Source organism: Ursus arctos, unplaced genomic scaffold (genome assembly GCF_023065955.2).
Source record: "Ursus arctos isolate Adak ecotype North America unplaced genomic scaffold, UrsArc2.0 scaffold_14, whole genome shotgun sequence".
Lineage (NCBI taxonomy): Eukaryota > Metazoa > Chordata > Mammalia > Carnivora > Ursidae > Ursus > Ursus arctos.
In genome coordinates this window covers 68214207-68336102 of record NW_026622808.1, presented here as the reverse complement: position 1 = coordinate 68336102, position 121896 = coordinate 68214207, and the positions used below count along the sequence as shown (strand labels likewise).

Below are 121896 nucleotides of genomic sequence, written 5' to 3'. Positions count from 1 at the left end.
GAGGGCCGGCGGGGGACTACCCGAGGGGAGCAAGCTCGGGCGGGAGTGGGTGAGGGGCTGGGGACCAGGAAGCGGGGGGACGGTGTCCAGGCTGCAGAGTCGGCGAGGGGAGAGGTGATCCCAGGGGGGCCAGGTTCTGAGGAGAGTGGGGGCGGAAGCCAGGGGGACAGGAGGAAGGAAGAGCTGCAGAGTGACAGGCGCCCACGGGACAGAGGGAGGGAGAGAGAGAGAGAGAAAGGGGGCCGGGGTGATACCTGGGGATGCGTGGGCAGGGCTGCCATGTCCTCGGGCACCATGGGGGCCCCGGGCTGGCAGCCGTGGGAAGACAGCACGGGAGGGAGGCCTTGGCGGCCAGCCAGAGAAGGGGGTTGTGACACCGAGGGGCAGCAGAACAGACCTGGTCCTCAAGCCCACGTAACCAGAAGCAAAGTCACCGGAGCCTGGTCCCTTCCAGGCAGGATGCCTGCAATTCTGGCAATGAGCACGCCCCTCTTACGAAATTAGAGAGAGCTTTATTAAATAAACCAAGTAGAAACGCGCCTATTTACATCCAAGCTGTCAGTTTGAGCTCAAGTAATATGAAAGGCACAATTCGTCCTGTCTCCAGCTTTACAAAAATAAATCGCACAGCCCAGCCCTAAAGGCCTGAAGCGGCTTCCCACCTGTGGCTCAGAGTCAAAGTGGATGATCCCCCCCGCACACAGTGGCCACGCGTACCTGGCTCTGGGGGGCATCTCCGGTTCGTCCTGAGAGTGGCACGGCCCTCGGCCTAGGGCGGAGGGGCCGCGTTCGGGAGGCCTCGGATGCTGAAGGAACAAGGGGCTGGGGAGCAGGCCCACCCCCCGCACTGGCCACGTCGGGCTCCGTGGCCCGCTGCAGGGCCGCCACGGGGAGACCAGTGCTTGGGCCAGGCGGGCCAGAGGCTCAGGTCTGCTGAGATGGACAAGAAGGAACAGGTAACACTGGGCTTTGTGCTTGGGCGGGACACAGTGGCTTCCCCAAAGAACTCACAGAAGGAAAGATCCCGGTCTCGGGCTCAAGGACGTTTTCCTAACTACGATTCCACAGAGAAGCCGGGAGAAGGAGAAGGAACCAGACCCCAAAGGACATCCCAATGGGGCTGCGGCCACGTCCAGGAGCCGTTTCCACGGTTAGGAAACAAGCCCAGAGGCGGCCGTCAATTCACAGTGGCCCACAGAGGGGCAGAAAGCAGGCCGGTCACAGCGCACGTGGCACCTGAGCGTCCCCCGGGGAGGCTGAGACAGCACGGGGTCCCCGTCTCTGCATTCCTGAGGCTTCTGGGCAGTCACGGGGCCCGTAGCTGACACTCATGTGTGTTCCCTCCCCTCATCTCCCAGCAGGAGCCAGACTAGGGGTATAGTAAAGTTTTCACGTGGGGGGAAAACCCCACAAAAACGAAGACATAATTAAAAAGTCCTTTCCCTGAGGCCACTGCAGTCACACCCCCTCTAGGAAACGGAGCTCCTGCCTGCTCAAAGTCTGGAGAAGAGAGTGGTTCTAGGGACTGCAGGGAAAGAAAAGCATGACTGCATGCTGTCCAGAAACCCCAGACAACCCAGCAGGAAGGAATGAGCCAGCGTCTTTGCAAAGGCTAAGAACGAAACCAAACCAAAGCTGACGGGAACTCCTCGGAGTAAGCAGAGGCCCAAACTAGAGGGCGCGGCCCGAACTACAGAGCCGAGCAGGCAGCGAGGGGGGCCTGGGGCGGGGTCGAGCGGGCTGTCCCCACCGCGGAGGCGCAGGGACGCAGGGACGCAGGGGCGCAGGGCCGGCCCGCTGCCTAGTGTGACGTGTACGCGGGGCTCCAGAGCCCCGACGGCGGGCTGGCTCGGCGGCTGGGAGGCAGTGCGTTGAAAGGCGTCGGCGACGAGGCAGCGAAATCTAGGGTGAAAAGAGTCGAAGTGAGTCACAGAGCAAATGAGAGAGCTTGGGTTCCTCAGGGATTCCTCAGTGCCAGAGCCACCACGGCCCCTGATGGAAGTGTCGGCTGCCCACCTCGGCCACGCCCCCCGCATGCCCCAGGCAGCCCCAGGCCGGCGGTGTGTTGTCACCCAAGGGACGGGTGACAGCCGGACATGCAGAGAGGCCTGGAGGGTAAGCCCTGACCTCCCACAGCAGAACTGTGGGAGAGAGCAAGTAGCGGGTCTCAGGACCACATGGAAGTATCCATGGGTCCGCAGGGCATGCAGGGAGGAGGGCCTGTCCATCTGGGCAGGAACAGCTCCTTGGGCAGAGAAAGCTGCATGAACAAAGACTCCATGTGAGCGGAAGAGTCTGGAGTGTTCAAGAGATAGTGCGAGGGAGGGGTGCACTGGGAGACAGGGTTAGAAAAGGTGAGTGCCCTCTGCAAGGGTGGCTGGGGGACATTTGTTGTTCTAGGGGTCCAGGATGCATGCGGATCTTGTCACCCAGGAAAATGCATCTATATACAAAACTGTTCTTGTCCAAAAAATTCAGATTCTTTGAAGCCTGGCCATGCCCCCTTAGGCTCAGTAGACACCTGTTCAGGGGAGAGAACCCTCCGATGGAACACAGAAGACATAGGGCTGCCATGCGCCCTCATGGTCGGCACTGCACTTCTCACAGAGAGAAGTGTCCCCTGGAGCCATACAGGGTCACCAGACCTCAGAGTCACCAGAGACAACTGGACTATGAAGAGGAATGGCCCTCATGATTCTTCTCCCTCTGGGAGATCCGTCATCAGGACTGTCCAAACCCTCACCTCTGAGTCAGCTGGCTCAACCCAGCTTAGAGCCCTCTGAGGCAGTCCCAGCAGTGGGGAACCAGTCCCAGCAGCGGGGAGCCAGTCCCAGCAGCGGGGAGCCAGTCCCAGCAGTGGGGAGCCAGTCCCAGCAGCGGGGAGCCAGTCCCAGAGAGCACAGTGGCAGAGACAGCTTCCTCCGGGCCACCAGCCCACCGCCCTGCATGGTTCTGCCTGGGGAAAGCTCTCCTCACCCAGGACCGGCATACCATTCCCCCTCACCAGCTCCCCGATCTGCCTTCTGGGCCTCACACCTCAGCTGCCACTCTTGCCCAGGGCCAGAGCTTCTGAAACTTGGGGTTCAGGGTCCTGATGTCCACTTCCTCCCTCAGGACCCCTCCCTCTCAGACCCAGGCCTGCCGTAGACTGCATCCACGGGGGGGTGGGCTACTCACAGTGGGGGCTGTGGCGAGGGCCGGCTCGGGGGGAGAGGGCTGGAGGTGCGGTGAGCTCCCGGGGCGCGCAGATCGTGTGGTAGGCTGCAAGACCACGTGGCTGGTTAGAGTCAGGATGGGGGGTGGGGAGCAAGCCGGGGCACACGAACGATGCGAACCACCTCACCTATGATCATAACAGCGGTCCCAGCCAGCAGGGCAAAAAGCGTGAAGAACATGACTTGGTAGGAGTCCAGGAAGTGCTGGAAGAGGCTGGCTCCGTCTGCGAGCAATGGAAAGATAAGTCACCAGAGCAACGCGCAGAGTTGCCTCATGTCTGTGTGCGTGGCCAGAGGGTGAGATGGCCTGTTCGAGGCCTGGGGCAGCATCTGGTCCTGTGGGGCGCGCGTCCCGGTGCTCCGTCCTATTCCATCCTGGGCCACTTGAACCGACCCAGTTCCACTCGAGGCCCCGCTTCCTTGGAGGTGGTCTCAGTTTCCATACCCATTCCGAGGAAGAACAGACCCGTCTGGGGGAGTCGGAGGGCGGGGGCTGCCCGGGAGGCAGCCATGCTGCCTGGAAAGGCAAGGCAGTGTTGAAAATGTCAAGCCATGAGCTGCACTGCTTGTGACACTGGAAGTCAGGGTTGGGCAAGGCATTGGACAGGGATGTTGCCCCTCTCAGAACTGAGGCCCATGCACCAAGGGAGCCCAGTATCAGCTGCTCCAGAGCCACCCTTCCTCGGGGGCCCCACCTCGCGGGGGCCCAGACTGTCACTTCCTCTTCCATTTCCCTCTACCTCATCCTGCACCCCTCCCTCCCTCTCGCTGGGTTGTCCTGCGTCAGGACACATCCCTGACTGGCAGGAAGGAGATGGTGGCCTCTTCAAGGGCCCTTGACATTGGTCCCACCCCTTCAGTCTGCTCCCAGCCACACCTGACCAGGCCACCTCCCTGCTCTCAAGAAAAAGCCCGAGCCCCCGGCCTGGCATTCAAGGCTCCTCATGGCCCAGCCCCTCACCACGCACATCACCCCAGGGTCCTTCTGACTGCATTGCCCTCCTCCTGGCCACTCCTCCTTCCAGACGTGGTGTAAGCAGCCCCTTTGAACTGCACCCTCAAGCCGTCAGAGGTAAGATTACCCCCTCCGTGCGCCTCCCACTTAAGCCACATCTTTAGAGTCATTCCTTTCTTACTGTGTTTATCACCCATGCCCTATTTGAGGTGGGGGGCTTCTCGGGCCTCTGCCCAGCACAGGGGCTGGCATACAGCAGGTGCTAATAATGACCACAGAATCAATGAATCGTCCATTACTGAACACCCAGTGTATGTCAGGTAGGCCCTGGTCTAAGCGCTGTCCCCAACCACAGTACTTAGCTTCTAGCTGGGGAAGACCAGTGGAAATCATAGTCGGTTGTATTTGTTCTGCAGGCTGACAGCTGAGAATAGTGCTATGGAAGAAGGCAAAGGGTTTGAGTGGGACTAAGGTCCAAAGTTTGCTGCCATACGAGCAGAGAAGGTTTGCGGGAAGGTTGGTTTGATGGAGGTGGGGTGTTGGCTAAGGGGCTGTGTGGGGGAAAGGCATCCTGGGCAGAGGGAACAGTGAATGCCAAGGACTTAGCTGGGTCCGCGCATGGCCCCAAACAGGAAGACGGCCAGTGTGGCTGCAGCAAGGTGCTGAAGGGGGACGAGCATAAAGGGGTCGGGAAGGCAGATTGTGTGGGGCCTGTCGAGACACTGGAGAGACTCGGGCTTTACCTCCTGAGGGACGTGGGAGCTATAGCAGAGGGCTGAGCAGACGAGGGGCACCGTCTAGTCACATTTCAACAGGATCCCTCGCTGCCGTGTTGAGAACCGGCAGGGGAGCGAGGCGCACACGGCTGCTCGAATGAGTGACGTTTGCTTGGCGCGGTGTTCTGCGTTTGAGTTGTCCAGTTCTCGAGGCCCTCAGGTTCCCACAAACAGCCGAGACCACCCAGCCCAGCCCTCCTCACCCAGGTCCATCCCAGCCATGTCCCGGCCCGTGACTCACGAGGACCAGGCCCTCGGCGATCCATCACAAAGGCCACGGTGACCGGAATGGTGACGGCCTGGTTAGTCAGGGGGCTGGAGAAGGTCAGGGCGGTGGTCAGAGGCCCCTGGCTGCCGGCCGCGGGATCCGAGACGCCGACTGTGTAGGTGATGAAGCTGGGGAGCCCCAAAGACTTCTCCTTCTCAAAGGCCAGCACGGCTGGGGACCCCGATTTCACCTGGGAGAGACAGCAGAGCTGGAGAGAAGCAGCCCCCACTTCTGCCTGACGTGCTGTGCTTCCCGCCCAGGCCTGAAGGCCAAGGGTGGAGACCCCTCCCCAGGCCCACTTCCTAGGCAGGTGATGATGCCTGGGTACTTCTGACAGCGTGAAATCTGCAAAGTCAGGGAAGGAGCACAGTGTCTATACTTGGAGTGTTTTTAAGGAAAGGACAAATCAATATCATTGAATTCTAATCAAGTGCTTGTTAAAGAAATGCTAAACTAACATGAACTATCACTAAACGCCAACTTTCCAAGGGAACAGCCTGGAGCTCTGTGAATGGCCGATCGCCAGCAGCTCAACCCCAGGGCCTGGCAGACCCTCCGTCACCAGCAGTGAATTCACCCTGTCTCGCTCCAAGAATGTTCAGCCACATTCACTGCGGCGAGACAAGGGATGAAGCAAACAGAGGAGCCAAAAACCCCTTCGCCACGTCACCCCAGATCTCCTTCCAGCTTGCATTTAGCAGATGGGGACACCGAGGCCCAGAGCCGGGGCCTTGTCCCCAGGTGTGCAGGCGTCCGTGATAGGTCAGGGAGTAGAGCTGTTTTCCTCCTGCCCACGTCAGTGCGCGTTCCTGCACTAATCTCATTCGCTGAACACACGAAATGTTCGCGGAGCACCTACTACACGCTGGGGAAGCCCTACGCTAACACCGGCCTCGCATACTTAACTCCTGCCTGGGGGAGACTAGCAGAAATCACAGTCACTCATACAACGATACAGGCTCACACAGCACGGTAGTGCTGGGGGAAGAAAGAAGAGGATAAGGCGTATTTACATTTTTAAAAAAATTTTTCATTTTAAAGAGAGGTGGTGCAGGCCTCCACGTTCCACCTGGGCCTCCCTGCCTCCCAGTCCTCTCCAAGGCCCCCGGCTCGTGCGTAGATGCCACTGACCTCCAGGTTCTCGAGAATCTCCATGGCACCGAAGACCTTGACCTCGGAGCTGGTGTAGTGGTTGCTCAAAAGGATTTCAGCCTGGTCAGTGTACAGCCCCGGGCTGAAGGGCACCTCGGCGCCCACGTGCTCTCCGGGGACGCGGCTGCCCGCGATGGACGCGGTGACCAGCAGCGGCGTCTTCTTCATGCTGAGGTGCCTCAGCTGTGTGTCCGTGAGCCCGTGCATCGTGACCGAGCAGAGGTACCGGCCTGCGGAGACAAGGGTGACTCACGCGGTCCCTCTGTCGCCCGTGCCCTGATGCTACACTTTCTCCTAGCTTTTCTAACCGCACAACTCCCGCTCGCCCTTCAGAGCCCACGTGACGCAGCACCTCCTCCGGGACCCTCCAGGGACCTCCCTCTTCGGTACCCCTGGCCCGGCTTGGACACCCCTTCTATAACCTGCACTCTCGCTCCCTTCTCAGAACGTTCCCTGGGGTGGAAAGGCGTGGGCCGGCTCTGCACCTCAGGGCCCAGCCATCCGGGCTCGGAGGGATGGTGGGTAAATGATGAACAGATGCCATGACCTGACGCTGGGCTACAGGCCGGCGGGGGCTGACTCCCAGGACGACCTATGGTCCCAGATACAGCAGAAAGTTCTGGGAGGGCATGGATCGGGATTATTTTGGTACCTGTTGGATGCTCCGTGCCTGCCCTGAGTAGACAAACGATTCAAATGGACACTGTCGAGCGGGGCCCTGGAGAGCCCCCCAGCCTAGAACCAGGGTGCCTATGCTGGAGTCCCTTCTGTGCCCACGCCAGCCAAGCACCCCTCGGCGAGTCGGCCTCCATGCTGGCCCGGTTTCCCTCGATCAAGTGGGAATAACATCGCAGCGCTCATGGGACCACATTTGTGAGTAAATAGGGCCCGGGACCCCAGACGCCTGCTCCGTGCCCAGCCCCGCGCTTCGCCCCCGCACGACGTGCCCTGAGGATGTATGTCCTGCGTCTTAGGCAGCGGCCTGGGTGCTGACCCGAGCCACGGGGAGCGGCAGGCTGGGCTTAGGGCCCGGCGTCGTGCTGTCGCTAACTCCTCCTAATTAAGACCGGCTGCATGTTCTTGGAAGGAGCTGAAAACCGAGCCAAATGCTCGACAGTCACCAACATAACAACACTGCAGCTACGACTGAGGGCTCGATAGGAGAGTGTGCTGGGCACGGTGCTTAGCAGGTCGCAGGGACTAGCCTACCGAACCCTTGAAGTGCCCCGGGAGGGCCCCCGTCTTCTCAGGGTGCGTCAGGAACACTCAGCGTCACTTGGCCAGCATGCCGGGGGCCAGGCAGTCACTCCAACCCCAGGGCACCAGCCTTCAGCTCCACGGGCCGTGGAACGGTGATATGCAGACACACTGCACGGCCCCCGACTACTCAACCAGGACCCTTCCAGACATCACTTGTTTGCACCGCTCGGCCCTGGCATGCGGGCAGGGCAAAGCAAGGCACCATCCTGCCCAGTTCACAGAGCCTCAACACCCACTGGCTCTGGGCCTCGAATCCAGCTTTTCCAACTTGGAAATGCGTCCTTCCTGCTGCGTGGAGGGGGCTGTGAAGGACAGCCATCACCCAGCACAGGCCTGCCAACCTCTCCCGGTAGCTGGAAGGGGCCAGCGGCCAGAGGGGTGGCATCAGTCCCCCGCTGAGCTCCTGACAGACAAGGCCCCTCCGTGCAGAGGGACGGTGCACCAAACACACCCCAAGGAGCCAGTTTTCCCGTTCGAACCCTTGCGAACTTACCCAGAGTAGCGTCAAATCCTGGCTCTGCCGTGAAAACATCGCGCGCTGGGAAATCGAAGACGTCTTGCTTGAATTGCAGCTGGCAGCTAATGAGGGATTCTGGGTGCAGAGTGTCAATGATTTCCATCTGGGCGGGGGAGCACTCACCTGGAGACAGGAAGGGGGTGAGAAGGGTGTGGCCAGGCCCACCCGGGCCTCTACACCTGCCCGCGGAGCCCGAAGTGAGGGAGCGAGAGCAGGCCGCACACAGGCCCCGGGGGGAAAGGGAATGAAAAATGACACACACGGGGCTCCCAGGGCTGCCCAAGCTTCATGATGCCGCCACAGTAAACTGTGGACAATTCTAGGGAAGAGGAGGGTCATTCTGAATCGTGGGCGATTTCAGATCTGAACTTGAGCCTCTGTGCTAAAACCTGCATCCGGCAGCCCAGCAGATGGGCCGGGCCCACTAATGCACGTCGCCTGTTCCTGTCAGCAGCAGGAAATGGGCAATTTATTTCTGGACATCGGGAGGGCAACAGTTCCCACTAATACACTGAGTATCATTTCGGCAACCGCACGGTGCCGCGCCCGCGCATTGGGGTAGGAAAAGAGAGGTTACTGGGTGCAGTAAAGTGGCCTCCTCCACCAGCACGAGAGTAGCCGTAGCTAATTCTGCCAGTTAAGTGGCTAAAAAAAAAAAAAAAGAAGAAGAAAACCAACCAAAAAACAGCCCGTATTGATGTATTTATTTCTGACAGCTGCTGTCCAGGGCAGTCATGGGCAGGACACAGGGTCGAATGTTCTATGCACGACTTGGAAGAGGTAATTACAAAAATCAGAATCAGCAGTGAGGTCTGCTAAGTCGTTACTTTCTGGGATTAGTGGGGGTAAAGTGTGGTTTGCTTTACTAGGGTGCCCCAGGGCTGAAGCTCAGACACAGGCCATTTCTGGGTGCCAGGCTCTTTCGGGAAGATCTCTTTTCTAAAACGCTGGAAGGAACGGGCCGGCGGGGGTCTAAATGCTCTCTCTGGCTTTGGCGTGAGTTTGAGTAGGAAAAGGAGACAAAACTGCAGCAGAGCCCCTGAGCGCAGCGGGGCCCCTTCCCAGACCACGCAAGCCCCTCACTCTCTACCTCTCAGGTTAGAGCTTCTGTCTCCCACGGTGACGGTCACCTTGGAGGCCTCCTGGAAGCTGGTCTGGCCTGGGCGGACGGAACGGGCCACGATCCTTTGAGGGACACCAATCACTATCTGGGGAGGGAGCCGAGGCAGCTGCACTGAGCACCGACCACGTGTGGGCTCCGTGCCAGGCATTTTCTCGGCCTCACCCTGCTGCCTGTGATGAGGCACGGCCCATTGCACAGGGGACAAAACTGAGGCTCAACATCTGAAAGACTTGCCCAGAGGTGGCGGAGCTGGGGTCAGGCCCCGGGCCGGACTCTGCAGCCTTGCCCTCTCCCTCGGAACAGGCCGCTTTTCCCGACCAGCAGAGCAAGAGCTGAACAGCAGCCTGAATTCACTCAACGGTTTGGGGTGGGCTGCAGAGTTTGGCTCCTGTGACGGTTGCGATCACTTCTCTGTTCACCAGTTTGGTTTACTTAGTCTTTCGGCAAAGAGAGAAGGCACTGTTTTATTTTATTGTCATTTATTCAAAATAAATCACCCTGACTCTGATGCCACTCGCACAGCCTGGGTAGAGAAGGCCCCCCCAGACTCAAGGCTTCCCAGATTTTTCCCTGCCCATCCCCTTCGCTCATCCTGCACTGCCCACACCCAAACCCCCAGCTCTGCGCCTTTCTTAAGCCCCCACCCTCCCCTGCGGAGCCTGACCCCATCAGCCCTTGCAGGCCCAGCTCCTATCACCCCGTCCGGCTAGAAGGCTGTCTACCCCCCTCTGGGCAGGCACTCAGCACTTCCTGCCACCCACAGATCTCATTTCTACCAGAACGTGAGCTCCCTGAGAGCAGGGATGGGGTCTCACTCTTCCCCAAAGTCCACGCGGCTCCCAGGGCCATGGCTGATGCGGAACATAAGCAGGCCTACGGGCTGGCCCTCTGGCCTCCAGACTCACTGGTAGGTACCTGCTCTCCCGCCCTAGTTCCTCCCATCTTCTCCTGGACTCCTGCCCACCATGCTACTGTCTTCTCCCCACTCCCTCTCCCTCCTCCTCCACACCTCGCGGAGGGGCCCAAGGCCTTGCCCCTCCTCCCACCTGCTCTGTTACGTTCTGCATATTCCCATCCACTCTCAGGTCTTCCAGAACCATTTCTGTCCTTAGACCCCCTCCCCATCTCCAGCTTTCTGCCCTGGACCTCCAGAAACACCTGATGCCTCACCACCAGCCCCACATAGAGGAGCTGAAACCACCTCAAGCTGGCCGTGTCTCAACTCACTCATCTTCCACCCACGCTGGCCCCTCCTTCTGCACCCCCCCCCCCCATCGTCAGGGTAAAGGACCAACATCCACCTTGTCACCCAAGCCAGACCCCAACCCCTACTTCCAAATGGTCGCCGAGCTCCAGGGACCCTCTTTCCTCAATCTGCCCCAAACCCACCCTCAGTTTCTGGCCACCCAATGGTGCCAGCCAAGGGCCCAGCCTCAGCCCTCTCCCTTGAGCTCCTAGACTTTGCCAGGCACCGGGACCCGTTTCAAACCTCACCTCTGATCTGTATCACCCTCTACTTAAAAAAAAAAAAAAAAAAAATTCCTTGATGAATCCCTCCTGGGTTTGGCATAAGCTTCCACCTCTTTGCCCTGGAGTAGGAACAGCTGCAGCTGATACCCACCAAACACGTGCTGAGTGCCACTCTAAGTGCTTCACACATGTGAGCATCGCTAATCCTTACGACACTCTTCTTTCCATTTTACAGACAGGAAAACCAAGGCACAGTTTTTCCCCACACAAGGAGGGGAAGTAACTTACCTGAAGCCACACAGCCTCTCCGTGGCCCAGCTGGGATGGGAACCCAGGGTAGATCACGACTGCAATGCCCGCCTCCACTCCCCCCACCCCCAACTGCCTAGGTTCCGGCCATCAGGGCTGGGCTCTCGAGCCAGGCACACCTTTGCCTACGCCATGCTCTCTCATCCAGCCCCCCGCCGCCCCAGCCCCTGCCCACTCTCGGCGGCCGCTCCCAGGAGAACATGGTTTCACCAGTCACCAGGTGCCCCTAACTGGGATCGGCCCACCCACTGCACAGCCCCGGCACTAAATATGCGAGCTATTAGGTTAAACTGCTGGATTCGATCACGTGCGCACTGGCTCTAAAATGAGACACATTTGGAATGCAGCCAAACGTTGCTCATGGATTCATTCTCGGCTGGAGATAAATAGAAGAGAGAACGGTTTTGTTCGCCTCCAGAAAGACTCAAGAGGTGACTTGCCGGGGAGGCTTAACTTTGCTGGTGACGCCAAATCGCCATGCTGGCCCACCCCCGCCGAGACTCCTGGGGAGACACCCACAGAGGACGTTCCCGTCCTTCCACCAGATGCATGGGAGCCGGGGGGGGGGCAGCAATGCCAGGACATCAGCCCTTGTCATGGCACCATTTTGAAAGTGGGGAGGTGGGGGCCTGTGCAGAAAAGGGAGCAGGTTCCAATCCCAGAGGCAGTGGGCAGCGGAACCCAGACCCATGACTCCGGATCCCAACCGCTAGCAAGCAGCTAGTGCTTCTTTTCTCGAGAAAAGCGAGTCGTTCAGTACAGAAAGCTCAGGGTTTCACCCCGAGAGGGTCAGCCACGTATGCCCCGAAGCCCCACCTCCTTATAGGTCCTCAGGTGCCCGGCAACCTCGTAGTAAACGGTCACAGATCCCGCCTCTCGGGCCACAGCCACGCCTGTCCTGGGGTCGATGTGGAGGACGCTGCTGGCTGAGGAGCTCCAGGTTCCAGAGAGGCCTGGGAGAAGAAGCCCCGGCTGTCACTCACCGTTCCCACATCCGACACTGCGGCCAAACCCTGTCACCTGGGTGACCGTGCCAGCCTCCTGGTGGCCCCGGCCACCCCCATGCTCCACACTGCTGTCCTGGGGGCCCACTCATCACCTTCAGAGTAGAAGCCACCCCGTAGTTTCGACACCGTGGTTCAGGCCCGCTCTCCCCCAGGCTCCTGGCTGCGGCCACCTGCAGGCCCAGCGCACCTGTTTTTTGCACAGCTGCTGCCCCGCCCAGAGTGAGCCTCCCGCCCTCCCTCCTCTCTAGGGCCTCCCTGCTTGGAATCTCCTGACCATTCCCTTGTCCTGGGATGACCGGGGAGCTGGCCCTCCCCACGGGACCACCCCTGCCCACCCCCAACTGCTGATCAATCCCTTTTTAGCAAACAAAACAGGAGTCAGGCTCGAGAGCAGGTGCTGGACAGCCTTTCGTAGTTAAAAGCCGGTCACATTATAGAATATATACCACATTCTATTTCTGGCAAATTAGATTTGTTTTTCTTGAAAGGCAGTGTTGAACTTCCTTTTAAGATGAATTTAATTAGGTAAAAAAAATAGGGAGACCATTTGAAAAAAAAAAAAACCAAAAAAACAAGTAATGCCGGTCAGGGATATACAGGTGGCGCGGGAGCGGCTGGAATCTGGAAATCGCGGGCCCAGCAGCTGCTCTTCTCCTGCACGTGCAGCGGACGCACGCGGCCCAGCACGGTAACCACGCGCGAAATGCACGCAAATGAAACAAGCAGCTCCGCCCTCGCGTTAGCCACGTTTCGAGGGTTGATCCTGAGTGCCCCCCGTGTTAGACAGCAGATACAGGAGGTCTCCACGGTGGCAGAAACCTCTACCAGACCGCACTACGTGAGCGCCGGGGCTGGCAAGCTTGCTCCGTAAAGGGCCAGATGGTACATGTGTCAGGCTGCGGGGACCCGAAGGTCTGTCTGATGCCACCGCTCAAGCCGGCAGTCGCAGGGTAAACACGGCCACTGACAGCACGTGAATGAACGGGGGAGGCAGAGTTCTAATGCAATCGTGTTTGCAAAAAGAGGCAGCACGCTGGATTTGGCCTGTCGGGTTCTGACGCCTGCTCTTGAACCTCCAAGAGCTCTGTTTGTCTTATCTTCACGACGGGAGCCCGCTCCCATCTTCGGGACTGCCCTGGACTCAGAAGGGTTCCCCGGCCAGTAGCCACCTCTCTTACCTTCCAGGCCGACCAGGACCGTGGCCAGACAGAGGACGTCCCCCACCACCACCGCTCCGGACAGCTCGGGGGAGATGGCCTGTTGCACGGGCAGCGGGACGAAGTCGGAGAGGCCCACGTGCTCCGCGTCCCACACGCTGAGCAGCGTCAGGCCGACGCTGACGGTGCGCACGACGCACGTGTTGTTGGTGGCGCCCTTCCCGATCTGCACAAACTCGTCTCTAGGCACAGGAGGGGGAGGCAGGCTCTCAGTCTCAGGGAAGAGGCGCCCGACTCCGGGGGGAGAAACACCCTGGGTCCCCTGCCTGGCGAAGCTTCTTGCTGACTGCGGCCCCCCATGTCCCTCCGGCTCGAGTTTACCAAGCAGCTGCCGCAGATCTGGGGCCACTGCAGGCCACACGAACCTGACCTCCTCTCCTCTTCCCCAGGAGGAGCCCGTGGCCCACAGCTGGGGTGGCCCGGAGCACACCACCCCCCCGTGTTCTGGAAGGGAAGGCTGAGGCCAGAGGGCAAGGTGAGCTTCAAAGCGCTTGCCAGTCCCTTCCCGACAGTGAACTGGGACATTCTTGGGAGGCATGACCTCTGGCCCCTGTCTCCTCTGTAAAATGGGGATGAGAACGTACCCGTGTCCCAGGCTCGACGTAAGCGTGAAACCAGGTCAGTGGCTGTAAAGCGCTGAGACCAGAGGCCGGCCTGAGGGCCATCCCCTTCCTCCAGCGTACCTTCTGACCCCTGAGCCCTGACTGGTCTCCAGGAGAGGTGCTCCCACCACAAAAAGGCCAGCAGGACTTCTGTGGGGTAGCTGAGGGGGTGGGAGGACCCACCTCCACTTCCTCCAGGGAAGCCTAGGTCCCAGACAGATGCACGGCCCATAGCACTTGCACAGAGCTCCGCAGTTTGCCTTCGAGACTATGGCCTCAGTTGGTGGCCCTGAGGACGAGGCAGGCTCCCCACACGACAGGTGTGGAGACAGAGGCCTGGAGAGGTGAGCTGCCTTGCCTGGGAAGGGCCCCCAAAGGGCAGAACTGGGGTTCAAAATGGGTCTAACTCCAAACCCTGGTCCTTCTACCATGCTACGTCCCCTGTGCCTGGCCCTGGTATGTGAGCAATAGGGGACACGTGTGTTGCAGGCCTGTGGGGAGGCCAACCTGCAATGGTCACCCGCACCTGGATACAATCTTCTGTCCCCCACACTCCCTAGAACCCCTGCCCAAGCTGTCCTCCTTCCTCCTGTGCCTGATGCCTCTCTCTCCTGCTCTTAGCTGGTCTGCATGCCCCTGGGGCAGCGGCTCTCAAGCTTTAGAATTGCCTGGCGGCCTCCTTAAAACCCGGATTGTTGGGTCCTGTGAACGTGCACTTCTAAGGGCTCCCATGTGCTGCTGGTGCTGCTGGTCTGGGGACCATGCTTGGAGACTCACTGCTCCAGCAGCCCCAGTCAGAGATTTCGGCAGGCCCAAACTGAGGCCACAGCTCTCTTCCTGCTCTGGAGAGTGCCCTCTCTCCTCACATGAGGCCCGCGGCTGCAGCTGTATTTCGAAAGAGTCAGCCAGAATGAATTGCAGGTGGAGCCAGATGGGACCTGGTCTTCAAACCCCACTTCCTGGCTGTGTGACCCTGGGCAAGTGGCTTGACCTCTCTGGGCCTCTACAAATGAGCTACGGTGAGGCGTCAGTGAGGCATAGTGGATGCAGTGAACGTTGGACTCCTTGCTCACCAGCACCGGAGCGCTGGAGGGGTGCACCTTGAGGGGTGACCAACCTCTATAAAGTCTGTGACCAGTGATTTGCATCTACTGATCGCAGAGCCGGTGCAATGGCCCGGATGGCTGTCTCCCCTGCCGTGGGCTTTCCCAGGTACCCAGAAGTCTTACCACAGGGCCTCTAACCACAAACCCCGACACCTGTGTCTCGCCTCCTGCTCACCGGGGGACATCACCGACAGCCTCCTGCCACGTAGTCATAAAGGCTCTGGGCCACGCTTTCCCCTCGCTCCTGCCTCCTGACCGAGCCCAGGGCTTCCCCCTGGGGCCCTACAAGTGTGGCACGTCCCTCCTCTTGGTGACCGTAAGCTCTCCTTTCGGTGGCACTAGAGTGTCTGGTTGCCATCCAGGTACAACGGAGGCACCCCTTCCCCTGAGAAACAAGCGTCACCCACACCCGACCTGTTGGTTGCAAAGCTGAGGACGGAGTTGTGAGCGTGGAAGATATCTCCGGAGTTGTCATGGAAGTGGACCGTGAAGGTCACAGTCATTCCCAAAGGCAGGGCTGCCAGAGCCTCCTTGTTCCGGGTGTGCAGGGCGGGGCTCATGGAGGTCCTCAGGTAAGAGACCGGAGACACCTGAGGACAGAGCAGGGGTGGTGGTGGCCGCACTGGGAACCGGCCTCCCCAGGACGAAACACCTGCCGCCAGCCAGTAACCCCCCTAGGGAAGGACTGGGGGCTGGATCGACTCGGGGGTCACGGCAAGAGGAAAGGCCTCGGTCTCCTGAGCGTCCCAACCTAGTGACAAGATTCCCGCCTTCCCACGCGGCAGGCCGGCCTGACGAAAACAAAACCCAACCTACAAGAGTCAAGGCCTGTGACTGAAAAATTAGCTCATTATTCACATTTGCGAAAATGTCCCCTGGGCTTTGCATGTTGGGTTTCTGGGGGAAACCTGGCTCTCCGGGCGCTGAAGTGGAAGCAATGCCTGCTTGGGCTGCCGAGGAGGCCTTCATGGGGGCTGCTGGGAGCCTGCAGGTGCGCCAGGGAAAGCAGGACGGGGAGGAGGGAACCCGAGCTCCAGAGATGTGGCCTTGGTCCCCTCACTCCGAGTAAAATCTGTCCTGGCCAGAATGTTCGCCCCCTCAAAAGACCTGATTTCTGGGATAAAGATCAGTGAGTACAGTGACAGGTACACAGCTGGTGCTCAATACATATTAGCTGAAATAGGGTGAGCAGTGAGTCGCTTCCACTTACTCAAAAAGAAGAGCAAAGGGTTCCCTGCGAGGCACCCACCTTGACACGAAAAGGCAGTAATTAAGGAAGCAGGTCTGTGGCCCAGGCCACCCCTTAAACTCAAAGTCACACATGTCGTCTGTCACCCAGGATTCAGCATGTGGCTAGGAGGGGAATTTGGGGCACCCGACCCAAGGTCGCCCAAGGAGAATGTCCCTAGCACCAAGGAGCATGGAATGGCAGGGGGCCATGGGAACAATTGTGATGAGGCCGGGGGACCCAAACCCGAGCCCGGCCCATGTGGGTTAGGGCCCAGACCCGGCCTCGCAGCCACCGAGACTGACTCACTTCCACTGTGAGTCTCGGTTTCCTCGCCTGTAAAACGGGTCACTGAATTCTCCACACCGCCACGCGTGTACGTAACGCGACGATTTCTGTGCCGGGTGTCCAGCACACGCCGTCAATGCTGTGGGCACCGACCATGCTCCACGCACCGCTGCCCCGTCAGGACGCAGGGTGCCAGTCCCAGCAAATCACAGGCCTCGCTGGGCCTTGGTTTCCCCTCCCTGAAACAAGGCCGTGGCAATCAATAACCTCCAAGGAACTTCGGCTCTGACATCCAGAAGATGCTATAGCTTTTCCTCTAGGACCTTTGCCCCCAGGTTATTCTCCAGTAAATTCTTCTGTACGATTTCTCAGCTGGAAGGTGAATAGATCCATTTTACACCTGCGAGGGGGAGTTTTTACCTCGACGCTATTACTCCAAAAAGGGGGAGAACACGATCCTACCTTTACAGCGAAGATGATGGTTTGGTTGGCCCCAAAAGGCTCTTGGGCAGTCACTTCGATTGTGGACGTCCCGATCACGGACCCTGACGTCAGGAAGCCTTTCTCATCCACGTGCACCACGGGAACCTTCTCCGGCCCATCCAGCACGCGGTAGCTCAGAGACGCTGCACCATCCCTTTGGAAAACAAACAGACCCAGTTTTTCAGAGGTCACAGTGAGGGGCCCTGCGTCCCTGCCCTGAGACGCGGCCGTCTGGGCTTCCCGAGGGCTCCTGGGAGAAGGAAAAGGCCTGATCCTGGCCCCACCGTGCATTAGGGCCTGGGTGGGCAGCCTGACTACAGCCTCCCCAGTCACCCACGGGACACCTAATGTGGGAAACTGACGGTTCCAAGGAGAGTGCTGCTTCTGGGAGAAGAGACTGAGGTCTGAGCTTCTCTCACCCCGTGCTCGGGATGTTTGCTGTAAAAGATTGTTTCTGGGGCAAACTATTTCGCATTTACTGACATAAGGCAGCCTGGCACGGTGCGAAGAGGACGGGGCCCTGACTGAGCAGAGTCCCAACGCCCCGCAGACAGCTGCGTGCCTTGAGGCACCTCGTGTCTCCTCTCTCGGCCTCTGTTTCCCCAACTGTGAAAGGGAAGCGATGGTCTTGCCCTGTCCTATTTCCAAGGGCAGGGAACGGGATGAAAATGGGCTACTTGCTCAGAAAATGGTTCGTGAAGCTGCTAATGACCCGCGCTGGGTAGAAGACAAACTCCACGTGTTTTATGCTCTTTCACGTTACTATATAATAAAGAAACGACAGGAAGGGAAAGTGTTCCGCCCCCAGGGCTAGCCCCCTCACCTCGCTCTTTGCACGCAGCCCTACAGACCCTGTTCAGACCACATTAAATAAATGTTACTGCCTCTGCTTCAACTTTCTCCCCCATCACCAACCCCTTCCTTGGAAACTGCAGAAGTCCTGCTCACCCTTCAAGACGCAGCTCAAGGAGCCTGGACGGCTCAGTTGGTTAAGTGTCTGCCTTCAGCTCAGGTCATGGTCTCAGGGTCCTGGGATCGAGCCCCACGTCGGGCTCCCTGCTCTGCGGGGAGCCTGCTTCTCCCTCTCCCTCTGCCCCTCCCCCCACTCATGCTCAAGCGCTCTCACTCTCAACTAAATAAATAAAATCTTAAAAAAATGACCCAGCTCAAGCATCTCTATCTGACATGCTTCCCCTAAGTCCTCACCCCGAAGGCCCTTCTTTGGGCTATGGCTGAACCATTAGACCTTGTTTGACTGTCACCCTTCCCGTGCTGTGCTCCTCTCTTCCCACCAGAACGTCATCCACCGGTGGTCCAGGAGCCTAGCACACAGCCTGGCATTTAGACACTTGGGGCTGAATGAACATCACATGTGTGTGCTTCAGGCACCATGCAAGTACCCCTGTGGTCCTCAGAGCCCCCCCTTTGCAAACTGCCGTTCACATGCAAAGAAAGTCATTGCTACCAAAGGCACCCCACGTGAATATAAGACAGGAATTACACGTGCAGACACCGATGTGTGTCCCCATCGAGTGGGGATCTGGCTAAGTGCAGGTCTGGGGGGCCCCAGAATTTGCATTTTACCATGCTCCCAGGTGATGCCCGTGCTGCTGGGTCAGGAATGATACCCACCAAGCAGCAAGCCTCGAAGACAAAGGGGCATTTGAAAATTTAACTCTTCCAAGGTGGTACTTTTCCCCTTTGGGGTCGTGGACTGGAGCAGTGGGCGTTAAACGGTTTCTGGGAGACAGGGATGAAAAGCTGGACCCACGGGGACATGTGATGTGGAACAGCAGGAGAAATCCACGGGGAAGAGAAAGAGGAACGCAGAAGCCGCACCCACTTCCACCCGAGAGACGCAGTTCGCTTGAAGCACCCTCGGCTCCTGACAACTTTGACAAATGAGTCGTGGGGTGCGGAGCGCCGCTTCCCAGCCCAGCTGCAAACAAGCGCTGAGTCACGTACCTGTTTGTCTGGAGCCTGATAAAGGAGTTGGGTGACATTAATATTTGTTCTGCTTCTATTTCAGGGCTCAGCAGCAGCAGCTTCTCAAATACCTGGAACGGAGGGCGAGTTTTGTTCCCTGGGATGCGCTGGAGTCCCATCCAGGCCCCTGCTCCCCTCCTGGCAGGGAGACCCAGGGGGCCCAGAGGGGAGGAACACTGTTGCAGGCACCTGCCAGGAAGCAGGGGATGGGATGGAAGGGCGGACTTTTAAGAGAGGCCAGAGGTGTGATGAGAACAAGCAGGCGACTCATGTTCGCGCACCGCGGCGGCGGCTGCGTCATGAAGTCAGGGAGCACGGCCGCTCCCTAGGTTCCCGTGGTGGGGGGAGCTTTGTGGGCACGGAAGGTGGTGTACAGAGTTACCGGGCCCAGGGTCTGGCTCAGCTGCTCCTCACTGTGCCCACCTCGGAATACCCCCCATTCACCCGCGGCCCTGTTCGTACTCCGGGAGCCGCACGGGCCAGGGGCAGGGTGTGTCAGTGAGCCGGGCCAGCAGATGAGAAACCTGGTCCTGTCAGAGCGAATCAGATCGAATCTGATCCTCAGTCCCTAAGAGCTCCGAGGCCTTCCACGGCTCCTCAGCCCATGGTCGCAGCTCTCACGGGAACTCCAGAGCCCTCCTGACAAGCACCCTAATTGCCCACCACCCTTCCAAGTCCCTTTCTCTAGGGGCCCTTGGGAGGACCTCCCTTGGCATCTGAGCCTGGATGCTGAACCCAGCTTTGAGCTCCCCCACTGGCCTCTGATCTCATCAGATGGGCTGGATTCTAAGGGTCCGATTTTCCCTCCCTCCCAGGACTGCTATGTTCTGATCATATACATAAGCCCAGATTTCCGCATCTGTGAAATGGGTCTAAAACCAATAATCCTTGCTATGTCGGTCTCAAAGAGCTGTGGGATTCGTGTAGTGACGTGAGCGGCACTTCCTAAACGGTGAACGATAAATGGCCTCTGGGGGAGAGATGGGGTCCTGGTGTCGGGGGGGAGGGTCCCTCCACCTGGCAGGGGGTGCCCAGGACGGAGCAGCCTCACTGGCTCTGACCCAGACACACCCACGGCACGGGAAACACACCCGCGAATAGGTTTCCTCCTGTTTTTCTTAAATGCATGTGCTTTGTTGCCCTCTTCAGAGGGAGGGGAGGGTGGAAGAGCGATCCTACTTTCCTGTTAACTCAAGTGTCGGGAAAGCAACAGTGCAAGCACCAGGGTCAACAGCGACGGACCCGTGGCCTCGCCCCCCAGGGGGGACAAGGAGGGGGAGCCGTGGGGCCGGCTCCATTAGGGGGAGGCTGCTTCTCATCGCCTGCTGATTCTGCCACGTGGCAAGACGCCGTATCTTCAGGACAAGCTGCCTACTGGGTTTTTAGACAACATCTTCCTATTTTTAAATGCTGGCAACAAATAAAAATTGTTTCAGAGCACTTCATGAGCCAAAGCAGATCCATCTGTGGGCTGGAACCAGCGTCTCGAAGTTTCTGAAGGACTCAAACCTCCAGCTGCTGTCAGCTAGGGAAACCGAGGCACAGAGATGCTAAGTGACTCAAGTGAGGTTGCAGAATTTGGAAGCTGCAAAGCCCTGTCTTTAATCCTGAGAGGCGCCAGACATGATTTCATTTTATTTTTAACTGGGAAGAATGTATCTTTGTATTTGGGTCTGTGTTTGTAACTGTATTTATCCACGTATGCGTGTGTGTGTGTGTACGTGAGCGTGTGTGTGTCTGTGGGTCTGTGGGTGCACGTGCCGGCACACAGGCAGAGGTAAGGGGGTTGCTAAATGGCTGTTTCTTTCTTTGAAAATCTTTACCCCTGCAGGGGTAAGCGTCTAGGTTAGAACCGGTTTATTTCATCCGCAAGCGGGGGCTTGACTCTGTTTCTCTTCTCATGATATGTAGGGGCCACCTTCAGTTTTTCTTCTCAGTCTAGAGGGATCCCGTGTTACCGAGTCCCAGATGAGCAGAACGGGGCCCTTTGAAGCTAAAAATGCTCTTCAGAAGCAACTTGTCCCCTCCCTAGTTTTAGAGAGGGTCCCCGAAGGACAGGGGAGGTAGGAGGGCAGGCTGGAGAGAGAAACATGGGCGCCGAGCCCCAGGTGGGAGAACCACTGGGCTCTAGGTCCTGACTCAGTGGTGTACCCCTGGGGGCTCTGAGCAACCCCCTCCCTCTCTGAGGCTCGGTTTCCATCTGTGAACCGATGGGTCACACTGTCTCCCAGGCCGTCCACACTGCACAGCCCTCCAGGCCTTTCTGGGCCCACCACCCACTCACTGCGACCTGGAGGGGGCACTTTGACCCCTACCCCCTTGGGCCGCAGGCTCGTCATCAGGCAGCAGTGCCCCCCTGGCTTCATGGAGCACCTCCCAGGTGAGACGACACTGGGAAGTGGCGAAAGGCAAGTCTGCCTCCATTAAACGCTCTGTGAGTATTTGCGAAATAAACACAGACAATTCCGCGAATGCCTCATGATTTTCCAGTTCTTCCTACCATGAAGGTGCCTCAGACTCCGAGCGCAGAATTATCTATTTGGGGGAAACACTGAGCTATCTCAGACCTCTAGGACTTTGTACGCGCCATTCCTTCCACCTGGCCTGCCGGCCACCCGCCCCCACCCTGATGGCCTCGGGCAGCCCCAACTCTGGGCTCCCACAGCACCTTATATACTCCTGACCCCTGCAGGCCGAGAAGTGAGCAGGTGCAGGGGTGGTAGCAGGGCTGATGGGGGCCTGAATGGCCTGGGAGGGGTGGGGGCGCTTGCTTTCCCTCTAACGGTGGCTTCGGCCCCCGCCCTTTACCTGGATTTGGATCTCATCGGTGAGTTCTTTGGCGAGGCCAAGCAGCTGCCCAGCGGTGGGGTCCAGAGCCTTGACCACCACTCTCAGCCCGGTCCGGCCTTTCACCCGGCCATGCACGTTCATGGCAAAGTTGTACTGTGCCGGCAGCCGTAGTGAAGCCTGGGATAGACACCAAACACGTTCTCAGGGACGGTCTGGGGCCCCGGTACCCCCAATAGCTGCCCACCCGTCCTCAAAGGCTCTGCCTCCCCTCTCTGGCCGGGGCCCGCTAACCCCAGCAACCGTGTAGCATACAGTTGTGCAAGGTTCACAGGTACAGGTGGGTCAACCCAGCTGGGCAGGCCTTCTCAGAACCTTTAGTGTGTAGAGTGGGTGATGAACCAAGAGGGATGCCAGGCTTGGCAGTGTTTCCCTAAAAAGCCCCCTCTTGTTATGGGATGTCTGTGCTATGGGAACAGTCTGGGGAAGCCCTAGGACCCTCCCAACCACCCCCTCCCTGCTGTGCACAGATAAGGCAAGAAGAAACCTCCTCAAACCAGCCCCCACTTGGGTCCTGCATGACCACGGCCCACCGGGGTGGCAGACTGGAGTCACCAGGGCTCACGCCCTATCCCATCTCTCCACTGGCCCACTGGGCAACACACGCCAAGTCCCTGCCCATAGGGAGGCTCCAGTCAATACAAGGAGGGGGTCAGTAGCTTTTCTTCCAGCTCTCAGGTCTGAGGAAAGGCCAGGGTCCCTGCAAGAAAGGCTGAGGGGAGGGTAATTTGCCCTCGTGGGTAAATCCTGAAAAAGCCCCGGGACTGCCAGGCATCGCCTCAGAGAAAAGGTCAGAAGTTACAGACTGGGGACCCTGACCAAGACCCTGTGATGTTCTAGAACTTCTGTGGCCTCCCCAGCAGGCTGTCATTTTTGCTGCATCCCGAAGTCGGTTACCCACGAAGCCGTCCGTGCAGCTTACCAAGCTCGCGCTTAGAGTGGAAAGGCCTCCGAGGAGGGAGAGCTAGGAGCCCAGATTCCTGGACATGAGAGGACTGGGAGGGGAGGAAGGACATTAGGAGAGGACGGTGTGGTGGCAGCATCTGCTAGGTGTCCCGATGAGCCTTGAGAGAGAGAGTGGGGCCAGGAGTGGCCCGGGAGTGAGGGTGCAGACCCCACGTGCAGAAGTACGGGGAGACGGCTCCGTGCTCCGGACACGGGTGCACACGGCGGGGAGGGGGCTCTGGGTGGGCAGTTACCTCGTGGTGTCGCCCCCGGATGTCCAGGATGTCCCGCTTGGTGACAGACCAGTGGAAGGTCAGGCCTGGCACAGCGTTGCCAAAGGAGAAAGGGTTCTGGCTGTTGGTGATCCCGGTGATATAAACGGGCATCTGCAGGAGAGAAGCCAGGCCCGGGGCAACCGGAGGTCCCCTGCTGAGCATGCCCCCCGAAGCCCTGGGCACTGCCTGAACTACCTCTCCACTCCCTGGGTCCCTTCCTATCGCCCTTGTGCCATGGGAGCCGCGCCCCGTCCTTCCCTCCAGAGATGGGCCCAGCACAGGTGCGGGAAGGGCTGGCGGAACAGCCAGTGATCAAATAAAACACAGAACTGGCCCCTCCACACACTGTCCTTGGGCTGTGGACGGTGTGTCACCTTGTCGGACTGACCCCCTCTCTGTGATGTGACCCCCCAGAGCTCCAGGGTACCTGCAGCCTCCCGAGCGGCACGGCTCACCCTGCCCCGTGGTCCCTGCCTCTGCTCTTCTTTCGCAACCTAGCAGGGGGGCCCTGCTCACGGGGGACGGGCACGGGCGGGAGTCGCAGCTCCTGAGCGCCCGCTAGGCGAAACACGCAGAGGAAAACTGCAAAAAGCCAAGAACAGACTCCGTGCCAGGCTGCCTGGGTCAATTTCCAGGTCCATCACTTACTAGCCGTGTGACCTTGGGCCAAGGCTGTAAGCTCCCTACGTGTGTTCGTCTCCTCATCCATCACAGAGAGCTGACGTGGGGGGCAACCTCACAGGTCGTTAAGGAACATTGAAGGAATTACTGCACAGAAAGCTCGGAGTAGGGTACCTACAGACGTGAGCTCCTGTTACGTGCCAGGTGCTATTCCAGGTGTGGGAAGCTGGCGGACTCAGGGTGGGGAAGGTCCTGAGGGGGCACAGATGTCACTCAGTAATTGTGCCGACACAGAACTGGAGGGGGCAAACGTTACGCAGACAAGGAGCTTCTGCACTGGGGGAGCGAAAACACAGAGTACCTGGGGGGCCTGGGGCAGGAAACACAGGGAAGGCTCCTAAAGCTGGAGCTGAACCCAGGGCCCAGCAGCTGTTGAGCAGGAGAGGGAACAGTGACCTAGCCACGACTCCACCGAGCTCACCCTGAACCTGAACTCAGAGCCCGAGACCTGCCGAGAGGCTGCTCGGACAGCAAGCACGGACGGGGGGCGCCGGCCAGCTTCCTGCCTCACCTGGGTTCCCGTCCTCATGCGAGTGATGGGGGCGCGGATCCTCACGGCCTGGAGAAGCAGCACCTCCACCTCCACGAGGTCCTAGGAAAAGGGCTTCGGGGTTCAGGCTGGCTGCGGTAGGGACTAGGCGCTAGCAGTGGGTGTTTCATGAAGGGACCCCTCCAGGGAAGGGGGATCTTGCCAAGGCCGGCATAGAGTCCCGGGGCCAGGAGGCACTCCCGAGATGTCCAGCACCGTGCTCCTCTCCCTGAGGCAGCCGGGCTTTGTGGGTGGCTCAGCCCACAGAGACCTGGCCGCTGTTTTTCCCGTTCCCTTCGGGGTCCCATCCTGGTCCTCTGAGTCCAGAGACTTGGGGGCAGTCACTGGGGACTGTTCTTCTGGGTGGCCCTCAAAGGACAGGATTGCAGATTCTCCCAACCCCAAATCTAGCATGTTTCTCTCTGTAAGTGACCAGGGTACTGGGACAAACGGAGGACACAGGTAGAATCTAGTTAGAGCAGACCCTACAACCTCTTTCATTCTGAAGTCTATACTCTAATCCGGTCAAAGATTAAGTTTAGGGGCACCTGGGGGGCTTGGATGGTTAAGCATCTGCCTTCGGCTCAGGTCATGATCCCAGGGTCCTGGGATCAAGCCCCACGCTGAGCTCCCAGCTCAGCGGGGAGCCTGCTTCTCCCTCTGCCTCTGCCTCTCTCCCCTGCTCATGCTCTGTCTCTCAAATGAATAAATAAAATCTTTTTAAAAATAAAGTTTAACTTTATCAGGCTTTTTTATAGTGCTTTTGACTCTTGCTGAACCCAGGCTACTAAACCCCTTAAGCCTTTCTCGCATTGGCTCATACTGAATCCGCCGCCTTGTGATGTGGACGGATGCCTGGTATTTAGTAGGTGCTTGGTAAACATCCATTCCCTGCCTTCCCTTTGTCCCTTTCACTGCCCGGGCTCCTCTGCCTGTCCCGGCCCATACCCCGGCCACGGGTGCTGGATCTGTGACCTGGTTTAGGCAGATGCAACTGGGAGTTTCTGAGCAGAACCCCACACTCTCTGCGGACACGTGGGCCTCAAGCTGAGCCCCCGCCTGCCTGGGCTCAAGAAGACGGCTTCCAGCTGGAGCCGGCGGCGCAGCCTCTCCATCTGCCAAGGGGCACCAGGCCCTTCCCCCGGCTCCTCTCCCACCGCGCCGGATGGGAGACACACAGAGAGAGGTGGCCCAGCAAGGTCAGACCAGGAAGAGAAGGGGCCGGGAGGGAAACGCATGGCTGTCTGCCCCTCTGGCCAAAGTTGCAGCCAGCTGCCATTTCAGCCACCTGGGCCCCCAGGAGGAGAAAAATAAACGAGTTCCTGAAGCCACAGCCTTTCTTTAGAAGGAAAAAAAAAAAAAAAAAAGAAAGGAAAAAGCAAGCAAGCAAGGCCTCCTCGGTCCTTCATCTTATTCTCCGGGACGTCTCTCTGAATCCTGCTATAGGCCACAGGACAGCTTCCACATTCCCAACGCTTTCTTGTCGTCTTTATAAAATCGATAGGTAGAATCAGGCCATCTACCTCCATGATTCAAAAAGACTTTGTGGTCTAAGTGCGACACTTGCAGAGACACTGAAACTCCTGCGAAAGGGAGTAAATCAATGAACTCAGCGTCGGATCAAAGTCAGCCTCGGGGAAGGACGACGCATCGGCCTCCCGTTCTCTAGGTCGGTGCACGTACCAGCCCCCCTAGGGGCCCTGTTCGGATGCAGTGACCTCAGGGGAGCCCACGGACTCCTTCCAGGGAGCCCTGAATGCTGGAACAGGGGACGGGGTTCTGACAAGGCTGTCTGAAGTCACAGGAGAGCCCAGATTTCTGGCCGCCCCCCCGAGATGCTGCCACCAGTCACCGCAGTCACAGGATGTCAGGGAGAACCTGGGCCTGCTCAGGATGTGGAGACCATCTCCCATCTCCCCTGAGGAGCCCAAGGAGGGGCCCACCCCCGGGAAACAAGGAACACGATCAGACTCAGAAACCAGTGTTCAGGGCACCTGCCCGGCTCAGTGGGTGGAGCACGCGGCTCTTGGTCTCAAAGTCATGAGTTGAATGTGAAGCCCCACGTTGAATGTGAAGCCAATTTACACAAACAAACAAACAAACAAAAGAGACCAACTTTCCCCCGCCTGGAGTCAGGGCCGCCGATGTGGGGCAGGAAGACCCTCCTGCAGGGGGGACTCCCCTAACTGACCCTTCCAACATCTCTACTGATCCAGAAAAGCACTTCGCAAATGTCCCCGAGTCCAGCCAAGAGGTCTGGGGAGTAACTTAACCTCCAGCAGAGCAAGAGCGATTAGCACATGATTCAGGTTGTCCTTTTTTCCTGGAAATACAAGTCTGGGTCTGAAATCCTACTGGCGTCCAGCCCCTGAAAACTCATACTGCAATCCACAAAGCATGTCGGAGGCAGCCGTACCCCTTCTCTTCCGTCTGCACGTCCCCAAGCCTCCGGCCACTAGCTCTTCCTTAGGCCCGTCATCGGGAAGCAGGGTAGCAGCAAATGCCCGGGGGCAGGGGGCGCCGAGGGAACTAAAGGACGTGGGTGTAGAGTGCCCAGTGGAGCCCACACGCATTACCTGAGATACAATGACGAGCTTGCCAGTCTCAGCGTCCACAGCCTGCACGACCCCAGACACCGTGCCGTTGCCGACCGCCAGCCCCCGCACCAGCCCCGCGCTGTTCACCACGGCAACGCTCTCGTTGCTGATGGAGAAGAGGATATTGGACTGGGGCTGCGGGCCGCCCTCCGAGGTGATCTGGAGAGGGGAGAAACAGCGGTGCCCAGTCAGCCCCCGTGTCTCATCCTCAGAGGCGAGGGCGCCAACACCCCCAAGCTCTCCATCTTAGCCTCTTGACACCCAGGGTGGGGGTGAGCACATGCCTGAACCCAGGCAGGGGCCATGGGTGGGCTGGGCAAGCATGTGGCCTTTGGCTCCTACCTGCATCATGGCCCCAATGACCAGCGTCACCTTCCTGGGTATCAACCTAAATGGGGGAAAGACCTGCGTGTGGAAACACAAGAGAGAAGGGGGCCAGTGTGTTCCGAGCTCACGCGGCCGGGCAGAATCCCCCTGAATGTTTTCAGGGAGGGGTCACGTGGCGCCTGGACTTCCCTCCTCTGTGAGAGAGGACTGGGGAGGGGCTGGGGTCCTGGCTGGCTTGGGAGGAGCCCGAGCGCCCCTCTCCAGGATCTCAGCCCCCCAGGGGCCTAAGGATCTGCGGTTCCTGGGGCACGTTCTGCTGTTTGAAACCATGCTTCATTTCACCAGACCTGAAGCCCCACAAAAATCAACAAATCTTCACGTAAACCCCCCCCTTCCAGCACGGTCCTCTCCGCGTGGTCCCAACCAGCAGTGTCAGTGTCGCCCGAGAACCATCAGAAGCACACATTCTCCAGCCCACCCCAATCTATGGAATCTGAATGGGGGGGGGTCCTGAAATCTTTTTTAACAAGTCCTCCGGGGGATTCTGATGCACGTCAAAGTGCACATTCCACTGCCTTCAGGATTCTTCTCCCTTTCCCCGCGTATCTCCAATTTCTACTGATAAATTGCCTGAGAATAGTTCTCTTCTTCAGTGCCCTCAAAACTCGTCAGATGGAGAAAGAGGGGTTTGGGGGGGGCAGGGACAAGGACGCCCTTGTCTCTGCAGCACGGAAGGCCCAACGTCATCCTCCTGCCTCCCTCCCAGTCCCCGCCTAGCAGGAGCACAGGAAGAACCCGGACGGTGAGCGCATACGCCAGTCGGCCAAGGGGCTGCTGCGTGCGTAAGGATTAGTCTCTGTAGGGCTGTGCTATTTATAGGCAGAAATGAATTCTTCTTCGCCAGAAGAAAGGAGCCCTTCCATCCAGAGGCACAAACCACAAGCACCGGCTCTGGAACAGTTTAATACGAAGTCTGCCAGCCCCCGTGTGGACGAGACCCGCGGAGGAGGCTGGCAGGAAGGCAAGCAGTTTGGTGCTGCCGCTGAAGGAGAAACCTGGACGTGAATTTGGGGCCATGGCTGCCTTGGCCCCTGGGGACTGGGAGGCTCCTGTGAAAACCTAATGCCACAAGATACTCCCAAGTCACACACGGAGATGACCCCAGGGGACCTTGGAGCTCCCTGCTTGCTCCGGGAGCTGCCACGACAGCAGCCCCCTGCCTCGGAGCCCGGTTTGGGCCGACTGCCAGGATGAGCTTCCTGCCTGCAGCTTCCGCCCAGCCGCTCCTTTCTGGCACTTTCGGCCATGTGACAAGTGGCTCTCCCCCTCTCTGAGCCACATCCCTCCCAGAGGGAGATTAAAGTACCTCAGGGCCCTCCCTCTGGTGCTGCCTCCCCGGGGACAGGTGAGGGCTCCCTTTGAATCAGAGAACATCGCAGGGCAGAGATTTTCATACGGTTTCTCCACGGCAGCTTCCTGGACAACCCCTAGAACTCCTAGCCCACCGCCAAAACGACACACTTCCCACTCCACGCATGCAGGCAGCCAGGGCTGGATGGATCCCACATGGTGGGAGGAGGCACAGCTTTACCTCAATCTGCTGTGGGGCCGAGCTGATTCGCTGTCCAGCTTTGTCAGTCACCGTCGCCGTGAGACTGGTCTGGCCAATGGCCACACCATGCACGCGGAATGTGGCGGTGTAGTCGTCAAGAGCTTCGTCGAGGGCCCTGGAACAGAGGGAAGGGCTGGGACTTCTCCCCTGAACCTGCCAGTGCCGTCTCTGAGACAGCTTCCTTGGACCCCTGGGAGGACTCACACCAATGTGATGATCTGAGAAGCCGCTCGGAGCTTCAGGTCCATGAAGGCGAAGTATTTGGCCAGGAAGGGCTTCTTGTGAAAGTCCAGCACGCGGACATATGCCTTGACCGTCTTCCCAATCTCCACCTGCATCGTGGGGTACAGACTCAGGTAGCCTTTGAGCGACTAGTTCTAACACCGGTGGCCCTCCAAGGCTTTCTGCCAAAGCGCTGCTAACCTCAAACCCACAGACCCAGGTTGAGCTCCAGACAATCAGCCAATCGACAAACAAAAATCAATATAGTGCTTCCTGTATACAAGGGGCTTTGGGAATACTCAGATGCATAAATTACACTCCCCACTCTTAAAGAACTAAGAATCTAGTTAGAGTGACAAGACGCAGCCAGGATGGCATACAGGAGGAGTTCAGTAAGTGCTCATTGACCAAATGGCTCACACCTGGCAGCAAGACCCTCAGGATAGGAAGTGTCGGAGATGCTTAGTCAAGAAACAGAAGTCTGATGGGGAACTAGGACCACAGAAGGAATATCGGAGGCTGTGTAAGAGAATACTGGCTTTTCGAGTGCCCTAAGCTGCTCAAACGTTCCCCTTTTAATTCCTACTCTCTCCAGTCAGGAAACTAGGAACCTGACAGCAACCCTCTGTGAGCCTAGCTGCAGCTCCTTCAGGTATTTGGAGCAATAAAAAGTCCCTATTTGTGTTAAAGAAAAGCCTAGATCTATGACGTATTCCTTTTCCAAAAGCACTTGGCAGTCATGCATTTTACTCATTTGCCGCTTGGATTCCAAGAATCCAAAACCCACATACTGGAGAGAAAATTCACCGTCGGCAAGGTGTGCGCCTTGCTTCGTACCTACGCCCGCTAGAGGACAGGAAGTCCCAAGTCGGGGCGAAGGAGGAGACAACTTCGGGCACGACTTACAGATGAACTCTCCTGATGTCAACTGGCATAAAAATCGGACCACAGAGGTTGCTCCACAGCGTGCAGAAGGAGGGACAGAGGCGAGACAGCACTAGAAGCTCGAAGCAGCCCAGGAGGTGGGTACGGGGACTCAGAAGCCAGGAGAAAGAGCAAAGGCATGAGGAAAACTACTCTCAGAGCCTCGCCACTCTCCTCGTCTCCGTGAACCAGCAGTGAGGGGCCCTATCAGGAAGCTGCCACTGACCTTATCAACCACGCGGACGTAGAGCTCCTGAATGTCCGAGACGTACACGTCAGCTTTTGCTGGGGCCGGGAAGGCCAGGCACAGGTCATGGATCATGATGGTCGACATGCCCGGGAGCAAAGGGTGCACCTGCAATGTTGGAAGGGATGCTCAGTCCTGCAGCTGCTCGTGGCATCAGCCCATCCCTCACGGAGGGATCTCCCATCTCCAGGAGGCCTCCAGGCCAGGGCTCAAGCAGCAGACAAGGAAAATCCTAACCCAGATATTGCCCTGTCTACTCTGTGTTTTGAGCCCCCAGTGCCAGCCAGGGAGAGGGCTTGACACGTAACATGGTAGAACCGGGATGGATCTTGGAGAGCATTTACTTCAACTTGGTACAATTTACGAGACGGAGAAAATGGAAGTTGCTCCAAGCAGAGCAGTCAGTGGCCATGGGACACACACGAGGACTCAAACTCAGGACTTCATGTCTCCCGTGCAGGCCACCTGCCCCTGCAGCTCCAGTAATAGAAGAGTGCCATACACGACATAGCAGCTTTCTGAATGAAACCCTCACTCAGGAGCCGTCCTCTGGCCCCCTAGTATCTCAGAACCTGTATACAGACCACAGAGGCCAGCATGGTCTCAAGTATTAGCCCTGTGAGTCTCATTCATCCCAACATTCTTCTCTGCCTTGGCCGTGTTTGAAGTAGAGACCTCGTGAACACTCTGAGTGGATGGACACACCCGAGCTACTGTGTTCCAGTCTTTGCTGCAAAGACTCCCCACCCCCATTTTAAACCTCCTTCTTTCCCCATCTGCTTCGGTGACCCCACATTCAGAAGCATCTTTCCCCAGAGGAACCGCACCACAATCACTGTCTCACACCGCACGCACACTCGTAGTGATGTGTTGTATTGCTTAGGCATGTATCTCAACTGGATGGTCTGGGGGCTGGGCAGCTGGGGGGTAAACCATGGAGCTGGTGGCTGAGTCCAGAGGGCTGCTTCCCATCTCTGTCAGGCCCTGGCTTTGCTGGCTAGAGTTTGTGGTGGTAGAGACATTTGGCAGGGGGCAGGAAGGGGCGGTTTATAGTGATTCAGTATTTGCAAAGCTAGAAGGTCAATATTAAGAACCTGTGGGGGGGAAAGAAAGCAGGTTTCTGACCTTGAGGAGACAGCCAAATGTGATCACATCATATCCAGGTTAAAATCCTGCAAAGGCAGCCCAGAGAGTGAGTCCAAACCCTTCACATGTCCTAGAAGATCCTGGCACGAGCTGGCCCTTGCCCATGGCTCTAACGTTACTGCAAACCATGCTCCCTCATTGCAGTCAGGCTCCAGCCACCGTTCTGCTCTGTTCCCCAAAGCCAGCTAGAGCCTGCCTGCCTCAGGCCACACAGCCCATCTTAACAATCTGGGGCTTTTTCCCCGCACCCTGTCTTCACCTGCTGACTCCGGGTCCTTCTTCAGGCTTTTGCTTAAGCATCCGTCCTAGGAAAGTCTTCCCCAATTAGACAGCTAAGGCTTCTTCGCTATCTTTGCTCACTTCTCCTGGTGTGGCTTTACTGCTTGTAATTAGGCAGTGACAGAGACCATAGCCTAGTGTCCGTCCGCCCCCAGGCTGTCTTCTCACCGGCTATAGCCTCAGGGCTGGGCCTAGCGTCTGGCACAGGCTCACCCCTCACTAAACATATATTGATCAGACCAAGATCCAGGTCACAGCTCTAGGTCACTGCAGTTATGGCAAAGAAACCTGGTACCCCAGCCTGCTTGCTTAGCTTTAATTTTAGCTTTGTGAAGACCTAGAAATTCTGGGGGGAGGGGGGAGTCGCAAACCCACACACCCTCGTCTCTTTGGGAAGTGCCGATTGTGGTCCAACTCCTTCAATGCACATATGGGGAAACTGAGGCCCACACAGGCTGGGAACCAGCCTTGAAGGGGCAGCACTGGGGAAGAAACCCAGGTACCCAAGCTCCCAGTTCAGGGCTTCTTCTACCACACTCTGCCACTTCCCAGAGCGGGATGCCCCCAGTAACCAAAATGGAACCGTGAGCAGGGGAGGAGGTCAGGGCAGGAAAAGGCCAGAGCTGAGGCAGAGGCCCAAGCCCACGGTTAGCTGGGGGCACAGAGCATTAGCAAGCTTGGCCAAGCTGGAAACTGCCAGTATCATTGAGCTCAAGGGCACACCAACACAGATGAGGCGTGCCCGAGTTATTCCACACCATGACTTAAAGTCGATTAACAAAGATCCCAGAGCGGAAATCACGGTTGTATTCCAAAGTGATGCCTGGGCAATTTGAGCCATCACCACCCAAGTCTGGTATGAAATCCGGGCTGCAGAGTGGGGTCTGGGAAGCACCAGGCCTCCAGCTTTGCCAGGATGATTCACCCTGGCTTATTCGTTTTCCCTCAATGAAAACTCATTAAAAAAATCGAGAGAGAGAAATGAGAGCTTTCTTTGAAAACCTAATTCAAGGCTCCAATCTAATGCTCCTGCAGAAGTAACCGCTGTCAGGACCTGCGTGTCCTTCACAGCACCGAGAAATCACACGTTGCACTGGCGGCTGACAGACCCACGCAGGGGAATGCATGGAGGGCTTTTTCCTGTTCTTTTTTCCCTCTCCTTCAAAAGGACCATTTTGCACATTTTAAACAAAGACATAAAATGGCGAGGGGAAATCAATTTGTCTTCCACTTGATTTCCCAGAGGCTGGACGTCCGGCCACCTTCCGGATGACAGACGCAGAGGACGGCCTCGAGCTGCCATCCGTGGAGAGGCTGCGTGACCCGGCCTGCCCCCCTGCCAGCACACATCAGCTCCCCTCGCCCCTGCCCAACAAGACTTCGGGGGAGAGCTCGCCGGGCCCCCTGGGAGACAAACCGCTCTTGGGGAAGGGAGGGCATTTGCCAGGCGGCTGGTGGCCGAGCAGGGACCTGCCCCCCTGCTGACTCTGGCCTCTGCCTGTCTGCTTCTCCAGCCATCTCGGATCCACTTGCTTCTTGACGGACATTCGGGGGGAACGTGTATGCGGGAGAGGAGGAGGGGAAACTCCAGGCCCGAGTGAATTCTCATTTCTAAGTGTTGAAGGTGCCACCCGAGAACTTCGGTGCATACTGAGCCCAGAGGGAAGCCCTGTCATCTCTTCGGAGACGATGAATGCATTACTGCTCATTAAGACCCTGGCAGTGGAGCAGATGGAGGCTCCGCTCATGCGCAGGCTGACGCCGTGAGGTCCGCTTGCACCCGCCAAGCCCCAAGGTTCCGGCTGCGCTGGCTTGGCTCCTCGCTTCCCCGGGCCCCACATGCTTCAGACTTGTCCCCTGATGGGTGGCATTTATAGATAAATACTTCCAAACGCCATAGGACCCACCAGCTCCCGTTTCCTAGTATAGAGTGCCTGTCGATGGCACGGGGAAGGGGGGTCAGGACGTGCCGTGCAAGTGTTGGGGTCTATACCCCCAACAAGATGTCCTTGAGACCTCTAGGGGGTGACCATGAACACAGGGAAATCACAGGCACAGGGAAGAGCCCTGGTTTGGTTGCTGGATGAAAATCCATCCAGGTACGTCTGTCCTCAGGTCATTTGCAGGGGAAAAGCAGGACACCCCCAAGTTAAAGCCGGCAGCTGCCACTGCTACCCACCTCATCTTCCTTCCTGACGCGCTCCTCGAATACACAATGTCGCCGTGCCTGGCTATGCATCACGGGCCCAAGGAATGGAGAGAACACCGGGGCTCGCGCTTTGCTCACCATTGACCCCCAGTCTTTGTAGAATGAATGCGTTACTTAAAGGGATGAAGTGCTTGGCGCACAGTAGGTCCTTTACCCCTGCCCTTCTAGTCACACGGGTTCTGCATGGAGGACTTGATTTGAAATGGAAAGAACGGGTGAGAAGAAAGAAACCCTAAGTTTAAATCAGGTAAGCACTCCTAGGGTCAAGCCAGCCAAAAATGAAACAAAGGCCCCTCGCAGAGAGCTTTGGGGGGGTGTACGAGCAGAATTCCGCACAGCCACGCACAGCCCTTCATGCATTGTGTGGGCAGAAGAGCCTCCACGATGGCCCTGGCGTGAGAGCGCCACAGCTCCCTTCTAGAGACACTCAGAAGCCGAAACACACCCAGGAGCCATTCTTGCCTCCCGACTGTGTATCAATAGGGAAGAAAGAAACATTTTCTATGAGCTAATTGAAGAACTGCTGTGGGCTTTCTTGTCTCTGTGATTAAGGGAAATGAGAATGTTGCTAATTAGCAGCTGGAAAATGCCAAAGAAATGTGTAAACGTCCTTCAGAAACAACTGTCTCAGAGAAGCTGCTAGGATCTGTCACCAATTGTCAACGCTCCGTGAAAAGTTCCTCCGGCGGGTTACAGGAGAGGCAGAGGGAAGAGAACCCAGTCTCCACCTGAGGTACAATGGTCTCTGCACAGGCCCAAGCCGATGGGGAGCAGACAGCCCAGGGGTCCAGGTGCCTCCCGAACACCTTATGAGGACTGCCACATGGGAGGCTGCTGGTGCTTCCCGCAGGGCTAGGCTTGCCCTGGGGGTGTGCCTGCACTGGGCGCTCTGTCCCACTCCACAAGAGTCATGGCGGATGAGACACACGACCAAGGGCCAGCCCACAACCTAGAGAGATCTGCTGCGGCTCTTGCTGGGACCATCTGTAGAACGGGGACATCGGTACTTGTCTTGACTGGAGAAGCCTAGCGTCTGCTGCTGACGGGGATGGCACAGGGGTAAACCGAGAACTGCAGCATTGTGGGACTGAACAGGCTCGTAGGTCTTCCGGGGAAACTTGACTCTGATGTGGAAATCCACTCTCGAGTCTTACACAAGTGTCCCAGCTCCTGTTTGGCTGCCTCCAGAGACGGGGCACTCACTACCTACAGGGGCAGCCCAGTCCAACACGGGCTCTTAGAAGTTCTTGTTCTTGGAGGAAAGTTCTCTCTCTGGCCGTAGGTCCATCCTCCGGGCTTACTCAAAATGTAAGGTGTAAGGTAAATGTGAGTAAAGGTGTCCCCAGGTATTGCTGGCACTGTACACATTTTTCTGAACTTGAAGCTTCCCTCTTCTTGATAACAGGGGAGTTCTTTTTTTTTGGGGGGGGGAAGATTTTATTCATTTATGTGAGGCAGAGAGAGAGCATGAGAGAGAGAGCACCAGCGGCAGGGAGGGGCAGAGGGAGAGGGAAAAGCAGACCCTCCACTGAGCAGGGACCTTGACACGGGGCTTGATCCCAGGAGCCTGGGATCACGATCCAAGCCATAAGGCAGACGCTTAACTGACTGAACCACCCATGCGCCCTGTTGATAACAGGGGAGTTCTTTTTTAATCTCCAGAAGTAAAGCAAAGCAAGGCATATCTCCAGCAGTCAGAATTATTTACGATTTGAGCTTTTCCTTTTAACATGAAGGATGTGACAGTGCACTCTCATTTACATGGCAGGAGGGATGGCCAGGGAATTATTCTTTCTTTTATAAAGGGAACAAAAATGCTCTGGGGACAGCTTCCTATGATCTCTGACTTCTAGCAGCCCTCATCCTGCCTCTCACGACACGCATTTGTTCCCAGGTGCTGAGAGACAGTGTTTTCTTGCTCTGATTTAGAGACACACCTAAGGGGTTCTGCCACTTGAGACTCTGCCTCTGAGAAGAGCAGGAGTATTATGACATGCTTCCTCACCCTTCACCGAGGGACTGAACCGGCACACAGGGAAAGACCAAGGTCAATCACTGGAGAGATGTAAAAAAAGGTGAAAACAAAACAAATAACCAAAAACCAAAAACCTGAATGGTCCTATAAAGACCCAACCTACCAGAACAGTCTCAAAAAGGAACAGTGTGAACAGACCTGTAACATACGAAGAGACTGAATTAGTAATCAAAAACTGCCCAGGAAGAGAAGATCATGTCCCGATGGCTTCACTCGCTAATTCTACCCACCATTTAAGAGTACTTATTACCAATTCTACACAAACTCTTCCAAACATAAGAAGGAACACTGCTAAGTCATTCTGTGAGGCTGATGTTACCTTGATACCCAAACAGGACAAAGAAACCACAAGAGAGAAAAGCACAGACCAGCATCTCTAGGACAATGAACATAAACTCAATAAAATACTAACAAACAGAATCCAGTTACATATAAAAGGAATTATATATCATGATCAAGTAGCATTTGGCCCAGAAATGCAAGGTTGGTTTAACATCTGAAAGGCAATTAATGCAATACATCGTATCAGTAGAATAAAAACAAAAACTACATCATTGGGGCGCCTGGGTAGCGCAGTTGTTAAGCGTCTGCCTTCGGCTCAGGGCGTGATCCCGGAGTTCTGGGATCGAGCCCCACATCAGGCTCCTCCGCTGGGAGCCTGCTTCTTCCTCTCCCACTCCCCCCACTTGTGTTCCTTCTCTCACTGGCTGTCTCTGTCAAATAAATAAATAAAATCTTTAAAAACAAAAACAAAAACAAACTACATCATTATTTCAAGAGACATAGAAAAAGCTTCTGACAAAATCCAATACTCTTTTGAGTATGTGTGTGAGTAACAACAGGGAGGAGATGGCTAGAGTGTATGAGGTTTCTTTCTGAGGTGATGAAAATGCTCCAGAACTGTCCGTGGTCCTGGCTTCACGTGTCTATGGGTGGACGAAACACCCCTGACTTGTATATTTTAAATAGGTGAATTGTATAGTATGTGAGTTATACCACAGTAAAGTTGGTATTAAAAATAACAAAAGGTCAGGACATCTGGGTGGCTCAGTAGCTTTAGTGTCTGCCTTCAACTCAGGTCATGATCCCGGGGTCCTGGGATCATGTCCTGCATCGGGCTCCTTGCTCAGGGGGGAGCCTGCTTCTCCGTCTGCCTGCCGTTCCCCCTGCTTGTGTGTGCGCTCTCTCTCTCTGACAAATAAATAAAATCTTAAAAAAGATAAAAAACCAAAAACGAAAGGTGGGGTCCCTGGGTGACTCCGTCTGTTAAGCGTCTGACTCTTGGTTTTGGCTCAGGTCATGATCGTGGGGCCGTGGGCAGAACCCTGTGTTGGGCTCCACGCCGAGCATGGAGTCTGCTAGAGACTCTCTCCCTCTCCTTCTGCCCCTCCCCCAGCTCTTGCCTGTGTGCATGCCTGCTCTCTTTCTCTCTCTCTCTCAAATAAATAAATAAAATCTTTTAAGAAATAATAAAAATCTAAAAAATAAAAATAAAACGAAAGGCAGCTAGAGGCACACAGTGGCTGTCCGTTAGAAACGGTCTCTGCTTTCCACTTTTCCACAGTCCCCACCACTCCCTACTACACTCTGACACTGAAACTAAGCATCAGGGACCAGTTAACACAGCACCTCCAGGTATGTTCCTCACATCTGGAAACCCTGCTCGTGGCCTTTGTTTACTTTCCACCTGTCCCACTCCAGAGGCAAATAACTTCGTGACCCCCTGTGTCAAGATGGTCAGTGAATGCGAACAGAGAAATGGACTTCTGGAGCAGTCCAAAGGCAAGAGCAGAGCTGCAATTTAACGACTCTGCGTGGGTGTCACATGTGTGTTCTTGGCTGCCTGCGTTTATGACTTACGGTAGTGGTCCAACACATTCCGCAGTAAGTTTGTTTTGAAGAAAGTTCAGTTTGCATGAGTACAAACTAACCCACGGCGCAGATGCGCAGACATTCGGGACACTGCTGTTTGTTTGGTTTTACTCCTTGCTACAGCTGTAGGGCTATTTTCAAAAAATGAAAAGATTTAAACAACTGAAATGCTCTACAAAGAGAGAATGGCTAAGTGCAAATGACGACATAAAAATAATCAGCCAGCCCAGGGGCGCCTGGGTGGCACGGTCGGTTGGGCGTCTGACTCCTGGTTTCAGCTCAGGTTCTGATCTCGGGATCGTGGGATCGGGCCCCACGTCAGGCTCCGAGCTCGGCATGGAGTCTGCTTGGGATTCTCTCTCCCTCTCCCTCTGCCCCTCCACCCCCCCACTCTCTCTCTCTGTCTCCCTGAAACACATAAATAAATCTTTAGAAAATATATTTAAAAAAACTCAGCCAGCCTACACAGAAACACGAGGGGAGAAGACTTAGGGTGCACCCCCCGACAAAAGCAGAATGCTAAATTCTGTGCCGCGGGCACAGCGGAGTCACTATTTGCCAGAATCAGGAGACGGTCAAGACAGGAATATGGGAAAACAGAAAAAGCCGATACACCTTTCAAAAGCAACCTTCCTTATCATTGTTCTAGTGCTACTTATATAATCACGTTTTAATTAAAAGGCTGACAGGAAACCACTAGGTAACTAATGGTGCGGCTAGTTTGTAGACGTGGACGAAAGTCACGAATGACGGGCATTTCACAAACGATGATTCACAGACCCTGACGACCTTGCTGATTGCATCCGATAGGACTAAGCGCCTACTTTGGAAATAACCACTCTGTTAAACCCCAGGGCACCAGTGGGGAATTACAAGGAGCGTGGGGACAGGGCCCGCACTCACCGTGGCCATGCCCCTGGCCTCCTGGTAGACCACCTTGATGATGTCTGTGGTGCTGGTGTTGAGGAAGAAGTAGCCAGAGCCTTCTCTGATGTGCAGCTCCACCTGCGAGGAAGGGTCAGCCCAGGGGTCAGCGGCGAGGGGCCCCCGTGGGCCAGGCCCAGGCGGCACGGTGGCAGGGAAAGGACAGCGTACCTGTACGTTGGGGTGGTTGTAGATGGTCACCTCCTCGGGGCTCACCCTCACGTCCTCCACCAGGATGAGTTCTATGGAGGCCGACACGGGCACGAGAGGGTCGTACTGGAGGGGCAAGGCAGTGCCATCAGATCCAAGGCAATGGGCCAGCCCGCGGGCTGCCCCCCGAAAGAGCAGCACTAGAAACCCCGGGTCCTGGCGTCACCCCAGGGCACGCGTTATGCTGGGGACCCAAGTCCCAGGAAAACCATCGTGCTCCAAGCCCAGCCAAGAGGCCACATCCCTTTGAGACATCCAGTAATTCTGCCGAGGCTGGCACCCACCCCCCAGGAAAGCGGGGGCACCCGGCAAATGGCCAGCTGCGGAGTCGTGTGCGAGGGGCCGGGTTTGGGCAAGCAGCAAAGGCGCTGAGCGGAGGGGGCGTCCTCAGGGTGGGCTCACCAGGGAACAAGATCACCCGCACTCCCCTGGGTGGTGCCCACATCCGAGTATGGGATATGATACTGCCACATGTCCTTCCAGGGAGACTGCCAGACCCGTCCCGGCGCGGACCGCCCGTGTACTCACGCCTTGAGCACCTCCCCTGTGCCCAGCACTGTGCTAGCCCTGGCGGGGATGGGGGGTGGGGGGTCCCACAACCGCCCCCAGGCCATGATGCAAATTTAATCTAAGGTCAGGATTAAAAGGGAGCACGAACGACCTGCGTCAGAGCTTAGGGTGGGTTGTGAAGGCCGTGAGGAGCAGCTTGGGGGCGGGGGGACTCTCAGACACCATGGAAGTGAAGGTGTGGGCAGTATCACTAGAGGAAAGCCCACAGGCTCTGAAGGGGTAGGCCCGTGAGGCCACCCACAGCCAAGGGACTCCCTAGGCAGGCGGGGACAGATGACCCAGGGCTTGAGCCACCAGTGGCATACAGGCATGCTCCTTGAGAGCCACCTCCCCCCAGGCCAGCCTCAGTGCTGCTCCCCCTCCAATGCCTCCCTTGCTCCCCACTACCCAGAAGACAACTTCAAGTTCCTTATCCTGGCACTTAGGGTCTCCTGGAATCCAGTCCCACCTTCTTCCAGCCATCATCCACTGCCTTCACCCCACACAAAACCCAAGGTGACTGCTGCCCCTCCCTCACGATGGGGTGGGGATCATCCAGGCAAGACCACTCTTGGGGAGCCCTTCTCATGCCCCCCTCATATGCACCCACAAGCAGCGCCTCTGTTGGGGGCCCATGAGATGCTGGGGTGGGAAGATAAGATTCAACAGACCTTGACCCAAGGGTAGGCAGACAGTGGCAATGGTGTGTATGTAGGGGTCGTCTATACCATGCCGGGGGGCGGTGGGGGGACAGCTACTCAGTGTCCGGGCTCAGGGACCGCTCCGCAGACGGGCTGACATTGTGGCTGGGACTAACAAGTGGGAGGCCACCGGGTGGGGAGAGTGAAGGGAAGGAGGGGGATGGCGTCCCAGGCAGTGGGGACTCTGGGTGCCAAGTCATGGAGGCCCGAGCCACCGAGGCACGTCCTTGGATGAGGTGTGAGGTCAGGGCCGTGTGGGAGAAGAGGTGGGACAGATGCACCCAAGGAGCTCCCACAGCTGTGTGCAGGGGCCACGAGGCGCCAGGGCCAGACGGCCTTTAAGTTGGATCCTGCCAAGTGCCTAAGTGCCAGGCGTGGGGGATGGGGGTGCTGGAGGCAGGAGGCCAGCAGGAAGGCACCTGCTGTTCAGGGGAGCCCATGGCACTCGATTCGGGAATGTGTTAGTGAACAGAGAGGGCTCAGGACTCTCGGACAGTGGGCAGGACACGAGCAGAGACGGGGACTCCCTGCCCGGGGCCCGGGGAGATACCGGCTGCTCCACTCTGGCCGCGCTGAGGTGGGACTGCTGGTAGCCGGTGGCGGTGGCGGAGATGGCTGTGGTCCCCGATGCCTCGTGAACCGAGATGGCCTGCAAACCTGAGTCCAGGGAGAGGAGGGCAGACGTTCAGTTTCTGCCCTCTTGTTGCCTATGAGCAGCCCCTCCCTCCTTCTGATTTGCAGTTTTAAATCTCTGGTCCTAAAAATACATAACCGAGTTTGTTTACGCTGTGTGTGCCGTAAGAGTTACAGGCCCTGAGCGCAGTTCCACGGTGTGGCTTGGGGAGCTGCGCTGGCTGTGACTTTGAGCTGCCGATGGGCCTGTGCAGGCGGCAAGGCTCAGAGCAGCATGGGTCTTGGAGGCTGGCCGATCTGTACAAGCTGGCACATGAGAGTCCCCTGCCCTGACCCTGAGCCTCTCTGCCAGGTAACGGTGGCTGCCAGCCCTCCTCAGCCCACCTCCCGTCCGCCTGGGGTCTCACTACATTCTGTGCCCCGGCCTGGGTCATCGGGCTCCCCACCCAGCTCACCGTGCACCTTCTTCTGGCCACTCCCGTCATCCCGGGCCACCAGTTGCATGGGCAGGTCAAGCTTGACGCTGGCCAGCAAGGGCCTGGTCGACTCCCACTGGATGTTCAGAGAGCTGAAGTTGTCGAATCTGCGGCCCTGCTGGTCATAGGCGGCCAGGTCCAACAGGGGGTTGCGGTGGCTGGAGACCGGAACCTGCAAGAGGCAAGAGTCCCGCATCCTGGCCAGGCCCAGAACTGGGCACAGCCACTCTTGACTGCGCGGGGCCCCCTGGACCTGGCTGGCTGCCTTTGGGGCTCCCTGGGGCCTGGTGATGGAGTGGGGGCAAGTCACTAACGACCGCTGCCCAGCCGTCGAGACGCCTCCTAGCCCTGTCCAACCTGGCCTCCTACTCCAGCCAGTGGTCCTCAAGAGGGGACAAGCCTGCTCCCCCAGGGGGGACCCTGGTGATGTCTTTTTGATGATCACAACTGCGGGGGCGGGTGCAATGGGCATCTAGTGGGTAGAGGTCAGGGGTGCTGCCTAACACCCCACAATGAACAGGACAGCCCTCAAGAAGTAAGGATCTGGCCCAAAATGTGAGCACTGCCAAGGTCAAGAGACCCTGCCCTAGAGCCCCACCCCCTCCCACCACCACCTTAGCCAGGCTGCTCTCCTTCCTGGCCTTACCTTCCCAAATCCTTGCCACCTCCTCCCTGCCCCATGCACGCCCAGCCCCTCCAGGATGACCCCCGCCCCCAAGGGTTTAATAGGAACACCAGTTACAACCTCTAAAATGTCCCAGAGTCATTCAGCTTGCAAAGCTCCTTTCAGAGCCAAGTTCTCACCTGATCCTTAAATATCCCAGTGAGATGGGAGCTGTCACCCTCATATTAAGGGGGAGGAAGCAGAGTCCCAGGGAAGAAAAGGAACAAATCAAAGGCGGCTTGGCAAATCAGTGGTACACCTTCAGGGTTCAGTTCCAAACCCTGAATTACTAACCACCCTACCATTACCTCTTGCTCCCCAAGCAAATCCACCCCTGAGAACCCACGCCAAGTCGGCTTCATTCCTCCCAGATGCTGGTTCATCCCCTTCGCTCTCCACCTGGATGGCAAGGGGGCAGGCGGGGCAGGGAGCGAAGCAGGGACCCGAAGCACGCAGACATCTGAGTCCCACTGCCTGGACTCGAACCTCGGCCTCTCACCACCCAGGCAGGCTGCTCACCTCCCAGAGCCTTAGTTTCTCCATCTGTAAAGTGGGCATCACAACAGAACCCACCTCCCAGGACTCCGTTTTAAATAAGGGTCATATGAGATCATTTTAAAGAGCCCAGCTCACTGTAAGAGACGTGCAAGTCGGGAAATGGGCAGTCATGCGCAGTGGTCACCAGTGCGTCCGGTTCTCCTGCAGGCCCGGGGCCAGAAGCCAGGGCTCTACTTCTCTGGCCCTTGTGGTTAGGAGTGACTGCGTCACTCGCTTTGACTGGTGAAAGGGGAAACTGACCTAAAACACCTCCATGGCGAAGTGACCTGCCAGGCTCTCCTGCTGTCTGGCCACATTCCACACGGCAGCTCCCCCCCCACCAGCTGTGTCTCAGAAGGAAAAGAACAGTGACACGAAGCCAGGTCCCCAGCCACCGTGATGCACGTGCAGCACGAGCGAGAAGAGAACTGTGCTGTGGGAAGGCCCTGGGATCTGGGGGTGCTTGTGACCGTAGCCTAGCCTCGCCTGTCCAGACCGAGGCCATCCCCGAACTCCTGACGGGTACCAGGAGGGCTCCTCCCCAGGTCCTTCTAGCTCTCCTGCCCCCCAAACACTGAACCAAAGCATGCCGCAAATTTTAAATGCAGGTCAGCACAGGTCAGCACAATCCCCCGGGGATGCAAAGGATCTTGTAACAATTCTGGATTCGAGCCAGGAGCTGTTGACTCTGGGCAGGGAGGAGAAGTGGCATTTTCTAGATGTCCCACTCTTTCCCCTAGAAGCAACCTGGATGGAAAACTAATGCCCTTCCCTCCCTCTGTGCTCCCAGGGAAGGACATTAACATCCTGTGCCAAGCATGCTTGGATCCTTCCAATGGGCGTTTGGGGCAACCACATTATCCCCATTTTACAAACGGGAAGGCTGAGGCTCAGAGACATTCAGCAACTTGCCCAAGGTCACACAGGTTTCGGGGTGGAACTCTGCTGGTCTGATGTTAAAGCCCACAGGCCTCCCCTGCGAGTGTGCGGCCTCCCTGACTGTGCGTCCCCTCCCCGGTGCACCAGTTGGGCAGGGGCTCCACGCGAGCCCCGGCTAATCAGTCTCCCGGCACACAACTGGCGCTCAGCCGCAGTGCGCTGAACACAGGACGACCCGTGCCGAGGACTGGGGTCAGGCCGGAGTCTGGTTCTACTTTGTCACTCTGACGGGTCAGCTCCGTTCTGGTGTCTGGCCTCGTCCATAATTTACTCCACAAACACATCTTGGGTGGCCTCTGGCTTTGGAGAGGTATAAAATTAAATTGATCTGCACCTGGGATGCATGGCACAGATAGATCTTTCTCAAGGTCCCCTAGTGAGGTCATAAATCGCAGGGGCCATGCCCGAGCGGCTCATAGCTCCGCAACTCCAGGCCTGATGGATGGCCCAGCAATTCTGTGTCTGAGGTCCATTATTTCCTGGCGAGTGAGATCTACGACACGCAAAAGCCCATTCAGAGCCGTGCTCCGCTGCCTGACTGTCATCTTTCAGTCAAGAGAGACAACCCTGCGCTGACCCAGAGGTCACAGCCAACAGACAGCCAGACACAGCTCACTTGGCAAGCACCCCGCGTGTGAAGACAAGGAAGATGCCCGTCGGTCTGCCTCGTTTTTTTCTTCGATAATGAGAAGGTGTGGCCAGCCTGGGCTCGAACGGGCTGGAGCTGAGGGGGCACCTGCTCTCCACGTCTGTACCCCCCACTCCCCGTACCTCCAGCCCCCTTCCTGCAGCAGCACCCCACTTGGCTCCTCCGGGCATTTGGGGCTGCAAGAGTCAGGGGCAGAAGACACGGGGATGCGGGCACGGGTGCTCGTTCCTGTGTTCATTCATCCATCACATTACTGATCTCCTAGCACGAGCTGGGCCCTCGTCTAGAGACTCACAAAGAAGGAAATAAACGTGCAAATTCTACAGCAATGGACGATGTTAAGAGCTCAGGGGCAGGGGGAGAAGGGAACCAGAATATGAAATGTTGAGGAAAGGGAAAAACTTTGGGTGAGGTCTAAAGGCTGCACACGCCCTCCCAAGGGGTAACATTTGAATAAAGAACTGAAGGAGGCAGGGAGGGAGGGCTGGGGCCATAGGAGAGGACAGAAGTCAAGCCAGGGGGAACAGCAAGTCAGGGGTGCAGGCAGGGCAGGTTCCGGGGTGCTCGCAGCATGATGGGGCGTCCCAGCATGGGTGGAGTGTGGGGGGATTAACGGGGGCGAGGACTCAGGGACTCTAGGTCACAGAAGGGGATTGGCTTTTGCTCCGAGGGAATGGGAACGCTGGCCGGGTCTAAGCAGAGAATAAGATAAGAAGCGTTAACAGTCGCCACTCTGAACACCTTCGGTCCGCTCACGTTTGTCCCCTACAATCCTAGGAGACCCCTGTCACCCAGGGCCACTCAAGGAGGAATCCAGACCCAGCCTTCAGTCCCCAATGACGTCAGCTGCTGTCTGACTCCTGGCCTCACACCTAGTGGACCAACAGGCCAGGTTTTCCAGAAGAGTCCAGACTTAGCATGACTATATTCTTCAGGGATAATGGGCTAAATACATGAAAGTGATTTAAAATGTGAAGCTTTCAGGACATTCATCTCAAGGGCCCCCAAAATCAAGGAGAAGAACTCAGTCCTGAACACACAGATTTTCAGCTTGGGAGTGACAGCCATCCACTCCCCGCCGCCAACACCCAGGCCTGAGCTAGGAGTGAATGCGGCTTCGTGGGGACAAGCCTCTGGAGCAGCTCTCGGCTCGGAGCCGGTTCTCCTCACCTGTCGAGAGGAAACACAGGTAGGTACACCTTGGCCGGTGGTGGGGTAGGTGGGAGAGGGCTCCGAGGCTGGGCACAAAGAATCCTCGCTTTGTGCTGGCTGCTGACAAGGCAGTGACCCCTAAGGGACCAGCATAGGAGGCAGCAGAGGGGCTCCCCCGCCATGCACCTCAGAGCTGAGCGACCAGGGAAGCCTGAGAGAAGGCAGGAGCCCACCAGAACAGCAGGAAGACAAGTCAACTGAACTTGCAGGGGACATGGAGGACGAGAGGCAGAGAGACACACACCAGCCAGGCAGAAACGTTGCCAAGTCCTAGACACGGGAGTCTGGGAGCCCCCACAGGGCTTCAAAGAAATGTACTTGCCCAGACACAAAGCTGTGCTGCTTCTTTACCCATAGGGGAGTCAAACCCAAATCTCTCTGCCCAGTGGGAGAGGCGGCCCACATAAACAGCTTCGGAAAGCTTCCGTTGTGTGCACAGAGTCCTCTCAGGGCAAACAGCAAGGAGCTAAGAGGGTCCTATCCCTAGAGGTGGCTCCAGGAGACACAGGGCCCCTCAGAAGCCACCGAGGCCGAGGGCAGCCAGACACGCCTCAGGGCTGATCACCAGGCCAGGGCTGGGAGGAGAGAAGCAGCTGCAGGGGCTACAGAGGAGGCACTGAAAACTTGGAGCTGGGCAGATCTGGGTTCTGCCTCTGGGACCCTGCCTACCTCTGAGCCTCATGGGCAAACCCATGAAGGGGATGCAAGAAGCCTGGCCTCCCGGATAGTCCTGGTGATGGGGAACGAGGCATACAGGTGAGAGCTCCTGGCACATACCACTGTTCTGATTACCATGTGGGCAGCAGGGACGCAGAGAGCCTAGGCTAGCCTCAGGGCCTTTGCACTCGCCATTCTACCTGCCTGGGACACCCTAACTTCAGCTCTTCTTGGCCAGCATCTCCTGACTACAGGGCCTGACATGGTAGGTGTCCTCCTGACAGAGGCCTTTCGTGGCTCCGTCTGGCGTGGCCTCCACTGGTAGCTGTCCTGCACCGCCTCCCACGCACCACGGCACTTGCCACCTTCTGTCCTTCTTGTCTACTACCTGTGGGCCTCCTGGTCTCCTGTCCCCTCCGGGTGCCTCACCTGTCCTGCGTACTCTATATTCTCGAACCCAGAGCTCTATGCCCAGCACACAGAAGGTGCTGGACAAGCACATGGTGAAGGAATGCGGGAAAAGCACCCTGCCTGGTCTCTGCTTCTGAGAAGGGACTGAGGGCTGGGGCTGGCCGGGAAGGTGTTCGTGCCCCTGACCCTGAACAGGAGGGCTTCAAAGTCCTCTACATCTGTCTTCTGGACTCTGGGTGTCCTGGGTGGAGGGCTAGACTAGCCACAAGCCCAAGGGGACCAGACCTGTGGGGTTCACCTTCCATCCCTGCTTGTCAGAGCAACCCCCAAGTGACTGTCTTCCCCCTCCCACGTCTACGTTTGAAACACAGCCCCCCTACGTGCCCCCTGCCCACGGAGAATGCTGCAGCTGGTCACCACGCCTTAGCAGCCCCCGCTCTGACCGCACACGCACTGCCCACAGACCACAGCCCCACCTCAACGTCCCCCAGCCCCCAAGCAGAGAGGGGAGCCGCGTCTGGGACCAGAGGCGCTCTACCTCCACCTGGCACTGCCACGAGCATCTGTGACTCTAGGTGAGCCCCTCGCCTCTCTGGGCCTTCGGCCCCCCGATATGTAAAAGCCAGCCAGGAGCAGGCACTGAGCGGGGGGCTGAGCACGGAGGCGAGGGTGCAGCGCTGACCCGCCGCCCTCCCCGAGAACTGCTCACTTACCACCGGCTTGTTCTGCTGTAGCAGTGGACACGACAGGTCGAGCTGGGGGCTGGCGTAGACGGGGGTCAGGGTGAGCCTGGAGGGCGGGGCGCAGACGAACTTCACCACGGCGGGCTCCAGCGCGGGGTAGGGGTTGGTGACGCTGGGCTTGTTCCCCACCGAGAGGGCGATGACCTGGTAGAGCAGAGGAGCCCTTAGAGTCCGAGTGCCTGCTCCACTGTGAGTCTGGCCTTACCACCCAGCTCCCTTGGACTCAGTTTGCTGCTCTGTAGAATGGGCAGATGAGACCTGCACCATCAGGGGCTTACAAAGGTCCAGTGACATATGCGTGGGGGCGTACTCTCTCAACACGAAAGAGGCCTTCGGACAGGGCACAGGGATTCTCGTGCCCTCTACAAATGCTGGCCGAACCACGGCCTACTCCGTGACCCAGGGAGGAGGGGGAGCAGAGATGCCTCACAGCTTCCCGAGACCCTCCGAAGACCCCATAGTTGTAGAAGCGAATCCCCAAGCCTGTGGGTTTTCAAATGAGGAGCCCACGCTGACCTGGAAGATCATTGCAATGAGGTGCAGGTGCAGGGGGGCGTGTGCTGATGGACAGAGGCCTGCACGGCAGACGGACCGGAGGAAGCACTGCGGGGGGCCCAGCCTGTGAGGATGGGGGGACTCAGCCTGCGCACCCTCCTTCTCTTTGAGAGAAGCTCACTTGGCTGCTGCAGGGGCCACAATTAAAGATGCAACAAAAGAGGGAAATTTAAGTCTGCTTTTAGAGCTGGGGCCTCGGAAGTCAAGCCCAGGCCTGAGTTTTGCAAGCACCCCAGCTCATGACCCATCCCGAGGGAGTGCCCCGGGCCCCTCAAAGGACACATGCTCTCGAAGGACCCAGTGGTCCGGTCCTAGAGCCCCTCACCCCTCCTGACCACAAGGCAGGACAAGGCGTGGTTTCCACACTGACCTGCAGGCCCTCGGCCTCCACCGCAATGCCCCCAAGGAAGTGGCGGCCCAGGGCACGGGAGTGGGAGCAGCCCGGAAGTGCCTCCGCTCAGAGGGCCGACTCCTATGGCCCAGTGGGGACACGGGTGACCAAGCCAGCCAGGGAGGAGACACTTCTCTAACTTACTTCCGGACTAAGTTTATTTTCTTAATCATTTTTCATACTGAATTTTTAAAAAAAATATTTAATTAATTTTTTTTTTTTAAACAAAGCCAGTGGGAATCAGGGCCTTTCACTGTGCATCTTTTCTGTTCACACCAAGGCAGTCTGGGTGTGGCGAGCTTCACAAGGGTACCTCGGGTGATGTGTGTGTGTGCGTGTGTGTGTTTTAACAGCAACTGACATTCTTTGCACTATTGCACGTGCAAGGGCATTCTCCACTTCCCTAAAGACATGGGCTCTCTCCTATCTTTCTTGATCCTCGCTGGCCTCCCACCTTGCTTTTTGTTTCCCGGCTCCGGGACACCCTGTGAAGGGCAGGCTACACCCCCACTATCAGCAGAGTGAGCACTGGGCCCTGAGCCTCCAGGGTGGCAGGCACGGGCGCCGGATGGGCTAGCTGCCACTCTCTCCAGCCCCCTCCAGCCCCACAGACGTGCTAAGTCCACCCAGTCTCCGAGTTTCTCCGGTTTTCAGCATTGTGAGAAACGAAAATTGAGGGATTTCACCGAAAAATATATTGGGGTTCCTGGCTCATCTTGAAACACTGAAAAGATCTGTCAAACCTGGGCTGAAGTCTCGCTCATTAATGCTATCTGCCTGACCCTGGAGACCCCTGACCGTGACCTGCCTGGGTCTCATCCCATCCCCCACTCAGGTGGCGGGCAGTGATGAAGCCCAGAGAAAGAAGAGGTCACCCCAGTACTGGAAAGGGAGAGGGCACTAGCTAGCTCTAGCAAAGCTGTCCTGTACTGGCAGGGTTCCCAACTGCTGTACCCCGATCAACCTGCCTATCTACTCGGGCATGCCACCTCACTGACCCTCAGTTTGTCTGTCTGTGAAATGGTGCTTTAAGCACAGGAGGGTACTCAGGGAACGGGACTTTACACCCCTCCCTCTGGGCAAGATGGGTCTAGGGATGGCCACCCTCTCACCTGCTCGCCCAAGGCCTGGCAGGTCACGAGGATCCAGTGTTGCTGGTAATTCCGGGAGGTAGAGGGCCCAAAGAGAGCCAGACTGATGCTGTCTGTGTCCTCGGAAGTGATGTTCCGGAAGAACTTGGAAGGCTCAAGGACCCAGGGTTTGGGACCTCCTTCAAACAGCATCTCCTTGGAGGAGCCAAGGGTCACCAAGGCGACAGAGGAGGGATCCACAGCCTGGGGACGGAAAAAGGAAAGTCAGCATTCCTCTGCAAGACACGTGCAGGGGAGGCCTCACCCTGCCACCGACTTGCCCCGCGGAGGTCAGACAAGCCCCAGCCCCCTCTGGAGCTCCGTCTGCTCATCAGCCAGATCCGAAGCATAAGAGTGCTCTGGGAGGAACGGTGTGCTCATTCTGATATACTGCTGGGGGTGGGAGGTAAACTGATCTGCCTCTTTGTAAAACAATCGGTAAAACCCTTGCAAATATGCACAGTCCTTGAACCAGGAACTCTTCCGGAATCTAGCCTAACGACAGAACAGGAAGGAGAGAAACAAGTGCACGCCAAGGAGACTTTCATCACACTATTATTTATTATAGCAAATCATAGGCCAATAATCTAAAAGCCACAACGCGGGGCTGGTTAAGGAAACCTGGTCCGTCCACACAACAGGAGGTGACGCGGGTCCCTAAAGCAGTATTTATGAAGAGCCTGATACAACACTGACTGTAGTGTGATCACGACCGTGTTTTAAAAAGCATAAAGCAATCCTACAGAGAAATACACCAGACGATGGGGGGGATCCGCAGACGGCCTGTCCTTGCTGGCGACTTGTTTTCCTCTTTACTCCGTGAGTTTCCCACACTTTCTATAACGTATGGAGGAGCTTCGGGGCCGGGGCGGGGGGGGGGGGGTGCTTTTTTTGCCCGTTTTGTTCCCGGCACCTGGCACAGTGCCTGGCACGTAGTCAGTGCTCAGTCATTATCTGTTGAAGGAGAAAGTGAACACTAAGTCCTAAAAGTACCAAAGGAAGGATGAATTACATTTGTTTTTACAAAAAGCTCTCATCTGCTTTCAGGGTCTTTGTGCTCAGGGTCCCGGGCCGCCCTGCACGGGATGGTGGCTGAACTGAGGGTCTGTGGGAAACAGCAGGAGGGGGACAGCACCTGCAGGAAGATGAGGTTTGCTGCGCACGAGGACATCGCCCCTCAGACACAGTGGGGGTGTAAAGAAGGGGGGCCCTCGTCCTGCAGCCTTGCTCCCTCGCTCCCTGCTGGGGCTTGTCTGATCCCCTGCTCCAAAGGGTCACACTGAGGTCGCCCCGAGTCCTTATTTGTCAGCCAGGCTCGCTGTTGGACCCCCCTACTCTAGCCTCTAAGAGCCACCAGAAGTCCCTTCCGAAAATACAGATCTGACCATGTCACTCCTGCACGAGACCAATCTGTAGCCCCACCTGCCCTCAAAGAAAGGCTCCGTGAGTCCGGATTCGGGCTCCCCCAGCCTGGCACTCGCCTCAGCTCTCCTAGTCCCACCTTCAGTCTAGCCTGTCCCCAGGCCCTCACAGAAGCTACCTGCTGCCCTGGTCCCCCTACCCACTTCTTCCTTCAAGAAGCCCCTGCCTCCTCCCTCACCCAGTGATGTCCAGCCTGCCAGGGCCGACGGTCTCTTCTCTGGCCCCTGCCTCTTCTGCTGTCATTGAGGAAACGATGGGTCTGGGTGTCTGTCTCCCTCACCAGGAGATGGGCTTGTGAAAGGTAGGGCGTGTCTGTCTCCTTCTGTATCCACAGAGTGAGCAAACCGTATGAGGAATGAAAGACCACGTAGAAAATAAAGATGTTTAAAAAAAGATGGAGGAAATTATGACAACTCGGTGATACTAGTTCTTAACCATGTAATTAGCAAAAATCTAAAAGTTTGAGCACATGCTCTGAGGCGCGTCTGGAGAGAAAGGTGCACCCTTTTTAAAAAATTAATTCACTTTTTTATCGAGATAGGATTGGCATAGGACATTATATTAGTTTCAGGTGTATAGCATAACAATCTGATATTTGTATGTACAGTTGACCCCTGAACAATGGAGGGGTTCAAGCTGCTGACCCACCAAGCAGTTGAAAGTCCATGTGTAACTTCTGACTCCCCTATAAGGGGATGGAAGCAAGACTTCCAAGGATCCTTCTGATATAGGTTTAACTTTGGAACCACAGAAACAGCTTACATAGGCATTAAAACAAAATTAAAAAAAAAAAAAAAACACCAAAAAGCAAGCCCTAAAACTGAGAAGAAATGGAAACAGACCAATCTGACGGACTGATCACTGTAATGCTGCAATGACCAAGCCGCACCAGTCCCCTGCTCCTGGCCTCAATGATCCCCTAACCTCTCACGATTCCCAACATCTTTCAGAACAAGAGTTGCAAATACCTGTCACCCTGACGGCCTTGCAACCGCTGGCAGGACGGGGGTGGGGGTGTGTGGAGCTGGTTCCTAAGGTGCAATCAGCACCAGGCAAAAAAGGACGCCAGGATCGATTAGCAATGTCTGCTGTGGGCACGGATACACACAGGTGCCACGTCTGCGTCAGACTAGAGTCTGCACGGGCGGGGGCTACTTCTAGTGCAGAATGGCTCGCATGCTGGGAGTGTGGAGGCTGCTGTTAACACACATCAAGTGAGTCCTCAGTTTATTGCCTAGAACATGCAGAGTTACGTGCAGGTCCGGCTTCCCCAGGCTCTCCTCTCCTGGAACCCTTAAAGCCCTGAGTGTTCGTGCCACTCTGGGCCGAACACCCAGGCTCAGACCCCTCTGCAGGCGAGACCAGAATGTGTTGCTGCGATGTCACAAGGACTATTGGGTCAGTGTAGACTGGACTGGAGTCTCCACTGACCCACTCACCAGGGCCCCTGAACTTCTACCCAGCTTGTTCCATGTGCTCACCCCCCACAGTGGCTGGATCCCCATCCTCCAAATGCCCGAAGCCCAAAGTCCTCACAGGTAGAGACTGATGACCACTCGGCTGTCACCTGCAGCCCCGGCCCCGGAGCAGTGCCCTGGCCAGTGGCCACCTCCATATGGATGGGAGTCACCTGCGGGACAGCTTTAAGGTGCACCCACCCTCCAGGACGGGGGCAGGCGGGCAAGGTGATGACCTGCTGAGGCCTATAGGGCACAGGTCCTCTGGGTTGGGTACTTACACTAAACCCTTAGCAAAGACAGGACATCACTTGTCAATGAGAATTCTATCCTTTGAACTTGTTTTTTTTGTGTGCAATATGGACGCTTTCCTGAATTTACTCTTGGTCACCAGTTCTCCAGGCGTCCCTCCATGCACACGTGTGCCCGTGTGTACACACACACCCAGTTTCAAAAACCCGGGGCGCCCCCTCCCACAGACTCTAGCTTGCTGCGTGCCCAGGTCTTGAAACCATCCGAAGAGCCTTTTCCTGCACGTGACTGGCTAAGCATCATTAGGGCTGTGGCTTTCCCTCCTCAAGACAGCCTCATGGCCTGCGTCACTCAGGCCTCTGCTCAAACTTTCCCTCTTCGGAGACCCTCTCTGACCCCTTCAGAAAGAACCTCCTGTCCCTGGCTACCCCCTGTCCCAGCTCAACCCCCCTTCTCACTACCTGCCACCATTTTCCATATAGGCATTGATTTCTCTGTCCCCACCACTAGAATGACGTTGGTATTGGCCAGCTGTGCGACCTTAAGCAGGCTAACCTCTATAAGGTTCATCCTCCCTATCCAGTAAAATGCATACGACAAGAGCCCAAGCCTCACGGGATTACTGTGTGGATTCAAGGGACCATGAACGAAAGCCCCAAATACATGTCCAGCGCGTGCTCAATAAACGGCCCTTGCTCTCAACTGTCCTTACCATTAACTGTCATCCCCATTTTATAGACAGAACACATGAATCCCAGCAAAGTGAAACATGCCCAAGTTCACCCAGCCTGCTCCGACTCAGATGCCTTATCCTTCCCCAAGTCTCAATAATACAACCAGAAAAACTTCGCTGTGGGCAAAGCAGGTCACTGGAAACGCGGCCAAAGGGTTTATTTCCCATGACCAGCCCAGAGGGGAAGACTGTGTAAAGGCACCACGTGGCCTAGAATGAACAGCTGGAGAACGATGAAAGATCACCTTCACGTGTAATTCTCTTCCCATTCGGGCATAAAAGTGTCAGAGAACCCTGTGCCGGGAAGAAAGGTGAATAATCAATACCGCTGCTGAAGGACCCTCAGAAATCCCACGCCACTCCTCGGTGCCTGTGAAAGCGCAGATATTTGAACTGGCCGCCCCAGAGAGGAGAGGGCCCTGCACCTAGACGAGACCTCCACTCGGGGCCTTGGCATCCTGGTTTGCAGAACAAGAGCGCGAGTCTAGACATTAGGAGGCCCTTCGCTCGGACAGCCTACACTTCCGGCAGACGGCATCCACGCGCCCCCTCGCAGGGATGCTCACGCTTGGTCTAGGATCCAGAGGTGGAAGGAGAGGGGTGGGGCGGGCAGAAGTTAGGGCCCCACCGCACCTGGCTGTCCCAGAGGCTCGGGGTTGTCACATTCAGTCATACTGATGCAGCGGGAATGGAGAGCCAGGTGGGGTCCCCAGACCCAAGCACGAGGGACTCCCAGGGAGTAACCTGCACGTGGGTCGGGGGACGCCAAATCCCTGCAGCAGACGAGGAGTAACTGGCATGCTGACGGCAGAGAGAATTAGGTAGCCGGCAAACACAGCCCCTCCAAGGTCCAAACAGAGGAGGTTACATGTACATCGAGGGGCAGGGTTGAGCGGTGCCCATCTTACGTGTGGACCTGATTTTGTCCTCCCCTGACCTTCAGCAGCTGTCCAGTGCTAGGTAAGAAGAGAATATCCCACGCCTAACCCAGCATTCAAACACCTCCTTGACCCAGGAAGCCTTCACAGCCTCCTACGTCACCCGAGAGACACTATTTCTAGTGCCCTCGCCAGCCAAGCTTCCTGCAACCAGGCCCTCCTTCTACTTCTGTCTTCATCGGTGACCTGTCCCCCTTGGGGCTCTGCATTCCCTCTACCATGCTCACTGCAGTTGTCTGAGCACCCGCCTTCCCCACAGAAATCCCACCCAGGGCACAGTGTGGGATTTCTCCCTGCATCTCTATCTCCCCAGCCTGGGCTGTGTACCAACTGTGTACCTACCCAGGGATGATCTGCAGAGAAAACTGGTGAATGGACAAGCAAACAGTCATTAAGAGTTGCTTTCCCAGTTTCCATACTCCTCTCTTCTTTAGAGAAAGGACCCCATTTTGATAGGATAGGTAACTGTCCAGCTAAAATATTTCCCAGCCTCTGCTGAAGATAGGTGTGGCCAACGGATTAAGTTCTGGCCATTGGGATGCAGGTAGAAACTGTTCCTTTAAACTTCTGACAAGGTTACTAGAAGAAACTAACTCAGCTGGGAGGAGAGCTCTTTCCTCTTCTAGCTACACAGAATGCAGATGTGATGGCTGGAGCTCCAACAGCCACTTTAGACTGTAAGGCAAACTTGAGGATGAAAGCCATGTACTAGAATGATCAAAGATAGAAACCTCGATCTCTGATGACTATGGAGCCACCACACTATCCCCTTGTGAAGGTTCTCATGTGAAAGAGAAATAAACCCTCTACTGGCTAAGCCACTGTTTTGGATTTTGTTATGTGTACATAAATCTGATCTTAACCATTAATCAACAGAAAAAAGATAAAAGAAGAGATCTATATCCTTCTCCTATAATGCGTCAAGTCAGGAAACCTTGACTGGGGACATGGGAACCCAGGAGTTCAGAGGTGAAAGGCTCCATCCAACCTCACCGACCCCGCTTCTAATGAGTAAGAGGGGAAAGAAACCCGCTACCGCAAACCAAGGGGACCAGAGCTGTCCTAGAGCCTGACGCTGGGTGTCAGGGAAATGCGGCCCTGACTGGCCAGCCTGGGAGGCCCCCCAGGACAACCCTTTTGGCCTCCCCTGCAGGACAAGCCAACTCACCTTCCCTGGGCCTGTCCTCATGAGGTCCGCCATCCTGCTACAGGGCAGCTGCTATGTGAACCCTTCCCAACCACTCTGGGAGGAAGGCCTGGTTCTCTCTTATCTGCATTTTAATAACGAACCCTACTGAGCACTCCACTACCTTCCAGGCACTGTCCTAAGCCTATTTCGTTCATTAGCTCAGCTAACCCTCACCACAACCCCATGGTTCAGGTGTTGTAGTAGCCTCATTTTACAGGCAGGGAAACGGGAGGCCCAGAAAATTAAATTAGCCAATGCCACAGAGTTGGTGTCAGACCCGGACTCAAACTGGGGAGCCAGTGTCAAGCCGAGGCAGTGAGCTCCAAGTGCAGAGGCTTTAGCTGCCTCCGGCCGCAGATGGACGAAGACAGACTCACACTCCAGCTGGCTGCCTGATGGCAGGCACACAGCAGAATCCAGACCTGACCCGCGTCTCCCAGACCCAGAACCGGCACCCCGTGCCATCCTAGGGTTCCGTGGAGACCCGGCAGGATGGCTCTGGAGTGGACCAGAGGCCCTCCTGTCCTGATCCCTGCAGAGAGCATGTCATCCACACGCACGTTAGCACTCACCGTCTGCCATCGGGGAGGCTCTGCTCCTTCCACATCCTTCCTGACTTCAGACAAGAGGGAGCGGCAGCCACTCCAAAAGCTATTCTGACCAATCGGGCTTTTAATACGAATTTGCCAGAGCAAATGAACTACTCGCATCGGGGGAGGAGGCGGAGGGCAGGGACCCCGGGCTCACCCTCAGGGGCAGGTAGGCAGCGATGGTGATCCGGGCGCTCAGGTGGGTGGGGCCATGCCTGTAGCTCACGAGGAGTGTGGTGTAGCCCTGGACCTCTGCTCTCACCGTGACCCCACTGCAGTGCTCAGATCCTGGCTGCAGCCTCCCTGCAAGAAGAGAGCCAAACGGTCACCGTGAACTTGTCTTTGCCTGGAAACCATGACAGGCTGACAGCCCCTCCTTTGTCCTGGGCTTGACAGGCAATCTCATTTTTGCAACTTAAAAATTTGAAGTATAAGTCCCATACCAAAAATACACATAGCATAAGCATACAATTCACAGTGATTCCCCCCCCACACACACAAACTTAACACACCCTGTATCTAGGATCAAGAAACACGATGACCTAGATCCCTGAATCTCCCATAGATCTTTCTGGTCACTAGCCCTTCCCAAAGGAAAGCCACTGTTACTTCTCACTACCAGCTTAATTTTGCTGGCTGCCGTGTTTTTCGTTGTGTTTGTTTTTTTTTTTTTAAGATTTTATTTATTTATTTGACAGAGAGACAGCCAGCGAGAGAGGGAACACAAGCAGGGGGAGTGGGAGAGGAAGAAGCAGGCTACCAGCGGAGGAGCCTGACGTGGGGCTCGATCCCAGAACGCCGGGATCACGCCCTGAGCCGAAGGCAGACCCTTAACGACTGCGCTACCCAGGCGCCCCCACGGCTGCCGTGTTTTATACGTAGTGAATCACGAAGCGTAAACTCCTTTGCGTCCGCCCTCTTAAGCTCAATATCGGTGATGAGGGGCCTCCTTATATCTTGCACGGTGTAGACGTCTTATCCACATTTGTAGTATGACTGCACTGTGTGAACAGACAGCGGCTAAGGTCCCCCTGCTACTGCAAACATCTGGGTTGTTCGCGGCGCGGGGCTTTGACGCAGGGTGCTGCTGTGAATGGGCGTGCGTGCGTGTTTTCTGGGGCGGATGCATTCCGGCATTTCTGTCACGTGTGTCCCTAAGAGTGCGGTATGTTTGCCTCCAGTCCTTACTGCCAGGACCATGGACATGCTCGCTTTTCATCATTATTGCCAAGTACCTTCCCCCAACACGGACGCTTCAAGTCATACTGCTATGAGAAGCTACGCAGCACCCCCGCCAATACTTGGTATTTTCCACAATTTTTTAAAAAGCCATTCTAGGGGGAGGGTAGCGGTATCTTACTGTTTTCTTTCCAAACGTTTAAAAAAAATTCTACTGTGAACCCCCACATACCCATCCCCTAGATTCTACAAAGAACGTGTCTCTGTATTTCTCTTACTGCAGATCAATCCTCCCCCTACCCACCCATCCACCGATCTTACTTATCAATGCATTTGAACGTAAGTTGCAGGCATCGGCACACTTCATTCGAAATGCTTTACTTATGCATAATTATCTCCAGTTCAATATTTCTTCCTGGTTCTTTTTTTTTTTTTTTTCCTTAAGGTCAAATTTACACAAGGTGAGATGCACAGATCTCAAGTGGGCCATGCCATGAGCTCAGACAAACACACGCATCCGTGAAACCCAAACCTCTACCAAGATGCGGGACGTGACCTGCCCCCACGGTTCCCTCCTGCTCCCTCTCGGGCGATCCCCGCTCACCCCTTCCCCAGGGGCAATCACTGGGGCATTCCGATTTTTTTCCACCATCGTTTAGTTTTTCTTTTTAAATAATAGTTTCATGGAACTATAACTCAGGTACCAGAGAATCACCCATTTAGAGGGCACTCACAATTCACAGAGTTGCACAGCTATCACCCCTAATTTTAGGATATCTCATCTTCCAAAACAGAAGCCCCGCATCCATGACCCATCTCTCTCCGTGTAGACCAGGCTGCCTTGCACTGCACAGCAGTGGAGGGGCTCTTCGCGTCTGGCTGGTTTCACGCAGCATGTTTCTGAAATCTCTCTATGCTGTGCCGTGATCGAGAGTTGCTTCCTCTTTGCTGCTGAGTCTTCCACTGCCAGGCTGTTTCACAGTTGGCTCATCCGTTCACCAGCTGATGAGCTCTGGGGTTGTTTCCAGGCTGGGGCGACCAAGGAGCAGAGCCTGCTGTGCCCCACGCAGAAGTCCCTGCACCGCCAGAAAGGGCGGGCAGGCAGGCTATGGAGTCCCCGTGCAGCACCCCCGAGCTCCGGGAAACTGCAACTCTGCCCAGTGGGCCTATTTGTGTTCACAACTGCACACAGTGGAGGGGAAATGCGAGGTCTGAGTGTGGACCCTGCTGGCTGGGAGGCTGGGCAAATGCTTTTCTGGACACGGCCCTGAATACGAGCCAGGACGCCCGGTCCCCTGCATGGCTGCAAAGAGGGCGCTGGAGAACAGGGGTCCTGACGCTCGGCCGAGGGGCCTCCTGAGCATGACGCCCTCCGCCTTCTGCCCCAGCCCGCCCGGTGGGAGGGCTCCGTGCTCCCCGAGTCCCAGGCTCTCCCCATCCTGCGGCCTCCGCCCCGGCAGTGAGAGATCCACCTGCACGGACCTGCGGCCAAACTCGGAGCCTGCCGCGTCCTCTGTGGGCTCTGGCTCCCGAAATACTCTTCATGCTCCTCAGGACACTCCCAGTTTGTGCCCTCATCCTTCGGGTTCAGCTCTCATTTCCTCTAAGCAGCCTTCCCAGACACCCCCAAACTGGCTTAGGCACCCATCTTCTGCACATTTCTGCTGGGGAGTATGTTTGGGCATTTCTGCCGGGGACACCCCAGGAGTGGGACAGAAGTCCCGGCACCTGTGCTCACCCGTGGGGGCACCCCGTCCTAGGCACCGTAACTGTCTGTGGGACCACGGGTCTCACTAGGCTGTGTGGGCCATGGAGGCAACACCGCACCTCTCGTGTTTACCAGGAACCCCCAGAGCACAGCACTTACTAGGTGCGCAGTGAACAGGTTCCTGAAAAGCAGCCAAGGCCGGGAGCAGAGAAGGGGCCAGGGCGGAGCAAGAGCTGAGAGGTCACCACCCTGGGGGCTGAGCCTAGCCAAGCCCAAAGCCCTGCGCTCCACCAGACGCTCCATCAGAGGCTTCCAGTCCCTACAGCCCCAGGACTTTCTGGGGGGCTTCGATGATGACGACAAGGAGGAAATGGGACCCCAGCAGCCAACTCCAATAGGAACAGGGTGACGCCTCAAACTGACCCAGAGGGTGCAGGGGGCCCGGGGCCTCCCCTTCCTAAGAATGGGGGACCTGAGTCCCGTCACATGTCCTCTCAACCTGCACAACTTACCTGTGAAAGAGATGGAGACGGAGAGAAGGAACCCTAATGTGGGGATCCCCTCTGCCCCCAAGCACCTGTCCCATGAGTCTCCAGTGCCCCAGACAGATGTCACCCAATCTGCTGTCCCCACCTGGTCTCTAGGCTCACAGATTTCCATGATGCCAGCATCCCTCTGCCCAGACGAGGCTCCAGGTTGTACGATACATAGCTCTCATACAACCCGGACCCTACACACAGGCTTCACAAAGCCACATCAGCTCTACACTGAGGGACATTTCAAGGGCTTTGTAAGGGAAATTTTGATGCCACAGGATTTTGGTCTCGGCTGCCGTCTTCAGAACCAAACTCCTTGAAAAATGCTTCTGCACTGGGCTGAGGGACATTCATTTGTAACCGTCACAGCAAGTAAGGAGCTAGTGTCCCTGTTTTATACATGGAGAAGTCGAAGCTCAGAGAGGTTGGGCAACTTGTCCACCATCACACAGCCGATATACAGAAGAAGCAGTGCTTAGACCCATGGCTGTGGAGCTCCCAACCCTGTCCTTCATTCCCAGGACCTCCTGGGTGCAGAGCCAGCACCTGGGGCCACGGTCTGCAGATTCTCCTCCCAGACACTTGTCGGGGGGTGCCACAGGGGGAGCCATCGGCAGGCTTCTCTCTCCCTCACACTGATGTCTGCCTCCATCCTAACTGGTTGCTTCAGTGAGGACACTTAAATTTTCATAAAGCTGTTCCTCCTGGATGGTCAGAGAGGGCACAGCAGCACCATGCAAGGAAGGACACAACGTGTTTTGCTTGGTGACCTGTCGGAGACGCTGCCCCCTTCCTCTGCATAGCTTCGGGTTCACACGGCCCCACGAGTAACCACAACAGTGGAGGCACGTGAAGCCACCTGGCACCGCAGGCAATCCTACAAACACTGCTGCCGACTAAGCTTCTTAAACCCTTCACGATCGAGTGGCCACTCCTCTGCTCAACAACCGACAGTGGCTCCCTACTGCTCAGACCCTGAAGTCCAAGTCCTTTATGATTCATGATTCAGCAGTTCCCATCCAGGGCTGCTGTATGTGCCCGTGCCCCTGGACATGCCCACCTCTGGGCCCTGACCACAGAGACCCTACCCACCTGTTACTTCTGACCCCCGCCCAAACCTTCCTCCTCCCTCAGTGAACCATCAGTCCTTGGTTTTCTCTACCCACAGAGGAACCCCCTGCTGCCCCCGGCTGGCTCCCCTGGGAGGCACCATTTCTCAGGGGACAAAAGGCTTCACGGTCAGTGTCAGACCCACCCCGATCTCTATCCCATCCCCCTGTGCCCTGGTGTGACCTTGGGCAGCCAGACAGCCCCAGTCTCTTCATATGACATGTGGCCCAACCACAGCTCCACGGCTCCCCACCCCAGGCAGTCTGATGAGTCACACATACCGAGTGCTCACTCCGCACCTGGCAGGGTTGACGTCCCTTAAACTAACTGCCGCGGCCACCATCACCACCGATATCACCACTGAAACGCTGCAGGGCATGCCCAAGAGGAAAGGGCAATGTGCACGGCTTGGACTGCTTGGGGGGGGGGGGGTTCAGACCCTGCATGCCACCAAGGTGTCAGGATTCTGTTGCCAGCCAAAATCCCTACCAACAGTGTATTCTGAGCACCTACTACCTTCCAGACACCGTAATAGGCACGAGGACATGCAATTCTATTTAGGATGACACCCATTTTAGAGATGTGGAACCTGAGGTTCTGAAAGTCCAGTCACAGGACAGGTCACACAGTGGGCAAGAGCCAGATCGGACCATTGCTGATAGTGGACAAAGGGACAGGTGCCATTCCTGATGCTGTAACCCCCTGCTGCCTCAAGCCCGCCATCTAGGAATCTGGGGCAGCCCGTGTTGAGAACTTAGGCGGTCCGGCCTGATCCCCCTGTCTGCCACCTGCTCATCAGTGCTGGCTTACCTGGGAGGGGCTGGAACACGCCCTGGTTCTCCACCTCGATCACCAAGTCAAAATGGGAGCAGTCGCTCAGGGTGACCACCTCATTGGCCCCGCCAGGAATGAGGCCATTGATCCTCAGGGGCAGCTCCAAGGTCTGGCCCACACGTGCCTCCACCTGGCACGGGGCGAACTCCATGCTGCTGGGCTCAATCACGTACACCTGGAGGACAGGGGCGTGGATGGGAGTCATCAGGCTCCGGGGGGAGGAAGGGCCTGCGCCAGTATTTACTAAGCGCTGCTGGGCACTGGGCACTGAGGACACGTCAGTGAGAAGACTGAGCTTGGGAGACAAGTGTGCTGGCGACTGGAGTGAGTTCAGGGACACAGCTGTCCGGGAAGACCCCTCTGATACAGCGACGCAGGAGCTCAGACCTGAGAGGCATGTCAGAGGCAGCCACACAGAAGCGTGGGGGAAAATGACTGCAGGAAGAAGAGACAGCGTGTGCAAAGGTCCTGAGCCAGGTACCAGCTCAGCTTGCCGGAGGAATGTAAAGAAGGCCACGGGATGCAGTGAGAGGCGTCAGCACCCACAGCTAACGCTTCTATAAAACAAAATTTTCCACACTCCAGGTTCTGTTCTAAAAACGTTCCTAAAATCAATTCCTTCAGCCTGTTAAGAAGATTCTACTAGCAACCTCTACCTGATGGAGAGCCTGGCACGGGAGGTTAAGGGACTTGCCAAGCACAGTGGAGTCTGGACTGGGCAGCCTGCCCCCAGGAAGCAGGCTCTACCCTTCACACACACTGTCTCTCAAGGAACTGTCCTCAGACTTCTGGCTGAGCAGCTGGGTGGAAGGTGGCGCATTTGCTGAGATAAAGAAGGTTGGCGGGGGAGGGGAGGGAGCAAGGTGGTCATAATTTATCTGCATATTTCCACAATTATGCTGTAGCTAAGGGGTCTCAGTTACAACCTTTTTTATATGAGAATAAGATCAGTCTTTAGACAGGGGTGTGTGTGTGCGTGTGTCTGTCTATATGGATGCAAATAAAAAGGCTAGAATAACCCGTCCCTCCATCCACGTCCCAGATAATGAAAGAGCAGATTGGGATTGGACACCCCGTGTGTGCAGCTTTGACTTAGGCCCTGAATGAAGTAATAATGCAGGTTGAGGTCAGGGTCAAGAAGTCAAGAGGCTGAGGCGTGGCTGGCAGAGGCTCAGCCGCAGGTGACCACTCCCCCCACCCGGCCCCGAGGCCTTTGCTCAGTGAGTCGTATCCGCATCACTTGGGGTCAAGAGCCAGCTGTAGGGCCCCAGTACAGGGAAAGGAAAGGAGTCAGAGCCAGGTCTCGTGGAGTCCGGCACCTCCCTTTCACTGTGAATTTACCAAAACTCGGTTGCCTTCCGATTCGGAAATTCAGAACTTTCGGGTCTGAGGAGTTTTCTAGAATGACTACTTTAAGGATCTCATGTCTTCTGTGTTCTATGATCTCCCTTCCAGAAATTCCAACTACGTCCCACCCCCTGCCTGGTGGGGGAATGTCACGTCCATCCCCCTGCCCGCCACCGACACCAAGTCCAAGACTGAGGGCTGAAGTGCTTAAGCCTGAGGACTGGATGTGAGGAGGCAGCGAGAGACCATCCTGAGCCTCCGGGCCCCTGAGGTCTCACCTTCATCTCCCCGAAATGTAGCGGGTTCTGCACATCATGTGCCTGGATCACACTGAGTCCCGTATCACTGCCTGTGGTCATCACACCCTTGACAGTGACCGTGGCAACCATGTAGCTTGACGAAGACCAGCTGAAGTTCCCACTCCCACCGTGGGCCTGGAGAGGAAAACCATTAGATCAGTCCACCCGCCTGGTCTCTCTGTCTGTCCTTCTGTCTCACTCTCTAACGCGCACGGTCAGTGGTCTCCCACCCCATGGAAGGCCTATGGCATAGGCTGACATCTGGCTGGAGACCACCTCCCCGCCTCAATCTCTCCCCCCTGCCTCGTTTCTGTTCCTCATATTCTGGGGGCCTTGTGGCTGACACCTACTGACGCCCATGACAGTGGCCCCAGACCCGGGAGCACCTACAGCCTGGACCGGGAGGACCCTGGGCCAGAGTCAGGGGCAGGAAGCTGCTTCCCCGACCAGGCGCAACGCTCCCTCCCGGTACACACTCCTGCCATTCCTGGTCGTCCACCACGAAACAGAGACAGCCCGGTGGCTTCCCGGGTCAGGGGCCACCACCCCGGAGCCCAAGAGAGGCCAGGAAGGGGACACACGTACATGAACAGGCAGTGGGTCCCAGTGACAGTCATCACTGCCAGGGAGGCAGCGGGGACTGATGGGGACTCTATTGGCCACAGGGGCTCAAGCCCCCATGGGAATCAGTCCCTGCCGAGGAAGGCCAGGTGAGCATGTGAATATCAGAGACCAAGAACACTTGATAGGTGACAGAGTTAGAGATGTTTTTCCCTTGAATTTCACATTTTTCTCCAGGGATAGTTATACTACTTGTAGAAAACAATCCTTTTTTTTTAACAAAAATAAATGCAGGTGAAAGTTAAATCTGTATTCCAGGTTTTCTTTATTATGCTTTCTTTTCTGTTTTTCAGGGTTTTTTTTCTGATTACTAAAATACAATGCTGTGATAGAAACCCCAGAAAACATAAAAAGCTTAAAACTCTCCGATTTTAAATTCTCTCCAACCACTAGAAGGTAAGATTAAAAGAAAGAGGATAGGTGAAAAGCCCCAATCCCATGGAAACACCCAAAGGAATGCACCCAGATGTGGGGTGTCACGGTTACCTTTATTGTGTACTGATAGGCGCCCGTCTTTGGTTGCCACGGAAACGTCAAGATGCTCGGATAGAGGGTGATGGGGACGTGAATTTCTACCTCCTGCTGGTTCCACACAGGCACCCGCAATGTGTGGACCCCTCCGTCCTACAAGGGGGTGAGGGTGCCGCACGTCACCATGACAACCAGGTCATTAGAAGTCTTCCAGTCAAGCAGACCCCCTCCCCTCCCAGGAGATCAGGTCACAAAGAGATTCTGTGATTGTTGGGGAGCAGGAAGGAACATGCTAGATACCCTGCAGCCTTCTCTGTCTCCATGGAGACAGCTTTCCATGGCTCTGTAACAGCCACTCAAGTAAATGCTGCCTGATTTCATTCTCACGGCACCCCAGATGAGATGCTGTGGTTACCCCACTTTACAGATGGGGAAACTGAGGCATGGGCACTGCAGAACTTTGCCCAAAGCCCCCAGGGCTGAAGTGACAGACTGATAGGAATCACTGGGACAGGCTTTGTGCAGGGTAGGAAGATGAGGACATCCATGCCGATGCTCCAGTCAGTAGAAACTGCTCATACCCGGAACTGACTGGCCTTTTAAATAAAGGGGGAAAATGAAAAGACTTAAAGGACCCAAGAACTAAAATAGCCAGAGGGATGCTCACGGCTCCTGGAAACAGCATAGCTAGACCCTTGGGCCCAACACCGTTTCCCCAATAAGTTCTCCGCCCCAATCCCAGAAGGGCAGGCTCACCTTTACAGCGCTGACAAAGGGCACAGGAGGAGGGGCACCCAGTGTGAACACGGGGGACAGGGAAAGCTCAAAGCCCCCCCATCAGACACCCCCCATGAGCCCAGACAGGAGGCAACCCCCACTGTACCCACGAGAGCAGTGCATCAGGCTGAACTTGGGGCCCCCGACTCTCTGGGGCTCATGTCCAGCCTGGGAGGGCACAGGGGGCAGAGAAAGGGAGGTGCCGACTTGCCTGGTCTACCACGGAGGTGAGGGCTGCCTCAATGGCTGTCTGGCCCCTCTTTGTTGCCCTGACGTGATGGTACGACCCATTCCGGGAAGAAGTGAGCACCTCAAAGAACTCAGAAGGCAGCACAGTTTCGATGCGAATATTCTGGGAGGGAAGCAGGATGGGTGAGAGAGGTGTTTCTGGGATGAGTCAGAAAGTCAGAATGCAGGAAAGGAGCAATGTGACCCACAAAGAGCAGCCAGCAGGGCCGCGGGGCCCCTTGAGGCCCAGAGGCCTCCAAAACCAGCAGACAAGCTGGACAAGGCCCTAGAACCGGGGACTGACCCTTCTGGCCTTTGACCCCCTCCCAAGCCACGACCCTCCCTGCATGGCCCGATGAGCCAACGCTCCTGCTGTGATCACCCACGTGGCGCTCAAGGGAGCCCGAAGCCTACTGTTGTCAGCTTTCTCAGACCCTGAGGTCCCAACGAGGAAACCACCCAACACAAAAAAAAGTCATTGATATCTGTCAGAGCTTTCTTCCCCCAAAAAATGGTGGTCGACAGTCTTTGTTGAATAACACAAGGAAAGCAATGACCTGCAAAGCTGCCCAAGGGGGAACCCTGCCTCCTTCTAAAACCTCAAACGCCACTCGGAAGGTCCCGGACGTTCCGACTGACGATCCTGGAACCTCTCATGACGGATGAAAACCTGCCGAGACTCCTCTCCCTCTGCCTCTGTCTGCCGTTCTTTCTAGAGCCAGAAAGCTAACCGAGGTTGGCCTACATCACCCGGGCCTTCCGGACAGTTACAGGTATTCCCAGCCCCGCAGGGAAAGGTCAGGAGGTGCTCCCAGATCCTCCAGAGAGCAGGAAGAGACGGATTCTCAGCACCGTGAAGTCTCCAGCTAATGACAAGGGAGCAGGAAGGCAGCTGGCGGACGCTGCTGTCTCATCACCGCCTCCTTGAACCGTGCTGCCTGGAGCCCTTCTCCCCACTCGGGCCCCGCAGGGGTAGGGCTGGGGGTACAGACTCACAGGTTCACTAAGTCCTGAGAGGCCCCAGGGATGTCACAGTGCTGTCCGTTGTGGACCCGGCATCACCACCAGGAATCACTGAACTTGGCGTGCCTGCGTGGGGGCCCTGCGGCTTTGGGGGGGCCGCTCCAGAGACACATCCCACACTGACACCCCACCGGGACCCAAGACAGGCACTCACGTCTGACAGGTAGACCTTGTTGCCGGACTTGTCAAGCACTTCGATGGTGATTGCATACAGGCGGCCGGTCTCCAGCACCCACCTGTCACCGGGGTGGACTGTGAACCCTACAAAACAGGCAAGCAACAAAGCCTGACCACTCGGGCCACAGAGGCGTGCCGCTGAGGAAGAGGATGGCACCAGGCCTACCTGTAGGACCCCACAACGGCTTGCCTGCACTCCTCCAAGGAGAAAGAACAGCTGCTAATCATGGGGAGACCTAATGCCCACCATCGGCGCTGAGCCCGCAGAACCTGGGGTGAGCTCTCGGCTTCCCCAGCACCACCCTGACCACGTCCCACACTGACTGCTCCGTCCCACACTGACTGCTCCAGGGCTCATTCCAGTTTGAACCTGTCCACTGAAGGTCTAGACTCTGAATCCTCAGTAGTTGTATGAATCGAGTCCACAGTAGGTCTACACTCCAAATCCACAGTGAGTCTACATCGGAACCCGCGGCGAGTCTACATCGGAACCCGCGGCGAGTCTACATCGGACCCGCGGTGAGTCTACATCGGACCCGCGGCGAGTCTACGTCAGAATCCAGTGGGCCCACATGTGAATCCACAGTGAGTCCACATCGGAATCCACAGTGAGTCTACAGCTGAATCCACAGTAGGTCTGTCCTCTGAATCCACAGTGGGTAATGCTCTGAATCCACAGGAGGTCTTGGCTCTGAGGCCTGGCACTGTGCATTCTACCCATGTGAGTGGCCCTCCCTCAGCCTCTAGCTGTGCCCCCACACATGATGCCTTCCGGGCTGCTCGCTGACCCCCGTGAGGCCACGCACTCTCTCACCACACCCTTGCCCGAGCTGTTCCCTCTGCCAGGCTGACCTACCTACAAAGAAGCAGCTTCTGGAAAACGCCTGCCTGAACTCTCATCTCCCAGAAGGCTTTCTTCTGCACTCCCTTTGACTAAATCTTTACTGTCACCATCTGTTTATACAGCTCTCTCCCTGCAAAACCAAGCACAAGGCCCTAAGCTTCCTTCCTCCAGAACTCCAAGGCCCAGCACAGGCCAGAGAAAGGAAGGGTACCAAGAAAGCCTTTCCAAATAAATGAAGCCCCTAAGACCCACAGGGCTACCCTGCCTGGTGTTACCACATTGTCAGCTCGGGCCTGAACCAATCAGCAAGCTCACACGGCCGCTTGAACAGGAGGACCTAGGGGTTTGCTGCATGTCGGTCAAATGGTCTCTTGCCTGAACCAATTCAGTACACCCAACAGGTGCATCAACTTGGAGGAAACTCAAAGGGAGCATCACCTCTATGACCTGGGGTGACACGAGTGTCCTGGACATCTCTCAAACAGTCATCAGTTACAGCAGCTCCTGGGCCCAGGCTCTGCCCCCATGGGTCCTCCGTGACCGCAGACTCCTCCCTTCCTTTCTTGGTCAAATGCCTCCCCTTCCTCCGCACTGAGACTTTCACCAAGTGTCTCCTTGCTTTAGGGCTCCTTTGTCACTGAGCTGACCACTGGGGCCTCTGACCTCCAAAAATCCACAGCCACAGTCAGGTCTGGACAGAGTCCTGGTATAGAAACCGGGAGCAGACAGAGCCCTCCGGACTCTACCCAAACACTTCTCTCGCTCTGGCGCTGCCCGCCTACCCCGAGCTTGGCCTACCCTCTGTTTGTTTCTGTACACCAGTTCGGGAAGGACTGGGGAGCAGCCCTGGCAAGAGCTGGCCGAGCTGGCCAGGGTGAGGCATCTTCTGGGGGCTGCTGTTGCCTTTATTTATAGTTTAACTCCTGTCCATAGCATCCAAAAGAACCCATGATGGCCGAACTCACCCAGGTACCCGGGTTCGACCACATAGACGGTGCTGTTGGGTAACCTGGAAGCACCCTGCATGCGGATACCTGCATTCTTACTTAAGGAACAAGACACGAGAAGGCAAACCGAACAGCTGGCGGGATTCAGCCTGGCTTGGGTGGCTCGAGTACCGTCCTGACATCCCGTGCATGGGCGAGAGGATGAAACCCCCTAGCCTGAGGCCAAGCAGAACAAAGCCATGTTCCCGAATCAGAGGCCACACCACGCTTCTTACGCTAGCAGAGGAGAATCTGTGCAAGGGACGCTGGAGACCGCACGAACAAGGCCGGGACAGGGACAACCCACACGCCGGTGTGCAAACAGCCTTGCCCAGGCCCCTCAGAAGAGGCTGCCCGTGCCAGGGAAGGCTCCGGAGGCGAGGAGCGAGGCTCTGCTCCTGCCACCCCCCCCATCCAGAGCCTCTCCAGTGAGTCACCCACAGAGGTGAGCGATTCCGCACAGCCGTGTTGCTATTTCGGCTCTTTCTGATTTTCAGACCTTGAGGGAAAACAGGGTTATTTTTAGCCTCGCCAAGCTTTCGGGGAGAAAAACGACTCCTAAACAGCCGAGCTCCTGCACAGGGCATGCACCTGCAGGAGGGCCGGGGAAAGGATATTCCTGTGGCTCAGGACCACGCTGCTCTGTCCCAGCTGCATGGCGGTGACCATCGACGTGTCCTGGTCCAAGACGGCCACGGGCCGGCCCGCGTCTCCCTCGGGGCCCGTGATGCTGTTCTGAAGCTGGAGCTCATACTGCTCAGAAGGCATTGACAGCTCTGGCCGCCCAGAATCAAAAACAACAAAGTGGGGGAGACAAGAGCAAAGACAGGCAATGTTAGAAACCAGGACGTCCGCCCCACCCCAAATCCCTGGACCCGGCCATCAGAATGACTGCTTGATTTTTCTTTCTTTCTTTTTTTTTTTTTGCTTAGTTTCTTCCCCACTTTTTTTTAATTCCAGTATAGTTAGCATACAGTGTTATAATTTTCTCAACACTTTAAAATTTAACATTATTCTCCATGCCTGTGGACAAAACTGACACTCCCCATGAATTTTCAGCAGCAATCAGTTTTTTAGTGACTGTCATAAACTGTTTTTTTTGTTGTTGTTGTTGTTAATTAAGCACAGCCTCTGACGCCAATTGCGGGCTGCTTGCAGAATCCAGGGGTTCAGTGAATTCTGCCGCTGCACCGAGGCATCTGGGGCGGGGCTCACTGGAGCCGTGCAGCGTCTGGGGGGTTTCCGAAAAGGCGCTAACCCATGGTCTCCCACCGGGTTTGGGGAGCTCAGTCTAGGATCCGCAAAGAATGTTCTCTGCTGCTATCCTGACCATCCATCAAGGTTTCCCAGCTCGGGGTCACGTGGAAAAGAACTCAATCTGGGCCGGGAAGAAAAGCAATTTCCCCAGGAAATAAGGGACCCTACAAAACCCGCCTCTTCTGCGTCAGTCTTCCACACCCTATGGGTAGTGACCACGAACGCTTTTATACATGGCTATCTCTGACCGCAAAATCAAGAAGTGACGGGACTGTGCCTGCTGCTTTACGGGCCTGTCACCCCATATTATCCCACAACCACCCTGGACGTGGGCCCTGCCGGTGCCCACACCTACAAGATGGTTGTGCCCTGGAAATCGAGACAAGAAGCCCACTGGGTCCTCCAGCGGGAAGTGGCAGAGCTGGGATTCAAACCAAAGACAGCAGGAGGAATCATCGAACAGTACATCGAAAACTAACGATGTCCTCCTATACAGTGGCTACCTGGACATAAAAACAAAACAAACAAACAAACAGAAACAAAGAGAGCAAGAGCACTTTTACTGGACCCTCCTAGTCCTGTCCACCGACTTTCCTACCAAGCAACCTGCTCCCAGAGCCTGTGGGCATGGCCACATCCCCACCCGCCAGCAAAAGAGAGGAAGGGAGGAGCAGAGACCACAGCCCTGCTCACATTCCTCCTGGGTCCCCGCTCAGGGCCTGCCCCAGGGGGCGTCAGGGACAAGGGCCAGGAGGAATTTCAGCTAGAACATCCTTAGAATTCCTAAGAATTCCGACGGGAACTCTAAAAGGGAGGCAACTGGTCCACTTCCTGTGTTAGGGTGTCTTCTGTGTGTTCTAATAAGATCCCAAGAATCTGCCCTACAGCAGAGGGTTCTCGAAGTGTGGCCCCTGGACCATCAGTGTCACCTGCCAACTCCAAATGACTGGCCCCACCCCAGAGCTGCTAAATCAAACTCTGGGGGGTGGGCCCGGTGCTCTGAGTTTGAACAGGCCCTCTGGGTGATTCCAGTGCCCGCTGGAACTGAGAATACCTTAGCATACACACAGCCCATCTCCTTGTGCTCTAACTGCGGGAAGCGCGGCCGCACCGGGCTTCGCTTCTTGAGGATGATATGTTCAGAACACGGCAGCAGCGCATCAAGGGCCCACGCCGTAATAAGATCACGCCGTTGCGCAATGAAGCACTATCCCTTCCTGCTGTTTTATGAAGCACTAGCTTCCTCCCTTACTTAAAGTTCTCCAAACGAATAGGCCATTTTGGGAAATGAATATACTGATTCACAAAAGATCTTGCACAACAACGTAATTACAAAATCCTAAGACAATGAAAATAAGGGGCTTGTTTGAGTCTTTAAATACCTCTTATAATGCAGAACTCGCTACTTGCGAGAAGCACTGAATGCGGAGGGCTTTGCAGACGCTAAGGGTCACTGTCTATCTGTAAAAATAGGAAGGCTGTTCTTGGGACACCAGAGCAACCCATCTACCATCTGCAGAGGGTAAAGGGCCATCACCGAGGCTTCCCTTCTGTAAGCCGAGAGGCCCACGTGCTTCTAGGAGACAGGCTCTGTGACCGTCCTGACCCCTGGCTGACCCTCCGGATGTGCTTCTAATCCCCCCCACCCCAGGTAGGTTCCAGGGATGACCATGGAGCTCCTAGAGTGGTGGATCTGAGCCCAGGAGGATGGAGAGCTCACTTGCCCGCCTCTGGCTCCGGCCCCTGCTCACGCAGCCCATGTGAGCTATTTCTGAGCAGCCACGGCTCAGGGGAATGCAGAGTTCCAAGCCCCTCTGACACCTGGGTCACCGACACCAGCCTATTCAGGTGATTCTCCCAGCCTCAGTGCATTTTATTTCTGTCCCTTCCGTTCCACTCGCTCAAACTCTTTCCGACACCAATTCCCTCAGTCAGCATGGCCTGCCCACATTTTGTTCTGTCTGATAATTTGGTTACTATGCTAGTCATATCTTCAAGCAGTACAAACACCAATAGGACTGAGAACTGAGGGGAGAGACCTGTGGCCACCGCCCTTGGAAACACTGCCCTCCAGGAAACACACATCCCCCTGTGATGAGCTCCAAGGGCCCCTCTCCACCCTCTCCTGTCCCCACCTGTAAGATGTTTGCAGAGTAACCACTGAACTGGCTGCTGGGCTCTGTGCTCCAGGAGGGCAGGAATCCGGGCTGCATACGCAGCCTCCAGTAGACCACAGCACTGAGTAGGTGCTTAATAAATGGGCTTGCAAGAACGTGAGTCACCCAATAAAGGGAGGCAGACAGAAGGGAAATAAAGGTATGGAAGAAAAGAAGAAAAATTACATTTTTAAAGAAGGAAAACTGAAAAAAAAAAAAGAGAAAGAATAAACGTGGGGTTATAATTTTCTGCGTGTTAATATCCAGGTAACTGGCCTCTAACCTAGAATTCTCTAAGCCAAAGCAGGATGCCACATGAGATAGAAGCTGAAATTCATGTCCCGGTCATGCCATCAGTCCTGACTTCCCTGTCTAGTCAACTTGTTTAAAATGACAGTGATGTGAATTATATCTCAATTAAAAAAAAACAAGCCCAATCCGTCTAAAACAAATGACCAGAGTTTCCATTTTTATGACTAGTTCACGGTGGACCTTTGCTGGCTCGGTTCTCAAGGTTTCCGTCTGGAATCCACTCCACGCTTACGTCAACCAGAACCATCAATCACACAGGTGTGCTCATTTTTGGAGGAATTTTCCACCTTGCTTCCCCATTGATGAAAGGGAGGCAACATTCGTATTTCCTGCCCTGGGCTATCTTTCATGTGCCCCGACACAGTTTTCTGGGGGCCTTGGGATGTGCTATTCCTCTGGACTATGACACCAGAACTAATCCAGGGTGAGCTCTCAAGACCTCTTCATTAAATCACCCGCCCTTAACCAAGCCGACTGCCCTCCCAGGTTGGGGCGCAGCCCTCAGATCCCTGGCCAAGCGCCCCCGCCCTGCTTCCTACTCAGAAGGAGCCTATTCTCAGCTTCCATGGTCTGAGGGGCAGAGGGCTCTTCCCCACGGTAACTTCTGACCAGATCCACTGCTCCCAGGTGAGGCAGTGTCTTTCATGCCATCTATGGAACAAAACCCAAGTTTCTTGGCTACTGAAGCATCTATTCAGTTCTTACACAACACCCTGCATCACAGACAGAGGGACCCTCCAGCCTGGGGAGGCACCTGCCTGCAAAGCCCTCGGACAGATGTGTGACTCTTGACATCCTGTGCTCTGGCCATGAAACATAAGCTTTTTTTTGAAAATGATAATAATAGGAATCGTTCTTTGGAGGCTGCATGAAGAACACTCACCGTATACAATGCATCACAGGCACAGAGCACTCTAGAATTTCCAGAACAAATCCACATCCGCTAATTAATTTTGCCCTCACAGCATAGGCAGAAAGGCCGCCAGGTATCTGAAGGAGAAACTGAGCCCTAAGGGGGGGCGCAGTGGCCGGCCAAGGCTGGCCAGCAGTCTGTGGTTGACCAAGGGCATAACCTGCTCCAATGTGAAGCTCACAGCTTCTGACGTTGTCAAAACAAAGGGATGGATATACACCCAAAAGGACTGAAAGATACTTTTCAAGAATCTTGAAAAGATACTTGCACACCCATGCCCCTAGCGGCATTGTCACAATAGCCACGGCGCAGAGGCACCCCAAGCCCATCGACAGATGAATGGATAAGCATTTGACAAATATGAACATACATACACCGGACTATTATTCAGCCTTAAAAAGGAAGGAAGCTCTGACACACGCTACAACATGGACGAGCCTTGAGGGCATACGGCTAAGTGAAATAAGCCAGTCACGAAAGGATAAATACGGCAGGATTCCTCTTCTAGGAGGTCCCTAGAGACGTCAAGTTCATAGAGACGGAGAGTAGGACGGTGGCTGCCAGGGGCTGGGGGAGGACGAACGGGGAGCTAGTGCTGAATGAAAACTGAGTTTCAATTCTGGGAAGATGAAAAAGTTCCAGAGATGGATGGTGGGGATGGCTGTGCGCCAACGTGAGTACACTCAGTGCCACCAAACCACCCACTTAAAAATGGCTAAAATGGTAATTCTATGATGTGTATTTTACCACAGTAATCAAAAGGGGAGCCTCTGCCGCGACTCCCATGCTGAGTCAGCGACCCACCTGTCATCTTCCCTTGCCTGATCTTCTGCACCTTGTAGCGAATGGAGGTCCCCACCATCAGGTAGATGTCGTAAGCTGGGTTCAGAAGGATGTTCTCCAGAATCAGCAGCCTGACCTCCGCGGGGCGCACGTGCTTGGAAGAAAGAGGAGGGGAGAAAAAATGAGGTGGGGGAGGGGTGCTGGGCTGGTGCAGTCGGTTAAGTGTCTGACTCTTGATATCGGCTCAGGTCTTGATCTCAGGGTCATGAGTTTGGGCCCCACACTGGGCTCTGCACCCAGCAAGGAGCCTACTTATTAAAAAAAGAAGAAGAAAAGAAGAAAAGAAGAAAAGAAGAAGAAGAAGAAGAAGAAGAAGAAGAAGAAGAAAGAAAAGAAAAGAAAAAGTGAGGTGGGGCTGGGGAACGGGGAGCAGTGTGGGCAAGAGAAGAGAATTTTGAACTCCTCAGGATGCTTATGTGGGGACAGAGAAGTTAGGGGTCAAAAAACAAGGCAATATGCTCAGAGCCCCACACCTTCAGACCCTCGAAGCCGCAGGGGAACCCTGTGCGCTCAGTGGCCACTGAACAGTACTGAGCAAGTCACTTTACATTATGCACGTTATAGCTCAATGTACCATCATCACCGTTACACAGAAAGAAGAGTGAGGAGTGATATCCACGGATACTGTGGCCACCAGGGGCTCGGGGACTCCACCCACAAAAGCCCAAAGGCCAGGGAGCTTGGGAAGCCACGGGCAAACCTGAAAAGGGGGAGAGACGCATGTCCCTGATGAATGCTCAGCCCTCCCCTGTCTGATGCCCCCCCCCCCCCACCGCCATGCCGGGACCTCCTCATCAGGAAAAGGCATGAGAGACTTGACATGGGAGAAAGACCACCAGTCTCGAGTCCAGCGCACCCCTCGGGTTACTGAAGTCTGGGGGGGCCTGCACCTTCCCCTGCCTTTGATCTTTTGGCAACTCTTCAAGTTGGAGAAAACTCAGCAAAGAGCATGACTCATCCACAGAAATGCAAATACATTGTCTCAGGTGGAGGTGCGGTCCATTATCATCCTGTGGATACTGACCGGTCCTGCTTCTGTTCCTAAACTCTTGGGGTTCTCCTTTGCCCCAGCTGTAACATCTTACAGGTTTCCTCACTTACTAGTAAGTTACATAGCATCTTTGACTCACCCAAAGATCAAAAGCACCCTGGGCTCTGCGGTGGGAGCTTTCCAGCGAGGCAGGGCAGCCGGCCGGGCCGGATCACCAGGCAGGACAAGGGGGGGTTCCAGCTCAGGGGTGGGGCGGGCTGGGCTCGGGCCCAGAATCAAAGAGGCAAACGGTCTCCAAACATGTAACTGCAGGGTGCCACAGGGTGAACCCCTGAAATACGGCATGTCCCGTGCTTCTAAAACCCTCCAGGACCCCCGGCCTACTGGCTAAACCCCTAGACAGTGAATCAGGAGGTGTTCTCTCATCTGTCACTTTAGAAATTCAACGGCGCACGGAGTACCACACCCTCCCGCGTGAGCTCCAGGGACCAGGCAAACGAAGAGAAGATGTCACGGTTGTAGTTCAAAGGAGGCAGGGCAGACGTGTGCCCACAAGAACAGGGAAAGAACCAGGGCCTCTCCTTTCTGCTGCCCTCCCCTCCCCCCTCCGCGGTCGGGTGCTGACGAGAAACAGGTGCTAGTGGGGCCAGGCCGACCGGGGTGGGATGACGTGAGGTGAGGAGCCTTAGCCCTCCACAGATGGGACCACCAGTGGGGCTCAAAGTGGGGCCCAGGAAGAGACAGTGTGGCACATATCTGGAAGCCCCCAGTTTTTTCAGAGCCCCGAATGCTTGGATGCCTCCGTCCACTGGGCCGGGGGGAGGGGGGGGATTTGTTGAAAACCAGCGGGTTAATGAGCATCCCACTGCTCCTGGACCTCCCTCAAAAGTGACAACGGACCAACTACTTTGTGACTCTGGGGATGGTACACTCTGGTCCCCCAACTACCTCTCTCGAAAGCTGTGGCCCCCCAAACACCAAACTCAACAAACAGAAATACGGAATCACACCCCAAAGTGCCCATTTCATGAGCAGTGGAACTTCCACAGTAGCACTCCTGAGTGTGTGCCGCGTGTGGACCACCCCGGGAAGCCCCGTGCCCCCGAGCCCCGGGGCCCCACCTTGTAGACGGCCTCCTGGATACGCGCCTTGAGCTTGGAGCTCCCGGTCTTCATCCCGGACACCAGGATGGTGTCCCCCTGCTTGGCCACCTTCTCCATCTCAGAGATGTAGGAAGGAGGGATGTACGTGGACTCCAAGAACGTGAGGATTCTGGAAAAGGAATGTGTCATCAGACCTGACTGTGGAAGCAAAGACCCTGACGGATTCACTGTCTGTTGGCACCTCCCGGGAGGGGCCGGACGCTGAAGTAAGTCGTGGTGCGCTACTCGGTGCTGCTTAGGAATGTGTCCCTGAACCTTCCTACGTCAGAACTGCCCACCTCCTTGTGAAAAATGCAGAATCTTGGCCCCTGGCCCAGGCCTTTGTCCACACGAAGTCTGGCGCTGTGCCTTTATAATCTGCAGGTGGTTATGGTAGACCCTGAACTACGAGGACCACCTGCTTAGTCAAAATGCTTCACTCTCACAGGTGTGACAGGTGAGGCCCATGGAAACTAGGAAGCAGGCCTGAGAGCACACACCCAGCCGGGGTGGTGCCAGCAATGCCCTCTAGGCTCCCAGGGTTCCCTGCGACATCCTGCCCACCCCTCTGGGCCAGCTCCGGCCACTGGGAAACGGTGCTCCGTGACCCTCCCTCCAGTGTCAGGAAGAGGGGATCACATCCATTGTATCGTCCCTGGGGTTGGGCTGTGGGGAGAAGCCCCACGTCGGGAGAGCAGTAGGGATGCGGTGACCCCACAGTGTAGGCGGGAAGCAGGGCTGGCTTGAGGGACCCTTTCCCAGCAGTCTCCGTCCTGCGGCCCGTGATTTACGGGTCAGCCCGCCTTCCGCTTCAACGAGAGCAGCGCACCGGACACGCTTCCACTCTCCCCAAGATCTGCCGGCTGCTGTAGCACGCGGTGACTGATTTCCTTGTCTGGTTTTACCAGGTGTCACGTCCTGATTTTAATGAAGACCCAGGACACTCTGGTTGCAACCTGCCTTAGTGCCTTCGATTCCGCTTAGCATTCAGCTCCCGTACAGAGGGCCTGGAGCTCAGGAACACGCCGGCTGCACGGCCTGCGGCAGGGAACCAGCGTTCCCTGAACACCTAGCGTGTGTCAGGCCCAGAGAGGGGCTCCGAATACCGTGCTGACCCGCACAGCCACCCTCACGGGCAGCCGCGATAACCCCTCCCTCCGACAGAGGAAGGTGCGGACGCCCTGATGCCCGTGTTCCTTGATGGAGACGGCAGGCAGAAAGCGACCAGGCCAGGCCGGGAATCCAGACGGCAGGCAGAAAGCGACCAGGCCAGGCCGGGAATCCAGGTCTCTTTGACTGTACGGCCCAGGTTCCTGGCTTCGCGAGACACCAGAAATTCCAGAGCTCATTCAGAAGACAAACGCTGAGGGTCCCATTCCCCCCAAAGAGCTCTGACCCAAAAGGGCAACCCAGCTTGCAGTGTCAGGGCGTGAGGATGTCTGCCACGGGGACAGGCACGGGCTAAGCCGTGATGCTTCCTGAAGCCCCGAGCTGGACTTTTCAAGGTGTAAATGAAAGACCAGATTCTTAACTGCCCACAAAATACTTATTACCTGCAAGGTGGTAAGACAGTGACTTCACGGTGGGGCACCTGGGCAGACACCACCCAACCCAAGTGATGACAGTGAACGTCACCCGTGATAGACCCACAAAATCACAGTAAGAGGCAGTCAGGAGAGTGCGGCAGCTCACCTCCATGGTCCCCCTGCCAAAGACGCAAAGCTCTGAGTCTCGTCAGGAGGGAGCAGCAGATAATCCCGAAATGAGGGACAGTCCACAAAATCACTGGACTCTAATCTTCACAAGTATCACGGTCCCAAAGAAAGTCCAAAGAACTGTCCTAGGCTGACAGGGACAGGACAACAGACCGCAGGTGACTCTGGCTGGGTTTCTTGCCTCATACGGAGGCTATAGCTGGGACAGACTGGCAAGGAGTGAATGAGGTCTGATGACTGTAGGCATCAGTGTTCCTCTCCTCACTCACACTGATGACGTTGCGGAAATGCCAGAAAATGCCCTTAATGGTAGTAAATGCACATTAAAATAACTAGGGACATCAGGTCGGCTCTCAAATGGTTCAGGGACACCACATTTTGTACTCTATTTGCAACTTTTCTGTAAGCTGAAAACAGCTGCAAAAATTTTTAAAGGGGCACTTGGGTGGCCCACTCAGTTGAGCGTCCGACTCCGGCTCAGGTCATGATCCCAGGGTCCTGGGATGAGTCCCGCATCGGGCTCCCTGCTCAGCGGGGAGCCTGCCTCTCCCTCTCCCTCTGCTGCCGCTCCCCCTGCTTGTGCTCGCTCTCTGTCAAATACATAAATAAAATCTTCGAAAAAATTTGTTTTTTAAATTAAGTCTTCCTCTGGAGCTAGAGAGCATAAAGCTAAGTGAAATAAATCAGTCAGCGGAAGACAAACACCACATGATGTTACTCATAAGTGGAATTTAAGAAACAAAATAAACAAGGAAAGGAAAAAGAAAAGAGAAAGAGAGACAACCCAAGAAAGAGACTCTTAACTATAGAGAACTTGTGGTTACCAGAGGGGAGGTAAGTGGAGGGATGGGTGAAATAGGTGGTGGGGATTAAGGAGGGCACCTGTCGTGAGGAGCACTGGGGGATGTATGGAAGTGCTGAATCATTATATTGTACACCTGAAACAAACATAACATTGTGTGTTAATTATACTGAAATTAAAATAAAATTTTATAAAGATTATAAGGGAATATTAAAGAAAATTAGACCCTCTTCCCTTAAAAGAGACTTTAAAATTTTATTTAATAAGGCCTGAGGCAATGCAGGATAGCAGGGGATATGAGCCCAGTCCTTGCGTCTGCACCAGCACTGGCCAACGGGACCTCCTGCTTCACATTTGCTCGGTGCAATGTGTAGTAACCACTAGTCACAGAGCTAACAAGCACGTGAAACAGAGCCAGTACATCCAAGCAACTGGAGTTTTCGTTTTCTCCCATTTAAATTTAAATAGCCAGGGTTGGGTTGGGTTAGTGGCCACCATATTGGATAGTGAAGAGTTATATAGATCTGAGTTCAAATTCTAGCTCCTCCACTTACCAACCTGACAAGTGGCTTAAACCTTTGTTTCTATGTCTGAAAAATGGCAAAAATGGTGGTACAGAGCCCATATGGCTATTGGGAGGATTGAGGGAGTCAAGATGCCTAACAAGCCCATCTCCTAACACAGCCTCTTGCACCCGTGAGGGCTGTCACTGCTGGAATGCCTTCCTAGCCACAACCTGTCTCCCCTTTAACTCACCCCAGGTTGGAGTGCTGCCCTCTGAGGCCACGTGCAACACTTCCCAGAACCCTGTACCAGCTTCCATTATCTGGAGCAAGGTTTCTCTTCCACAGCTGGGCATGCCAGCCTCCTCGACAACGTCCCACAGAGCGCACCCCAGGGGGCTGCAGAAGCAGCAAGGTTCCCTCACAGCTGTGGGAGCCGAAATGCTCTTCCTTCCTCAGTCACGGGGAATGCTGGCCAGCATCCCGGGAACTGCCCTGGGCTCCTTGCTGGTGGTGGTGATGATGATAAAAGCCCCCAGCCTGCATGGAGCCAACCGACAGCCCCCTTCCTGCTTTCCTGCAAAGGTGAGGCGCCTCTTACCGCAGGGCGTTGTGGGAGTCTGAGAACCCGTTGGCCTCCGTGTCCTTCATGATCGTCCAGTCAAAGACCAGCCCAGCCAGGGTGCTGAACGTGTTCCCTGCAAGAGCAGATGGAGGGCAGGGGGAGCAGAAATGCATCAGAGTTCACGCCTGGGGCCAGGAGGGAGGGAAAAAGGTACTCAGCGGCACCCCTCTGCAAAGCAGGTGTTATGCCTCCATTTCAGGAAAGGGAAACTGAGACCTAAAGGATCAGACCATGAGGGGCTCTCCCGGGATGCGAACTCAAACCTGCCTCAGGTAAGCACTTGGATTCTTCCCACGGTACCTCCAGCCTCTGACGGCTCCTAACAGGCTCCGTGCAGCGTGTAACACCACCACCCCTCAGGTCTGTAAGGACTTTACAGTTTAGGTGCGCTCCCAAGACCTGAGTCATTCGTTCCTTCTTACTCTCCCTCTTCAGGGAAAGAAGCTGGGGATGAAGGGCAGCATCTTGTCTCTTCGCCTGGATGCCAAGACTCCCAGGCTGCCAGCGTGAAGGAGTGGGCAGGCCACCCAAGCTGGCCATAGCTCTGCAGTCCGGCTTGCTGTCTGTGAGCCTTCTGACAGGATGTCAGGACAAGTGAGCCCAACCGGGGACCGGACAATGATTTTGGAGACAGGACTCAGAGTGGGTCCTAACACTCTGGTCTAAGTACAAGGTCTGGTTCCGCGTCCCGCGCTACAGTGGGAGATGGAAACCGGTGGCTCTGAGGTCTGATCTCTGAGGAGCTGCGGCTTTCCTTTTACCTAGGCAATGCTGCTTTTACATTTTTTGAGTTATTTCCCATCGTTTCAAATGAAGAAATGCAACATATAAATCCAGCTTCTAAGTTCTCTTGAAAAGTCTACAGAGCCGACCTCCTGGACCCTAGTCCCTCTGGGGACTGGTGGCTGGCTTAGCCTTGCTAGAAGGGACCATGGTCTCGGATTTGCCACACTCCCCACCATGCCCTATTGCTTCCTGCCCCCGGCCCCCTAGTCTTCATCTATATTCCCTGTCTGGCCAGCAACCCAAATAAGAACATCTGGGGTCTAGAAAAGCTCTTTCTACAGTGCAAAGGGCAAGGCATTTAGAGTCAGGCAGGCCCCAGGTCCTGCCCCCACCCTTCCCCCCGTGAGATCTCAGAAGCCAAATGAAGCAGCGCTCAGCAAAAGCTCCAGAAAACTGGGCTGCTGTCTTTGCCATTACTTCTGGGAAAACACAGAGTTACTCTGCAACCCAGCAATTCCACTCCTGGGTATACAAGCTAGAGAAATGAAAAACCACGTCCACACGAAGATTGCACGTGAATATTCACAGCAGCATTATTCACAACAGTCAAAAGGTGGAAGCGACCTCAAAGTCCATCAACAGATGACTGCATAAACAAATGTGCCCCAGCCATACCACGGGGTGGCACTTGGCCATAAAAAGGACGGAAATACTCGGTATGACAGGAATGCACCTTGAAAACACGCCAAGTGAAAGAAAGGCTCAAAGACCATACATTGTATGATTCTATTTATAGAAAATGTCCACAATAGACAAATCTATATACACCAAACGTAGTGGCTGCCAGGCGCTGGAGAGAGGAAAGAACGGGAAGTCACTGCTCAGGGGTACTGGGTTCCTTTTCCATAGTGATGAAAATGTTCTAAAATTAGCTAGTGGTGATAGCTGTACAACTTGGTGAACATATTAAAAACCATCGAACTGTATACTTTAAATGGATGAATTTCAAGGTATACAAATCTTTTTTTTTTTTTTTTTAAGTAACTTAAGACAGGAAATAAAACAGAGTGGTCAAGAGCAGGTGGTCAATAAAGTTTTATTAGAACACAGCCACGATGCATCCTGTAGGACTGCTTTAGAGCGACAGTGGGAGGGCTGAGTAGCTGTAGCAGAGACGGTCTGGCCAGCAGTCTAAAGCATGTACTCCCTGGCCCTTCACAGGAGAAGTCTGCTGAGCCTGGGCCAGGGGAGTGGAGTCAGGGACGAGGCTGGAGCTCAGACTCTGGTTCCGCTACATACTAACTACATGTCATCCCCCTGCACGCACGTGTGTGTGTTCACACTCTGTGCCTCTGTCTCATGATCTGGACGTGAATGAGGTTAGAGCATGCAAGGAGCTCAAAGGAGTGCCTGGCCCCGGTGTGGCGTCCAGCTTGGTCATCTGTTCCCACGGTCAATGAGTCATCCCCGCAGAGCCCTGCAGAGGGGCTCCCATCATCTCACGGCACGAACCCCTTCCCCAGCTCCCTCTGCTGTAAGAGCAAGTGCAAGTCCCATGTGGGACACATAAGACCCTTTATATCCTGCCTGCCCCACCCTGCCGCCCTGCTGTGAGTGTAGTCTTCTCCAGAATCAAATGGGCTTCTGAAGTGGGCAAACACCATGCTCTTCATGGCCTGGTCAAACATGTCCCTAAGAAACCGTCCTGACTTCTGTCCCCCACACCCAACATCCAATCTTCCCCGGGTCGCCTTACATCTGATTTGCTGACAAGCAGCAGCTACTGAGATGCATGTGGGCCCCCCTACAGCCTGAGCCGCTGGGGCAGAAGCCAGCCCTTCCTTCCCAGCACCTGGCAGGACGACCAGCAGGCACAGCTACTCAGATGCCACCTGGCTCACTGAGCCCCGCTCCGCGCTGCCCGGCGCTAAGCCCTGTACACACTTCTCACCAAATCCTTGCAACCCCGCATGAGCACCACAATCTCAATTTCATAGACCAGAAAACAGTCCAGAGAGGTAAGGCAGCTTATCTGGTAAAGGAAGAGACGGGAAGGAGGAACCCGACTAATGCTTTAGAACAGCGATGTTGTCCTCAGGGGACACTTGGCAATGGCTGGAGATACTTTTGCTCAGCAAAACTTGGGGAGTTCTGGGGTGCCTGGGGGGCTCAGTCGGCTGGGCGTCTGTCTTTGGCTCAGGTCATGATCCCCGGGTCCTGGGATCGAGCCCCACATCGGGCTCCCTGCTCAGCGGGGAGCCTGCTTCTCCCTCTGCCTGCTGCTCTGCCTACTTGTGCTCTCTGTCTCTGTCAAATAAATAAACAAAATCTTAAAAAAAACAAACTTGGGGAATTCTACTACCTCTCGTGGGCGAAGGCCAGGGATGTTGCACCCTACAATGCACCAGACAGCCCCTACCACAAATAATCACCCAGCCCCAAGTGTGGGTACTACCTAGGCTGGGAAATTCTAATCTAGAGAATTTTATTTTTAAGCAGAGGGAGCTGCAGTGGTCAGGGAAGATTTCAAAGACAAGGTGAACCAAGGACCGGGCTTAAGTTTTGGGAGATCCCTCGTCGGAAAGACATCTGTTGCCTGAGTTACTTTCTCCGACGGGAATTTAACCTACAAATTTCCCTTTGCTCAGCTTCCCAAGAGGTCAGGCTGCAGCCAAGACAGCCCAAGAAGAGATCTTCTAAGAACCCCAGAACAATCCAGTACTGGACTCCAGTGAGGTAAAGTGAATGATGGTGCTCGGGCCAGCAGAGATGTGAACTGGCACGTGCGCACGTGTGCGCCCCACAGTCTGGACCAGGAAGCCAACCCCAGCCCTCAAAGCCGGGCAAGGAGAACACTCCCACTGTTTCCAGCGTGGTGACCCAGTGAGCCTCTCCCAGCTTCCCACTGCTTCCAAGACACCGGATGTCAGCTTCCCAAAGATGCACGTTACCCAGCACGGTCCTGGGCACAGGCACGGCATCGGCCTCCGGGGACTGCCAAACCTCTCATCTCATGGGCCCTGCCGCAGAGGCCAAGGAGTGCAGCCCTCCGAGGGCCTGGGGGCCCCTCAGACGGGTCCAGCACCAACTCAGCCAACCTGGCTGGAGCCGTCCTCCTTTGGGGAACAGCAGGGCTGGACGTGAGGGGACAGAGAAGCAGACTGCCAGGGGCACAGCCTCACCTTCTGAGTCCAGAGCCTGGATCTTCAGCTCCAGGGGCGAGTCCTCCAGGTAGAGTTCGCGGGTAGTGGAGACAATCTGAATGCCATGGATGAGGTCGACGATGGCATCACAGCGCAGGACCTGGCCTGTGGCTGGAGGGACAGGAATGGAGGGGTCAGCACGCAAGACGGTGCCCCGACCGCCCCCCGACCGCTGGGGTCTCTTGGGTCAGGTGCTCTCGCACTTTGGCAAAGGTGAGAGCAACGAACAAAACCACCACCATGAAATGCAGCAGGGAGAACCACACTGACCCTCAGCGTCCAAGCCGCTGACCGGCACACGGGCCTTCTGAAAGTTAGCACACACCTGTGCGGAGTAAGGGCTCAGAGGCATTTTCACTGCCCCTCTTGCACTCTGGCCACGTAGGCACCAGCATTTAAAGCTGCATGCGAGGGACGCCTGGGTGGCTCAGTCCCTTAAAGCAGTGTGCGAGAAAACTCCTCAGAGAAATTCTGGTTTTGTTTGGGGTGTGGCCATTAAGTTAGAAGACCGGGCAGGATACACTATGAGGAGGTAGCATCCAGAAAGATAATACTGTTCTGAATGCTTGTCCCTACGCTGAAATTAGGGATTGCACCCGCAGTTTGCTGGCTTACACTGGTGTCTTTACATAAGACTATCGGCCGTACTAGAGAATGAAAGGGCTGGGTGAGGAAGCACACAGACGTTTTTATTACCTCCATAAGTAAGATACAGAAATGGCATTACCCAGGGAATTCTCCAGTGTAAAAATAACAGCAGGTGACACAAAAGCATCCTGCCCATTCTCTAGGCACCGTAGAAAAGCTCTCGTGCACCATTCCTGGTACCTTCTTAGAAAGCACTACATCAAAAGCCTTAAAACTACTCATATGTAGGGGCGCCTGGGTGGCTCAGTCGTTAAGCATCTGCCTTCGGCTCAGGGCGTGATCCCAGGGTCCTGGGATCGAGCCCCGTGTCAGGCTCCCTGTTCCCCTGGGAGCCTGCTTCTTCCTCTCCCACTCCCCCTGCTTGTGTTCCCTCTCTCACTGGCTGTCTCTATCTCTGTCAAATAAATAAATAAGATTAAAAAAAAAATAAACTACTCATATGTAAAACTAGGAATCTATCCTTGGTAGAAAATAACTTAAAAGAACCCAAAATTGTTCTCTGTACAAATATATTTATTTTTCTATATAATCTAAATGTCCAACAGAAGGGGACCCTTACAGGACAACCCCCTGTGAGGAATGGTATTCAGCCATTAAAAATAACCCCATAAAAATGAAAACTTCGTATTATGTTACATGGCAGGAAGCATGACAGAAAATGACATTATTGTCTTCTAAGCAGTTTACAACCATGATATGTTAAATTAAACATGGGCAGTAAAAGGTGTTGCAAACCTTTTTTTCATTTTGATTCGATACCCATTGAGGAGTTCCTTGGGTAACAATAATTTAGAAATGAAAGGCAGCCTCCCCGAGGGGGAAAACAGGACACGGTGATGGGGGGAGGGGCCGGGCGGGTCCTGCCTGAGCATCCTCTGACCCAACAGGAGAGAGAGCACTGCCTCGCTCACTGGCGGGCTGGTGGCCGAGGTCTCAGTGGGGTGTCTCCCGTCTCCTGCCCCCACCAGGGATTCCCACAGGGCCCTCAAAGCTCTTACTGATGTCCTCGGCGAAGATGATGCTGGTCAGGCGGGCAGGCTGGGACAGGCGGGCCTGCACCACTGCCTTCTGGGAGCACTGTGCTTTGTCCGCGCCCAGTGGCTCTATACTGGCCACCTCCGGCCGGGTCGATGACCTGTGGCAAGAAGGTCAGAATTTACCCTCTGGGGCTATTTACCCTCTGGAGCTATCCCAAGAGGCATAGCTGGGCCGTGAAGCCAAAGCTGCAGTTCCCCACCTGGGGCTCCGTCCCACCGTCCAACACAGAATAGAGGTGGGCAGTGTCCAGGATCTCCCCAGCTGGGGAGAAATGGGGCCTGCCTGACACCCCTCTCCTAAGAGCATGACCGCCTGAGTGCAGGGGACTTCTGCACGCACGCTTCCACTGTGAAATTAACCAGGACACCAAACACATGGGAGTAACCTCCATGTTCGGTAGATGGTCTGCGGAACTAGAAATAATTCTCTATCAGCGGGAAAACTGCCTCTGGTGTCTGGTGAGGAGGAACCGCAGTGTATCTCTGCTGACCTCTGGGCCGGGCCCGGCACGTGGCAGGCACCCAGCATTAGCCACCTCTAAATAAGTCCCACAAACAGGGAGATCACCGACTGCCAAGGCAACAAGAATCGTAAAGTCCCGGCGTGCCCGGAGCCGACATTAAGGTGAAGATGGGGAGGTAGGCAGCTAACACATAAACAGACCAGTAAAATCTATGCGATGCCTTATGCCTTCCCACAGAGAGAGAGGGCTTGACAGCAACACGATGGAGGGACGGCGTGACCGCGGGAGTGACCCTAGGTCAGCGCCAGCGTTTCTCACCTACGACACAGGCTAACGACAGTTTCGGGGTCGAGGCGGGATGGGAAGGAGTGGGTCTGAGCAGAGCGGATAATCCGCAGGGAGTGCTGAGTGAGCGTGTGCCATTATAGTTCTCTGCAGACAGGGTGCTCCAGGGAGGCCTCTCAGTGCCTACCACACAAAGATTTGGTGTTTCGGGCAAGGTCCCGAGGTGGGAGCAGCCGGGAGCAGCCAGGAGCGCTCCCAGAACAGGAGGGCTAGTGCGACCTGAGGCCTGGGACTCAGGTCAAGGAGATGCACAGGGGCCGAGGTCAAGGAGATGGGAGGCGCTGGCCAGAGCCTGTGCTCCTAACCACCACCCCAAGCTGCTAATGGCTTTCGATGAGAATTTTTCAAAATATGGAGTCTAATCATCAGGGAAATGTAAATCAAAACCACAACGTGAGATTATCACCTCACACCTCACACCTGTTAGAATGGCTATCATCAAAAAGATAAGAGATAACAAATGTTGGCAAGGATGTGGGCAAAAGGGAACCCTCATGCACTGTGGGTGGGAATGCAAATTGGTGCAGTCACTGTGGAACACAGTATGGAGGTTCCTCAAAAAAGAAATCAAAAATAGAACTACCATATGATGCAATTCCACTTCTGGGAATATATCCAAACTAAATGAAATCACTAACTTGAAAAGATATCTGTACTCCCATGTTTATTGCAGCATTATTCACAATAGCCAAGATATGGAAACAACCTAAGTGTCCATCGATGGTCAAATGGATAAAGCAAACGTGGAATACACACACACACACACGCACACACACACACATACACACACACACACACACGCACACACACACACGCACACATACACACACATACACACATACACACACATACACACGCACACACACACATACACACATACACACACACATACACACATACACACACACATGCACACACACGCACACACACGCACACACACACATACACACACATACACACACACATACACACACACACACACACACACAGTGGAATACTACTCAGCCATAAAAAGAGAAGGAAATCCTGTCACTTGCAACAACATGGATGGACCTTCAGGGTGTTATGCTCAGTGAACCAAATCAGAGGAAGACAAACATTGTGTGATCTCACTTACACGTGGACTCAAAAAGCAACCAAACTCATAGAAACAGAACAGGCTGGTGGCTGCCGGAGGTGGGGGATGAAGGAAATCAGCGAAGGGGATCAAAAGACACAAATTTCTGGTTGTAAATTCAATAACTCCTGGTGATGTAAGGTACAGCATGCTTACTATAGTCAGCACTACTGTACTACGTATTTGAACTTTGCTAAGGAAAGAGATCTAAAAAGTTGTCCACACAAGAGAAGAACTGTTACTATGTATAGTGATGGATGGTAACTAGACTTACCATGGTCATTCTGCAACAGATACATGTATCAACCCATTATGCTGCGCACCTTAAACTAATACTATGTTATACGTCAATTATAGCTCAATAACACTGGGGGGGAAAGTCCTTAAAGGAGATGGCAGGAGCTGGGGTCTGGGAGGCACTGGAGGCCACAGGCAAAGAGCTTAGATGCACTCTGAGAGCAAGCACCCAGCAGGGGATCTTAAGCAAGTCCCCCATCTAATCCGCCGCACACTCTACAAGCAGAAACAAGGTGTTGCCCTCGGCGGGGGGGGCTTACCGTGTAACCCAGGACCCAGGGAAGGGGTGTCCCCTGTGCAGAGTGTCCAGCACTCCCTGCTAGGGGCTGCACTCCGCAGTGCCCTGGACACAGCAGGCACTGCCCGTCTTTGCTTCCTTCCCAGCCCCTGGCTGAACCTCCCTGGAACACCATCGATCTGGGGTACTCAGAAAGAAACTTATTTAAAAAAATGCCTGGTGTTAAAAATGGTGTGAAACGCAGCCAAAAGACATCTCCAAGTCTTCCGGCTTGTCACCGAGCGTCTCTCCCGGGGCCAGGTAGGCACGGCAGCACCGCCACACACACCTAAGGACGCCGGCCTGGCACACACATCACAGACCCACGCTGGGCAGCTGGCGGTGCGCCCGGAGATGGAGCGACACCTCCACTGAAAGTACCGGAGCATACAGCTCCCCCGCCGTCACGGAAGGAGCCCCAAGCCCGAGGAAATGCACTGTGGTCTCCCCATAGAGGGATTTCTTCTGAGAGAAGAGCATGTCAGCGACGAAGGAAAGACGATGAAGTGGGGCAGGGACACGCACCCGGGCAAGAAGGTGAGAGGAGGCGCCTGCGGCAGCGAGCCTCACGGCAGGCTGGGGATGCACCCCACTGAGCTGCTAGCAGCTCTGCGACTCTAAGATAGTCTTCTTTTCTCCTTTTGTTTCTTTCTTTCTTTTTTAAAGATTTTATTTATTTGAGAGAGAGAGCATGACAGAGAGCGAGCACGAGCATGGAGGGGAGCAGAGGGAGAAGCAGGCTCCCCGCTGAGCAAGGAGCCCGATGGGGGACTCGATCCCAGGACTCTGGGATCATGACCTGAGCTGAAGGCAAATGCTTAACCGACTAAGCCACCCAGGCGCCCCTCTAAGACAGTTTTCAAAGGCCGTTAAACCACATGCACGCGCGCACACACACACACACGTGTACACACACAGAACGGAGTGTGGAAACAAGAAAATTAGAAAACTCACACAGATCAGAAGAGACTAAGGAAGCAGGACAAGGAAAGACAATGTGGGATCCCAGACAGGATCCAGGAACAGAAGAACTTCCCCGGGAAAACTGAGACGTGCAAACAGTCTAGACCAACATCCCTGGTTGTGGAACCCGTGAACTTTAGGGAAGCTGGGTAAAGGGTATAAGGAGATCTCTGTATTATCTCTGCACCTTTTCTGTAAATCTAAAATTATTCCACAATCTAAAATTAAAAAAAAAAAAAAGGACAAGGGAGGGATGGATAAACGGGCAGAGGATTTTTAGGGCATGAAACTATTCTGTATATTATATGGTGACCAAGTCGTCACACATTGTCCAAGCCCACAGAACGTACGACGCCGAGTATGAGCCATGATGGAAGCTATGGACTTTGGGTGACAATGATGTGTGGATGTAGGTGCACCGACTGCAATGCATGTTGACGGTGGGGACAGTGGCAGGGGACACGGTATGGGAAATCTCTGTAATTTTGGCTCGATTTCTGTGAAGTTGAAACTGCTGTAAAAAATAAAGTCTGCCTCAAAAGACAGTTCAGATTTCCTGCTTCTACGTTTGAGGAAGTGTGGTCTATGTCTTGTTCAATGGCCCCTGGGGGCCAGACCTCAGGGCTCCCGGTCAGGGCTGAAAACACCTCCCCACTCTCTGAATCTCAGTCCCCTCGAGAAGGAAACAGGGACAGCCACCTCTCCTCCCGCTGCCTCACAGCAGCGAGCTCCTCTGAGATGGAGAAGAACGGAGCTAGCCCACGTGAAGCTGGAGAGGCCGGAGATTCTCTACCCCGCATCCCCCAGCCCTTCCCCGGCAGCCTCAGTGCCTGGCTGGAGACGCCGCACCCCTCACTCCAGGCCAGGTTAAGTCCAGAGGCGGGCCTGAAAGCAGCCCTGTCCAAGAGAAGTATGGCAGATCACATTATTTATGTGATTTTAACCACCTTGTGAACAAAAGTAACAGGTGAAATGAATTTAATAGACTATTGTTTAGATCAATTTTGGGGCGCCTGGGTGGCTCCGATGGTTGGGCGGCTGCCTTTGGGTAGGGCCATGATCCTGGAGTCCTGGGATCGAGTCCCATGTCGGGCTCCCTACTCAGTGGGGAGTCTGCTTCTCCCTCTGCCCCTCTCCCCTCTTGTGCTCTCTCTCTCTCTCTCTCAAATAAATAAATAAAAATCTAAAAAAAAAAAAAAGAACAGTTTTAAGTTTGCACAAAATCGAGTGCTAAGTACGGAGAGCTCCCATAATCTCTCCCCACCCCCAACACACACTGCCTTTCCCTGTTGTCAACATGCCTCAAGGGAGGGCACACTTGTGACAACTGGGAACCCACACTGACACATCACTATCGCCCAGAGCCTCCAGTGTATGCGGGGCTTCATTCTCAGGGTCGTACCATCTGCGTATGAGGACGTGTACCCACTGTCCATAACCTCACACCGAGCAGCTTCACCGCCCTAAAAGTCCTGCGCTCCACCAAGCCATCCCTATTTTTTTAAGTTCCTATTAAAAAGCCATATTTTTAAAGTAATAGGGACAACTGGGTGGTTCTGTCGGTTAAGCATCTGCCTTCGGCTCAGGTCGTGATACCAGGGTCCTGGGATCGAGCCCCGCGTTGGGCATCGGGCTCCCTGCTCAGTGGGGAGTCTCCTTCTCCCTCTCCCTCTGCCCCTCCCCACCACTTGTGCGCTCTCTCTATAATAAATAAATTTAAAAAATAAAAATAAAGTAATAGGCAAATTCATCTTAACTATACCTATGATGTAACCCAACATATCCCAGATGCCATCATGCCAACAGACGGCCCGGCTGCCCTGCAGGCTCTCACTGCCACCCGAGCAGAGGACCACCAGCTCTGAGGACCGGTCTGCAGGGGGACAGCCAGGCTGGCAGACGCTACTCTCCGTGCACCACGTGTCCCGGGGCTATCTTCTAAGCCCTGCCAAGGACCGGCCTGGGAGTGGGCGGGCACTGAGTGCTCTTAGCACCTCTTGAGAAAGTTCCCCCTCTTCGCACTTGGGGCTGATACAAGGGCGCTAAGTGCAGCCTCCAGATAAGACAACGCAGCTGCCCGGAAGGAGGCGCCCAGCCCACTCTGGGGCCTGCAGCGTGCAGGCTGTCCCCGTGTCCCAGCCAGAAGACAGCAGGATCCCGCACAGGGGAGGCTGCCTCCAGTCCCTGCACCTGCTTGCCTCGGCTAAGCGGGGGCAATGGGAGCCACACTCCCTCCTCCCGGGGCAGCTGGGCGGGCCAGAAAGCACCTCATCAGAAATGCCAAAGTGCTGAGAAACATGAGCAGGTGTGGCGGACGGCCAGGGTGTGGGCCACATCCCCCGCCCACTCCTGTGGCCCATGAATTCTCTCTGGGCTCCGGGATGCCGCGTCTGAGCCTGGAGGGGCTCAGGCCAGCCCCCTACAGGGCGGTTTACGATGGCCTCGGTGGTGTTTCTGTTACCAGCAGCAGGGCTCTTTTCAGTTACCTGACTCTTTCTGGGACATCCTGAGGCCTGCTGCTCCAGCCGGACTTCTAAGAGGCACAAAAGAGCACAGACTCCAGCAATGATGTGCCCCCCGTCATGGTGAGGTCGGAACGGAATACAGATGAAAAACCACACTCGCAAGTGTTTGTCGGGCAGGTACCCTCAGGACTCAAACTCCAACTAGAAACTGTTGGGGGGGTGGGGGGTGAAAACACTGGGCAGCGGCCGCAGACTAGAAACGAGGACAGAAATTGTTGACAACAGCTAATTCTGAGGGTAGGAGAATAGGTATTCATCAGATTATTCTTTGTTCTCCTCTGTCCTGTGTCAACTTCTAAATACAAACATTTCCCCCCGACAGTGGACATAACCTAGAGAACTATTGCTGTGCCCTCATTGTACAGGGAAGTAAACTGAGGCTCAGAAAGAAGAGGGGACTGGTTATGGGCCATGCCAAGGGCCAGGGCCGGGACATAAGCCATCCAAGGCCAAATTTGGGTGTCTTCTGCTATTGGAGTTCCCTCCCGGCTCCATAGAAGTGCGGTCTGCATCCCACAGCTCTCCAGATGGGCTCAGAACACCCTACTGACACACGCTCCTGGAGAGTCAGGCTGGCTCCTTCCGGGGCTGGGCATGGAAGAACTGGCCACACATATGCAATTCTGGAATGTTTCTGCTTCCAGAATCTGGCAAGACATGAATCGCCTTTTCCAGAGAGGGAGGACGGGTAATTCTTGAGACACAGTTGTTAATCACACCGAGCCAGGCAGACAGAGACAGGGAGTGCTGGAGGAGATAAGAGTGGGGATGACAGGCAGGAGCACCCCAGATCTGGCTAGCGCTAAGACCCGCGGGGGCAGTTTTTTGATTAAAATTGAAAGTATGGGGCACTTGTCTGGCTCAGTTGGAAGAGCATGGGACTCTTGATCTTGGGGTCATGAGTTTGAGTCCCACGTGCGTGTAGAGATTACTTAAATAAATAAAACTTTAAAATATATATATATGGGGGCACCTGGGTGGCTCAGTCGGTCAAGCGTCTGCCTTCAGCTCAGGTCATGATCTCAGGGTTCTCAGATTGAGCTCCTTGTCAGGACCCCTGCTCAGTGGGGAGTCTGCTTCTCCCTCTCCCTCTCCCTGCTCGTTCTCTCTCTCAAATAAACTTTAAAAAAAGTAAAATAAAAATTTAAAAATATATATAAGTGTGCTGGGGCAGGATGATAATTAATCTTATGTGTCAGCTTGACTGGGCCAAGAAGTTACTTGAGCAACATTATTCTGGGTGTTTCCACAACGGTATTTTTGGATGAGATTTAACATTTAAACCAGTGGACTGAGTAAAGCAGATTGTCCTAATGCCAGTGGGCCTCACCCAATCAGTTGAAGGCCCGAATAACCCAAAAGGGCTGACCCTCCGGCAACTAAGAATTTCTCTTGCCTGACCGCCTTTAATTGGGATACTGGCTTATTGCCTTCAGACTCAAACTGAAATATCAGCTTTTCCTGGGTTTGCAGCCTGCCGGCCTTTGGACGGGAGTTATATCATTGGCTTTCCTGGGTTTCTAGCTTGCCAACTCACCCTGCAGATATTGGAACTTGTGACCCTCTGTAATCACATGGGCCAATTCCTTATAATAAATCTCTTTATATATAACAAAATTGTATACCACCGGTCCTGTTTCTTCAGAGAATCCTTACTAATACAGGGAGAGGGTAGAAGATAACAACTGTCCACCATGTGTTAAACCCAGAGCTGAATACTTATAACCATCAGATTACTTATCCTCCAGCAGGCCTATCTGGGAAAATGAAACTAAGGCTCAGAGAGGTGCAGCAATTTCCCCAAAGCCACACAGCTGTAAGTGGCAGGGCCAGGGATCACAGCAAGGTCTGTGCAACAACAGGTCAGATATTTCTCCCACTTCTTGAGTGTGTTCCCCAGGGCAGGACGCACACAACACTGAAGAGGCTACACAGATGAACTATTTTTAATGGACTCAATGTATTTTGATTATTGTTCTTTCATTTTAAAGCATTGGAGGAAAAAAATATATATATGAGTACTCATGTACTCATAGATGTTGATACTGAAGACAATGTCAATATCCAAAAACGTGAGCCATTTTGTAGGAAGTTGTAAATTCCAATACGGGTCGTACATAAAAAAGGCCCGAGCCTGACAGAGGCAGGAAGCGTCCGCAGTTTGACAGCGGGGGGTGGTGGGGTCCAGGGAGAGTGAGGGGCTGAGCCTCGCCACGCCAGCCACACCTTCTCTCTGGTGCTACTGTATCCGCTGCCATTTTCGAGGTTTCCAGAAACACAGGACGGTACGTTGCACAGCAGTATCCACAGCTCCGAACACCAGGAAGTCCCCTCTCTGGTTGGGTCGGTCCCCCCGTGAGGGACGGAGGAAAGGATGAACGGTGCACCGCGTGCCCCAAGAGCTAATATAGCGGCTGCATGCAGCCCGGGCAAGGGCGCGAGGGGATCCTCAGGAAGGAGGTGGGGGGCGGGGGCAGGGCTTGGAGACAGACGAGCACTAACGACGCCTGGGAGGCAGGTCTGCATGCAGGCCTGACAGCTGAGATGCCCACCGTGTAACCTGCCACCCACGGAAGCCAGGTCCCTGCTACCGCAGCCCAATTCATTTGCATACAGCATCGTGTTCCACCCAAGAAACAGGTCCTGGCTCGTGCAGCTTTTCTGCCCAAGAGCCTGCCTCTGCCCCCCCCCTCCCCCTCCCCCCCCCCCCTGGTTTAAATTAGCTGCCACTCCGCAGAAAGGATTCGTGGTGCTCCAGCTTGCACATCTGAAGGTCAGCAGGTCTGCCCCACCCTCCCCCACACCAGCACTCCCCGGGGCCCCCAGGACAGGCTCCCAGGGCTTCCCTGTGGCCCTGGGGCAGTCTGGTAAGCAGCACTTGGTGCCGGAAACAGGCCTCACTCTGTTCTCCCATCTGTGGCAGGCTGCTTGCTGCAAGGTGAAGTCCTAAGATAGCGGGGTATTGCCACTCACCAGCTGTGTGACCTTAAGCAAATGATTTAACCTCTCTGGGCCTCTGTTTCTTCATCTACACAATGGAATAAAAATCATTCCTGCCACAAAGGATTGGGGTGGATTAGATGGGATAGAAACTATAAAGCTCTCATCATGGGCCTTGTACATAGTAAGCTCCCAAGTTCAGGAAACAGAAGGAGGTTCCCAAATGAGGGGTCTTTGGTGCAATTCTGACCACAAGAACCTTGCTTTTTAAAGGAAGTTAGACGGCGGCGCCTGGCTGGTTCAGATGGCGGAGCGTGCGGCTCTTGATCTCGGGGTTGTGAGTTTGAGCCCCATGTGGGTGGAGAAATTACTTAAAAATGAAATCTTAAAAATAAATGAAGGAAGGAAGGATGGAAGGAAGGCAATGCAGGTCCTTCTATATTGTGATCATTGATGCCTCACCCTGTCCATCCCCTTCCCTGAGTGAAGCCTGACCCTGGTCCCTATTGTCAGGGCCCCCATGACAACTTCATCGTGGGTCCCCCACCCCCAACAGCAGATATCCTCAGAACCACAAGCAAAGATTTAGGCCCAAGGCAGGGTTGCTGGCCCAAGGCCACACCACTGGCAAGATCCCAAGCCACTGGACTTGGAGTCTAACCTCTGCTCAGAAGCCCGCTCCCCCCCCCCCCTTACTCTCAGCTCTGACACCTTCAATTCTTTGCTGCTGCTGTTCCTGACATTTCACACGCCGTGTTCCAAGCTCTCCAGCTGCACAGCCTTCATGGCTCACAGTAAATGGCAGCTCTTCCATGGACCCATCCCCGAGCCTCCTCCCCCTCTCCTCTCAGCCCCCACAGCCCCCCTGGTCCTCCTTGGGGTCCCTAATGCATGCATGCACGTATGTGTGCTTTCATTCATCGAATCCATATTTACCGGGTCATATGCCATATTCCAGGTACTGTTCTAAGCCCTGGGGATACACCAAAGTACAAAACATGCATTAATCCCCACCTTCACGGAGCTTACATCTCAGTGGGAAAGAAGAATAAACAAAACGAGTAAATATAGGATCTTACACAATAGGGCTATGGGCAGACAGAAAGCAGGGATAGGAAAGGTCGTGATTTTCAGTAGGGTGGTCAGAGGAAGCCTAGCAGAGGGGGCGACACGAACGCAGCCTCAAACGTCTCTGAAGGAGAGGCAGACGTTGGCTCTTTGAATATCTGGGAGAAGAGCATTCAACACAAAAGGATCAGCAAGCCCAAGTGGCTCAAGGCAATGGCTCAACAATGACCCGCTTCCTTGTCCAACTTCCCTCAGACAGTGTGAGGACAGAGCCCGTGGCTTGTTCATTTCTTGCCCCCACTGCCGCTAGCACAAGACTCTGGTACAAGATCCTGCAGATGCCCTTTATCAGGTTATAGATTCTCTCCTATGCCTAGTTTGCTACAGATTTTTATCATCAATGGACACTGAATGCTCTGCACCTAAAGAGACAATTAGTTATATGGCTTTTCTTTTAATTCTATGGATATGGTGAATTACACTGATTGTTAATGTTAAACCAACCTTGCATTCCTGGGATTTACCCCAGTAGGTCACGATGACTCATCACCATTTTTAATATTTTTCTGGGTTTGATTTGTTATTATTTTGTGAAAGAATTTTGTGCTTTTGGCCTGTGGATTTCTTTTTCTTGTAATGTTTTTGTCTGGTTTGCAATCAGTGGAATGTTGGCCTCATAAAAAATGACCTAGGAAAAAACACTCCTTGTCTCTTTCCTGAGAGTTTATATATATATATACATATAAAAATGTACTACTCCTTCCTTAAATGTTTCATAGGATTTACAGCCATCTGGGCTTGGAATTTTCTTTAGGAGGTTTTTAATTGTAAACTTAATTTCACCAAATGTCCTAAATGGAGCAGGAGGCAAGGATGTCATTCCCATAGGGGACCTGTGTTGGATTTTGGCTGCCCAGCCTCCACTTGCCTCTTTCAGTAACAGCACCCAGCTTTTCCAGAGTGCTCACACTCCTCCAGACACTAGGAGGCAAGGTGGCTGTGGTCCGGCCAATGGGCTCTGTGTTCACCAGACTGGAGAGAGGTTCAGACCCAGCACGTACCCAGGTGAGGCAGCCAGAATGGGCGATGTAGCCTGTGCCCCACTAGACTTGACTCTGGGGGCTGGACGGCTGGACCTGTGTGATCTTGCTACCCCAGGAGAGCACCTGGCCAAAGCTGAGACACGAGGACGGAGAACCGAGGTCCTGCTAATAATTGCATAAACCGCCGCAGGACAGAAGTGGGAAACAAATTCCGCCAGGGCTTCCAGTTCTGGGAGCCAACGCAACAGTCCTTTGTTTTATTTAAACTATTTCGGCTTGAGTTTCCTGTTGCATATAGTCAGAAGAGTCTAGACAAAAGAAATACCCCTGCCTGAATTCTTTCAGGCTTACTGCTTGATGTCATTCTCAGACTATTGGTATTTTTTTAAAGCAAAAAACCCCCTGTATTTATTAGGTGCTTATTCTCTGTCAGGCACAGAGCAAAACACACCCCAAATGTTTCATTTGCTCCAAACATCGTATTAAAACCCCCATTTGAGGGGCGCCTGGGTGGGGGCTCAGTTGGTTGAGCATCTGACTCTTGATCTCAGCTCAGGTCTTGATCTTGGGGTCGTGAGTTCGGGCCCCGTGTTGGGTTCCACGTTGGGTGTGGAGCCTACTGAAAAATAAAACAATACAAAAAAACCATCTGATACCTGAGGAGATCTCCACACGGATATTAAGTCACCAGCCCAAGGTCACAGTCCTAGAAAAACAGCTCAGTCCAGCCTGGTCCTGGACTCCTGGTCTGGACACTGCCCTACTCCCTTGTGCTGAATGCACAACTATTCAAAACAGGGCCGAAGGCCGCTGGCCCCTACCTGGGGCTGCCCATGTGGAGGGCCTGGGCTCCCAGATTCTGGCAGAAGATGGCCTCAACCCTCTCCTGAATCATTACCTCACCTATATCTTTCATACTGCTTTTGCAAAGTGTCATTGGCTTTATTAAACCAACCACTGGCTGAGAAGCGCTGGCACGTTTCCACGTGCACCCCGGAAACAAGCTGGCTCTGGGGTCAACGACCTGGTTTTGAATGTGGCTCTTCCAAACACTGGCTCCTAATCTGTGGCTCCCCATTTGCCCAGTGAGTAGTCATTTGTTTCGTTTTTAGGATTAAGTGGGGGAAATAATACAAAGGGATTAGCAAAAGAAAAAAGAAAAAAAAAAACCAAAACCTGGTTCTGCTATTTTGGTTCCCACTGCCACACACCCCTCTGCAACATTCGAAGCCTGTGGACGCACATCTCGGGCCTGCGGGGCAGCCGGCTGGACGCCTGCTCGTCTGCCCACCCGTCCCCACCTCAGGCCCCTTTCTGCATGCTGTCTTCCCGGACCAGTCACAGCCAGGAAACCCTTGTATCTTTTTCTTATTTTTTTTTTTTTTTTGCTTTTAAGTTGATTCTTCTCTAGGGGCGCCTGGGTGGCACAGTGGTTAAGCGCCTGCCTTCGGCTCACGGCGTGATCCCGGCGTTCTGGGATCGAGCCCCACATCAGGCTCCTCCGCTGTGAGCCTGCTTCTTCCTCTCCCACTTCCCCTGCTTGTGTTCCCTCTCTCGCTGGCTGTCTCTATCTCTGTCGAATAAATAAATTTAAAAATCTTTAAAAAAAAATTGATTTTTCTCTAAAGAAAAAGTACTTTAAAAGGAAACCTAGGGGCGCCTGGGTGGCACAGCGGTTAAGCGTCTGCCTTCGGCTCACGGCGTGATCCCGGCGTTATGGGATCGAGCCCCACGTCAGGCTCCTCCGCTATGAGCCTGCTTCTTCCTCTCCCACTCCCCCTGCTTGTGTTCCCTCTCTCGCTGGCTGTCTCTATCTCTGTCGAATAAATAAATTTAAAAATCTTTTAAAAAAAATTGATTCTTCTCTAAAGAAAAAGTACTTTAAAAGGAAACCTAGGGGCGCCTGGGTGGCACAGCGGTTAAGCGTCTGCCTTCGGCTCACGGCGTGATCCCGGCGTTGCGGGATCGAGCCCCACATCGGGCTCCTCCGCTGTGAGCCTGCGTCTTCCTCTCCCACTCCCCCTGCTTGTGTTCCCTCTCTCGCTGGCTGTCTCTATCTCTGTCAAATAAATAAATTAAAAAATCTTTAAAAAATAAAAAAATAAAAATAAATAAAAGGAAACCTTATATCACTAGTGTAAATGGAAAACCCATATCATTTGCCATACATCTCAGGTAACCATAAAAACAAAACATGAATCAAAACAATGTTTCTAGACTGTGGGGGAAGGGAGGCACCGCTGCCTGCAAAGGTTCTGGGCCCATCTGCCTGCTCTCAGGAGACAGGCAAAGAGCCAAAGGTGTCATGGAAAGCAGAATGGTGGTTTCCAGGGGCCGCGTGGGAGGGGCCGGGGTGGGGGGCTCCTGTCTGATAGGAACAGAGTTTCAGTTGAGGATTACGGACAAGCCCTGGAGGTAGAGGGTGGTGATGGTAGCACAACGATGAGAACATATTTAAAGCCACTGAACTGTGCACCTACACGCGATTAAGACAGTTAATTTTACAATTTGTGTATCTCACCACAATTTTATAAAAAAGCAAAAAAGGTAAATAGCATACTGGCACCAAAAATAAACCTTTATTTTGAGGAACTCTAAAGGACTGACAGTGCATTTTGGAAGGGTAGCTCTTTCCCATTCCCAATGTGACATGAGGGCCGCTCCCACGCCACGTGTTGGGCGCTCTGGGGCCCCACTACCTTGGGGGAGCCATTCCCCACTGCTCAGAACACAGGAACAGGCGCTGGGCAGGGCAACCCAAGGACGTGCGAGGGTCAGGCCAGAAAGCGAGAGTCCAGAAAGGAGAAGCGAGAGATGTACAAAGAGCAGAGGTGGGGGGAGGGGCAGAGGAAAACACAGCCCCCCACCCTGTACCTGCGGGCTCCAGCCCCTCCGAGGCAGAAGCAGGGCCTGCAGGGAGGAAGCCACCCAGAGGGGCTGGCAGGGCAGACCACAAAGGAAGCAGGAAGAAAACAACCCAGCACCAGGTCAACTCGAGTCAACACACACTTCCCCGGCACCTCCCTCCGTGGGTCGTTGAAGGGAATTGAGCAAGGCCCCACCAGCCCTGCAGGAACCGAGCTGCAGGCGGCCCTCGAGACGGATGCAGAGCAGAGAGCAAGGCCCTGAGAACCAATTGGTCCCAGGCTAACATGGCCCAAGTCCTGACCCTGGCAAGCCCCTCCCTGTCTCCTAACCACAGCCCACAGGGGCCCGCATGGCCCGGCCCCTGCCAACCTCTCTAACCTCGCCCTTCCCCTCACCACACATGCCTCATCTGTGCTCTTCCGGCGGCAAGCGTGGCCCCTCCTCAGGGCCTTTGCACCTGCTGCTCCCTCCGGCTCGTACCCGCGCAGGTCCCGGGTCAGCTTCAGAAAGGGCGCCCTGCATTATGTTCTTCACAGACTTACTGCCACGTGAAATGCAGCCATTCCGCTCACCTTAGCTGCTTATCTCACTCCCCCAACCAGCTCCAGGCTCCAGGCAAGCAGCGCGCCCTCTGCTTCCTCACTCCCCCTGACCCAGGACCAGGAACGGGGCGGGATCAGTTCTAAGTCACAAATCTTCATCACCAGGTAAGCGGGTCCCCAGCCCTCATCAGTGAGATACGTGGTGCCGACCAGTGCTTGCCGCCCGCCCCTCGCAGGGCGTTTGGGCAGGATGCTTCTCCACGGTGAGGACGGGTGGGCCTCTGGCCGAATTAAACCCACTTTTTGGGTTAAGCTCACACACTGTGACCCTGTTTCAGTGTTCGTGCTTGATCCTCCAGTTTCCCCTGGGTGCTCCTGCCTCCTCACCTGTCCAGCTGCCAGCATGTGGACAGCCTCGGGCCTGTAGGCTGAGACCGGGAGCTCAGCAGAAGGCGGCCGGGCTGGACGACTCTCCAGCGTGGCTCAGTGTGTGGAGGGGTTTTCGGAAGAGCCAGAGGAAACCCTTCCCCTCACCCTTTCTTTCCCACTTTCCCCCAGGCTCTAACGGGACTGGCTGCTCCCTTACACTGGGGGCGGGCCCAGAGGCCCCGGGAAGGGGCCGCTGACCTTGGCCCTCACGCGGCTACAGGTCAGCAAGGACAGAGGGGCTGTTGGCTCCTTCATGCCCACGGATTCCCAAGGGTGGCCTGCGGTGCGCGGGACACAACATACGCCAAGAACAAGTTCCACTGCGTGGGGACCCAGACAGCCAGAAGGGCTCCCATTTGCCTCCCCAAGAATCCTCATACCCGTGGCTGAGAAGTGCACCCTGGTTCAGGACCTAGCCTGGCAAACACGCCAGGCAGCTCCACGGTGCCCCGGGGAGACTTTCCAGAACAGGAAAGGGGGAGAATTCTGGGCACAGCAGTTTAGTGGGGGCTATAGGGTGCCCTTTACGAGGCCGATCATCTCCCCTCAGCCGGGGGCAGCACAGCAGCTCATGGTGTACGCTTAGGGCCTTCTCTGGTCAGCCACCCCTGGCCAAGAGCCCTGCCTCACCTGGAGACCCGGGAGGATGCACAACGCCGCCTTCCCCCAGCAGCAGCCAAACGGCTTTGTGTTGGAGGATTTTGCCCCACTGCAGGCTCACGGCAGTGTTCGCAGCACAGTTAGGACAGGCCAGGCTATGACCCTATGGTGTTCAGTATGTTTGGTGTATTAAAGGCACTTTGGACCTCATGATACTTTCAACTTAGGATGGGCTTATCGGGGCCTAACGCCATCACAGGTCGAGGAAGATCTGTGGTGATAGTGTGGGAGCTCGCAGGGACGCCCCCATTCCCACCCCAGTCAGGGACTTGCGGCCTCGGTGTTATTTGCTGGATGCTGATTGAATCCTTTGATCCTGTTTGATAATAAAGTGCTGAGTGTATCACGTAACTTACTGGATACTGTGCTGAAAGTGATAAACAGAAAGTCGTATGAGTACCGGATGGTTGTGAGGGGATCAGTGGCTGATCCTGTCATCACGTGGTTGGCCTGGAGCTGCCACTGCCCAGCATCACGGGAGAGTGTCGTACTGCATGTCGCTAGTCTGGGGAAAGATCCAAATTCAAAGTTCCAAGTACAGTTGCTACAGAATGCCTATCGCTTTTGCACCATTGTAAAGTTGAAAAAGTCAGTGGAACCATCGTTAGTCGGGGGCCACCTGTATTTATGTGACATCACACAGAGCCCCTCCTTCTCTGAGGCTCAGAGGACAATGTGGGCAGGTTACACTACATGATCTCTATGGCTCGTAGGGCCCGAAAACTGTCCAATTATTGGATGCCATAAAATCAAGAAACAGGGAAAGTGAACCTCGAGCCACTGGGTGAGGCACGTGGTGATTTCAGTCAACTCGGAGCCTGGCCCCAAGTTCAAAGGATCGAGCAAAAATTCCCCCACCGTCCAGGAGAGTTTCAGTTATTTTTTGTTCTTCAGCTCAGACTTAACAATGAACTTCTTGGATGAAGGGGATATTTTCCTCCCAGGTTTAGGTAATTGTGGTTATACAGCCTGTCTGCATGCCAACTCTAAAAATCTCCAGAGGAGATTCTTCAAAAACTAAAGCAACAGAGGACTCAAGTAGGAGCAGCACTACTAAAAATAAGTATTTTCAGTGCTTGATTGATGGGAGATTTTCCTGTGAAGTTAAGGGGAAAATCACAACCACAAAACACCTCTGAGGAGACACTTAGGCTAAGCAGTCACACATTTGCAATAAAAATTATGCATCTGATGCAAAACAAGTTATAAGGTACTTAGCACTTCTCTGATGCATAAGAGATTAGGAATTTTTTTCCCCCCTTCCTCCTAAGAAACTATACAAGTAAATTAAAAACCACCAGCCTCCCTCAGAAAAGAAAATGTACTTGGGGGAAAAAAAGGTTACTTCAGGGGAAATAAAAAAAAGGACAGCTATAGAATCTCAAAGGAAGTAGCATACAAATACATCCGAAGGGGTTCATTTGAAGCCGGCTGTTTTTAATAACCGGCTTCCTCCTTCTTGCCCATATATCAAGGACAGACAACTTCCACCAGAGAACGATCACGTATCTCCTGAACGTGTGGGCTAACAGCTCATCTTCCGATACAAGACAAGGCCCTAGTCGGAGACACAGGAGACCTTAAGCCGAAGCTCTGCCTTGACACCAAACCAGGAACAAGACCCTCCAGGTGCATAATGCACTAAACCCAAAATACAATTGGCTGACGTAGCATGGCCTTATTTCAGGAGGCTGACTTTCCAAAAATAAATAGCGGCAAGTAGTACTACCGAGGAAGAATGCTCCTCTGAACTCTGGGGACCATCCTTGCATCTATGCAGACTGATAGGCAAACAGACTTAAAACATACACACACATCTGGTTCTCGGTAACAGCGATCACGCCTTGGTAAGCGTCAGCGCTGACCCAGGCATCAAACAGGTCAAGAAAGGGAGAGGCAGAAGTGTCTCATGGATGCCAGCGGCCAGAGAGCCTCCTTGCATCTCAAGCAAGGTGGGGCTGTGAGGTGTGGGTGGGGCCTCAGTCACACCCAGGGCTGTCTCCAAACCACCAGAGTAGAAGCTGCATTCTTCTCAGTCTGCTGGACAGAAGGCCTGGACCACATTACCCCGCCCGGCCAGGGGCCTAGCCAGGTCTCTCTGTCTAGGAGGAAAATGGGAACAGAGGGCTCTAATTTCATTAGTTTCTGAGGTTTCCAAGATCCCATCCCCCACAATGAATGCAGAATTCCTGAGTTCCCCCAGGAAGCCAGGGGGGGAATTGTCGAAAAAAGCCTGAGTTTTGAGCATAAAGCCTAACCCCACCCTGGACAACCTGGAGTGAATCACCAATCATTCCTTGCATTTCATTTTTCATCTGTAAAATGGGTCCCTAGGGTTTCCTCCCCAAGACCTTTAATCAAGGTTTATGTTCCTCCCAGAGAGGTTGAACGGGTACTATTCTTCCCACACATGCCTTTCAGGCTTCTCCACAAACCCAATTCCCACACCAGTCCGGCGCCGGGGATGACTCCCCCATCACTAGACAAAATCAAGAAACCTGCGTCTCCAGACCAGGGCTTTGCAGGGCCTTGACCACCAGCTACCCGGAGTCCTGGAGAAGGTGAAGTTAAGACCACGTGGACCCCCATCCCCGACCCGGGCCCAGGAGCTCCAGTGCATTCCTCTCCCTACAGGGGAAGTCCTGAAGACCCCTTTCCCTGGTAGGGCCTTCCCGGGGGCCCTCCGCAGCATCGGACGCCCTTGCTCAAGTCAGGCCGACTCTCGGGCCCCTCCTGGCGCACAAACCGCAAACAGACAGCTAGCTGCGGGCCAGGCCCGGCTCCCTTCCAGCCGGAGCGGCGCGGAGGCCCAGGCGGCGCCATGCGCAGTGGCGGCAACCCGCGCGCACGCCGCCCAGTCCGGCGCGGCCAGTCGCTTGGGCCGGCCTTGGCCGCCTGGCCGCCGCCCGGGTGCCCGGGGAGCGCGCGCCGGCGCACCTGCTGCGCGCGGGCCTGCTGGGGGCGCGCCCGGCCACCCCGCCTGCCCCCCGCCCCACCCGGCGCCCGCCCCGGCCCGGCAGCCGCGCGTGCCCGCAGGCCCCGCCGGACCAGCCCCGCTAGCCGCGGTCGCGCTCTCCCCGCGCCGGCGCACCTGCAGCGCGCTCCCGCCTTCCGGCCTCCCCGGCCCCAGGGCCCTCCCTCCCCCGGCCGTGGGCCGCGCGCCTCACCAGCGGTAGCAGCCCTCCGAGGCCTCCAGCGTGAAGTTCACGCGCGTGGCCCGCGTGAAGGGCAGCAGCACTTTGGGGATGTTGAGCTTGGCCGCCGCGGCGGTGGGGCCCAGCGCCAGCAGCACCGAGAGCGCGAGCAGCAGCAGCGGCAGCCCCCGGCCCCGCGCCGCCATGCTCGCCGCGCTTCACCTCCGGCGACCCGGCTCCTGGCCGCCCGCGCGCTCCCCCTCGCGCCCTCCTTCCCCGCCCGCGCGCGCCGGGCCAGCAGGTGATAAGCGCGGGAGGGAGGAGGCGGAGCGAGGGCCGCGGCCTAGGGCCACTTCCTGGGCCCCGGCAGGGCCCGAGCGCGGGAACGGAGGGGGCCGAGCCCGCGGCGACCCCACCCCCGGCCCGGGCCCGCGCGCCCTCGACCACGCGGGGCGGAGGGAGGGTCTGGAGCGCGCGCGCCCTGAGCCAAGCTGTGCGGGCGGGGTAACGAGATGGGGCACGCGCCCCGGGACACGTGGGGGATGGGGCCCGCGCCGGAGCCACGGTCAGGCGGGGAATGAAGGGCTAGGGCACACGTCCACGTGGGGTCAGCCTGAACGCGGGCGCCTGCCGGCCACCCCTCGACCTCGCGGGAATCACTGCGCAGTTTTGTGGTCTACACGCTCATACCCCGTGGTTTCCAACTCTCTGGCTGTTACTGGGCGCCAGTGTGGAGCCTTCCGGCCATTCGTGCAGTCATTCATTCGGCTCTGCTCAGCGCCCCTGGCGATCGAGCGGGACCTGGGCGAGACTGACCGTCAACACGCAAAGGGACAGGCACCCCGGAAATCTGGGATGCGGAGTGCCGAGGTGCACTTCGTCCCGGTCGTACTTTCCAGAAGAGGGACCCGGGTTCCCTAAGCGGCAGCGACCTCCTGAAGCACTGAGGGCCAGCTGGGAGCTTCCTCCCACTTTAATCTCCACACAGCCTTGCCAGAGAGACATTATGATCCCCATTTCTTCAGGAGGAAACGGATTGAGTGGCCCAAAGATCACCCAAGAAGGGCAGCGCTAGGGCTCTCAGATCCCAAAGCCCTTGTTTTCTGCGCTACACCTACTGTCTTCTGTAAGTCCTAGGGAGGTTACCCAAAGGGTGGATTTAGACCACCAACCCTGCCAGAGCACACTCTGCCCCTCTCCCCTCAGTTCGGCATCTCTGAATTCATCTGCATGCAGAAAACTTAGCTCTTAAATTCAGTCTACATGGTGTGCTCTGTGGTTTGTAGATGTCTTTGTCATGACCTGCATGAGCGGTGGGTTCAAGGACACAGCGTACACCAGTGCCTCTAAAATGTTCATCTATTGCGGGGGTGGGGGCAGTCTAGTGGGAAGTCGGGAAGGGAGTGGGACGAGGGTGCACCAGCCCAGCTCTTGTAAAAGGTTCAGGAAGGGTACGCTGAATTGTAACCTGAAAGGCACACATTAATGCCACTGCTGGGACAAAAGGAGACGCTGCGTTTCGGTCAGGCTGGGAAGGCTTCTTGGAGGAGGTGGCCCCTGGGCTGGGCGCGGACACCTACCTGGACTTCAGAGAGGCAAGCATGTGTCTGTGCTTGCCCCCCGGGATCATCGGGCTTTTGGATGATGATGAGGTATGTTCTGGGGTCAAAGCCTTAAGACCGCAGACCAGGGAATGTGTGCATTAGGGCAAACTAGATCCCAGAGCTAGGGGTTTTCCCTGTGCAGAACCAGGTGCTCTGGGAGGGGAAATTCCAATGCGTTCTCTTCTCTGAAGAAACGGAAGAGGCGGTATGGGAAAAGCAGCACCAGAGCGGGTATCTGTGAAGAAATTTTAGTGTTCTTGTTTTCACATTTTATTCATTTTTGAGTAGGTAATACAGTCAGATGGTTAAAATTAAAAAGGCCCCAAAGTGCCCCTCACTGTCACATAACCGGATACCCTTCCCCATAGGCCACCCGTGTTTTCTGCTTGAGCAGAGAAATTGTAGACGTGTGTATATATATATATAAAACTCATCGTGTTCCAATTCTGCCCGCTTAAATTGGTAAACCAGGAGCCTTGCCAGGCAGGTAAGTAAATAAAAGGGCCGGGGCCGGGCATTAGGGGACTGGAGTTCTCTGGGCCATTAGGATCATGCATTGCTGTGGCCCATCTTTCCAGATGTTGCAATTATTGAAGAGAAATCAGGAACATGGATTTTTTTCCAGGTGAAAAATCCTGATTATAAAATATGGCAATTAATCCATTAAAAACAAACATGCACGCTCTTGGCCACTTATCCCAGAAAAAAATGAAGGTTTATGTTCACACAAACCTGTACATAAAATGTTCATAGGTTTATTCAGAGTAACCCCAAAGTGGAAAACAGCACAGAGGTCCTTCCATGGATGACGGGTAAGCAGACTGGGGGCCACCCACACCACCCAGTCCTTCTCCGCAGTAAGAAAACAAGCTGTGGATACATGGACACCTCAGATGAATCTCCAGGGGATTACGAGTGAAAAACAGCCAATCCCCAAAGGTTACATACTGTATGATTGCATGCATGCAACATCCGCGAAGTGGGAAGGTTCTAGAAATGGAGAGCTGCTGGGTGATTGCCAAGGGTGAGGGTCTGGCCAAGTGGGCCTGGGCGTGATGTGACTCTTGAAGGTCAACAGGGGAAATCCTTGTGGGGATGGAAATGTTCGGTATCTTGACTGTATCTGTGTCCGTTTTCTGGTTGCAGTATTATCCTCCGGTTTTGTAAAACATTACCATTGGTGGGAGTCTGCTTCTCCCTCTCTCTGCCCCTCCCCCCACTCCTGTGAGCTTTCAAGCTCTCTCTCATAAAATCTTAAGAAGAAGAAGAAGAAGAAGAAGAAGAAGAAGAAGAAGAAGAGGAAGAAAAGAAGAAGAAGAAAAGAAGAAGAAGAAAAGAAGAAGAAGGAGGAGGAGGAGGAGGAGGGGGAGGAGGAGGGGGAGGAGGAGGTGGAGGTCGTCGTCTGGGTAGACACAGCTTCACCTGTATGCTTCACTCAAGACAGTCAGGAAATTTCCACCAGCAGAAAACAACCAATGGGAAATGACAAAACGATGGATAAAACATCTTCCCATTTAATTTTCCCCTTTACATTGATTGTCCTTACACTCGTCCCCCTCCTTTGTTTTAGCTGACTCTGAACCCAGTAATGGATGTGTCTGGGCCCAGTTGGGGTCCTTTCTGGCAGCCAGCCTTCTCTGTGTGATCTGTTTCCACTGCCTGCCATTGGCCCCCCTTCTCTGTGTCAAGTGCTTTATCTGAAATTCCAGGCGGCAGTGGGCCTGAGCAGACCATCTTGGTCCAGGCACAGAGAACCTCCGGCATGGAAGGGACCTCAGATTTGTGTTAGATGGTTGTCCGTGTGGTAAATAAAATAAAGAAATATTTCCTGTGACTGGTATCAGTGCCTCCCACACTTCTGTCATTTCCCCCCACCCTAAAAAATCCTACGATATCTGAGTACGTCCTGTAGTATTTCTTTTTTTTTTTTTTTTTTAAGTAGGCTCCACACCCAGCACGGAGCCCAGTATAGGGCCTGAACTCACGATCCTGAGATCAAGCTGGGCTCAAGAGTTGGACACAGCTGCATGAGCCACCCAGGCACCTCTGTACTATTGTCTTTAAATCAAATTGTTTACATACATGTATTTAAGAAGAAAACGTTGTCACTTCTGTAAATAGAAAACCAGTATCGGTTTAAAAAACAGAAGTAGCCAAAAAATAAATACAATGAAACAAAGGGATGCCATCACGTTACAAATAGACACTGTGTCCTGCCAAAGGCTCAGAGCCCAAGGCCTGCTCTCCTCCTTCAACAGGGATAATGATCAAGCACTTAGACACTGGCCCAATCAAAGGGCCTTGCTCCTTGGGTGGTAAGGGTGGTGAGATCATTTAAAAGGCAGGTAAGGGGCACCTGAGTGGCTCAGCCGTTTAAGTATCAACTCGTGATTTCGGCTCAGGTCATGATCTCATGGGTTGTGGGATCCAGCCCCACACTGGCTCCACACTCAGCGGGGAGTCTGCTCCAGACGCTCCCTCTCCCTCTCCCTTTGCCCCTTCCCTCTCTCTCTCTCCTCTCTCTCTCTAAAATAAGTAACTATATTTGACTGAGAGACACACAGCGAGATTGGGAACACAAGCAGGGGGAGTGGGAGAGGGAGAAGCAGGCTTCCCTCTGAGCAGGGAGCCCGACGCGGGGCTCGATCCCAGGACCCTGACATCATGACCTGAGCCCAAGGCAGACACGTAACGACTGAGCCACCCAGGCCTGCCTCTCTAAATAAATAAATCTTTAAAAAAATAATAAGAGGCAGGTAACTTTTTCCTAGTGAGATGTTGCCATAATAGAGCCTACCCACCATCTTTTTGCAAAAATACCTTTTTTCAGTTTTGCAATGGAGAATCTCAAACATTCACAATAGTACATAGGGTAGTATAATGAAGCCGATGACCCTTCCGTCCCATGACCACAATCCATGGCCGATCCTGTGCCCTCTGCAGATAACCCCAGGCTCCATCCCATATCATTTTGAAACAAATTCAAGGGATCCTATCATTTCTTCTGTATTTCAGTGTGTGTCTCTCTAAAAGATAAGGAGCCTTCTATACATACACTGTAACCACAATACTATTATCACATCTAAATTAAGAATAATTCCTCAGTCGCATCCAGTCAGTTCAAATTTCCAACATCTCATAAATGTCATATCTTTTTTCATAGTTTGTGTTTTAAGAATCAGGATCCGAGTAAGATTCGTATATTGCGATTGGTTGAAATAAGCCTCTAATCTATAGGTTCCCCCTTTATCTCTGTTTCTCCCCTGGTGATTTGTGTGTTTCCCCTTTATCTTCGGAGCAGAGGTCTGTGTTTCAGACCACCCGTCTGCTGAGTCAGCCTGCCCTGAAACATACTCGTGGGCCCCCGCCACAGCCGCAGGGTTTTCCTTACTGCACGAGTCTGCAGCGAGGCTTCGGTCATGGAAATTTAGGAAAGAGGGACCCAACACAAATCTTTGGGGGCCTCTGAGCTGGAAAATTCAGGATTTTGGAAAAATAAAAAAATAAGAAAGAGACTGGGAGCATTGGAATGGCTTCAGCCTTTGCAAAACGATTTCCAAAACATCATCATGTGTAAGATAATGGCACTATTTAATTATAGAAATTGCTGTTCTTTATCAATGTGCAGACAAGCTACACGCTCGTGGATTCAATTTCTGTTCATGCGTTTACTCTCACTCGGGAAGATCTTCTCACACTTGCAACATTCATCCTCCATCAGAATCCATGGGCATTCACTTCAGCCAATTACTTCTCGCGGGCTGCTGGAGCCCTGCGTTCTCACCCCTCACTCCCTTCATCCCAAGCACGGGACCGCCTAGTAAGCTGATTGCAGCTCCACACTGCCAGACCCTCTCGGAAGCTCAGGCCCGTGTGTGTCATCGCAGTTAGCGAAGCTTGACACTGGCAGCCCTGGCTGGACACACAAGGGAGTCCTCGGACATCTCCGGGGCACCCAAACTGGAGGAGGGCAGATCCTACTCCTGGCTTCCCAAAACTGCCCCAGCCAGCCACGCAGCTGCACACAGAATAGTCAACACAGATCGCAGCGCACTCCTCACCCGGCCGGCCCCCCAGAGCCTCCCAGATGCCTTTGGAAGAGAATCCAAACTCCTTCCCATGGTCGTCAGGCCCTAAAGATGTCCCTTCTTACCATACAGTGTCACCTCTTCCTTCTACCTCCCACACCCCTCCCCCAGCCTGGACACATCTAGATATCTCGTGTCTCCCGTATCTGACACCCTAGCGAGGATCATTTTAGATTTATTTTCAGTAATGAACAGTAAATGCAACATAATAATGGCTGGGGAAAAATTTTTCTTGCTGTTTTATTGAACTTTAAGTAAGCCAGCAAAAAAAAAAAAAGTTTTTAATAAAAAGTAAAATAAATATTACCATCAAAAAAGGGAAAGACAGTGGATTGATAATTACATTAATGCATTTTTAACTTACATTTACATAGTGGCCTCTTGCAATAATGAATAATGTTAGAGTGTACTGACCATTAAATAAAAAAGAATAACAGTGAAAACATAAATTTCCATTTTTGGCTAATATGCAGATTCAGTAAAATAGTTCAAGTATAGGGTAAGACTTGCACTTATCAAAAATATACCCCTTGCAGTTGGCACTCCGTTTCACATTTTAAAATTTAAACCAAATAAGGCACCTGGGTGGTGCAGTAGGTTGAATGTCCAGCTCTTGGTTTCAGCTCAGGTCATGATCTCGGGGTCCTGGGATCGAGTCTCGAGTCAGGCTCCGCGCTCAGTGCACAGTCGGCTTGAGATTCTCTCTCCCTCTCCCTCTGCCTCTCTCTCTCTCTCCAAAATAAATAAATGGCTAAGTCTTTTTAAAAAATAAAAAATTTAGGGGCGCCGGGTGGCTCAATCGTTAAGTGTCCGCCTTCGGCTCAGATCATGATCCCAGCGTCCTAGGATCAAGCCCACATCGGGCTCCCTGCTCCGTGGGAAGCCTGCTTCTCCCACTCCCACTCCCACTCCCCCTGCTTGTGTTCCCTCTCTCGCTGCCTCTCTCTCTGTCAAATAAATGAATAAAATATTTTTTAAAATATGTAAATAAATAATAAAAAATTTAAAATAAAATTTAAGCCAAATTAGAATTATAAGTGGTTGCACAGAATGGCTGAATCACAAAGGGCTTTTTTCTTTGTCTTCACAATCACTATACTATCATTGTTTATTTTGAAATTACTGTGTAAACATAGGAATGGTATTGCCTTAGGGATTGGAGACAAGAACTATCCCCAAAACAAACTCAAATGATGCTGAAAATGTTACACACTTACTCTGGAAACAAACACATGAGGTAAATCCATGTGTCTGAGGAGGCAACGGCGTAACTAGGAGTTTTCTGAATTAACATCCATGTATAACACATTGTTTAGTAAAGTGTAAGTTTTGTAAGTGTATTATTTTAGAGCTTATATGTTATTAAAATTCAACAGTGCACAGGTACCAAAAGTAAAAATAGATAAATTGGACTACATCAAACTTCAAGACTTCTACGCATAAAGGGATGTGTGATCAACAGAGTGAAAAAGTGACTTACAGAATGGGAGGAAGTATTTACAAAGCATATACTGATAAGGGGTTAAAGAATTCTGTAACTAAACAACAAAAACAAAACAGATAACCCAATTTAAAAATGGGCAAAAGCAGGGGCGCCTGGGTGGCACAGCGGTTAAGCATCTGCCTCCGGCTCAGGACGTGATCCCGGCGTTATGGGATCGATCCCCACATTAGGCTCCTCCGCTATGAACCTGCTTCTTCCTCTCCCACTCCCCCTGCTTGTGTTCCCTCTCTCGCTGGCTGTCTCTATCTCTGTCAAATAAATAAATAAAATATTTAAAAAATAATAAAAATAAATAAAAATAAAAAGCAGACGACCTTCAGTCCATTTTTATTCCTGTTTTTAAATTCTCTGTAGATAATGCATCCTCCCGCTACAGCAGACCACTCCCACCGCCCACCTTCGGATAATGCTCACTTTGATGCCCTTACACTTGCTGGCCAGATCCTGGCTCTGCTATCTCTTGGCTGTGTGGCCCTGAGAAAGTTACTTAGTTACACTTTCAGCGATCTGTAACGTGGAGACCTTCATAGTATCTCCCTCCCAGCGTTGGGACAAGCATTGGATTCATAATACATGCAGGGTGCTCAGGACAGTGCTTAGAACAGCATGTATTCAAATATTTACTCTGCTAGGAGTCCTCTACTCCCTTTCATCAACTGACAAAAACACCTATCCAGATTTCTTTAATTGGAATTGTTTGCCAACATTTAAAAATCAGAGTATTTGATGTAACACCTGGACTTATAATCTTTGTTGAAAGCTCAGAAGCTCTGGCAACCTCAGACCTACCTATATTCCCACATGGCAACGCTATGCTGGAAATCAGTGGCGGCCACCTTCTAAAAAGAAGGCTTTGTGACCTCTCTGGTTTGCCACAGTCCCCACCACTCCCTACTGCCTCCCAGTCGGCTTTAATCATTTCCCTACCTGCCAGCCCAGTAGATCTTTGAGTATGTGGCCCTTGTTCAAGACCCATCTATAACTTATCCCCCTGCCCTATTCCCCAGACTTGCCCCTTAGGTGAAGTAAATAGAAACCACTTCTTCTCCTGGAGTCTGAGTTTTCTGGGCTGACAAATGGGACTAACAATTTCCACCTCAAGGGAGTATTAAAAATATCAAGAGTGCCTGTCTGGCTGGCTCAGTCAGTAGAGCATGCAATTCTCAGTCTTGAGGTTGTGTTTGAGCCCCACATTGGGTATAGAGATTGTTTAAAAATAAAATGTTAAAAATTATATATATCAAGGAATATATTTAATATAAAAGCATTTGGTAGGGATGCCTGGGTGGCTCAGTTGGTTAAGCGTCAGACTCTTGATTTTTGGCTCAAGTCGTGATCTCAGGGTCATGAGATAGAGCCTCCGTGCTCGGGTCTCTGGTATCAGCATGGAGTGGGCTTAGGATTCTCTCTGTCCCTCTCCCTCTGCCCCTCCCCCATCAAGTAAATTTAAAAAAAAATTTGGTAATAGCAAAGGACTCTTCAAATGTGAATGATTTTTTATTCTGATTAAGATGCAGCCAGAATATTCTACTCATTACGTTTTTCTGAGTGTAGTCCTTTCATCCACAATGAGTGACTGCATGTAAACCATAAATAAAAATTCACACCCACACAACAAAATATGCATTAGGCAACTCGTTTCACCCCCAGCCTCACCAACACAGCAATCAAGGGGAACTTCAGGTTTTCCATAATTCTCCATTATGTCCACTGAAGGAGGAAGCCCCAGGTTTAGCTCTGCCAACCTCGCAGTTTTCCACCGGTCACCCTTCACCTGAGACTTCCTGTGGTGGGCAGGCGACTTCCTGTCAGTGGGGGGGGGGGGGGTGACTTCCGGTGAGATGCTCCAGTCTCCCTCCCTGCCCGTGGAGGAAGTTGCTTAAGTTAATCATTTAAGTGACCAGCCAGGTATATTTAGCTCAACTGTTGACATTATCTCAACATTGACATCGCAAAGCTACACATTAGACTGTGGCAAACCGGAGTGGCCTTTAAGTCATAACCTGGCTCGCCTGAGTAATTTAGGTTTTGCATCCAGTAGAAACTTCAGTGAGTTCAAAATTTAATTATCTGGGGGGAGGAGAAGAAAAATCTTTTTCTGCCATTTTTACACTATGGGCCCTGAATACGTCTTGTATTGAGAAAGGCAGAAATCATCCTTATTCACAATTTCTTAGTTTCTCGTCTATATTTATTATCTCAGGAGGGAAAAAACCCCAATAGTTTGTCAAAATAAATCCAAGTTCTCCAACAGCTGAAAATTACAATTACTTGAATATGGTGCTGGCGTCCATTTGCGGTGAGCCACGATAAAGAAATCTTAACTGAAGAGACAGACATGTGAGTGGACAATTCCCAGTAGAGGAAACCCAGATGGCCAGTACACGTAAGAAAACCTGTTCATCCCTTTCAAAAACCAGGGAAAATGCAAATTAAAACAGCCCTGAGCTGTCTTTTCTCACTGATCAGACAGGCAAAACTTTTAAGGTCTGACTCTATCAAGTCTGAACAAAGATGGGGGAACATGAACTCTCTCATGCTGCTGGAAGAAGTGTAAATTGGTTCAACCAATTTGGAGAGCTTTTTGGTACATATGACTGCAATCTCTTATTGGAAATCTTTGCAATCAGATGTGTTTTGGATTTTTTTTTTCTTTGAAAGTAAAAGGTACAGATACCATTTTTACATTACTATTCCTAATGAATTCAGGGGCAGCACCCAATGTCAACACATCAATTTGTCTGCAGTGAAACATGAATATTCACATTAAATGGGATAAATATAAACTTCAAATAGCAGTCGCTCATTTGAGGTCATTCACTGCCACAGGACTTTGTTCTGTTATAGAAAAGTTATAGAAAAGTTATAGAAAAAGGGGTTTCTAGAATTTTTTGGCCCTCAGAATTGCAGAAGGGGAACAGGGATCCATACTGAGTAAACTCAAATGTGGGTACACTCTATGACCCAGCGAGTCCTCTCCTAAGTAGACATATTAAAATAATGGGATTTGACCTTTTTTGAATGCAATCCACAATAAGAAATACAGTTCCCGTACACATTTGTATGACTAAAACCAAAGTTTCATGAAACAGTATCCACCCTTCCTATAGGCGATTGCCCTGATGTTGTGTATTCCAGATTTCATGTTTTCAGTGCACAGTTTAATACATGCCTGCCCAGTTCTAAGCATTCTTCTACATTTCAATTTTTAAAAAATTGTTGGATTACAACTCAATGATAAAAATTGTTGGATTACAACTCAATGATAAAAAAGATAAATAAGCCAATTAAAAAATGGACAAAGTGCCTGAATAGGCATTTTTTCTGAAGGAGACATAGAAAAGGACAATAAGCACATGGAAGATGTCCTACATCATTGCCCATCAGGGAAATGTGACTGAAAATCACAATAACATACCACTTCATACCTAGTAGGACGGCTATAACAAAAAAGATAGACAATAACAAGTGTTGGTGAGGATCTGGGGAGATTGGAACTGTTGGGGAGGAAAAACTTTTCCTCTACCCTCTTAGGTTCAGTTCTTGGAGGCCTGTAAATTAAACTAACAAGATGCAGATTAGTAAGAGAAAAGAAAACTCTTATTAACATACGTATGTGGAGTTCACAGAAAAACATGACTCTCTAAACAGTGTAAGATGGGAGTTTATATACCTAACTTAATAAGGTAGAGGGACTGGAAAGAAAAGATTTCTATGAGAAGAGCAAATGAGTTTCTAGGGGAACAAACAGGACATAAAGTTTGTGACAATATTTGTTTATGTAGATATGAGTGATCTTCTTTGCCTTCTTTCTGGCCAGTAAAATTCCCCTGGAGAGGAGATTTATGGCAGCCTCACTTCCAGAAGTTTCTGCTTTTAATCAGATAAGGGAAGCTCCAAAAATGCTCTTTCTGCATTTGTTGAATCTCAAATGTGTTTGGTTTAAAATAATCTCCAAATTATTTTATGGTTAATGAAACAAGGGGGGTGAGCTCAGGCGGGTCATTGCAGAACCCTCCACATAGTGTTGATGGGAATGTAGAATGATGCAGTTCCTCAACGTAAACATCTAGAGTTCTCATATGATCCAGTAATTCCACTCCCAATAGAAATGAAAACATACCTTCACACATTCATAACGGCCAGTGGAAACAACTTAATTATCCATCAACCAATGAATGGATAAACAAATGTGGTATATCCACACAATGGAATATTATTCGAGAATAAAAAGGAAGTACCAATACATTCTACAACATGGATGAACCTTGGAAGCACTATGGTGAGTGAAAGAAGCCAGACACACAGGGCCACAGATCATCTGATTCCATTTATGTGAAACGTCCAGAATAGGCAAATCCGTAGGAGCAGAAAATAGATTGGTGGGTGCCTGGGGCTGGGGAGGGCCTTGTGGTGGGGAGCAGAATGAGAAATGACTGCTAGTGGTCATAAGGTTTGTTTTGGGGGCTTTGAGAATATTCTAAAATTAGATTACGGTGATGATTTCACAACTCTGAAATACTAAAAAAACTATATGTCTTAAGTCAGTGGGTTTTATGATATGTGACATGCATCTTACTAAAACTGTAAAAAAAATTGGTTAAAACCTCTTACCTTGATTTCTCAACCCACACTAATAGGTTACAACTCCAGTTTGATAAAACGCCTACAGAGAAATTCTCACACGTGTACAGGGAGACGTAAGGAAGGATGTCTACTGCAAGATTTTTTGTGTGAATGTGAACCAACTGGAAGCATCTCTAATTTCACTAAGTACAAGAATGGATGAGTAAACCATATTCATGAAATAAAAAAGATGAACTAAAGCTACAGATTGACACGGTTAGGTCACAAATTCACTGTGTCACATGGAAATGCAAGTTGTAAGGATTGTGTATTTCCGATGTCATTAGTGTTCCGTTTCTCAGCCTGAGTGATGGTTTTGAGGGTTTGCTTTGCAAACTTTTGTTAAACTGAACATTTTCTGTATCTTTATAATTTGTAGTTAATTTTATTTTTTTTAAGGAAATGCAGGATATATGTATGTAGCATGATGCTGTTTACATAAATTTTAGGAACATGCCCGTCAATAGCACTGTATCCATCCATGCCTGGTCAGGAAAATAGAAGTCATTCTACCGATTTCGAGCAGAAAGGTATTTAATGCAAATAAGTGATTTCAAGTATGTTGAAAAGGATGGAGAAATAACAGGAAAAAAGCTATAGTACTCAGACATCAGGAGGCTGCCCCATCCCTGGACTGAAGCTCAGAATCCACACTTTGTGCTGATCTGCCAGAGGTCCTGCCCTTGACCTTGACTGCAGAAGCCTACACTCTTGCCGTGGCTATGGCAGCCGCTGATGAAAGTACCACCAGCCTACCAGAGATGGCGCCACAGAGTAACAATAGTTCATTTCTGCCTCTGGCTTTACAGTCCCACCAGTGATGCCCCAAAACCAGCAGGTAAAGGAGAGGGATGTGTGGTTTGGAAGTTTCTAGCCCCATATGATAAAGCAGAGAGCAGGAAAGGCAGGAATACAGCTGAAAGATTCTATCTATTGTTTATATAGGAAGGAGTTCCACCCAAGTCATGATAGTGATTACAGTCAACTTTATAATAGTTTGCGTCTTTAATTTAAAGTCAAAGCAAATACAATATTAATGGTTATTAATTCTAAGTTTGGGGACTATAGGTGTTGTATTCTTATGTATATTTTCTATTATCTTCTTCAATTCTAAATATCTAATAAAGTCTAAAAATCTAAAAATAGATTCTAAAAATTCAATCGAAAAAGAACTTACCAAAAAGAGAATATACCAAAATACAAATGTTTTTGGTGTTAGGGTGGTAAAGCTAGGACACTTCTTTTGTTTTAAATTTTCCAAATATTCATTGACCCTTGAATTAAATTCACAATAAAATTTCATAATAGGGATGCTCTTGGGTTTTGTTTTTGTTTTTACCTAATTTTATATGAATGGTATAGTTTGGAAGAAATACCATGTTGGTGAAAACAAGACAACAGGCCCCAAGTAGAGTCACTTATGCTAAGCCCCACGTCACTAAACCGAGACTTCAATACAGTGCTGGCTCTCTGAGAAATGGAATCTTAAACCTAGTCAGTCAGAAATCGCCTGATCGGCCCTAGTGCGGTCCTCTGCCTGGTATGGCAGACCCTCCAGGAAAGTAACCTTGCAATAACCAACCTACTTTTTTGCCTAGTATAACTTCCTTATTCCCTCTGCCTATGAAAATTGTTCATTTTGCACAGCTCCTTCCTATCTGCTAAATGGGATGTTGCCTGGGGTGCCTGGGTGGCTCAGTCGTTAAGTGTCTGCCTTCGGCTCAGGGCGCGATCCCAGAGTCCTGGGATCAAGCCCCACATCAGGCTCCTCGGATGGGAGTCTGCTTCTTCCTCTCCCACTCCCCCTGCTTGTGTTCCCTCTCTCGCTGGCTATCTCTCTCTGTCAAATAAATAAGTAAAATCTTTAAAATAAATAATAAATAAATAAATGGGATGTTGCCTGATTCATCGAATGAAGCCAATAAGATCTTAAAAATTTCCTTAGTTGAATTTTTGTAACCACGTGAGGAAAATGATTTCAAGCTCTTGTAACTATATGAAAGATTAACTTTAGACATCTCCTTAAAGCATGCTTTAAAAAAAAAAAGGAAACAATGATGTCAATGGAGCATTTATTCATCTAGCAGATATTTGTGGAGTGCCCTGGTGCCCGCTCCTCCAATGGATGAATTGGGAAATACAGAGAAGGATAAAATGGTGTCTCAGGGTGTTCACAGTGCATGAGATATAATAATTTATAGGAAATACATATTTTATCTTTCAGATGATCAAAATATATTTCTCATATATATTTGGTCTACATCCATAGTTTCTGGCTCACAGCCCCCCAAACCCTTGAAATCTCCTGACCAATAAGAGCAACTTTTGTTATAATATTTGGTCTCTTGCCCTCGGTTCCCAAAATTGCTTCAGAGCCCTTATGGTGAAATAGATGTCTTGTTATTCATTACAAGCCCCTTTCCACCACAACTGGGTTTTGTTAATGAAGTAACTTTTGGAAAGCACCTAAGGTGGGGGGCTGGTTGCCAGGGGAACCAACCAGGAATTGAGGGTTGGAACTTTGGGTCCCACCTCCTGACCTCCAGGGAGGGGAGAAGGGCTGGAGGTTGAATCAATCACCACCGGTCAATGATTTAATCAATCGTGCCTATGAAATGAAACCTCCATAAAAAATAAAAATAAAAAAAAAAGGAGGGGGTTCAGAGCATCCAGGTTGGGGACTAGAACACTTCCATGTACCACTGTGCCCCAAACTCTGTGAGGACAGAAGTTTCTTTGTCTGGGACCTCACCGTAGGTATCTCTTCATTTGACTGTTAATTTGTTTCCTTTACTGTCCTTTGTAATAAATTCACAATCTAGTGAGTAAGCAGGTTTCCTGAAATCCGTGAGCTGCTCCAGCAAATTAATGGTCCCTCAAGGAGTGGGTTGTGGGAATCTCTAATTTATAGCCCATTGATCAGAAGCACAGGTGACAACCTGGACTTTCGATTGGCATTTGAAATGGACGGCAGTCTGGTGGGACTGAGCCCTTGACCTGTGGGATCTGGTGCTATCCCTGGGTAGGGCGTGTCCGAATTGAGTTGAACTCTAGGACGCTGAGTGGGCGTTGGAGCATTGCTCCCGCCCCGTATCTGAACTGGTAACCAGAACTTTTAACAGTTTAGTGGGGAAGGCTGACAACCAAGGTTTTCATGTGGAACATAGAACAGCAGAGAGGCTTTTGTTTCTGCCTATATATTTTCCTAGAGTTTGGATTTTTGCAAGAACATGTCTAATGGCTGTAAGCACAAATAAATGAAAGTTTAAAGTAATAGAATGCAAGCTGCTCCAGAAACAGTGGAAAACAGAGGACATTCTGGGAACCCATCTGACACTCACCAACCCAGTGTCGAGTAAGGGTGGGGGTGGGGGAAAGGTGTCCCAATGGATCCTTCTAAAGCAAGCAGCATGGACCTTTTCTGCTGGGTGCTGAACTCTTTGCAGGGTTAGAGCTGTTCTCCTAATATAATGTCCTCCTCACGGCTCAACAGGTGTGTAGACAGAGCACTCCTGGGTTTCCACTTCACTCTCACACGGCTACCACACCTCCCTGCTGATGCAGATGTGTGGATTCTCCGCATATCAGGTAAGTCTACACCATCCGGGGGTCCTACCATCCAATTCACCCTGACACTATCAACCTGGACATAGGTCAGTGCCACGAGACTGTCCCCACTTCAGACACCAATCACGAGTTCGGTTTGTCACCTAAACTTCAGACTGACCAGGTGTAACCCGAGGTTCCCATGATCCGCTCCTTGGGTTTGATCAGTGTGTTAGAATGGCTCACAGAACTCAGGGAAACAACTACTTACTGGTTTCGTGTAAAGGCTACGCGTGGACGGTCAGATGAAGAGGTGCGTGGGGCAAAGTCAGGAAGCGTCCCAAGTGCAGGAGCTTGTGTCCCTGTGAAATTGCAGCGTGCTAGTCTCCTGGCACGTGGGTGTGTTCAGGAACCCGGAAACTCTCCGAACACCCCGATTTGGGGTATTTGTGCCGGCTTCATCATGCAGGCGTGATAGATCATTAGTTCAATCTCCAGCTCCTCTCCCCTCTCTGGAGGCTTGGGGGCGGGGGGAGCTGAAGGTTCCAAGCTTCTAAGCATGGCTTTGTCTTTCTGGGGACCAGCCTCCAGCCTGAAGCCATCTAGGAACCCACCAAGAGTCACCTCACTAGAACAAAAGACACTCCTCCATCATCGAGGCCATGCCTAGAGACCTAGGAGCTCTGTGTCAGGAACCGGAGTCCAAGACCAAATATTAGAACGAAGATGTTCCTAGCACTCTTATGACATAGGAAATCACAAAGGTTTTAGGAGCTCTGTGCCAGGAACTGGGGGCAGAGCTCAATATATTTATTTTTTCTATGTCATGTCACAGTAGGTAAGTAAAACCAACCCCCTTTACAGGTTTGGAAACTGAGCAAGATAAGTGGCTTCTGAAGGGTCACAGGACCGCTCAGTGGGTAGACTAAGAATTAACTAATTTATTTATTTAAATTCAATTAATTAACATGTAGTACATTATTAGTTTCAGAGGTAGAGTTCAGTTATTCATCAGTCTTATGTAACACCCAGGGCTCATTACTTCAAGTGCCCTCCTTAATGCCCATCACCCGGTTACCCCATCCTCCCACCTATCTCCCCTCCAGCAACCCTCAATTTGTTTCCTAGAGTTAAGAGTCTCTTCTGATTTGGGTAGGCTAAGAATTGAAACCCAGTTCTCCTGACATGAGGCCACCGCCAAGGATATTCCCAATGACATATTTTTTAAAAATTATAATTCTTTTCTGGTTTTTATTCTCCGAGTTTGAGATGTCCATGAAAACAGGAACTGGACCCATCTGTATTATCTCCACACTAATTAGTCTCAGTTTTATGTTGCGACGGTCAGCTCAGGGACATCCTGACCCAAGGATATTAGTCATTAAAAAAAGGAAAGAAAGAAGAGTAAAAAGCTTGTCCAGGAGCTGCCGTGAAAAACATTTTGTTGTTCTCAAATGCCAATCTCTTATCCCTCAGGTGGGACAGTGTTTGCCTGTCGCAGAACTAAATGTATCTTTAGGCAAAAAGGGGCCGCACTGGGATGCTAAGGAGATGATATCCTGGGTTTCGTTCCCTCCCAGGGAGGAGAAAATTACACCCTCTGTTTGCACTCAGCTTTTAACTTCTCAGATGCTGTTTTCATCTGTGATCTTTTTATCCTCGCTGAAAATCAAAGCAGAGGACACAGCAATTGGGAAAGTAGTTGAAGAGACCCAGCAAACGCACACTTCCGCTATTATACCCATCTTCCAGATGAGCACGTGGAGACCAAGAGCGCGTAAAGTACATGCCCATGACCCCACAGAGCCTGACCCAGAACTTGGGCCCAATGTATTCGAGGGCTGAGATTGGGGTGAAGTCAGAATGTCCTCTCCATACTCCTGAGGGCAAAACCGTTTTATTTGTTTAAACATTTCTGTTCAGACAGGGAAATGGACCATGTTCCTATTTAAAATAGCCTCATGGTCTTTAGAGCAAGAACCAGAAAATTATGGCTTGTAAAAAATAATCCTTAAAAAAGAACCAAGATAAATTAGGCAGAACATGATAGCTTTTTGAAGAGTGTCCATTAAATCCTGGTTTGAACATCAATTACAGGGTTTGACTGTGAGTAGAGACAGGTTATTGTCTGACTTTGCTCCTGAATACCTCCAGGGACAAGGGATTCACTGCCATCTCACCCAGCCTGCCATGCATTCTATGTCAATCCCAAATCTGCCCTCGGGAGCACCTCGGGAGCAGCTAGAGCTGCTCTCCATCTACTGGTCCAAATTCTGCCCTCGGGAGCACCGCGCAGGATTAGACTGACACCGTCTTCTCCCCGACTGCTGTCCTCTGCAAGCTTGACACAAGCCAATGGAAGGTACGTAAGCCAAGATGCAGCCTGGGGGTTAAGCCCAGGACTCCGGAGCCTGGCTGTCTGCATTCACCCCGCTCTTCCACGCACTTACTGCAGGACTGCCTCTCCTTACAGAGTTCATTCTGTACTTTATTAAAAGTTTCTTCTTTTCTGATATAACTGTTTAGAGCCGTATTAGCAGGGCTCTCCAGAGAAACCAAACCAATAGGATATGCGTGTATATGCGTACGTATGCCTGTGTACGTGGGTATGAAGAGATTCATTATAAGGAATGACTCACATGATTGTGAAGGCTTGCGAATCCCAGGATCTGTGGTCGACAAGCTAGATACCCAAGAGAGAATTGGCGTAGGTGCAGTCTGAGTCTGAAGGTCTGAGACCAGAAGAGCCCCCAAGTGTAAGTTCTGGTCTGAGGACCCGAGATCGAGGTCTCAGCTCAAGTAATCAGGCAACCGAAATTCCCTCTTACTCAGTGTTTTCTCCTCTTCGGTCTTTGATTGATTCGACCCTCTCTGGGGAGGGCAGTCTGCTTTACTCAGGTACTGGTTCAAATGTTCGCTTCACCCACAAACACGCTCACACAGACGCACCTGGAACACTGTTCGACCGGACGTCTGTGCCCCCCACCCCCCACCGTGGCCCCACCCAGCCGACTCGAAAAAGTGAACCATCATAAGAGCTGCCAGTTTCCCCTAAACACGGCTTTCCTGGCTTCTCGCAAGTTCAAGATGCTGTGTTTTCGCTTTCAGTTCAAAATATTTCCAAATTCCCTTGTGACTTTTTCATTCATCACTGTCTAAAAGTGGCTTGTTT

General features: G+C 53.7%; 1 protein-coding gene across 1 annotated transcript; it reads right to left on the bottom strand.

Annotated features, from left to right (window-relative positions):
* Nucleotides 1-492: 492 nt before the first annotated feature.
* NUP210 (nucleoporin 210) lies at nucleotides 493-103590 on the bottom strand. Its single transcript, XM_026501447.4, has 40 exons — nucleotides 103390-103590; nucleotides 84646-84782; nucleotides 82979-83110; nucleotides 79047-79143; nucleotides 75405-75555; nucleotides 73254-73386; nucleotides 68429-68587; nucleotides 67791-67859; nucleotides 65959-66065; nucleotides 64765-64905; nucleotides 63792-63929; nucleotides 62664-62819; nucleotides 61015-61213; nucleotides 55829-55974; nucleotides 49073-49294; nucleotides 46985-47158; nucleotides 41182-41374; nucleotides 40644-40750; nucleotides 38805-38909; nucleotides 38613-38714; nucleotides 30148-30276; nucleotides 28980-29107; nucleotides 28755-28890; nucleotides 27179-27241; nucleotides 26816-26995; nucleotides 24222-24302; nucleotides 23009-23140; nucleotides 21771-21929; nucleotides 18942-19033; nucleotides 16956-17130; nucleotides 15392-15567; nucleotides 13231-13451; nucleotides 11862-11998; nucleotides 9234-9351; nucleotides 8120-8266; nucleotides 6346-6596; nucleotides 5188-5404; nucleotides 3344-3439; nucleotides 3178-3261; nucleotides 493-1902 (listed from the first exon to the last, which is right to left on the bottom strand). Exons 1-40 carry the CDS (start codon nucleotides 103560-103562, stop codon nucleotides 1802-1804), a joined length of 5664 nt encoding a protein of 1887 aa, XP_026357232.3. The 5' UTR covers nucleotides 103563-103590; the 3' UTR covers nucleotides 493-1801.
* Between the last annotated feature and the right edge of the window lie 18306 nt (nucleotides 103591-121896).

Excerpts from the sequence above, each read along its gene's own strand:
- NUP210 (XM_026501447.4), bottom strand. The coding sequence starts at position 103,562 with ATGGCGGCGCGGGGCCGGGGGCTGCCGCTGCTGCTGCTCGCGCTCTCG. Across the intron at positions 40,751-41,181 it reads TGGCCAGAAGAAGGTGCACG|GTTTGCAGGCCATCTCGGTT; the intron begins GTGAGCTGGGTG and ends CCCTGGACTCAG. Across the intron at positions 19,034-21,770 it reads CCGATGAGATCCAAATCCAG|GTATTTGAGAAGCTGCTGCT; the intron begins GTAAAGGGCGGG and ends CCTCCGTTCCAG.